Raw genomic sequence first — 110,635 nt, 5'->3', positions numbered from 1 at the left:
TGATATTTTTGCATCTGTTTGCTGTGGGAACATTTTGTTGTGGCTATGTGTGTGGGAAAAGTGATTATGTGTTATCACAAAAATATATATATATATATATACCGTTTGAGGCGTAACTCAGGTATCTTAATTTTTCATGTTCCTCATCCGATTACTCGATTATTCGAACTAACTAGTACATTGATTAATCGACTACAAAAATGTTCAATATTCATTAATGCCCATGATAGTGTCATGTCATAATTATGACAGTCTTATGGCAATCTTATGACGCTACTGTCAAATAAAGTGTTACCTATTAACCCATATAAATCGATAAATAAGAGACACTGGATTTAAAATGAGGGGGAAAAGTAGTGGCTTATAGTCCGAAAATTACGGTAATTGAAACTTGGAATGACCTGCTGTGAATGCCCATATTTCATGTTCTCTTCCTCCCTCTCATTTAAAATTAATTGGACATCTGTCGCTGTCAATGGCAGCCAATGAGTTAAATGACTGTTCTTCAAAGGGTTAACCATGCCTCACTGTATTTTACTATGGCTCGGCGTGGGCGGAGCAAAGTCGCACACTAAACTGATTTCGAAAACCTGGGCAACGATAAAATCGTATTTGTACAGTTATAAATACTTTATGGCTTCTAATTCATATTTTTGCCCCCACAACACTAACGTTTGTAAACGAGTGTACACAGTTAAGCACTTTGGTCGTCAGTATTAGGAGCAGAGTATGACCTCTATCTTGTCTTCCTGTCTCTGCTACGTAGCGTCTCCTCTGATTGGATGTCCGTCTGTATCCGACGCAGCGTGTAGCTCCGCCCACAATCACGTCGAAATACTAGTTGGAGCAGAGGAAGCGGCAACCAAGCCGAGTGCGGCGAATCATACATTTGACGTTTAAATCGCCTAATCTCTTTTCATATTCGACACCAAAGCCCGCAGCGCACTCGACTAAAACTCTTCCGTTGTGTCGTCAAGGTAAGTCTCGCCTTGGCGTTCGCGCGCTATCCCTTTTCCATGTAGTATTTACAGATGTGCCAAGAGGGAGAATCTTCGGTTCGCCGGATTTTTCCAACCTGTTCGTGTTGCTGTCATGGACGGATCGTGACCGCCGTTGCTGTATAGCATTAACATGTCCACTCGGTCATCTCCATTTAAGTTAAAAGAGCGTGAGCGAGGTGTATGCCGCTCACTTTGAATGAAATGAGTTCCCAGTAGTGCTTATGATGTAGCTTCCTTTTTTCACACCGTTTCGCCACTTTTTAGCCTTACTTTGTCTTTTCTCACATTCTCGTAAGATAATGGAAGCACACATTTGACAGTTTCTATGAAAACGCTGTCGGTCACCATGACAGAATATGGTGAAGTGTGCGCTTTTGCTATAAATAGTAACACATGTATGCCGACTAGCTGTTTGCTTGACACATACAAGCCGTGCATTCGTGTTAAAATGCTCGCGTAATATTCAATGCATATTCTAACATCGTTTTGAAACGAAGCTGTATGGAAAGTAACAGAGTAGTGCGTTAAGATTTTTTAAAGTGTCAATTTGAATCTACTTAAATTAGTTGACCAATTACTGAACTCAAGTAGGCCTGGACTTTGTGTTAGCTCTGGGCTTGTAATGGTGTCACTTGAGATGTTACTCTGACAACATCTGTGCCTTTAGTGTTTGTCTGTGACAGTTCGTGTTGTCATATTTATAATTCATTGTTCAGTCAATCCAAATTTCAAAATTGCATTGTCAGCACATCGTGGTGGACAATGTCACTAGTAGCACGTGGAAGGTCACACAGGTTGGAAGTAAACCGGCAGGTGTTTGCCATGCATGATAGGGACATTTTAGAATGTACTTATTAACCTTAAAAGGTCAAGTGCCTATTCTTGGTAAATTTAAAAAAAAAACTTTGCCTCTTAAATACCTGTTGTCCATATATCTCAATTATAAGTATATGGCGGAAAACACTGAGGTGACTTGAACTTCCGCTCTTAGACCCCCAATTTGGCCAACTTTCAAAATTGCCCGCTATGCATGTGTGATACATCATTGGAAAGCTTAAAATCTCAATTTTCCGGGGAAAGAACAATTTTGAACAGGAGAGCATTTAAAAAAAATAAAATAAAATAAAAATAAACAGCAAAACCCTATCTTGAGGTGAGAGCAGGCAAGAGCAGAATTACAGACGCCATGACTTTAACGATATATTATCGTGTACTTACCTTGTTTCGATCGAAAAACTCCATGTAGCATGTATCATCGAGTGTCAAGACACAGCTGTGAATGGCTACAGCTGGATTTTTGGGGGATTTTATGGGTGAAACATGGTAATATAACAAGGGTCGCAATGCAGAAATCGCAGACATCAAGGAGTGGTCGAGATTTTCTTTTTCATATATTTACACTTTTAAACGTTTTTTTTTTCTTCAATTTTTCTTTGCTTGGATCGATTATTTATCATCTAACATATCGGAGAAAAAGCGAAAGTAACAAAAAAAACAAACAATTAAACAATAGTTATGAGGTAGATATCTGACTTTTTTGCAGACGCCATTTTTTCATTGTGACGTAATTTGTTTCAAAGTTTAAAATATGTGAGTGAATAATTTTTTTAAGTCGTTTTTTTTTTTTTTTTCAAACAAAATATGAGACATCAATTAATCTTTCTAAGCTAAAAATGACAGACATTTTGAATAATTAATATGATTAAATACCTCGGTTTTATGGCTGGGTTGAAACAAAAGCGGTTGCGCGACGTCTGTAAACAGGGTTTTTCAATTAAAAATAGTTCGGGGGCTTAATGCACCATGAATCTGCTATTGCAGCATATAGACATATCGTTCTATCAAACAACAGTTGTTTTGGCTTAAAATATAGCAGTTTGTTTTAAAGAGGAGTGCAAGAGCAGAAACTGCTTTTTCAGTCTTGTCTGTGTTTTCCGCCATATATATTTTTTTATTATTAATCCATATTTTTTTTGATACAATAAATATAATTATAAACTTGAGAAGCACTCTGAGAATGTAGACCTCCGCCTAAGCAGCCAAATTCAACCCTCCTCATTGGAGCTGGCAATATTCTCAACATATTGGTATGAGGGCTGCAGCTAGCGATTATTTTAACTCATTCACTCCCAGCCATTTTCACCGGCGTAAGGCCCTTCGCTCCTGGCCGTTTTACTGGATTTTGACTGATTTTGCAAGGCCCACAGAAAATTCTGTTCTATTGCTATATAAACATGGAACCCACCGAAAAAAAAGATTACTCTCTTCTTTCAGCAGAAAAAAAGTAAGTTAATATGTTTTTCCATTTTTTAGAAATCAGCATTAGAAAGTAGCTTAGTTTGAGCATTTTTCCAATTTCGGATGAAAAAATGGAGAAATTGAGCTTTTTGTGAACGCATACATTTCAAACACAACTTTAGTTACATCCCAAAAATCTGAACAATGTTTTCTTTTTACAAAATAACATAAACCACAAGACAAATAGAGCTTTTGATAGCAAAGTAACAATTTATTTACACATAACTAACAGAAAGATGACGTTGCATTGGCCGCGAAAGCGGGTTAAACTTTTCCCTCATCGCCTCCTGTTTGAAAAAGATTTTTTTGAATCTCTGCGGGCTCTGCTCGCGAGCATCACGGACTGTACGGCATTTAGTGGTCCCGGTCGTTCTGCTCCGTCGTCCAGCGCCTGGCATCCTGGGCGTTCTACCGGTTGTTCTGCTCGGTCGTCCGCCGCCTGTCATCCATTCAGGCCAGTTTTATTGCTTTAAAATAGGGTTTGAGCTTTGTGCATTCTATCTGAGATACATGGGAACCTATAGATGCGGATTGTGAAAAAAACCCCGCAAAAGACATAAAGATTCGTTTTTGGGACACTGAAGCAATTAAAAATAGAACATATTTATACGTTTTTTGGAGCAAATGAGTTAATAGTCGATTAATATGTAAATTAGTTCCCAGATTGCAGACCGACATTGAATAAACGTTGATTTTTTTTCCCATCAAAATCATCAGTATGGTTGACGTTGGTATGTCAGGTGATGGTTGGGTTAACATTGTTTTATACTTGATGAACTAATGTTGACAAATAGTTTATTCATGATTGACAGGGAAATATGATTGAAAAGTTATTGAATTATGGATGAGCGGGCGTTTTGGTCGAAAACATAACATTGATTCAGCGTCGTTCCAGTATTACTGATAATTGAAATTAGGTTTAGGTTTTGTACGGATTTCAATGTTGAACCAACATTAATTGAGGGTGCAAAAGTGACGTTTTTTCAACGATATAAGATCGACAGCGGAATGTTGAGCCAACATCTTTTCAACGTCGGTCTGCTATCTGGGTTAGTTGGCAGGATAAATTTCAGGAGATGTAAAACAAAGGCTTGCTAAGATTGTACTTTCAAAAGTGCATTAAATGCAAATACAAAATTAGATTCCCGAGTGTTTCTTCAAACTATGCTGAATTGCACTTTCATTTAAAAATAAAATGGCGGAGCTTAGCCTCAAATGGTTTAAATCAGGGGTGCCCAATCCCGGTCCTCGAGAGCCCCTATCCAGCTTGTTTTCCGTGTCTCCCTCCTTTAACACACCTGAATCAAATGATTAGCTCATCAGCAAGCTCTGCAGCAGTCTGATAACGATCCTGATTAGTTGATTCAGGTGTGTTAGAGGAGGGAGACATGGAAAACAAGCTGGATAGGGGCTCTCGAGGACTGGGATTTGGCACCCCTGGTTTAAATAAATAAATGGGGATCTAACAACAACAAAAGAACAATTGGCTAACTTGCATAGCGAAAGTCATCGATAATGCCAACTTTTTTTTACAATGCTCTTAACGAATCGTTCAAACACATAAAAACACAGCTAAATGTACATATAAACTTAATTACGAATGTACAAAATAACATATTGGCTAATACAAAAACATTTGCCTGGCATGGCCAGACTGTTCTCCCTGTATTTTTCAAACACAAATCATCCGTGCAATCAGATTCGTTTATTTGCGTGACGTGTTCTTAACGGGCAACGTCACTCTTGCGCGTCGGAAGTCGTCTCCACAACGACACAGTTGGCGAACGGGAGAGCCAATAATATGTTCCAATCCGCGTTAAATTCAGTTTTAAATGAACAAAAACACATCGAAACAAGTCAAGACATTAGTCTGTCTCGCGCTAGCCATGTTGAATAAACTTCTCCGTTCTCTGCTCGCGGTAGAGTTTCTTGTCGCTTTACCAACGTCACGTCCGCTTGTCACTGATTGGTCCACTCCGCGGTCTGTTTGCTGTGGCTTGCTCCGCCCTGGGAATTTGATCCGTGGGAGGGCCGCCACTCTTATCGCTGGGACCGCGGTATGAGTGGAGTTTCTGGCTACAAAAACATACCTTATTTTGGTCTTAACAGGGAGCCGCTAGATTCAGCCATGTTAAATTGGTTATATCATATTCACTGTTGCCACTAGAGGGCAGTGTATCCACCCAAATCAATAATGGTAAATGCAAACACTTTCAAACAAACTATTACAACGCCACTCCAATTAAAAAAATACTCGAAGCAGCAAAATTTTATTCGAAGCTGTTTTTCTAATTGAATTACTTTAGTTAATCGATTAATCGTTGTAGCACTAGTTGGTGTGTTGCGATATGAAGTGACACAATACGCATATCGCAATTGAATGTTCTGTTTCCAATATATTGCGTGAATATCTTTTTGTGAAATGCATAATTATCCATTTACTTTTTACATGCACTTTTCCAACAGATGTCATCTTACCATGTGACATCACAGGTCAAGGTCAGGCGCATGCGTGATTCTCGTTTGAAGCCAGCCAGATCCATACACAATACCAAACGCCTCATTTCACATGATTGTTATAATTGTCAAATATGTAGGCCTAGCTACATGGCTATAGCTAGCAAGCTATAATTCCTAACAATTATTTGCAATAGCATGTAGTAAACAGAATAAGTTAAACTATAACTATAATAAAGTGTTGATAAACACAAAATGAAAATGAATGTAAACAGAAATGCTTCTTGGTTACAGCCCCTGATAAGACTCTTAAGTTGATAAATAACAAATAAAATGACATTAATAACCAATACCATTTTTTAAAAATTCAGTTTTTCTTTTATAGTATTTATTTTTCTTTTATTTTTATTTTTTATACATTTAAAATAAAAAATAACATTTCCGAAAATGAGAATTGTGTATTTGATTTGCATTGGATTTTTAAAATTTGGATATTAAGTAAATAAGACATACTCACCTTTTTTTTTTTTTTTTTGTAAATAAGAAACTAAGTTTGACAACAGATGTCGAATTCATTAAATCTGGGAATCCCAGTCAAAATGGATTGGACTTATAGCGCCGTCAATGGCAGCCGATGAGTTCAATGGGTACCCTATAAAGGATTAAGTACAATCACTCTAGAGAAAAGTATATGGCGAAATGAGAAGGCAGTACTTTGACTAAGAGGGTTAAAATGTTCGGTGACCACCCTGCTAACTCGATTTAGTTGTTAATGAAATCAGTGCTGCCCATTCAATTAAATTAAAATGCCATCTATCAGTTCCAGCCTCTAAAAACACTTTTTGTGTTTTTTTGTTTATAGAAAAATGGCTCCATATTATGTAAAGTAACACAATGTAAAGAAATAAGCTCATGTGAACGATGATACATCTCCACGACTGCACTTATGAAATTACGAGCATGTTAAGTCTTATTGTAAAACACAATGTTTATAATGTATGTACAGTCATGGAGGCTGTCGGACAGGCCATTGGTTTCCGCTTTTGCCCAGGAATATAGTTCTTGTTTAGAAAGTTTACATTGCTTTGGCAACAAAACTCTCTGCTAGTTTCACTCTGATTTCATTGCTCATATGCAATATGTATCAGATTTTTTTTTCTCATGCAGTGTAAATCGTTCAATTCTGATTTTTTCTCCAATGGATAAAAATCAGATGTCAATCTGACACCTCTTCAGTTTTAATGCCTAAGTCATTAACAAGTGATTTATGGCGCCACAACGGCAACAGGGGCCAATGAGCAATGGCGGACAAAGGCGCACAAAATACCTTCTAGATACAGCACGTGAAGCTATCAAGTTCCTATTATGGAATCCTCTGAAGTTGCCACAAAAGCATGACAGCCGAGACATTACATCTGTGACTTTGTGATGCCATTCACTTGGAAAAGTCGCAGCTGACACTAAGCTACTTAGATACTATAAAAACTAGTTTCTGATAAAGATCCATCAATGCCTTTTGTCATTAATTTGTTGTATTCTGGTGTTCATCTGCCACAATTCCTTGAGCAGTCACATGATCAGGAAAGCTTGACCTCAGTTTTGACAACAAACAACCTGCAAAAAAATGTTGTCACTCACAACACTACCATTGTTCAGACTGGAAGAATATATGGCTAACTATTGACCGCATAGCCACTCTGGAGTTTGTATTAACCAGCCTTTTGTGTACACAGCAGGAGCGGTTTATTGTCTTATGCTAGGACATATTGTTCTCTTGGTTGATTATTATATGGAAGGAACGATGCAGTTCCTATTTTTTTAAAGTTTGCTTGAAATCTCATTTAGTGGGATATGTGCAAATTTGAATAGCCATGATAAGATGAGGAACAATATTCGCAAATGCATTCAGTCAATTCACAAGCATTTTTTTTTTTACTATACCTACCTTATGCCTGGTCTTTTCTAATGTTGCTCAACAATATTAAGACTATAACAGTCTATTTTATTTAACCTTTAGTCATCCAATTAAGGAATTTGTTGATCTGACACATGATGAGACGTGTACAGTATGCGGAATTAGTATGATGTGTTTCCCATATAAGTGCAGATGAATATTGTCATTAGAAATTCTAATCATGTAATATTTTTTTTAAAAGGTTTTGTTTAGGGCTGTTCGGTCCCTGTATGACCGGTGTCGGAGTCTGGTCCGCATTGCCGGCAGTAAGTCGAATTCGTTCCCAGTGAGGGTTGGACTCCGCCAAGGCTGCCCTTTGTCACCGATTTTGTTCATAATTTTTATGGACAGAATTTCTAGGCGCAGCCGAAGCGTTGAGGGGGTCCGGTTTGGTGACCTCAGCATTGAATCTCTGCTTTCTGCAGATGATTTAGTGCTGTTGGCTTCATCAAGCCGTGACCTCCAACTCTCACTGGAGCGGTTCGCAGCTGAGTGTGAAGCGGTTGGGATGAAGATCAGCACCTCCAAATCCGAGACCATGGTCCTCAGTCGGAAAAGGGTGGAGTGCCCTCTCCGGGTCGGGGATGAGATCCTGCCCCAAGTGGAGGAGTTCAAGTATCTTGGGGTCTTGTTCACGAGTAACGGTAGGAGGGAGCGGGAGATCGACAGGCGAATCGGTGCGGCGTCTGCAGTAATGCAGACTCTGCACCGGTCCGTAGTGGTGAAGAAGGAGCTGAGCCGAAAGGCAAAGCTCTCGATTTACCAGTCGATCTACGTTCCTACCCTCACCTATGGTCACGAGCTTTGGGTCGTGACCGAAAGAACAAGATCCCGGATACAAGCGGCCGAAATGAGTTTCCTCCGCAGGGTGTCCGGGCTCTCCCCTAGAGATAGGGTGAGAAGCTTGGTCATCCGGGAGGGACTCGGCGTCGAGCCGCTACTCTCCGCGTAGAGAGGAGCCAGCTGAGGTGGCTCGGGCATCTGGTTCGGATGCCTCCCGGACGCCTCCCTGGAGAGGTGTTCCGGGCATGTCCCACCGGCGGGAGGCCCCGGGGACGACCCAGGACACACTGGAGAGACTATGTCTCTCGGCTGGCCTGGGAACGCCTTGGGATCCCGCCGGAGGAGCTGGTTGAAGTGGCTGGGGAGAGGGAAGTCTGGGCTTCCCTGTTAAAGCTGCTGCCCCCGCGACCCGACCCCATGAACAAGCGGAAGATAATGGATGGATGGATGGATGGAAGTTTCCTTTTTTGTGATGCATATGCTCACTTTAAAGCTCTCTATTTTGATCGTGTTAGCATTTTGATTAGCGTTTCGACACATCTGACAACTGTTTTGATAGTTGACTGTATGGGATAGAATAGAATAGCTCTTTATTGTCATTATACATTTGTACAATGAAATTGTGGAGCATCTCCCTTTACAGTGCAAGACAAGTAAAAATCTCAAAAGTGGCTTGCAAGGATAAAAGTATAAAATCTAAATAAATATAAATATGTATGAGGCAGTCCAATGTTCAGGCAGTGCAAATAATTGAAGTGAGGTAGCAGCAGTTGACAGTGAGGCATCGAATATTGCACATTAATATTGCATCTAAATAAGTATTGCACATAGAATATGTGTGAATAGAAGTTGACAGTGAGGCATTGAATATTGCACTTAGTAAATATTGCACATAGTATATTGTATGTAAATATACACTCACCGGCCACTTTATTAGGTACACCTGTCTAACTGCTCATGAATACTTAATTTCTAATCAGCCAATCACATGGCGGCAACTCAGTGCATTTAGGCATGTAGACATGGTTTAAGACAATCTCCTGCAGTTCAAATCGAGCATCAGTATGGGGAAGAAAGGTGATTTGAGTGACTTTGAACGTGGCATGGTTGTTGGTGCCAGAAGGGCTGGTCTGAGTATTTCAGAAACTGCTGATCTACTGGGATTTTCACGTACAACCATCTCTAGGGTTTACAGAGAATGGTCCGAAAAAGAAAAAATATCCAATGAGCGGCAGTTCTGTGGGCTGAAATACCTTGTTGATGCTAGAGGTCAGAGGAGAATGGCCAGACTGGTTCGAGCTGATAGAAAGGCAACAGTGACTCAAATAACCACCCGTTACAACCAAGGTAGGCAGAAGAGCATCTCTGAACGCACAGTATGTCGAACTTTGAGGCAGCTGGGCTACAGCTGCAGAAGACCACGCCGGGTGCCACTCCTTTCAGCTAAGAACAGGAAACTGAGGCTACAATTTGCACAAGCTCATCGAAATTGGACAATAGAAGATTGGAAAAACGTTGCCTTGTCTGATGATTCTCTATTTCTGCTGCGACATTCGGATGGTAGGGTCAGAATTTGGCATGAACAACATGAAAGCATGGATCCATCCTGCCTTGTATCAACGGTTCAGGCTGCTGCTGGTGGTGTAATGGTGTGAGGAATATTTTCTTGGCACTTTTTGGGCCCCTCGGTACAAATTGAGCATCGTTGGAACGCCACAGCCTACCGCAGTGTTGTTGCTGACCATGTCCATCCCTTTATGACCACAATGTACCCAACTTCTGATGGCTACTTTATGATAATGCGCCATGTCATAAAGCGGGAATCATCTCAGACTTGTTTCTTGAATATGACAATGAGTTCACTGTACTCAAATGGCCTCCACAGTCACCAGATCTCAATCCAATAGAGCATCTTTGGGATGTGGTGGAACGGGAGATTCGCATCATGGATGTGCAGCCGACAAATCTGCACCAACTGTGTGATGCCATCATGTCAATATGGAGCAAACTCTCTGAGGAATGCTTCCAGCACCTTGTTGAATCTATGCCACGAAGAATTGAGACAGTTCTGAAGGCAAAATGGGGGACTAACCCGTTACTTGCATGGTGTACCTAATAAAGTGGCCGGTGAGTGGACATTGGGTGATGTGGTGTTACATATGGCTGTTCAGGGTGGAACTTGCTTTAGCAAAGAAACTGTTCTGTTTAGAGACTGTAGAGGGTAGTTTGATGTAAAATTGTTCACTTTCAAGTTGGGAATACTAATTATTGAGAGATTACTACACTCCGCTATGAAAGGAGACTGTTAATCTTGGTGGTTTATGCTGTTACTTTGGATAACAATCAACCTGTTTTCTTACATGTTACGGAACAAACAAGTAACCAAAACATAAACCATTTTTTTTTTTGTGCATTCTCTGCACTATATTTGAAACATAATCACGAGAATTCCTTATTCCTCAGGCCTAATTTAGAATGATGAAAGCCAAACTAAAACAATATGGTGAGCTCTGTGCTATGCTCTATATTAGCGTTGTTATCAATGCAAAGGTTAAATGAAAGCATCGGAAAAATGATTCTTGTGTTTGAGCAGGCATTACAAATTGCACGTGATAGATTACCAGGATTAAAGAGTATTATCAAGCGAAAAGTCAATTTTGGGAAGGAATGGCTGGCAAGAATGTCAGGGAAGAATATTCACTGGAGATATGGTGGCAGTAATTAAGCCAATGTGCTGACAGTCAGTCTTATGTGCCATCCCTTCCACCTACTGTGTGTGTTCATGTGCTTGTGTGAGAGAGGGAGGGAGAGAGCAAATTTGACATTTAATCACACTTGGAAACGAAAACATCAGCTTTAGTGTGTGGATGTACTTGTTTGCTGTGATTTTTTTTATAATTTGTGTTTTGCAGATATGACGTTTCCTGTATGTTTCTATATGTACAGTAACTGTGCTGTACCTGTAATTAAGGATTAATCACGCATGTAAATGCTGGTTTTGCAGCACCTTCAAAGCTACAAAACAAAATTTGCTGAGGCCCACGCACTTCTAAGTGTCCCTTAACCCCAAACCAAACACATTTGCCGCCATATCCCGAAGCAGTATTTTGAGCTTGTGCGTGGTGGTTTGTTGTCTTTAGTTTAGCAGGATGCAACACAAAGAGTAGGGGCACAAGATACTGTTATATCTAAAGTGTTAGATCATTTCTCCTTCTCGTTATTCCAGAATGGTTTCATTACTTGCTAAAAGTAAATAGAGTAATGCTAAAATTTAATTGGGGAGGAACATTTAATGTCTGTAGGATATTATCTTGGTACTTCATGCTGTCGATAGATATCAGAACACTCATAGAAATTACTTAACGAAAATGTTTCGTCGGTGAACAATTTGTTCTTGACGATGATGTGACAATGACAAGCTAAAAACCTGGCCTGGGAGACTAGAACATAACAAGACGAATGCCAGTTTTCGTCTGAGGAAATGACAACAAGGCAAAAATGCGACAGTTTCTGTCATTTGTTCACAATGCGTAACATTTTCATATTTTATGTGTAGTACGTCACCTTGCATTGTAGCAATATTTGGGTCGTGTCACTCATGTGAGATGTGCTGGGCATCTCCCTCACTGGAGTTAAGGATGTGTTTTAAGCTAGGTTGTAATCCATCCGGCTTGCTTGGAAATGGATGGTAAGATTTATTTTCTTATCTTGGCAAGAGGGAATATGCAATATTGCTTTAGCCTTTAAAGGTCTGTGCTGAGCGATCATCACACAGTAAATGTAACTCGTTGCGTTAGCATAGCATTAGCATTAATTCGCATGTGAGCATCCTCTTAAACGCTCTGACAACTTTTTTGCATACAGTTTGTGGCTTTTAGGTGGGTTTACAGTGATCCCTCGCTGCTTCACGCTTCAAACTTCACGCCCTCAGTCCATCGCAGATTTTTTTTCCAATTAAAAAAATAATAATAATACAGATGAGCTGTCTGGAGCCGATCGTGTAGTCTCACTCTCGCTCCCTCCCTCTCTACCTCCCTCTCCCTGATCTTTGTTCGCCAGGCATTGCACGTGCACTGAAGTTGCTTATTAAAGTTAAAGATGACGGACAGATGTTTGTGTTTGATCTTGCCAGAGTCATGAACTTCAAAAGCGCTGCATGCATCAATCATCGTTTAACTAGTTAAACAGTTGCTGTGGCAACTCATTGTGTGTGAGCAGCTTGCGCGGATTTGAGTGGACTCACTCAGTGAAGCATTAATTAAAGCCAAGCATTTTTATAGTACTTTATACTACTTCACGGTTTTTCACTTATCGCGGCGGGTTCTGGTCCCCATTAACCGTGAAGAACGAGGGATCACGGTAATTGAAAATAATGTACTGCTTTTCCTACTTAGTGTGTATTATGATCACAAAGTTGGCGTTGTCCATGTAGACACTACAGTATGTGCTCGTCTGTTCGTTCGAAATTGCTGGAAACCTTTATTTTTGGACTATGAGTTTTTAATTTTACAGACGAAAACATTTTGGGTTACTGTCGACTACAACTAGACATGCAGGTAGTCCCGGGTTACGAATAAGAATTTTCTGGGAAGTCAGAATTAAACCTTTAAGTACCCTTATATACCCCCTAAATCTCAAAATAACTATCCAAAAACATGTATTATACATCATTGTGTTGTCCTCGCCAAGTTGTTGGAGCAAAGTCCTAGCTAGACAGCGAGCTAAGCTCCAAAATGACGATATCAGGCTGACTTTATTCAGCTACTCATGACATTAACACTTGCAGAATGAAACTTCAATAAAAATGAAATCAGTTTCATCTTCAATAACCACAATTTGCGTTTATAACTAGCCACTGATACAGCAATAACAATCCACACAAATGATTAGCATGTATCAGTTAGAGTCCGCACATCATCAAAAACAGTCACATAAACTCGCTCCAAGTATTTGACCACAACTGAAAACGCACAATAAATACTAATACGCCTCTGTGGATGCTTCACAGGCAAAATAAGTGCGCGTAGGCTTGCAGCTGTAATCTGTAATCTCTCACTCGGTTGCGCGACATCTTCGTGGCAACAAATGCCCTCCTCCTCGTGTGCGCTCTTACTCGCGTGACATTAGTATTACCTGCTCTACGCTTCTTGCACCACGATAAAAGCATGCATCACAAACCAAAAGTCAACATTATTGAAAAAACAAACGTCGTCGTAAAGTCAAAATCACGTAAATCGAGTACGTCGTAAGCCAGGGACTACCTGTATTTGTATGAGATTTTGTTGACTAAAACTAAATGAAGACGAACACATGTTAAAATGAGTAAAATATGACTAAGACTAATAAGTGTTTTCGTTCAAAAGACAAAGACAAAGATTAATAGGGCTGCCAAAAACGACACTGCTTCAAAATATATAGCAAATCTTTAATTCAAATACGCTTCGGTTCTTTTTATACCCTGTCCCTATAAATTATCTATATCATAGTCTTTTATTCATTCTCTGTATGTACTTTAGTAATAGGTATGTGTATTCAAAAAACTAAAAATGCACTGATGACTAGAGGTGCACGATAATTATCGGTCCGATAATTATCGGTCCAATAATAGGAATTATGACGTCATCCCAATAAATCCGATAACCAAATATGTTATCAGGCCTATTAATAATGTTTTTGGCACGGTGTCGAATTGGGATGTGTGCGTTTGTTTCCGCTCCTATTTTGTCAGTATGCAAAGTTTTGTTACTATTCTGGAGGCCGTATTTTTCCTTCACTGAGTTATAAACCATACTATGGCAATTAGCAAATGTTTGCATTTTACAGTGTTATGTTTACAAGTTCGTGAGAGGCCTTTTGGTTATTGATAGGCCTGCTGTTCAATAATTGCCAGGTTAAGAAAGTTGTTTCATGGACCAAGATGACAAAAGCCTCCTCTCCTGTTGCACCAAATATTTTATAATAATAATATCTGCTGACAAAGCACAATACTTGTTGGATATACATTGAAAAATTATATATATATATATTATCGGTTATCGTATCGGTATCGGCCTTGAGGAGCAGGAAATGATCGGTATCGGTTTCAAAAAATGGATATCGTGCACCCCTACTGATGACGATTTAATAAATTCTGGGTGATCAATAATCGGTCAAACACTGAAAATATAACTCATATACCGTGGTTGTTAAAACGATCATAAAGGTACACTTGTTGTGTATTGTCATAGTTTGGCGACCACAAAATATTTACGCTTGTTATGTCTGTCGCACTTTGCTTGGTTAATGTCGCAAGGAGTAAAATTTATATTGACGTTGTGTCTAGTCACTGCGGGGTAATTTGTTTTGCTGTAAATCGGTAACGGAAATTAGAGTTAGTTTGGAAAGAATTTTTTTTTTTTGTACTCTTCAATTATTCACAAGTAATGTTGATTGTTTTTCAATATAACAAGATTAATTGGAATGTTAAAGTTGAATGCTGTTCAAAATTGTAATCGGTGTACACCTACATATGACGCATAGTATTCACGTATTAGTATTTGTTTGGTTTAAGTAAATCATTTCCCTCTTCCTGGAAAAGAACCCTAGCATAAATAGCGACCATTTTACGACACAATTTTCCCCCTGATTTCTCCAAGAAAATACCCAAGGTGACACCCCTTCGTTGACATACAGTAAGCAACATTTTTGAGACTTGAGCTAAGTTTTTTGCCATTTATGATTGCTAGTATGGGAGATCAGAACATATCATGGGAAAATTCTACACATTTTCTTTTTGTGGCACCACCATTAAATTTGAAAGAATTAGTAGTGACTAATCTCAAATGTGTGATCTACCCCTCAGGCTGTTCTTTTCAGCTTCTGTTGAATTGGGACACCCCAAAAAAATCCATTGAGAAGCGTAAAAGTAATTCTGAAAGATATGAAGAAGAGAAAGTCCTACTGTGCTGTTTTGTAATTCCTTAAATTAAATCTTAGTGAAACTAAAATGTAGTTGAAACAATGGCAGTGTGAAAAGCTTCATTTTTCATAGGTTGCTGAGATGAGACAAGAATACAAAACAATAAGGATTTGAGATGGAGCAAATACAGTGTGTCACAAAAGTGAGTACACCCCTCGCATTTCTGCAGATATTTAAGTATATCTTTTCATAGGACAACACTGACAAAATGACACTTTGACACAATGAAAAGTAGTCTGTGTGCAGCTTGTATAATAGTTAATTTATTTTCCCCTCAAAATATAGCCATTAATATCTAAACCCATCGAAACAAAAGTGAGTACATCCCTTAGAAACTACGTACATCCTTAAATGTCCAAATTGAGTACTGCTTGTCATTTTCCCTCCAAAATGTTATGTGAGTCATTACAGGAGTGCTGTCAGCATTGCTGCAGAGATTGAAGAGGTGGGGGTGGGGGGTGGGGTCAGCATACCTGTCAACCCGAGGCCGTTGGCAATCTTATAAAATAGTGATGTATGCCCTTACAAATTGGTGACTAATCTTACAATGTTTTATATAGCATGCAATATGAAACAAAAATAAAACTCAATTTTTTAAATAATATGAATTTATTGGTAATATTGTCACATATAACCTGGTGCAATCAAAGAAAAATCAATATCTTCAGCTACATCATGATTACTAAAATTTAACAGTGACCTTTGTTATAATTTTATGTAGCACTTTTGGCAATTTTTATCATGTCTTTTCATGGCTGCACTTCAGCTCGCAATTCAGTTTGACTTGAAGGTAGTTCGTTAGTGTGTCCAATTATAAATTAAAAAGGTCAATTGGTAAAATTACCAATGCAATCTTTGGAACATTCCTTTTCCTAATTCTGAGAAGTGATCAGCAACAGTTGCGGGCAAATTGTGTTCGGCAACAAATTGGCAGAATAAAATCTCTGCTTTCGTCACTTTTCATTCTGCAGACTTCATCTTTATGACCAGTGTTGTTAATCTTACTTTAAAAAGCAATTAAGTACCGTTACAAATTACTTCTCCCCAAAAGTAATTGAGTTAGTAACTCAGATACCTGAATGTAAGAGTAATTAGTTACTTGGCAAAGTAACTGGTGTTACCTCTCACGTTTTATTTTTCCATTTAAATAAATAAATAAATAAAAACATAGTAACCTTTGCTAAGTTTGGAAGTCATTTGATGTTGTGAATCAACCATTAAAGTTAAAATTGCTCCTGTTTTTGCATGAGTTCCCTCCTGTCTACTTTGTTTTAAAACTGTTTCATCATTTAAAGCTAGATTCAAGTCAAGATTTTGCCGATTTAGGAGTATTTTAGATAAAAAGTGACTTAGGTTCGCTAGGAAGGCTACAACAGAGCTTTTCTGAGAAGTCTACTGCTTTAAAATGGCGGCTCTTTACTCTTGGAGCCGCCTAGCATCACTTTTGCAACAGCGTCACAACACTCTTCCCTCTTTCCCACTCCAGTGTCTGACTTTTCTCGCGTCATTCAACCAACGTAGTAACGCACATTGTCTCGTTGCCGAAACGGTGACAAAATCCGAACGGAGAAAAAAAAACGTAATGCACTAAAAACGTACAGATTTTGAACGTGCGGCGTACACATTTAAAAATAAGTGCTCACTTGGACAAATTACGCCGAAACTGAACAACTTGACAGGTATGGGTCAGCCTGTTAGTGCTCAGACCATACGCCACACTCTACATCAAATTGGTGTGCATGACTGTCACCCCAGGAGGAAGCCTCTTCTGAAGACGGTACACATGTCAACAAAGCACATGGATTACTGGAACCGTGTCCTATGGTCTGATGAGACAGGTGGGCTTTCTTGTGTACCGTCTTCAGAAGAGGCTTCCTCCTTGGGTGACAGCCATGCACACCAATTTGGTGTAGAGTGCGACGTATGGTCTGACCACTAACAGGCTGACCCCCCCACCTCTTCAATCTCTGCAGCAATGCCGACAGCACTCCTGTAACGAGTCACATGATATTTTGGAGGGAAAATGACAAGCAGGGGTTTAGATATTAATGGCTATATTTTGAGTTATTTTGAGGGGAAAATAAATTTATTACATAAGCTGCACACAGACTACTTTTCATTGTGTCAGTGTCATTTTGTCAGTGTAGAAATGCGAGGGGTGTACACACTTTTGGGATTCACTGTACTTTGTCACAGCAATACAATTATATATCGCAATGGTGAAAAAGGTCATTCGATCTCGGCAATACCATCAGCTGAGCTGAGGATAGGAGGGATGTTGCCAAGGACACCGCCGACCTCCACAGCCGACATCTGAGAGGGGGTGCCGTCAGAGGAGCCTCCTCACTGTTTCTCAGGGCGATTGAGTTGTCTGTTTTCAGCTTTTATGACAGACACGCTGACCACATGGACCACTCCATTAGCTGAGGTTGTGCTCCTATGAGGCAGTGTGCCTCTAGGCGCCGATTGAGACGCTGACGCACGGCGGGACGTGCTGGGCTTTCAAAGTCTGAGGTCCTGCCACACAACCTTTCATGTCTCTGAACTGTGTTCATGTTTTATGCAGTTTTCTAATGTTTCAGTCCAGTGTTTGAGGCAGAGGCTGCCCTTTGGCCCCTCTTACTGAAGTACTCGGCCTTCGTAAGCTGTATTCTGCACGAGAAAAGTTCACATAGGCTTGAGAGTAGACTCGACTCTTTTATATTCTGTCATAGCCTTATTTCCGCTAAGACTTTTTTTGGTAAAATTCAGCTTGTCATGCCTCGTTTTGGAACCCTTTTTCTTTGATTTTCCACTGTAGGCTGTGTGGACCGGATAACAGTACTTGCGTCAATGAATTTAAATGACATCATACCAGCATGTAACTTGCTAATGTACCATGAAGCAGTAAACACAGTGGAGGTGCACAACATGCAACTGCGACAAACCTATTTCTCTGTTTAAAAAAAAAAAAGAGATAGTGAGGCAGAGACTCGTGAGATCTGCACAAGCAGTGTGAAATCGCAATTTCAATTTACTAGAACCAGTAAAAGAAATTATTTTACACAGTTTATACTTAAGAAAAATGCAAAATGTTTTTAGTCGTTGTTGTCCTACATAATTGGTAGGACTAGACAATTGGCAGGGGATGCTAGACGTTGTTTACTGCAATTTTGAAACTCCCAAATGGATGCAGTCTTCCTTGCTTGCTTCTCCTTTGAATGATTCTCTAAAGCCTCTCAACAAATACAATGGAACACGTAATAAGATAAAATAATTTGATATTGAAACCCCTCTTGATGTTTTCGTTTTAATACAATTTGTAAAATTAGTTTAACAAGTAAGTCTCCATTGTTGTTGACGTCGCAGGGCAGTGACGTCACACGGTTATGCTGCTGGGCTTTTAGAGTATGACTCTATTGACATAAACTTGTCATCTGTTCAACCTTTTCAATTTGAACCCGAGAGGAACATTAATGAGCATGACAGCTTTGTCGATATTTTACAAAACGAGCAGCAAAAGCAAAATGAACAGGAAAGATGGGATGAGATGAGGGTAGGAAAAAAAACTGTGTTCTTCCAAAATGTGCTACACCGGCGTCCGACAAGAGGCAAATTTGACAACCAAGGTACTTCTGTGCACTTTCAGCATGTTTTGTTTAGATGCATACAGACAAAACATATTAAAGATGCCTTAAGAAAATACCTAAACATAGTAATATCAAATTAGGGTGGTTTAAATGTGCTACGTGACTAATGTGGTCAACAGATCAACAATTTGCTGTAAAACTACCACAAGAAAACACAATGCTTAAAAGTATGAGAGGGAAACACATGCAAAAAGTGTTTTGAGGCAATGAAAAGGTAATAAAAGACTCAATAAAGTCAAAAATAAGCAAGTAACTACTCGCTGCTTTTAACCGATAAGCGCATGTGTTGGACGTTTCATCGCTTAGAAGGAATTCCAGTAACCCGGCAGTATTTGTCGAGTGACAATCTAAGTCATCACCCCGAGCGGCCATTGCAGAAATAAAAACAGGGTGACCTCCGTCTTTCAAAACATGTACTAAATATGATAGATTTTTAAATCAATGGCAATATTTTATGCGTTTCTGATAACATATTTTAGTCAAAGAACAATTGTGGCTTAGATCCTACAAGTCTTTAAATCCGAGGTTCCCTTTAAAGTAAAAGACAGCACCTAGTATGAATGACCTTCACGTGAAAGACATTTGCTTCAATTACTGATGAATGCAGCTCGCACAATTCTTAGCCCTCTCATATTTCAGAAGATGTTTTAACAAAAAACCCACACACCTATGAGTGCAACCGTTGTGGGATAATCATGACGTCAGTGACACCCATGCACATATAGCACATAAACGCTGATACAGTTGAAACGGGTATAAAGTGAAATGGATGGAAGAAATGGATTTATGGTTACTGAAACTATTCAATATGTTCCTGTCTTTCTCCTTTCTTCATCTGCATCACAGATGTAGCCTGTTTCACCTCTGATCTAAAGTCTATATTGTCCATAGCGGTGCATTGCACAATCTGTTATTCTGAAATGTGACTGGCTAAAATAGTAGTAGCATTTAAAAATTACTGATAACAGCTAATTTGGTCTACTTCTAGGAAATCTTGGCTTTGAATTACGTTTTTCTTGACTATTACACATCAAAAAAATTAAATTTTGTGTGTTTTCACTTTATTAAACAAGATTCTTTTCCCTGGGATTATGGCTGCAGCTATCGATTATTTAGTAGTCGATTAATCGATGAACGAGTTAGTTCGAATAATCGAGTAATCGGATAAGGAACATAATTAAAATACCGGAACTGAGCCTTAATCGGTAAAAAAATAAATGAGGATTTTAGCTCCCCAAAAAAAAGTCTGTTAGCTTAAATGCTATAAAATGCTAACTTTTTTTTTCATAACAATGATCTTAACAAATAGTCCAAACAAATATTCCTACAAAAACGGCTAAATAAATCTAAAACTAAATTACGAATGCATTTAAAAAAAAAAAAAAAAAAACATTAGCTCAAAAAAAAAAAAAAAACTGAGCTTATGTTGGTCTTAACAGGAAGCAGCTGGATTCAGGCATGTGAAATGAGTAAATGTATATCATATTCACTGTTGCTACTAGAGGGCAGTATATCCACCCAAATGAATAAATGCAAACATTTTCAAAACAAACCATTACAACGCCACTTTAATTACCGTAATTTCCCGAATATAAGGCGCACCCGAGTATAATGCGCCCCCCAAATTTACTTGTAAAATCTAGGGAAAATTATTGTACCCGTTTATAACGCGCACCCTAATTTTAGCACCAGTAAATAGAAGAATACAAGAAAACAGAGCTCGTGTACAGATACAGAAATGTCAGTTTACTGACTGGTGAAACACAGCACAAGCATAGCATATTGGTAGTTCAAAACATTACCATAAACTGACAATATTTACAGTAATAATATGATTTGACAACTTCTCCAACTTACCAGAATCTAGGAGAAAAACAAAACAGATGTGACTTTTCTTTTAAAGGGCTGCTGTATAACTTGCTCGTTTCATCATGATGAATAAATGTTTCTTCCATGGATTGATACGGTAAAATGAAAGTGAGAACGTGAGTCGGAAATCCGAGAGAGCTCATCGCTGTCAACACGACAGTAAGAATAGGAACTATTGTTATTTGGGTTTGAGTTTCCCGAAGGACAGTTATAGTTGATGGACACACACAGGAAGTCTGTGTTGTTCAGTCTGTTATAGTCCCAGTTGCGGAGCTGCAATAAACGTTGACTCAAATGAGCTCAAGAAACTACATTCTGTGCTTTATGAAGAGTGAAAAAAGCAGAATTTAACACAGATTAAATCATTCTGCCGATCAGTGTGAAGTATTACAGAAACAAAATGGTGACATCACGTACCGTAATGGTCGGCAACGGAACACGGCATACGTTTCTTCAACACAACGTGGCCGTGTCAATAAAAAAAAAAAAACTGTTTATATATATATATATTAGGGCTGTCAAACGATTAAAAATTTTAATCGAGTTAAGTACATAAAGTAAGTAAATAAATTAATTGTAATTAATCGCAATTAATCGCAATTCAAACCATCTATAAAATATGCCATATTTTTCTGTAAATTATATATATATTCTGTAAAATAAATTGTTGGAATGGAAAGATAAGACATAAGATAGATATATACATTTAACATACGGTACATAAGGACTGTAGTGGGCATTTCACTCTACTGTCATTTAAATCTGTCTATGCTGTCCTCACTCCGAAGCGTCTACTTTTTCCAAAGCTAGACAGCTAGTGAATGACGCCTTAATAATGAGACTTCTTCCTTTTTCATCTGATTTATTAATAAAATGGCCTCAAACCATTGTCCTCTTTAGACCGTCATAAAACTACAAAAAAAAAAGTACACAAGCATTGCATTAGCAACAACGTTAGCTTAGCACGCAATACAGGTTCACTAAACATAAACAAAAAGCGTCTCATACAAAAAATATAACATTTCACTTACTAACATAATATGTTCTTTCATTCTTTACAACAACCATACTTACGGACAAATCTTGTCCAAGGATCATATAAGCACAACATTACAACGTAGGCGTCTGCACGAGACGTCGTGCAGCCATATTGAACTGGCAAGAAAACAATAAACCATGTCGCAAAGCGACCACAAGAGTTCGCTGTTAGACAGCACAAAAAGCCTTGCTGTAAAACTTACCAAAAGGCAGAATACTGTTTGAGCGGGACATGTGCGTTAATTGCGTCAAATATTTTAACGTGATTAATTTAAAAAATTAAATCCCGCCCGTTAACGCGATAATTTTGACAGCCCTAATATATATATATATATATATATTTCTGTCGCCATCCATGTACCGGTTTATAATGTGCACCATGATTTTACAAGTTGATTTTGGAGGAAAAAAAGTGCGCGTTATATTCGGGAAATTACGGTAAATGAATCCTCGAAGCAGCAAAATTTAATTCGAATCTTATGTCTAATCGAATTACTCAAGTTAATCGATTAATCGTTGCAGCACTATCTGGGATGCATGCTATTAAGGTGTTTGTTCCCTTTAGATATTTGAAGAAGAAAAAAAACTTAATCCTCGGCTGTTCCTTCCTGTCTGCATTGAGCTTTGTAGATTCATATATTAGTGTTCATTCTTCTAAATGTACATAATTGATGATCAGGTATTTGTTTGGCATTGTGTAATTTACAGGCTCATTCCTTCTCATCAGTTCTTGGTCGTCATGATAACAAAGTTTAACTCACAGTTTGTTCAGGGAGAGTATTTAAGAAACAGGACCGCCCCTTGAAACAGTTGAAGTGCTGTCATGTTTAAAAATTCTTTCAAGGTAATTTTTTGAGTCATCAGTTTACCTGTGCTTTGCTGACTTTGGTTGGAGGGGAATCCGTCTCACATTGTAGACGCATGTTATAGAACAGCTTTTTGTACCCTGCATCAGCTTATTATTATGAAATAGGCGTGGGTCCACTTGTAGGAGCCCTTAGTGGTGAATTGCCAGTAGGGCCAGACCATTCGGTCTTATTTATAGCCAGCGTGAAACACAGCTTCATTCAGTTGGCCTCACACCTCTTGTTGACTTGTCACAGCATATTTATCAAGTAAGGCCCTTTGCTCTATTAGCGCTTTCTTAGCAGTAGGGTTGCGGCTATTGATTATTTTAGTAGTCGATTAATCGATGAACGAGTTAGTTCGAATAATTGAGTAATCGGATAAGGAGCATGAAAAATTAAAATACCTGAGCTCAGCCTCAAACAGTATAAAAAATAAATGAGGATCTATGTACAACAAAAGAACAATTGGCTAACTTACATAGCAAAAGTCTGCTAGCTGAAATGGTAATTTTTTTTTTTTTTCTACAATGCTCTTAACAAATGGTTCAGGCACATATTCCCACAAAAAGCCGCTCAATATACCAATAAACTAAATTACGAATGCATTAAAAAAACACTAGCTAAAACAAAAACTTTGCCTTTGTTGGTCTTAACAAGGAGCAGATGGATTCACCCTTGTAAAATGAGGCAGGCCAAAGGGCAGTGTATCCACCCAAATCAATAAAACTAAATGCAAACACTTTCAAAATAAACCATTACAACGCCAATTGAATTAAACGAATACTCGAAGCAGCAAAATTTAATTCGAATCTTTTATTTCTAATCGATTACTTAAGTTAATCGATTAATCGTTGCAGCACTACTGAGCAGTAAAGATCTTTATGACATGTGCCAACCATACCATGCGTCTTAAAGTGTATAGATATGTAGAATGTGTTGTGACTAACAGATGGTGGGCAATGCGCCAGGAATCTCATATGTATTTTTTATTATAAATATAAAAGAAATTCTATACAAGATTTCGGATGAAATAACTGTGCATGGACTGAAATGTAAGTACTTGAGTTTAGCTGCCTGTAGTATTGATTGTTGAGATTATGTGTGGTATTTGTGAAGATCTTTTTATTTTAATCAATATTGTTCAAAAATAAACTTTTCTCGAACGTGGCAGTTTTCACTCAAACTTTTAGTAGTATCAACCTGTCATTAGTGACATTTTAAAATCCATCAGCATGCCGTTTTAAACAGCCTTGCCATATGCTCACTTAAAAGTAGCAGAATACAAGGCATTTAGTTGGTGTCTCAGTCTGAACAGCATGGGCACTTAGTAAACTGAAAAAAACAAAAGAATATGTTAAGTCTGATGGATATAAAAATAGGCACACGTATGTAATGTTACCTGCTTTGAAGAAGGGTTAAAGATGAACGTTATTAAAACCGGGAAAGATCACATCTTGCTTAGTTCTCTTTACTAAGAATTAATTCCAAATCAATATGGTTCTCACTTGTTCTTAAACATTGTAATTTGAACTGGGAAGGCCAGTTGGAGCTTCGCTTACACCACTCTATTTACAGTACTGTGTACCGTATGCTTTCATTGAGGTTTGTACATAATAGCTATATGCATGATTAATTAATTATTAATCATTGACCTATAAAATTGTCATCTTTAAAAGGTCCATGTGTGCAGACACAATGGTCTCGCAGACGCTCGGTCTGAATTTATCCTGTAGGGCTTTAATAAACCAGGCCGGCCCTCCAACACATTTATCATTTTATGGATGGGCAGTCACTTTAAGATGTCCCCTATAAAATGATGCAACTGCCCTTGTTCAAGACATGTGCATCAATCCACTCCACCAGTCTGTGTGTCTTTGCCGGTGTGTGCTCTTGCATGGTTTGTATCGTGTATTATGTGTTCTATATTGGGTTTAATATTTGTGTATATACACATATTACCCCCGCATGTACAGGTAGTACACACCACGTTTTGTTTCAGGTACAACCGTTGCGTTCTCTAGCAGGGATACACGATTTGCATGTATGTTTTATCCGGCTGACAAATCCCCCCCACTACACAAATGGCCAAACACACTGAAATATATTCAAGCCAATCACCCAGGACTGTATAATGTCACAGGTGTCTCTGGACAGATAGTCTTTCAAAGACTGTCAGTCAGTTATGGAAATTCTTTTAATGAAATATTGATTAGAGTTTTTAAAATGAATGCGAGAGGATCAAAGAAATGTTTAATTCATAATTTGCTTGTATAAGTAAGATCTACGAATTAAGTGGAAACCTAACTCTTGAATGCTTCAACTAAGTAGTAAAGTGAATGCAAAGGGTTCATAACACGGTCACTTTGCATGTGCTGACGAAAAAAAAGGATAAAAAAAAAAAAAGCTGACCCTGCTGATGACTTGGTGGTATGAGATACAATTGACTCAATTTATGAGTTTTTCCAGATATGAGCAGTTAGTCATATATACTAGTCCTTTTTCAAAGAATTAGCATATTGTGGTGTTCATTATTTTCTGTAATGCACTGATAAGCATTAGACATTCATATATTTTAGATTAATTACACACAACTGAAGTAGTTCAAGCCTTTTATTGTTTTAGTATTGATGATTTTGGCTAAAAGTCTAGAAAAACCAAAAATTCCTTTCTCCAAAAATTAGCATATTTTATCCGACCGATACAAAAACGTGTTTTTTAATACAAAAAATTCAACCTTCAATTATCAGCTATGCACTCAATACTTGGTCGGGAATCCTTTTGCAGAAATGACTGCTTCAATGCGGCGTGGCATGGAGGCAATCAGCCTGTGGCACTGCTGAGGTGTTATGGAGGCTCATGATGCTTCAATAGCGGCCTTAAGCTCATCCACAGTGTTGATCTGGTGTCTCTCAACTTCCTCTTCACAATAGCCCACAGATTCTCTATGGGGTTCAGGTCAGGAGAGTTGGCAGGCCAATTGAGCACAGCAATGCCATGGTCAGTAAACCATTTACCAGTGGTTTCCGGCATTGTGAGCAGGTGCCAGGTCGTGCTGAAAAATGAAATCTTCATCTCTATAAAGCTTTTCAGCAGATGGAAGCATGAAGTGCTCCAAAATCTCCTGATAGCGAGCTGCAGTGAGCCTGACCTTGATAAAACACAGTAGACCAACACCAGCAGCTGACATGGCACCCCAGACCATCACTGACTGTGGGTACTTGACACTGGACCTCAGGCATTTTGGCATTTCCTTCTCCCCAGTGTTCCTCCAAACTCTGGCACCTTGATTTCCAAATGACATGCAAGATTTGCTCTCATCTGAAAAAAGTACTTTGGACCACTGGGCAACAGTCCAGTGCTGCTTCTCTGTAGCCCAGGTCAGGCGCTTCTGCCGCTGTTTCAGGTTCAAAAGTGGTTTGACCTGGGGAATGTGGCACCTGTAGCCAATTTCCAGCACATGCCTGTGCACGGTGGCTCTGGATGTTTCTACTCCAGACTCAGTCCACTGTTTCTGCAGGTCCCCCAAGGTCTGGAATCGGCCCTTCTCCACAATCTTTCTCAGGGTGCGGTCACCTTTTCTGGTTGTGCAGCGTTTCCTGCCACACTTTTTCCTTCCCACAGACTACCCACTGAGGTGCCTTAATACAGCACTCTGGGAACAGCCTATTCACTCAGAAATTTCTTTCTGTGTCTTAGCCTCTTGCTTGAGGGTGTCAATGATGGCCTTCTGGACAGGAGTCAGGTCGGCATTCTTGCCCATGATTGCGGTTTTGAGTAATAAACCAGGCTGGAAGTTTTTAAAAGCCTAAGGAATCTTTCGCAGGCGTTTTGAGTTAATTTGTTGATTCAGATGATTAGGTTAGTAGCTTCTTTATAGTACCTTTTCATGATATGCTAATTTTTTTAGATGGGGATTTTGGGTTTTTGACTTTTTTGCCAAAGTCGTTAATATTAAAACAATAATAGGCTTGAACTACTTCAGTTGTGTGTAATAAATCTAAAATATATGAAAGTATAATGTTTATCAGTACATTACAGAAACTAATAAACTTTATCACAATATGCTATTTTTGAGAAGGACCAGTGTATATATATATTTTTTTTTTTTGCTTGATCTTGCGTTCCCAAAAACAAGATACTCAAACCGGCCTCTGTCTGTGAGGACCTGTTTTTAGTTTCAAAGAATACGAGATAAGAATAGACCGTTACAGTGGATGGCAGGTAGAAAAAGACATCAAAGAGATATTCCATCATCATTTTTGTTATGCTGTCAAGAGAAAGAAAAGGGATCAGGAAGCGTGTTGTCAGGAAAATCTTAAATTGGAAGATTAACAATAGAGTCTTATGACAACGCGGATACAATTAAGATTGGGCACATGTGTGAATGCATGCTTCTTTGCTGGCAGTATCAGCAGGGAATTCTTTGGGCAAAATTTAACATTATACATGAATGATCAGATAAGGCTGATATGCTATTTTATTTTATCTGATCTAACAGTTTATTTTAAAGCGCTGAGCTTAGTCATAGTAACTTACCGCTACACCAGCACTGTAAGCATCTCCTCCTACAGAACCGCTAGCATGCAGTTAGGACCAGAAGTATTTGCACCTCTTGTGATTTTGCAAGTTCATCCACTTAGAAAATAGCTAAAGGTCCGAAATTTCAATCAAAAATACATTTCCACTTATAGAAACATGATCTAAAAAAAATCTAGAAATCACATTGTATAATCTTTTAAAATAATTTATTCGTAATTTACTGGTGTTCATAACTATTTGTACCCCTGAGAATCATCAATAATTATGACACTCAAAGAGTTATCAGTCTACCGTAAAAAAAAGTCCACCTTTACCCCATGAGTAACCACCCACCCACCACCCGTTTGAGCTCAATATTGTCACCTGTGCACCCCACAGTCAGTCATAATCTAACAGCTACCATTGGCAAGATCAGAGAGCTTTCAAAAGACACCAGAGAAAAAAATGTTGAGCTCCACAAAGCTGGAAAGGGCTATGGGACAATTGGAAAAGCAGCTTGGTAAGAATAAATCAACAGTTGCAGCTTTTGTTAGAAAAAGGAAAAGACTAAACATGACTGATAATCTAACTTGGACTGGGGCTCCTTGTAAAGTCTCTCCTCTTGGGGCATCACTCATGATGAGAAAAGTGAGGGCTCAGCCTTGAACTACACGGCAGGAGCTGGTCAATGACCCGAAGAGAGCTGCATTGCTCAGAAGGTTCCCCCGTTGAAGCCAGTACATGTGAAGGCCCGTCTGAAGTTTGCCAGGTACCATCTGCAGAGGGGTCATGGGAGAAAGTCATGTGGTCAGATGAGACCAAAGTAGAACTTTTTGGTGCCAACTTTGCGCGTCATGTGTGAAGGACAAAGAAGGATGAGTACAGTCCCAAGAACACCATCCCCACTGTGAAGTATTGGGGCTGCTTTTCGGCAAAGGGGACAGGACGACTGTACTGTATAAAGCAGAGAATGAATGGTGAATGGTGTGTTGTCAGATTTTGAGCCACAACCTCCTTTCCTCAGTCGGAAAGTTGAAGATGTGTCGTGGCTGGATCTTCCATCATGACAATGATCCGAAGCACCTAGCCAAGCTGATCAAGGAGTGGCTGCGTAAAAACATATCAAGGTTCTGGAGTGGCGTAGATAATCTCCAGACCACAGTTCAATAGAAAATCTTTGGATGGAGCCGAAACTTCGTGTTTCTCAACAACAACCCCGAAACCTGACAGATCTAGAGACGATTTGTGTGGAAGAATGGGCCAAAATCCCTGTTTCCATATGTGAAAATCTGGTGAAGAACTACAGAAAGTGTCGGACCGCTGTAATTGCAAACAAAGGCTTCTGCACTAAATATTAGCACTGATTTTCTCAGGGGTACAAATACTTATGAACTCCAGTAAATGACAAATATTTTTTTAAAAATACAAATACAATGTGAGTTACGGATTTTTTTATTTTTTAGATTGTCGGAAATGCATCTATGATTGAAATTTTACACCTTTAACCTATTTTCTAAGTGGGTGAACTTGCAAAATCACAAGGGATGCAAATACTTCTGCTACTTGCTGTACCTGTCTGTGCCCCTTATCCATCGCCACAAGCCCACAACATTATTTGAATAACAGAAAACTGGGATTTTAAGATAGATTTAGTCATTTTTGCACCAACTTTCATGGGTACACATCGAGAAGTATGTAAAAAATGAACAGCGGCCAATATTTGCTTTATTCATGCACTGTAACATCCATTTTTCTACTGCTTTCAATCTCCTTCCCAGTACCATCTATTTGGCAAACATCTACCAAGAAGAAACCACAGAAGTTAGTTTGCAGTAGAGGGCTTATTGATTTGGAGGAGAAATACATTTCAAATTATCTAGATGCCACCTCAGCAGTGCACTGATCATTTGTTCCAGGATTGCACAAAGTAAAAGGGACATACCCACTGGCTTTATCGTCGGTTGGCAGCAGCAGCATCTTTGGAATTTGTTCTGGCCTACTTTTCTGTTGTGGTGTGAAGTCTGCTTGTTAATACAGTACTAATTTTTCAGTTGAGCATAGACATGCTTGTGTTCCCTTTCTTAGGGATTTGTTGTACAAGACGTTAGCCTATGAAAAAGGCAGACTGATAGATGACACATCTCTTGCTGTGAATGAATGACATGTCTCATTTAGATTTGGCCTATCAAGCTGAAACCCTCCGAAGTGCGGGACAAGAACATTTTTGTGTTCATTTACTCCAGGTTTCTCGTATGTTCTGTCATGGTATTATATTTTTTTTCTACAATGTTACTGATTCATATTTTGTCATGCTATTGTCTTCTCGGCATTTGACTGTGTGTTCTTTAGTTTGTTTACATGAAGTCTTACCTTTGGTTTAGTGTCTCTCCTGCAAATGCATTCCTGGGGGCCATAAAACGCGTTCTTTAGTAGGAGCAATGAGCAGGCTTTGAGTCGTGTTAGCTATATGGCAATACGCATGCATCCTAGCAAGGAGGAAGCCTTGTTCTGTCTGTATGGCATCGAAACTTAGATAAAGAGTCAAAAACAACTTTGGTTTTGTCCAGGCAACCTTTTGTTAATGAAAAATTGTACTGGTGCACGATAATTATTGGTCCGATAATTATCGGTCCGATAATAGGAATTATGACGTCATCCTGATAACAGTGGTGCCCCCAGGAGGTGGCCAGGGGTGGCCACGGCCCCCCCTGTAAATTTGTTGGCCACCCCGCTTGCCAGTATATTGTTAGATTGTTGTAGCATCAGGGGCAGTTTACATGGCGACACAAAGACGCAATGACTGAGTAGCGGACTTGCCTCGCGTGTATATGGTGTCGGCGAAGACGAAAAATTCTGAATCCTGCCTCCAAAGTGGAAGAATCCGATTGCGGGTGATTGAGGGGGGCTTCCTTGGCATGCATATCAAAGGCTCCCGCAGCGCGAGACCGCGCCGTTAACGTCAGTACCCGTACATGTCACATTGGGCGTGCGCAGCGGTGCTACTAAATATTAAAAACAGCAAATTTGGCGGAATGTCGGCTCTAATTTACTGTTTTAAAAATATTTTTGAATTAAATATGTTGAATGTTTCAATTTTTGCGCCTTTTTGAACAAAAGAAAAATGCCATTGCTTCGAGTGGGCGGGCATATTTTTTTCAGAGCTGAGGGAGCTTGGGGTCAAAGTGCATCATTCTCTGTCGCCCAGTAAATCTGCACTGCCCCCTTGGGCCTGGCATAAATACTACATCGTTTTGATGCGGAATTACGACATTGTTCGAATGGAGACGCAAATGCAAATTTGAAATTTTTCGTATTCTCGGAGAGTCACCATGTAAACGGCCCTTCAGTTATGCATTTCATCCCATTACGTGTCCTTAAGTCTTTCTGATAGTTTTCCACTGACCTTTTTACTTCAATAATATAATGACAACCTACAATTATGGCTTTTAGTTACGGTGTGCCACTCCAAGATTTTAAGTGGCCCCATCTGGCCTCCCCAGTGGAAAAATTTCTGGAGGCGCCACTGCCCGATAAATCCAATAACATTATTAATAGCACCTATAATATGTACTGTGCTGGCTTGACAGTTTACACACTAGTGTGGGAAATCAGTTGCCCATTTGCGGGGCATTGCTGCCACCTGCTGGTCAGAATAATTCCCTGCATCTATTTTTTATTTGTTACAGTAGTTTGGTTCATTCACTTACACATTGCGGTGTCTAGCGGTAGCATTGACAATCGTGAATGCTTTCTGTTACATCTCCACCTCGGAAATATATGTAAGTATTTTATGTTTACTATAACATCTGGATGTGCAATATATGTTTACTTCTGTGGTGAAGGGTCATATGTACAGAACTTCATAAGTTGTTGTGTTATAGAAGCCAGCCAGTGCTTTAGTAGCTCAAGCTAGTGTGCTATGCTATACATATAATAGTTGAATATATAAGTGTATTGTGCAATTTAATGTATATTGAGTATTGAATATGTCTATTTTCCTGTTGTACTTTCACAATATTAAGACGAGTGTCTTCCCATAAAAGCAAGAAAAGACCAAGCCTTGTGTTTTATGGAAGTGCATTCATTCTTAGCTGGCTGTCGGGCTATGCAGAAGTGAAACGCACTGTTTTGTTCATGTCATTATGAAAAATCTGGTGAGATCAAAGGCAAATCTTTGTTGAATCCACCACTATTTATTTATTTATTTATTTATTTTTAAACCTTCCAGGTGTTCAAAAACTCAGGTTATACATTTATAAAATTATATATTTATTATCTGTTATCGGTATCGGCTTTGAGGAGCAGGAAGTTATTCATATCGGTATCGGTTTCAAAAAATGGATATCGTGCACCCCTAAAAAATTGGCAAACCACTTACTGCAAATATATGAATGCTAGGTAACTGAAGACTGGTATTTTAGTGCAAATAATATGTCCTGAAATTGACTCTAAACCGGTTTGAGGTGTAACGCTTCTCACTCAAAATAATCTGGGATCAGCAGTAGCACACCTCTGACCCGAGTGTGGCTAAGCGATACGCAATATGGATGGATGTAAGGCTGTGACAACTAATCAGTTAAATCGATTAAAATTGATTAATAAATTTGTTGCCACCTAATTTGATAATCGATTTCGTTTGGGTCCTTCTGTGTGTGCAATGTGAGGCTGTGCGTGCACGTCAGTGATTGGTGCTCTCTCCATGCAGTGCTGGCTTACCTGAGTTGCTCTCATGATGTTCTCAGTTTGGTGACCAATTTGACATCAAATACAATGCAGAGAAAGATAACATTAAGACTGTACTCTCTAAAGAAGATATGGGGGCTGTATTCCCTCAGGTCTTTCTGGGGGGAAAAAAAGCGCTGAATGTTTGCAATGAGGCTAAATATCTCGGCCACTTTATAACTGCTAATTTGTCAGATGACGGGCATTCACCATCAATTCAGTAAACTTTATGCACAAGCAAATATGCTTAAGGGAAACAATTTTATGTGTTCCGTCCACGTGAAAACCTCATTGTTCAGGGTGTACTGCACACCCTTTTACACCGCTCAACTGTGGACCAGGTACTTGGCTAAATCCATGCAGAGGCTAAATGTAGCCTATAATGATGCCTCGAGGCTGTTATTGTGTGTGCCTAGATGGTACAGCGCCAGCCAATTATTTGTCAGTTCTGGGTTACCCACCTTTAAAGCGTGATGAAGAAATCTGATGTTTAAATACAAAAAATTAACAGACCCTACAAATAGCTATATGTGAATGTCAAGCATGTTGCACCATTGGCGTAAAAGCCTGTTTGTTGTACAATGATAGTTTGTGCCTTTTTAATGTTCTTTCTTTTCTAGTTTCTGTTTCTTCCTGTGTTTTCTTATGTCATTTTTCTGTTGGTTTGTGTGCTATGGACAACCTGAGTAAAGATCATATTGGAGGAAGAGAGAGAGAGTTCACTGTTCAGTTGCTACCCTCAAGTTGGGTTGCTGAATCAATAATATTATGAAGTGTCGAGCGTTAGGTTGTCTTTTGTGTTGTTAGATAAGGAAACAAAGCCAATTGTATTGTCTGTATTCTTTGTTGATGAGGCGTTACTACTTAGCGTGGAGCGCTAAGCTAATTAGCGAAACTATTAGCAAATTGGAACTAGAGGTGCGCGATAATTATCGGTCCGATAATAGGAATTATGACGTCATCCCAATAAATCCGATAACAATATGTTATCGGGCCCATTAATATTTTTGGCATGGTGTCGGATTGGAATGTGTGCGTTTGTTTCCACTCCTGTATTGCCGTATTTTTCCTTCACTGAGTTATAAAACTTACAATGGCAATTAGCAAATTTTTGCATTTTACAGAGTTATGTTTACAAGTTCTTGAGAGGCCTTTTGGTTATTGATAGGCTTGCTCTTCTATAATTGCTAGGTTAAGAAAGTTGTTTCATGGACCAAGACGACAAAAGTCTCCTCTCCTGTTGCACCAAATGTTTTATCTGCTGACATAGCACAATACCTGTTTGTTTTAGATCAGTGCTCATTGTTCAGGGGAACACATCGTCAATGATATTGACTGATTGATTGTGATTGACTCAAATTATATTTATTTGAAAAAATCAAAACTGTTCTTGTCTTTGTTTTGTTCATTATAATAACGTTCAGGTCATCTTGAAAATTCTGGTTCGGTCAAAGGCAAATCTATGCTTAATCAACCACTAGTATTTTTTACCTACAGGTGTTCATAAAACACAGGTGAAAATACATTGAAAAATTATATATTTATTATCGGTTATCGTATCGGCTTTGAAGAGCAGGCAGTTATCGGTATCGGGTTCAAAAAATGGATATCGTGCACCCCTAATTGGAAAATAAGTATAATGTTAAGTTAAAATTAAAATATATATTTAGGTGAACCCCCACAGCTTAACATTATTACCATCAGAAAACAAATAATTGAATTTTTTTCCATACAAAGCACATGCACATGATTCGTATCATGTTTACATTATACACACTCTTTTTCTCAACAGTTTCCAGAGAGAAAAAAACACATGTTTTACCACTGCTAGATACACTAAACACGCTATAGTTAACTCTCGTAGCTGGTGGGAAACGTTCATGACTAGGGATGGGAATCGAAATCCGATTCCAATTCGGAACCGGTTCCGAGTGTTTCGAAGCCTCGACATCACAACGAAAAAGCCTTAATGATCCCTTTAACGATTCCTAAAGACGCGTATTGCGTCGTGACGTGTCTTGTTGTCCAGACGCATCAAACTAGCATGGCGCCAAGAACCACTCGCTCCAATGTTTGACTACACTTCACCAGGAAAGAGTGTGAAAATGAAAGGTTACGACGGGTAAGCACGAGCATTGCAGCCATAAACATAACAATGACAGCACGTAGGTTCAAACGCTCGAAAGTGTGTCTTCACTTCACGAGGAAAAAATACAACAAAGCGACTTGCAGTCATTGCAAGGTGGAGGTAACTGCATCGGGAGGGAATACGACTGCACTGTCCTCATAGAGAGGCTAAAGCTCAGTTCTGGCTATACAGCTAGCTAAACTCCCAAATGACGATGTAGAAGACGTTGGTATAATTTGCTGACTTTATTCAACCATCACTTGAAGAGTGAAACTAAGAATAGAAATGAAACAAATCAATTTCGTCCCCAATAACAAACAGGTTTGCATCAACGTAAATCAGCGATGATTAGCTGCTAATAACAGTATGGTTAGCATTCGTTCGCTAGCATTAGCACATCGTTCAAACCACTACACAACTGGATTTAAGTGTCCGATCGCGAGTGGAAACACAACAACAACAACAACACAAAAGATGATACATACAGGCGTTGCCTCTGTAGATATTAACATTAACAAAGAACGTAGGCTCGTAGAAGTGTTTCCCTCTCTCACTTCGCTCGCTCACTCGCTTGGATGCGGCATTTCTTCGGGTGCCAAAACTGCGGCCCGCGGCCCAAATACGGCCCGCCTCCACATTTGGTCCGGCCATTTTGAAATTTTTTTTTTCTCAATCGTGTTATTTATTTCCTGGCCTTTTTCCTTGAAGAATTCAGAGAGGGTTATTTGGTTATTATCTATTTAATTGTGTTTTTATTATTAATTATCATTATTATATTATTATTTTTATTTTATTTACTTTCATTCCGTGAAGAATCCAGAAAGGGTTATTTGATTGTGGCTTTCTGAAAAACAATTTTTTACATTCATGCACTTCTGCAATCGTCACACTTTTTATGTTACAAACTGACCCCGGCCCCTCATCAGAGAAGGGAAAAGTTATGTGGCCCTCACAGGAAAAAGTTTGGGGACCCCTGCTTTAACACATATTGCCAAAGGCAGAAAAACAACCTATCTGCCAATATATACCAATATTTTTTATTTCTAATAGATAAATGTTTCAGTAAAATGTTACACATTCTTGTGTATTTGCCACTTGTTGCCACAGTTAACATTGAGGCTTTGGGCCTCTTTTGATTTCGTTGTGAGTTTGTAAGGTTGTGAGTTCTGATTAAACAAACTCGATGCCAATCAAAACGTTTGTTCTTCTTTTTCCCCAAATTAGAATCGATAAGAGAATCGATAAAGAATCGAATCGTTAAGCAATATCGATAATGGAATCGGAATCGTAAAAATCCTATCAATTCCCATCCCTATTCATGACAGTGTTTAATAACCTTTAATTTTGTATAAATGCGATCATCATCATCATCATCATCATATTAGAGGTATTGCCACCCTCTGCAAACATGTTTTACATGTTTGTTGGACCTCGTCCTCTAAGCCGTTCCTCTAAGACGTGGCTGTCTGTGACTGTAACTTTTCTGTAGCTGAAGTATTCCCATACCAGCGATTTTGTTTTCTTCAATGGAGCGAAAAATTTAGGAGTTTCCCCTCCTCCAGCCATCGTGTAGCACAGCTGACTCACTTACACAGACCAACAACCGGTGGGAGAGCGATTGAGCCTTGCGGCAGACAGCGAGGGATTTCTCCATGCATGTTGAGGACATAAAAATAGCTAATACCTGAGGGACGGTATGACTGAAAATTTTTGTGGTTTTAAAACCTTGAAGTTTTCATACCACGGTATACCTTGAAACCGGCAATCGGCACATGTCTAGTCAGGAAGCTGTAATAAAATATAATTTTTGATGGAAATAGTCATCCATTTTGTCTTGATTGTTACAGTACTTACAACATGCCTAAAACATCAAGTTAAATTGTGAAGGTAATTGAAAAAAAAAAAGAATTTATCCAAGTAATCGTCCGATTAATCAATTATAAAGAATAATCGTTAGTTGCAGCCCTAGATGGATGGATAGCTTCCTGACTGTGTACCAAAAGATTTGTGTATATAGGTCACTCCATTTTCTCAGTAATTAAAGTAAATCCATGTTGGCGATGACTACATTCTGGGGTCATACATGGTCGGTGTTACGCGTTCTATTATGAAATAACCTTCTAAATATATCTTCTATAAACAACCAGCTTCTGTGAATGCTGATGTAAAAAAAAAAAAAAAATCTTCCATTTATTACTTTGCAATACGTCCAATGAATATACTGCAGGGAGAACATCATTAGACATTGAAGTAGGTTAATACAAGGTCACCACATTGACATTAACCTTGAAGAACAAATGATAAAATGTTTGAAGTACAAGTATGTCATGCTGCTCATGCATGAGAATGACAACAATAATATGAAAACATTGGGATTGGTGAATAATAAAGCATTTTCACTGCTATTGTTTTCACTTGCGTTATAAAAGGTATAACACTGTACAAAGCGAATAGTGGCATAACAGTGTTTATGAGAGAGAGTCAATTCTGCAGATAGTGCTGTAGTCAAGCCCACTCGGGCAGGTTCTACATCATTAGCTCTTGGATCAGCACTAATGGTGAGATGGGACAACCACTTAAACAGTGTAAATTCTGAATGGGATATCCCTCCTCTGCAATTGCTGATATTCTGTTGCAGTTAGACTGTGCTTTGCTGTCATTTTGTGTGGCTGCCCATGACTCACTTGAGCCTCCGTGAAGGCTAAATGTCAGCACTGACGCATGCTCTGAGGAGCAAAGTTGTATTCATTCCTAATTCCAACCACAATCTATTGCCCTTATTTCTTTGCCTCACATCTTCCCCTGGGGATATCCCATCTTAGAATAAACATCAGCAACAAGCTTAGTCTCCATGACGACGGCTGCACATGCTCAACAGTGAGTGGAGCACCCTCTTTGTTGATTTGATGTCAGGTTTATTACGTGTTTATGCTTGATTTCCCCAGAGGGGAAACTTCAAGTCGGTCTCTTGACTATGACCACTTGTTCCTAAAACCAAGATTGCATGACTTCTTAGCTACAGTTAATAATTATTAGGCACCACTGCACTTTTACAAACGGCACAAGGAAGTGTTGGATTGATTGGGTCAATCTGCTCAAGCATGCAGAGTATTTGTTGTTCTTTATTCCTTGTTCACTTGTCTAAATATTATTTAGTCCGCTGTTGAGCCGGATTTGTCAGCAAGGATTTTGCCGGTCTTGTTTTCCCTCACAGCCATGCTGGGTTTTTTGGTTGTTTTATGTGATTACAGGATCGCGTCATGCTGCTTTCTTAGTTTTTCTTTCAGGGTAATGACACAATCTCTTGCATGAGCAGGATGACCTCTGACCAGATTCGTGCGTCACCAGGGTTCTCATCTGTTCTGGTCATTAGAGGATGAAACTGAGAGTAACAGACACTGAAGTTATTGTCCGACTGTTTGTTGGCTGCTGTACCGATAACCAGCATTCAAGGTCATTTAGTGCCTACAGCCCAGGGTTGTTGCAAAGATTTTGTCGCTGATCTAAGAAGCATTAGATTGTGTGACCATGTGGTTATTTTCATTTTTTTTGTTTTTCGCTAAGCTTGTTGCAAAATCGGTCACAATTTGTATGGCTGCAGACAGTATGTGGGTGTTGGCGGTCTCAGTGTGGAGGTTGGCTCAGTCCGATTGGACTGTCTTGCATGATCAAGTACTAACCTAGAGGAGACAAGGTTCCATCTGCTGTTTTGTGCAAGATGAGCCAATCTCCAAAGGACACCTAGGTAAATCAATAGCACTTTCTGTCCTCATCTGATGAGGACAAGCCACGATCATTTCCGGCGCAGTAGTGTTGACAAACATTGGGGAGTGTTTGATCTTGTTCACTAATTATGAATAGAGACAAAGGTCCAATCTCTAACAGGAAAACTAATGAGGTAGGGTTTTCAGCTTCCTTTTAAACCTAGCCTGATCCATCTAATTGTGAAAGTGTGCTTTAATGTGTCAGCACACCACCTGTTACAAATGAGATGTGTGCCCTTTCTTGTGGCACTCATAACGGAAATATCCTCAGTTCTTCTTTTGTCTGTATGAAGAAACATCTCACTTAATTGACAAAGCGCGCTAAAAAGATTGTCTCCACTTGTCACCACATTCATCACTATAGACAAGTTTCCTGAGCGAAATCTAGGCTCTCTTGGAAAATTTCTGCTTCGAACTTCCGGTTTAGAAAAAAACTAATGAGTTGCGGTTGAAGTTAGCAGTGTTAGCAGTGTGTTGATGAAGGTAAAACTGCAAAATCACGCCAGAGGAACCCACGGAATCTCCAAAAATAGATTCGGCAGGATGTTGATGAGACGGAGATGATGATGGATCTTATCACTTCGTTGATCATTCGTGCACAAAATTATAACAACCTGTCAGCCTGTGTGAGGTATAGAGTGATAAGCCGGCCACTTGAGAGAGCCGAATGTAGAAGGGCTGACACGGATTTTGTTGTTACAAGGAAATACTACAAGGCGTGCACTAGAGATCGATGCCGATCGATCAGGTCCGATCACGTCATTTTCAAAGTATCGGAATCGGCAAAAAAATATCGGACATGCCTTTTTTTATTTATTTATTTTTTTTTTATTAAATCGTTTTCTAATTGTATTTAACGTTGCAGACATATTATGTTTCACTCATCCAGAGTCTTTAGTTTAGGCTTAAGGTAGGGTTATCAAATTTATCCCGATAACGGTGGTAATTAATTTTTTAAAAAATGTATCACGTTATAATATTTAGCGCAATGAATGCATCCGCTGCACGACCCACTGACGTATTGTCGCGTTCAATCTGTAATGGCGCCATTTTACCTATATAGAGAGCTAAAAGGCAGCATAAAACGAGTAGAGTGAATTTTGGCAGCCTTTGGAGCCAGTTTTAATTGGCTAAAGCATTACAATCCCTCTCCCTATGATTAGAAATATCGTAGGAAGCAATGTGGGGAAGAAAGGTAGTAAATGATCTTTTTCTTAACACCTTATGTTATTTCCCAACGCAGAAAAGATATATCCATTGGTAGCGCTACGCAGAGTCATTGTTAAACTTCCCATCATGCAATTGGGCATGGCTACAGTATCATTTACTGAAAGCTCAACAAATACACTAGATGGCAGTATTTAGTCACAATATCCAAGTCACATTTATCCTTTAAGAATTACAAGTCTTTCTATCCATGGATCCCTCTCCCAGAAAGAATGTTAATAATTTAAATGCCATCTTGAGGATTTATTGTCATGATAAACAAATACTGTACTTATGTATATATATGTCTGAGTTTTATTCATTTTTTTCTTAATGCATTGCCGAAATGTATATGATCGGGTAAAATTATCGGGAATGATTGGAATTGAATCGGGAGCAAAAAAAAAAGCAATCGGATCGGGAAATATCGGGATCGGCAGATACTCAAACTAAAACGATCGGGATCGGAAGCAAATAAACATGATCGGAACAACCCTAGTATGTACATATAAACAAAAATACTATGTCATTCTTTTTTTATTGCCGATATTGATCGCAATAAAACATTTGAACATGATTCCATTTCTTGTTTTATTTAAAACAATTGGTGCATGTGCAAAACAGGTCAATAAATCACAATTTATAAAATTATTGGAAAAATAGCATACGAGAATGCAATATCAGACAGCAGAGTTGCGGATCCCTCGCCAAACTTTCACCCGACATTCCGGCCTCCAGACGGGCTTTCTTCCGCTGTCTTCGGTAATTCCAGCTCCAACAGCGTGTCTTAAAGTTGCTGCAGTTAAAAAGCTAGTAGTTTGCTCTCGGGATTGAGCGTACTATCCGCCGCGAGGCGAGCCAGCGCCTCCAGCCCCAGCCTTTCGGCCGACCCCGGGTTAAATGACGTAGTCACAGTGTATGTCCATCAACGTATTGTAAATGTTGCTGGGAGGCACATCAACTTACCTTCCCTTGCAAAAGAAGTTGTAACACTTGAATTTATGCGTTGATTTAATTGTGCCTTGCTACACTTACTGATTCGCAACAGGCTGTCAGCAAATACTGTAGTTGTACTAAATATTAAAAATCATCATAATTACAATCATCGTAATAAAAATATCAAAGGCAACAAGTCGTTCATGCGCAAGATTTTAGCTTTAGTATTTTTTTGAGCACCGGACACATGAAAATGCAGGGATAGGAAGAACATACCTTCCATAACACAGCAGCAACATTGCTACAAAAACACCAGGTCTTTGTGGTGGCATGAGCTTGGTTCCACATCTGCCTTCATGAACATGTTGTCCTCCCCTGGCGTGATGATGGCAGATGGATGCGTTTTTTTACAAATTGTCTTTTTTTAAGGGATTATGATGAGTAATGTTACTCCAGCTCCACCGTTGTTTTGGATGGAGAAATTCTAAAACGGAAGTCGCTTGCAGACATAATGAAGTAAAGTGGAAGTACCTCAGAAACTTGTCCATACATTTGACATATGGTAGTCAAGAACGCTACAAGTCATTAAATTAGAACACTTTCTCGCCAATGGCAGCACTAGTAACAACTGTGTATTTATGATCTTAGGCAAGCTGACAAGTAATAAGACAAATATTATTTGAGAGTAAATTTTTGCAGTCTTCAAACTAAGCTGAAATGAGCTATAAATGAATGCCAGGTAAACCTCAAAATTGCGTTGTTTTTCCCTGATCATTTTCACTTCACAGCACTGTCCTTAAACAGATAAAATAAACATCTGCCGCAGAGTTGTAAATCTTGCCTGAGTCTTTGATCTCATCCAACCTCTCAAACTCATAGCAGTATTTGACATAACTGTGTTATGAGAAGCAATACTTCTCTGTCATATCAAAGGTACGTTACGGGAGTTTAGCATCCGAATGTGGACGTGATTGTGACGTTCACTGGAGTTGCCAATACAGTTATGTGACAACTGCGACAAATCACCGTTTTTAAGCGTGCAGGTGAAAAAGGAAGAAATGCAGTTCTGTGGTTAAAACTGATTTATATTCAATCTACATTTAAACTTTTTCATAAGCTAATGCCCCGATGCACTGTCATCTTTTACATCAAAACCAAGGGCGGATGTTTGCATAGGGACGGTAGGGACATGACACTACCAATTTTCAGGATGCTCAAATTGTCACCATCAACTTTTAAGCAACCCTATTTGCATTATATAATGAGTTCAGTTATATAGGTAATTTATGAGCCGTTTACATGGTGACTCTCCGAGAATACGAAAAATGTCAAATTTGCATTTACATTTGCGTCTCCATTTGAACAATGTCGCGATTCCGCATGAAAACGATGTAGTATTCATGCCAGGCCCTAGGGGGCAGTGCAGATTTACTGGGCGATAGAGTATGATGCACTTTGACCCCACTGAGCTCCCTCAGCCCGGAAAAAAATATGCCCGCCCACTCGAAGCAATGTCATTTTTCTTTTGCTCAAAAAGGCACAAAAATTGAAACGTTCAACATATTTAATGTAAAAATATTATTAAAAAAGTAAATTAAAGCAGACATTCTTCCATATTTGCTGTTTTTAATGTTTAGTAGCACCGCTGCGCACGCCCAATGTGACGTGTACGAGTGCTGACGTTAACGACGCGGTTTCGCGCTGCAGGAACCTTTGATATGCATGCCGAGGAAGCCCCTCCTCAACCCCCCGCAATCGGATTCTTCCACTTTGGAGGCAGGATTCAGAATTTTTCGTATTCGCCTTCAGTCTTCGCCGACACCATATGCACCCGAGGCGAGTCCGCAACTCAGTCATTGCGTCTTTGTGTCGCAGAGTCGCCATGTAAACTGACCCTTAGATTGTCTTCACCTATGTTGTAAGGATAGAATTGACCCTACCATGATTAAGGCAGTGTTTTTCAACCTTTTCTGAGTCACGGCACATTTTCACATTGGAAAAAAATCTCGCGGCACACCTCAACAAATCCAAAAAGTTCCAAAATTACTTCCTGTCCAGTAGATTTAATTATAAAATAACTTTGCAATAGTTACACTTACTCAATGTGAAACCTGAGCCTGTTTAGATGAATACAAAACCGATATCCTGTCAGGAATTGAAGAAAGACACATACGAAGCTCTTCTTCAACACGTCTCAGTCTGTCTCTGTTTTTAATATATATATATATATATATATATATATATATATATATATATATATATATATATATAGCAGTTAGGCTTGAAAAGCTTGGAATTATCAGACGGACTTTAGCAATGTCTTTAACCCCATTGGGGCCTAACATCTTGCTGACGATGGCTTTGCAGGGAGGTAGTATTAATGTCTCTGCCGCAGTGTGGGACTTTTTGGATTTAGCAACAAGTTCTGCGGCAAGGTAACTGGCTTTGTAGTTTTTCTCTAAAAAGTTACCTGTTTCTCTGTGTTTTCACGAAGGCAAACAAAATAATTCGCTGTTTGATAGCTGCTCATGTCGCGTTCAAGAACTGCTCAGATTTCTAGCCATCAGCCACCTTGCTGTCCTCAACAATGTGTTGGAATGAAACACAGGGAGTGATTGACGATCGTCACATATGGATAATATGGAAAGGACACTTTCTTGTATATCGTGTGTTGTATATCGTATGTCTTCGTGTCACGAGTCTAATCAAATGATGCACAGTAGACGTGCTTGAACGTGACACGAGCCATACCTCGCTCCTCTGCACACGACGGAAAACTTCTAACTGCTCCTGCCTTCCTACTGCAACTCTGACCGACAGCGTAAAAAAAAAATATATATATATATATATATATAATAAATTAGGGCTGTCAAATGATTAAAATTTTTAATCGAGTTAATTACAGCTTAAAAATTAATCGCAATTCAAACCATCTATAAAATATGCCATATTTTTCTGTAAATTATTGTTGGAATGGAAAGATAAGACACAAGATGGATATATACATTCAACATACGGTACATAAGGACTGTATTTGTTTATTATAACAATAAATCAACAAGATGGCATTAACATTATTAACATTCTGTTAAAGCGATCCATGGATAGAAAGATTTGTAGTTCTTAAAAGAAAAATGTTAGTCCAAGTTATAGAACTTTTATATTAAAACCCCTCTTAATGTTTTCATTTTAATAAAATTTGTAAAATTTTCAATCAAAAAATAAACTAGTAGCCCGCCATTGTTGATGTCAATAATTACTTACACAATGCTCATGGGTGCTGAAGCCTATAAAATCAGTCGCACCCAAGCGCCAGCAGAGGGCGGCAAAACTCCATAAAACACAACAAGTGAGCCTTTCACTGTACCGTCATTTAAATCTCTCTGAGTGGGGCATCTGTGTTAATTGCGTCAAATATTTTAACAAGATTAATTAAAAAAATTAACGCCCGTTAACGCGATAATTTTGACAGCCCTAAAATAAATACAAAATTCTCGCGGCACACCTGACGATCTCCTGCGGCACACCACTCTCAAACGCACGTTTGATTGACTGATGACTTGACCCTGCCCCCTGCCACACAGTGACATACTCGCACAGCCCCTACAGATACATGTCGACAAAATGCCGCCTCCTCCCAAGAGGAGGGATATTAGAAGGTTTTTTTTGGCCAGCAGCAGCTACTATAAGTAATGTAAAAACAGGTCAATGGTGTGTGGAGGTGGGAAAAAAACAACACTAATTTTGCTACTGAAAGTCCGACCTGCATCAGAGTTAGCATAACATTAAACTTTGTGAACTTGCTAACCTGCAAAACTACTGTGGTCAAGCCAGCTTTCGCAAGGAAAAACAAAGTCATGCTAGCCGTCCCTCATTTAGATCATTGTTTGGATTATATTCATTACGGTAATGCAATTCAAATGTTTCTTTGGTAGTTTTTGAAAACAAAGGTTTGAATCAAGCGTTGAACACCTGAACCAATACAAATGAAAGTTAGTATAAGTCAATACAGATTTATTTTTAATTGATCATTTAGCCTATCAGTTCATTAGGTTCATATTCGTGAAAAATGTAGCCCTGACCTTTTTGTCACGTACATACAGTATGTGTAAAAACTAGAGATGTCCCGATCGATCGGCGTCCCGATCAGAGGTTGCGCTAGACTTTTTCGTTGTCTGTCATTTTGACTGACAGGGTCATAAAAATCCGGTCATAATCTGTTTTTTCCCTGTCACTTAATTTTTTAAAATGATGATAATGACATTGTGGTGACCCTTTGTTTGGCATAATTCACCTTCCGTACTTGTGTGTGCATTTGGCCGAGCGCGTTACCGGCTACGACACAGTCACGTGACAGAGACAATTAAGAGCTGCGCGCGTTCCGGCTTGAATAGAGAGTTCACAGACAGCAGCAGAGCTACAGCAGTTGGACACAGCAATTCGAGCTAACAAGACTTTTAACATTGCATACCGCTTCAACATATTCAATAGTATTGAGTTTTCATTCATTTTAAATTAATATTCTGTCCAAACAAGCTTAACAGAGAATCCACACCGTGCCATCACACATCAAGCAGATGAATATGTAACTTTTTCTCCGCAGTGACAAAAACAGTTCACAGTTCACCTGCTGTGGCCTGAACGGAGTCTTACACCTTCCTCCTGGTGCGCATGGACTTGAATTGCGTGCCCGCTTGTGCAGTCCCTGTTTTTTCACCTCTTTTATCAACACCATCGTCGTTTTGGGGCTTTTTGAAGAAACTTCGGACTCTCAGTTGCCTTGACATTTTTCAGAGTAAGGCCAGCGACGTCATGCATCAAGAGAGACAATAGCTAATTAATATGCTCACTCGCCACCCTGTGGTCTGGGGTGTGAATTGCAACCTGTCAAAATGACAGGTGGACTTCAGTTTTTTCCGTCACCATTTAAAAAATCGGTCAACGACGGAAAATATTCGGTTAATGCGACCCCTGGTCCCGATCGATCGGGTCCGATCACGTTATTTTCAAAGTATTGGAATCGGCAAAAAAATATCGGACATGCCTGTTTTTAATATATGGCAGGAAACACTCAGGTGACTTGAAGTTCCGCTCTGAGACCCCCAATTTAGCCAACTTTCAAAATTGTCCGATATGCATGTGTGATACATCATTGGAAAGCTTAAAATGTCAATTTTCAGGGGGAAGAAAAATTTTGAGCAGGAGGGCATTTAAAAAAAAAAAAAAAAAAAAAAATTTAAACAGCAAAATCCTATCTGGAGGTGAGAGCACGCGAGAACAGAATTACAGACGCCATGACTTTAACGAGATATTATAGCGTACTTACTTTGTTTCGATCCAAAAACTCCACGTAGCATGTCTCAGTGAGTGTCAAGACACAGCTGTGAATGGCCACAGCTGGATTTTTTTGGGGATTTTATGGGTGAAACATGGTCATATAACAAGGGTCGCGATGCAAAAATCGCAGACATCAAGGAGTAGTCGAGATTTTCTTTTTCATATATTTACCCTTTTAAACGTTTTTTTCTCAACTTTTTTTAGTTTGGATCAATTATTTATCATCTAACATATCGGAAAAAATGCGAAAGTAACAAAAAAAATACAATTAAGTGATAGTTATGAGGTAGATATCTGTGACTTTTTTACAGACGCCATTTTTGTCATTGTGACATAATTTGTTTAAAAGTTGAAAATATGTGAGTGAATAATTTTTTAAAGTGTTTTTTTGTTTCTAAACGAAATATGAGACATCAATGAATGATTCTAAGCTAAAAACGACAGACATTTTGAATAATAAATATAATTAATTACCTTGATTTTCTGGCTGGGTTGAAACAAGCGGTTGCGCGACGTCTGTAAATGGGGGTTTTCAGGGTAAAACGGACAAATTAAAAATAGTTCGGGGGCTTCATGTGCCATGAATCTGCTATGGCAGTATATAGACATATTGTTCTATTAAACACAACCGTTGTTTTGCCTTAAAATACAGTAGTTTCTGTTAAAAAGGAGTGCAAGAGCAGAAACTGCTTTTTCAGCCTTGTCTGTTTTCCGCCATATATATTTTGTTTAATTAAATCGTTTTCTAATTGTATTTAATGTTACAGACATAATGTGTTACTCTTCCAGAGTCTTTAGTTTAAGCTCAAGGTAGGGTTATCAAATTTATCGCGTTAACGGCGAGAATTAATATTATTTACATTTATCACGTTACAATAGTTAAGGCAATTAACGCATGCACTGCACGACCCACTCACGCATTGTCGCGTTCAATGTTTAATGGCGCCGTTTTACCCATACAGTATATTGAGCTAATAGGCAGCGTAAAATGAGTAGAGTGAATCTTGGCAGCCTTTGGAGCCTTATTTTAAATGGCTAAAGCCTTACAATCCCTCTCCCAACAATTAGAATAATTGTGGGAAGCAATGTGGGAAAGAAAGGTATGTTTTCTTAACACCCTATGTTATTTCCCAAAGCAGAAAAGATATATCAATTGGTACCACGACGCACAGTCATGGTTGCACTTCCCATCATGCATTTGGGCAGAAGTTAAATGGCTACAGTATCATTTACTGAAAGCTCAACAAATACACTAGATGGCAATATTTAGTCACAATATACAAAGTCACATTTATCCTTTAAGAATTACAAGTCTTTCTATCCGTGGATCCTTCACAGAAAGAATGTTAATAATGTAAATGCCATCTTGAGGATTTATTGTCATAATAAACAAATACAGTACTTATGTACTGTATGTTGAATGTATATATTCGTCCGAGTTTTATTCATTTTTTTCTTAATGCATTGCCAAAATGTATATGATCGGGAAAAATTATCGGGAATGATTGGAATTGATTCGGGAACAACAAAAAAAAAGGAATCGGATCGGGAAATATCGGGATCGGCAGATACTCAAACTAAAACGATCGGGCTCGGATCGGGAGCAAAAAAACATTATCGGAACAACTCTAGTAAAAACGTTAAATTATTATTTGTAGCGTGTATTATTGTGTAATGTTCCAGTTGCTTACAATTTTGTATTGAAAATTAAGGTGTTTGAACAGTTGGGCCTACTCCACTAGTCCAATATATTTTTTTATTTTGGTCATAAGGGTGATACTTTCTCAGCAAAGTATTTCTAAAGTGGCACATGGAGAAAAAAAGAATGTGAACCACTGGTTTAGATGTTGAGATTTAATCATTGCTTCCTTAGCTTTATGAATGTTTGAAGATCTGTTCAAACTTTTGAGTGCTACTTTCCACTAAATCTTAGCTAAGAGTGTTTGCAATATTTCAAGTAATGATTTCTTCTTTTTCTGGCTTCAGCACATCACGTTGATCAAAAAGGATAATGGATGAGCTCCAGGATGTACAGCTGACTGAGATCAAGCCACTCCTGACTAATAAGGTGTGTTGTTGAAAACGCCTGATGGTTGATAACTCCTAGCTAATCCACCTAACATGCAACTCTACTCTAAAGCGCATGCTCAAAACTAAACAAACACTGGGTACGCAGAGGTAGTCACAAATAGCACTCTCCTTCAAATGCGTACATTAATAGACCAAAAATTCATACTATGCAGTACTTTTCATCAAAGTGAATTATTTATGTCCTCAACATTGCTGAAGAAAATATCAAAGGCAAAAGTGGGACGTTTTTTTTCTTTACTTGAGCAGGGACAAATCAAAAGTGTAGTGAAAAAAAACCGGATCATTTTTCTCCACTTTGGCAATGTTTACAACAGGCTCAGATATGATGAAAAAAGGTTGGTCTTGGGACCTGATGAAATTTTGTCGTGCACTGCAGCTGATTTTCACAAGTACCACAATGCCTGAGAGTATAGGAGCTTGATGTACAGTATCAGCGCTAACCTCCCTGGTGGCTTAGATGACTAAGCCGGGGAACACTTCCATCTCTAGGCTGCATGCCAATCGTCTTTGAAAGACTGGGAGATGGATAATTATAATGAATGAGGAAAAAGGCACTGTCCTCTTCCTCCATCTAGTGGCTAGCTCTTTTAAAACAAAAAAACATTGATCATTTCATGCACAATGTAGTTGCGCAAAAGGAACTGCATTATAAAAATAGATTTATGGAGAGCACAAACACTTTACTGCGGGTAATTAAGCTCAAGCAGCATCACAATCTGCCTGTGGAACATTATGCACCCCACTGATTTCCATTGCTCTCTTCTTTGATGTTGGTTCCCATGAGCTTCACTGTTGTAGCCTGTAAAAGTTCTAAAATAAACACTGATGTTTATCATTTTCAATGTAAAAATCTAATTGAATCCTATCCAGTTTATCTTAATTGTGCTGTGCAAACAAGAGCTACAATTCTTAAAGGGAACCTAGGCTTGTAGGCTCTAATAAGCCACAATTGGTCTGTTTTACTAAAATATGTTATTAGAAACACTTAAAATATTACCAAAATCTTTAAATTAAAATATTTAATTTAAAAATCTATAATATTTATGACATGCTTTGACCAACAGAGGGCGCCATGTTTTAAGCGCTCAATGGACGCTCGGGGTGATGACGTAGATTGTCACTGTCACTCGATGAATACTACCGGGTTACTGCAATTCCTTCTACGCGTCGAGATGTCCAACACATGCGCTCATCTGTTAAAAGTGACCAGTACTTACTATTTGAGTTTTTATTAGGGCTGCAGCTATCGATTATTTTGGTAAGTTCGAATAATCGATTAATCGGATAAGGAACATGAAAAATTAAAATACCTGAGCTCAGCTATAAAAAAGTAAATAAATGAGGATCGATGTACAACAAACGAACAATTGGCTAACATGCATAGCAAAATTCCACTAGCTTAAATGCTATAAAATGCCAACTTTTTTTTTTTTTTCAATGCTCTTAACAAATGGTTAGGACACATAATCCCACAAAAAAACAGCTAAATGTACCTATAAACTAAATTGCTTACACATAAAAAAATAAAATAAAATTAGCTCAAACAAATGCTAATGTTGGTCTTAACAAGGAGCAGTTGGATTCACCCATGTGAAATGAGGCAGACAAGAGGGCAGTGTATCCACCCAGAACAAGAAAAGTAAATGCAAACACTTTCAAAATAAACATTACAACGCCACTTTAATCAAACGAATACTCGAAACAGCAAAATTTAATTTGAATCTTTTTTTTTCTAATCGATTCGATTCCTCGAGTTTGTCGATGAATCGTTGCAGCACTAGTTTTGTCTTTTATTACTTTTTCATTGCCTCAACATACTTTTTGCATGTGTTTCCCTCTCCTACTTTTAAGCAGTTTGTTTTCTTGTAGTAGCTTTAAAGCAGATTGTTGACCTGTTGACCACATTAATCACGTAGCGTATTTAAACCACCCTTATTTGTTTTTACTACATTTATGTATTTTCTTAAGGCATCTTTAGTATGTTCTGCATGTCTGTATGCATCTAAACAACAAATGTTGAAAGCGCACAGTAGTACTTTGGGTGTCAAATTCGCCTCTTGTAGCACGTTCCACCGGTGTAGCACATTTTGGCAGAACAGTCCCCCCCCCCCCAATTCTCGTCTAGTCTCATCCCGTCTGCCCTGTACATTTTGCTTTTGCTGCTCGCTTTCTGAAATATTGACAGTGCTGTCATGCTCATTAATGTTCCTCTTGGGTTCAAATTGAAAGTGTTGAACAGATGACATGTTCATGTCGCCAGAGGCATACTCGGGAAGCCCGGCAGCGAAACCATGTTACCTCACCGCCCTGCGACGTCAACAACAATGGCGACCTACTAGTTGAACTAATTTTACAAATTGTATAATAACGAAAACATCGTGAGTGGTTTAAATATCAAATTATTTTAGCTCATAATAACATTTATCTTTTAAGAACTACAAGTCTATCCGTGGATCCCTTTAAACCTTCACAACCACGTGATCAGTAACGTTACGAACGTACTACATGAGACGAATCTGGCCTTGTTACAAGAAGACAAACTTCATGTCAATAGCAATAATAGTTACATTCATCGCAAGTTACATTTACCGGTCACTACGAATTTGTTTTAGTGACTTAAAAAAAAGTAATTTAACTTGCAATACCCCATCTAGACCGTTTTAAGCACATAAAACAATTGAAAATTAAAACAAAAACAAACAAACAAAAAAACACACACATACACACACACAAAACCTGGAGGGAAAAATTACTCATAATGAACTACATTGTTTTAGAGTCTATGCCTTAAAATAACCCTGCTCACATGGTATCAAGAAGTTGACTCTTTAACATGTGCACTATTCAAACTGTTCCATGATGTAAGGCTTAGCTGATCAGACCGCATGTTAACTAGATAACAAAGAGTCTATTGATGCTTTTAACAGAATTTCAGCTTCCTCATAATAAAATAAAGGCGAATTTAATACAAAAATTAAATAAAGCACAGTGAAACCCCATTTCACCAACTTAAGACTCTGTTCATGAGCTAAAACTATTTTCCAATTAAAATACTAAGGAAGCTTTTGACTCAAATCTTTATTTCAGGATATATGCAGTATATGGCGGAAAACACAGACAAGGCTGAAAAAGCAGTTTCTGCTCTTGCACCCCTCTTTAAAATAAACTGCTATATTTTAAGCCAAAAGAACTGTTGTGTTTGATAGAACAATATGTCTATATGCTGCCATAACAGATTCATGGCGCATGAAGTCCCCGAACTATTTTTAATTTGTCCGTTTTACCCTGGAAACCTCTGTTTACAGACGTCGCGCAACCGATTTTGTTTCAACCTAGCCATAAAAGGAAGGTAAGTACTCGTATTTATTATTTGAAATGTCTGTCAGTTTTAGCTTAGAATCATTAATTGATGTCTAATATTTAGTTAAAAAAAAAAAAAAAACGAATTTAAAAAGTATTCACTCGCATATTTTAAACTTTTAAACAAATTAAGTCACAATGAAAAAATTGGCGTCTGTAAACAAGTCACAGATATCTACCTCATAAACTATCGCTTAACTGTATTTTTTTCGTTACTGCCGCATTTTCCCCACTATTTTAGATGGTAAATAATCAATCCAAACCAATAAAAATTGGAAAAAAAAACATTTAAAAGGGTAGATATATGAAAAAGAACATCTCGACCACTCCCTGATGTCTGCGATTTATGCAGTGCAACTCTTGTTATATGACCATGTTTCACCCATTAAATCCCCTTAAAATCCAGCTGTGGCCCTTCACATATGTGTCTTGACACCCGGTGATACACGCTACAGGGCGTTTTTGGATCGAAACAAGGCAAGTACGTGATAATATCTTGTTAAAATCGTGGCGTCTTTAATTCTGCTCTCGCGTGCTCTTGCCTCCAGTTAGGGTTTTACTGTTTAAAAATTATTATTTTTCTAAATGCCCTCCTGTTCAAAATTTTTCTTCCCCCAGAAATTCGAGATTTTAAGCTTTCCAATGATGTATCATACGTGCATATCGGACAATTTTGAAAGTTGGCCAAATTAGGGGTCTCGGAGCCGAACTTCAAGTCACCTGTGTTTTCTGCCATATATATTTCTTAAATGGTTTCTACAATATATCTTACTAATTACATTGCAAAACCTGAAGCCTTTTGGTGTAATGATTTTATTTATCTTTACTATTTGAAGTTGAGACCATGGTTTATAACAGTTTTTTGTTTGTTTTACAGAATGCACGCAACTTTCAGGATTTTGACTGCCAGGTAAGTTGCTTATTTGTCCATTTATTAGACAAAATTGTGACATTTCTGTTACTGGTTCGAAATATAGTATGTTCATATTAATCCAAATTGTTTGTTGACCTCAATTAAAACATTGTTGCCCAACAGCATTGGCCATTATAGTGGACAAAACATGCTGGGAAATAAAAACAACACGCAAACAAAAGTACAGGGGAAACATGTTCTTTTCAAATATGCAGTAGACATGCCATTTCTTTTTTAAAGGGCAGCTGAAGAGCTTTCCGGATTTTGCGGTGATTTTACAAATATACATTTTGGCTGAGTTCGTCAAAACAACCATGACATTTTTAACGCGTAACTGCGAGGATAATTTGTGAGGTTTTTTTTTTAGTCTTTTTGCACTCCTTTAACAGTCTCTTCCCACACCCAGAAGTGTGACGTAAATTCCTGAACGCAACAGAAGACTATCCACAGCGAGCATCGTACCAGCAATGAAATCAGTGATATTTCCACCAAAAGTAACAATTCGGGATCACTCTTTCATGACGTTAATTATGGCAAAGGCTCCCAGGAAAGATGATCTAGATGATGACGATTTAATCGGTACAGTAGACGTTGGTGATGACGCTGGTTGGTAGCTCGACACTTCACGAAAGGATGATTGGTTGGCATCTAGCATCGTGATGTCGCTCTGAACCTTCCTTTCCCCAGTCATTCCGTGATATAATTATCAGTAATTGCAAGAACAGACGAGTACAGTATAAAGATCTAGTAATAAATTTATCAAATTGATATGAATAGACAACCTGTCAGCTGTCTTATGACAGGCAAGCAACAACAACAAAACAGGTCACAATCGAGTAATAAACGTATCAAATTGCCAGTAAAGGTCTACTTAAGTCTTTGAAAAAACAAGGCTCCTAAGCTTTCGAAGCTGTCATCACTGAAATGTTGAAAACAAAGGCGCGATCGAGGAGCCCGGAAAAGTTTTTCCGCTTGACTCCCACAAAAGATGTCCAAATGTTTGCAGAAGGTTTTTTGGGCCACACATAGTCTCGAGCCTTCGTCTGAGCAATTCTTCGCTACACATCGAGATGGCATGACCAATCTCATGAGTAAAACCCAGAAAATCTTTGCAATGTATGGCGAGGATAGCGTGGTGCTATACTTTCGTATGGGAGTGCTGGCGAGGTCTTCAGGAATTGACGTCATCAGGTAGCGGCCGGCAGTGAGGCGCGTCCCTCGTTGCTAAGGTGTTGCTCAAAAACTTTGCGGTCAAATCAAAAAAATTTTTGGGGTATGTCAGTTTTGAGACAGCGAATGATGCATTCAATATAATTTAACCGAGTAAAACGCTCATGAATTCGTCTTCAGATGCCCTTTAAAGTCTTGTTTTTTAATAGCAAGCAACATAGACAAATAATATAGATAGGAATATGTTCTTCCTTGACCCATATCAACCTTGACCGATATCATTTTCGTTTATCATTGCTTTGTTAAATCTGTCTGTTGTGCGCAAATAGTGACATCTTCAGAATCCCTCTATTTATATCCTGTATTTTTTTTTTTTTTTGTCAACATGAATTTTGTGTAATTTATGAGCAAAATGAGTCAAATATAGTTGTCAGAAATAGTAGAGATTGCTAATAGGTAAAAGGAAATGTTAAATATTGATTGACACCTGTATTCCATTCATTTAAGCACAAAAAATACAAAATGTTTGAGGTTACAATCATAAGTGGAGTTTAAGGTGGGGCCGGGCGGCCAGGCCTCCAGTGGCCGAAAAGTGTCATTGCATGTAATTTACTTTTCTATATATGACTTTAAACTTAAGAATTTTCTGGTAAAATATTGTCTATAAAAGTTGTAAACCAATCAAACAACAGAAATGAATGAAATGAACAAGAAAGATTATAATGAAGCCAGAGAGCACCGCCAAAATGGTGAGCAGAGTTTCAATTTGCCCCACTAAAGACGCCAATTGTACAACAGAGCCACCACCGGTGTTCTGCCAAATTTTGCACCCTTATAATAGTTTGCTCCCAAAGCTTTTGTGGTGGTGAATAACCCCTCTTTTACATTCAGTTGGACTCTCAGTGTTATCAAAAGGTGCTAATTAAACAAGTAACATCGCAAACATACATGTTCAACACGACATCAACGTTCAACAATGGTCAACATGCCTAACAACGCGGCGAAAACGTAAATAGTGAGGGAGCGGCGTGCAGTTCTTGTGTGCAGCTAACATGGCAGGATGCGTCTGAGGAGACCTTTTCTACATGTCCGACCATGATCAAACGTAACTAAATATTCCTTTATTTGAAGAAAGTTAGCAGTGTTTACTTTTTATCCGCTGTATTTGCTGCCATTTTTAACACAAAGCTGCAATTTCGGATGGGGTGCAAAGTTTGACTAAACACGGGCGGGCGTACCATATTCAATGAATGACAATCTTGGCGAAAAGTATAGCTGTCCTAAGCAGCCTGATTTACAATTCGCCTAAAAAATGATAGGAAACAAAAAAACGCTTATTTTCAATGTATTATTATAAATATTCTTGTAAGTGAATTTTATTGCTGACACTGCCTTTCGGGGTCATCAACATGTTGTGCCCCCCCCCCCCCCCCACCTCCCCTTTCCCCAAAAGTCAAACTCTGCCTATGGTTATAATATTAATAGTAATAATAATAATAAAGTCTGGGATTATTCTGTAAATAATCCAGCAGAGTCTGATTTTTGTCCAAATGAGGAAAGTCATGTTGCAGCACAAGACAAGAGTACATGGCTTCAATGGATGGGAGGGTTCATCACCAATGCATTACTCAATTCTGTTGCTGTGATATGCCAGCACGGAGGCAGCTTCTATTCATTGTTACACTTACTAGAAGATACAGTGGCATTACAGTGTTCATACTAGAAGCTGCATGACAGGGTGGAAAGACAAGGTAATATGAGTGAGAGCGTACAACCTCTGTAGAGGGTGTGGCGCTGCAGTCTTGTGCTATTTATGACGTCTCTGCTGGACTGAGGGTGGCGTGACTCAGCCAGCTTCCTTCACCCATGGGACTGCAGGGCTTTACTTCAGAACTCACGGCCATTTCATTCAGAACTCACGGCCATTTCATTTCGAATGAAATGTTGCACTGTACTCCTAAAAGCATATAGCAACAGTATATTTAAAATGTACACATGGTTTTAATCTTGTGATTTCAATTATTTCTAAAATTTTTCTCACATTGTCATTTCTAGGACTTTTTTTTTATGGTGGTGTATTGACTTCATCCTACGATTATTTAGGACAGTTTTATTTTTGCCACAGTGTGTTTTAATATATTTCCCTGCATTTTCCAACTCTGTCCAGCAGAGAGCGCCATTAGCTAGTTCATTGTGAGGCTATAGCTCTGCTTTCATATTGTAGTGTGCTTCAAATTTTCCTAATTTATCTAATGAAATACGTTTGTGGACAATGTCATTTTGTTAAAAAAGAAACCATTTTAAAATATGGAAGGCAAATCAACAACACCAAAATTTGAGCGCACCCCCCCCCCCACCACCACCACCACCATCAAAAAAGCCTGAAATCTGCAATGTATACGCATTTATTCATTCATTCAGTCAGTCATTGCTTAAATCCAATTTTTATTAAAACGTGTCCATTTAACACAGATTATTTTGGTGGCCAGGAGCGCCCTCTGTTGTCCAGTTGTACCTAAAATTTAGGTAGTGTCCAACCAGGAATGTTGATGCTTTGAGTGACCAATGAGAGTCCGTATTCTTTTAGACTCACCCTTTGCTGTCAGCTATTGGCTGCAAATGGTTGCCAGTTTTGACTGACTTTTGCAAATCATGCTCTACTGTTCTGACGATGGAGAGGACAAAGAGTTCAAAATCAATAAACTGCGTAGAATGAATGACTCCAAGATGTCCTTAGATAATAATGATCCTCTCATATTTACAGTAATTGTTTGAAAAGGAATCCATATGTGTGTGTGGGGGGTGGATTCATGGTAACACAGCTACAGTATTCACACACAAAATTGAGATTTACAGTAAAATTACATTTTATTCCATACATGTTTTTTTAAGTGTAAGTAAATTTGAACTTAACATTTGATTTAACTTAGAAGCCTGTTTTGCTGATGCAAGTACTAGTCGTCAAAGTCACTCTATTTTAATATCAGCCATCGTGACTGCATGATGTCAGCAGCCTCCCTATTTTCCTGGATGGCCTCTGCATCCTTTGCACTCCCATCACCCATCTCCCTCACATTGAGGCTCCCCTGTCTTTTCTCCCATGGCTCCACCCTCTATCCACCTGACCTGCTACAATCCAATTAGATGCACTGTAGGCTGAATCTGCGGACACATTGTGACTACTAAACACAGTCTGTGTGCACCCACTCCCCCCTGTCTTTTAGCCTGTCCTCCCTGGGTCGATCTGCATCCCCTGCTTTCATTCAGTTTTACCATCTCGCTCACTCCCACCGCTGTGCTGCTCTCCTCCCGCTTTCTGTCTTGTAGCTGCTACCGCTGCCACCAATCCCACCTCTCTGCTTTCCTTCCAACCCCTCCTTCCTCCTCCTTTCAGAGCTTTTCAAAGCTGCCTAGCTCACACTCGTACATAGCATAACACAGCACTCTCCAGTGTGGGGGAACAATGTCAGCTATTCTGGATCTGGACCAGATTGCATGCTCTGGGAATGGAGTGGTGAGTGACAAATGCCTCTTGATACACCTGACTGGATGCTTGCAGCTAAGCAGCGAGGGTTTTCGCTTCTGACTGGGGTGGGTAAATGTGAGATTTCCCCATAGACTTAGCAATAGCAGCTGGGAAGGACAAAGCTCTTGGTGGTCCTTGTCACCTCCTCCGGGAGTCAGCAAAGACTTTTTTTTGGTATGTCTTTTTTCCATGGGCAGCTGCCAGTATGGCATGACCATTTGGCATGTGTATGTGTGCGTGTCCATACTTGGAGTCCGCTCAGTCTTTAAAATGCTAAGGTTGAAGCACTATGACGTGTATGTGTAATGCTGTGCAACTAGAAGATGTGTACGTGCCTGCTTGTGAGAGTAAAAGCGCAGGGTCATACATGTTTAGGTTCATGGGTGAGGCTGTTTGTCTCAATACAATATGCGTGTTTTTGAAATTGTGGTATCTTTTTGTCTCCCACCAAAGCACCTGTGAATGTTCCAAGTTGGTTTATTGTGGGTTTTTTTTCCATCTTGTCACTCATCATGACACATGTAACAACACACAACCATTGTAGCATCACATACCTTCAAGCGTACAAATGATAACACACATAATGACTGTGCTGCAGGTTGGAAGATTTTGTTTGGTGTTGGTGAACATTGTAGCAATATGTTGTTAGAATTAGTCATAATAGTCTCACTGTATTTTTGTGGATAAAGAGTAACTTTGCATGCATGTGTGTCAATTGGCTGCTGCTGACTGGTCAGTCTTTTTGCCCTGTAATGCTGCACTCATTGGTGATTGATGTAATTCCAGCCAGGGTGGGGTGAACAGGCAAGTGGGGGATTGATAAGGGAGTGCGGGAAGAGGGTCAACGTGACATCCAGTGTCGCTCTCTTGTATTTTCCTCCACCTCACCCTCTTTTAATTCATGTCTTAACCTTCTGGTCGCCCGGAGCAACCTCCTGAATACATTCAAAAGAGCCACACAAACAAAAAAAAAGCCTTTGCCACGCTCTACCCGTTTTTCCTTTCGAGCTGCAGTCAAACAGCCCCACCCCGAGTATGTTTTCCCCCTTCGTGATGCTGCGTTGTGTATTTATTTGTTAGACAGGAAATGATTTGAGACACATCCAGATCAATACTGCCTCCAAATGTAAACCTTGCCAGCAACTAAATGGATATGGAAAGCCTTCTCACTACACTCTCATGTGAAAACCTTTTTGCTCTTGACTCTTCTTTTTTTAATAACATGACTTTTTGGAGAAGGCACGATATATTAAATTGATGCCTCCCTTCCGTTTTAGTTAGTCACACCAGACTTCTCTTCACTCACGCATCTGTCAGGATCTCTGATTGCTTTCACGCTCTGGTTCATTCCATCTTTTTTTCTGCCCTACCTTCATGTTCTCTCATTTTTCTGGTGGGACATATCAACTTTGTCTTATGGGCTCATATATCATAAGCAAGCAAACTCCTTGTATGCCCTTGTCTCTGTCACTGGTTAAAAAACGAAAACACTGGAACATACCGTTTAGTAAGGGTGTAACGGTACATGTATTGTATTGAACTGTTTCGGTACGGGGTGCTCGGTTCGGAACGGAGGCGTACCGAACGAGTTTTTGACGTAATGTAACCCTTACTTTTCGAGGCTGTGAGTCGATCGGATTACGGTTTCTTTGTGTCGATTATATTTACTCAGTCTTCTCGACTATAATGAGGACCAACACGGTAGGACAGTATATAACCCAGAAACGTCAACGGCGCAACAACGTGGCCGCCGCAAGAACGCAGTGAAACGCAGGCGTTAAAGTCAATCAGCCAATGCACACCAGTCGCAGTGTGGCCACGTGTTAGACGCGTCCCAGAAGCAGCTCAACACGACGCATGCGAAAATAACGGCACAGTTTATTATTTGATGAGAGACGCGACCCTCCTGCGTCAATACTACTACCGGTAGCTAGGATCGGGCAGATTGGAAGTCACTCGTGTAAAAATACGGTGGATCCAGTCGATTTTCAAACTAATATGCAATCTTAACCCACTTTTTGAGTCCATCAGATCTCTTGAGTGGTAGATCGGGGCACAGTTGACTTGTCTTTGTTGATTTACTGCTGTCTTCTCTGCTATAATAATAACCAACATGTCTTTAAATACCCGCTACTTTTTACGCAGAATTCTAGCTTTGTATAGGCTACTGTTCCTGTTGTTGAAAGCACAAAAGTGTGTAATAAACAAGCACATTTATATTTTGCGTTTTGTTTTCCTACTGTACCGAAAATGAACCGAACTGTGACCTCAAAACCGAGGTACAGTACGTACCGAACCGAGATTTTTGTGTACGGTTACACCCCTACCGTTTAGTATGTGTTCATAACAAGTTAATCAATCTCCATCCACTCAAATGCAAGGTACAGTTTGGGTTTATTAGATTCGAGAAGGCCCAAGGCTCCTTCACAGGCGTAAAATGTCTTCATTTATTGTCTCTCTGTTGTAGAGGTTATATTTAGTAGCTGTAGATTGTAGCTTCCAGCTGCTGGCATGGAGTGATGCGCCTTCTGTGTTGTTTTGTCGCACGTAATTTGGCGTAGCAGACCGTGCCAACACCCACGGAAACTGAAGATATCTCATTCACTTGCTGTCAGTTGAGCAGGGTTGCAGTGTCCATCACTGATTTTTCCATTCACATTACTCCGGGATTGTCCTTGATACCTTGACAACTAACCTTCAGCACAGAAGTAGAGGTTTTGACCCATGTCCATCATCTGAATTCACCCCAGATTTATATCCAGAAATATTGCAGCGTTCACCTGTCGGTGTACTGTATGCTCTGTGTGCCCTGAGTGTTTTTCTCTGTTGGCCTTGAGATCAGGCATGCTCAAGAGCTCCATGCTGTACATATTTACCACATGAATACACAGTCATGCCGACCTCTCTGATGTTTGTTTGCATAATGAGCCTACTGTGTTACTGTAACTTAAAAAGAATGCCAGAATCCTCCCCCGTGTGCACCTTCTGCATGGTTTAGTTCACCAGCGTTTTCAAATCACAGTTGCCTGTCAAATTATTTACTCCGATGTTGTGTGACTAGAGCGAGTCTGAAAACGATGAATAGAACAAAACTGGTGTGAGCTCTCTGAATACTAACGCGGGTCTCTGCAAAGACATTCTGCAGAGGATTTTTTGCAGTGTCACACTTGTGAAAGAGAATTGATTTTCAAATGCTCTCATTTAAGAGGACATTTTTCTTGGTGAAAAATCTTCAGCTTGTTCAGTGTTTTGTTTGTCCAAGGGCAGTGGGGGTGGTGCTGGAGAGGAAGTACATGCCTTGCATCCTAAAAAAGTCTCTTGAAATATGCAAATGGCTTGGTGGAATGGGACTTTTAAATCATGTATCCTGTTATTCTGAGAATAAAGTCACCCCTGTTAAAGTTTTATGATAACTGAGGGAGGAATGTCACTCGACGAATGACTCGGATGCCATAAAAATGCCCCGTCATTGTTTATATTCTTAAGTTGTCACTGCTGTAAGGCAGAGGTTGTTCGTTCAATGCCTCACAGGAAAGATCCAACTTGCATGTAACAACCTTTTTGTGTAGTAGTGATTATAAACGTATCCTCATTCACACTTCTTAGCTGTAGCTGCAAATTCCTGAGACTGAGAAATGTGCTCTGTTGGCAATTTTGTATACAAAAAAAAGACTTTAGCTCCCATGGAACAACGCAAACAATAGAATTAATCAGGGGACAGTAGGAAAGCTGTTGGCCACAATTATCAAAATTTTTAGTTCTTAAAAATCAAGTTTCGTTCATAATTTTTGCCCATCCCTTGTCTTCCTGTAGGAGCATGACATTGAGACTCCTCATGGTGTTCTTCATGTGACGATGAGAGGTGTTCCTAAGGGCAACAGGCCTATCATCCTCACCTATCATGACATTGGCCTTAATCGTGAGTCAGCTGACTTTTTAATGATACTAGAATGTGATTGAACTATTTGAACCCTAAACTGATTTCCATCCCACGCTTGCACATTTCCAGACAAGTCATGCTTCAACACTCTTTTCAACTACGAGGACATGCAGGAGATCACTCAGCACTTTGCTGTTGTCCACGTGGATGCACCCGGCCAGCAGGAGGGCGCACCCCCCTTCCCCAGTGGGTATGTATCATCTTCCGTATAAAATCCTGACTATTTTTTATAGAAGTATAACAAAACTTAAAATGGCTATAGAATTCTCAGATTTTACGCTAGATGCACAAAAATCAACAGATGCAGAGATAGTCACCTATATTTTCAGGATCAATAGCAATTTTTAACATATCAAATTTTTGCCAGAAATGGCAACTTAACCCTTTAAGGTCTGGGCCTATTTTGTCTGATTTTGCATGCCTTTGAAGTTGCCTTTATATTTCAAAGACAGAATTGTTTACGATGGCCTGGTTTAGTCCCTTTTTTTGTGACACCTTGAACTTCATGTCCAAACTGTTGTTTCCTTCACTGACCAATTATAAGTCATAATTTTGGGCCCAAAAAGACCAAAAATTCCAAAATCGTTTTGTCAAAATTTTTAATATTGATGTCCAATTGACAACCAAACATGCGTAACGAACCGTTTTGAAACTTTGTAATATTTATTCAACATGTTAGGATGAACATTCAACCAAAAAATTTTAGAATAAATAGTCTTTTATTTGACAATTCAACATAAACAACAGGTATAGCCATAGGCGTTTTTTGCATTTATACATGCTCTAGTCAAAACAGGTTATATACAGCAGACCAAACAGTGAAGAACAGTGAAAAAATATACCATCTAACACAAAAAGTGTTTAGAGGCCATCTCTTTATGAGTTTAGGTATTGCGGCCCATCACCTGATGAAAACTATGTACACACAATCAAGCTTCTTGAACACACATTTATATACACAAATTGAGAAGACTGATTGTGGGAAAAAAAAAAATATATATATAACATTGGGGAAAAAAGTATTTTCAAAAATATTTACAATAAACAAGTTAAATTTTTTTCAGGCATGCCACTCCGAAAAGCAGTTTCGTCCTGGAATTAGACATAGGGCTACATCACAGCCCACACTTCCATGGGGTGTCGGTCCTCTTTCCACCCTTCCATTTTCATTTCACTTTACTTTCATTGTCACTATAAATGTACATGAAACAAAAGTCAGTATTTATGAAAATAATAAAGTATAAAATAAAAATATATACAGCAATAAATAATAATGGAAATCTATATGTATGACAATAGAAAGAATACCGTAGCTGAATATGTGCTACATCCCTAATCTTCATATAGAAAGAAGACCACAAATTATACTTTGATCTGATATGCACATCTTATTATTACATACACAAACACGCACTTATATTGCATCAAAATTAACTTTGTCTTGCAATATCAAAAGAAACTTTTACAGCATAAAAAAAAAAAAAAAAAAAAGTGAGTTGGCTTACCTCTGCTCGTCGATGGCGTCACCCACGTGTTCAAATCCGTCACTATCTTCACTCGAGGACTCTTCCGAAGAAGACGATGATGACGAATTTGGACCACCCTCTTCCTCAAGTTGATCAAAAAGCACAATTGCTTGCGCTAAATTTAGTTTTCCGTTCATCCTCAAAGTCACACAAAGACGTCGCTCGCCCCCTCGCTGCTTCAGATTCACTCCTCCCTCTCGTTCGGTGGAACCTCGCGCGGCAGTTATATTTATAAAAAAAAAAACGCATTTTGTGCTTCCACTGTGACTTCGAAAGGGTTCGTTTGATTTGTTTTTTTTTCATGGAGCTTCCGTTTTGAAAAAGGACAAGAAATGATGGAAATATAGACATAAACAAATGATCCATGCAGCGTTTTAATGTTTTTTTGAGAGGACAATAAAACTATAAAACTTAAATGACAATATCTCACGTTTTAGTTGGTCGATTGACTTCAAATAACAACGAGAGTAAACCGCAACTTCCGCACTTTAAAACGAGACCAACCAACGGCATGTGGGTGACGTAATTAAAACGCGAGGGTGCTTCAAAGACGACGTGCGCTGAGGACGCGCCGGCGCGTCCTTCGACTCTCAAGGGTTAAATGTGATGTGTTGAGATACAAAACCCAACATGGCGGCCGTCAGAAAGCAAAGAGCTATTTAAGTTGAAAATTCTTGTAAATAAATGCTTAAATCGCAAAATTTCGATTGGTATGACCGTAAAACAGTCTAGCTTCTTGGTCAAAAGCAAAAAATGTGCCGTTATCGTTCATTTTACATAAATACTTCAAGCAAAAGTTACGGTATTGTACAATCCAACATGGCGGCCGTCACGAAGCAAAGAGCTTTTTAAGTTGAAAATTCTTGTAAATAAATGCTTAAATTGCTGAATTTTTGTAGATATGAAAGTAAAACAGTCTAGATTCTTGTTTAAAAGCAAAAAGTAGGCAGTTATCATTCATTTTGCTTAAATATTTCAAGCCAAAATTACACTAATTTTAGCCATTAGTTGTTTTTTTCCCCCCACATTTCAAAGTGCATGCATGCATGGTGCTATTTATTATAATAGTTACCTTGAATCCTCGACCAAATCACTCTTGAGACAGTCCTGCCTGCTTTTATGCAGTAAAACATTTGTCCTGTTTCCACCTAAATCCAGCATTAGAATGCAGCGTGTGTTTGAGTTAATCACAGTGAAAGCCAACTCAATGTTCTGCCTGGGTCGGCCGCCTACAGGAAGTCATGTAGTAATGTCTGTGGGAGCTGTCTTGTCAACTGATGGTGGAGTCTATGCATTAACAATTATTCAGATAATTATAGCCTTTAAATAGTCTCACTCCAAGTCACTAGCAATCCATTTAAAGTCTTTATAGTCAGTATGCTACTGTACAACTCTGACGTTTGAATTAGAAGGTACGCCTAGGGTACGCCCTTCTCACTGCTGTAGGTGTGGGTAAAAAAAAAAAAACATGTCACAACTGGCTTCATTTACACTGCAGGTCAAATCCAATTCCTTTGCCCTCGTGCGACACATTTTTTTTTTTTTCCACACAGTATTGTTGGAACTATTGTGCATACTGTTAACATATATGCTTCCCTTATTATAGTTAGTCACCAGATAGGATACCTTCTGTCTAGTCAGCCTTTCCTTTGTCCTGGGCCATATGTATTCTATTCTATACAGGTAGTCCCCGGGTTACGACGGACCCGACTTACGCGATTTTGACTTTACGACGCCTGTGTCTTTTTTTGTTTTTTTTTCTTCTTTTCTTTGATACGTGCTTTTATTTTGGCGCAGGAAGCATAGAGCATGTTGTACTTCCGCACGCAAGAGCGTTTAAACACCCGCCCACCCCACAGACTGTAGTGACGGCACACGCACACATGAGGAAGCAGCAGAGTGAAGTGGTGACAGCCTGCGCGCACATTTGTTGCTTGTGAAGCATCCAGAGGCGACGGCTGTACTAGTATATAACCACTTTTGTCCTGTTTATTGTGCGTTTTCAATTGTGGTCGAATACCTGGGGCGAGTTGATGTGATTGTTTTGATGATGTGCAGACGCTAATTGATACATGCTAATCGTTTGTTATTGCTGTATCAGCAGCTACTTGTACACACAAAATTGAATTGCTGTAATTGAAGATAAGACTGATTTAATTTCTATTTTAGCCATTCTGCAAGTGTTGATGTCATGAGCAGCTGAATAAAAGTCAGCAAACTACATGGACGTCTGACATCATTTCGGAGGTTAGCTCATTGTAGGACTTGGCTCCAACATCTTGGTGAGGACAGTACAATGACGTATAACACATGTTTTTAGATGTTTTTTTTTTTTTTCAATTTAGAGGGTGTTTTGAGGTATTTCAAGGGTTAATTCCAATTCATGTGGAAATTCGGGTTATATCGCCAGCACAGGAATGGAACTCGTTCGTAAACCGGGGACTACCTGTATTGCTTTCCTTACTGTTAAATGAGCTGTCGATTACTAGTTGCACTTCTTTGTCTTCAAACTGTGTTTCTACATTTACTGTATGATTTCACCCGTCTTTCTGTACAGTGGGGCAAATAAGTATTTAGTCAACCACTAATTGTGCAAGTTCTCCCACTTGAAAATATTAGAGAGGCCTGTAATTGTCAACATGGGTAAACCTCAACCATGAGAGACAGAATGTGGAAAAAAAAAAAACAGAAAATCACAGTTAGATTTTTAAAGAATTTATTTGCAAATCATGGTGGAAAATAAGTATTTGGTCTATACCAAAAGTTCATCTCAATACTTTGTTATGTACCCTTTGTTGGCAATAACAGAGGCCAAAAGTTTTCTGTAACTCTTCACAAGCTTTTCACACACTGTTGCTGGTATTTTGGCACATTCCTCCATGCAGATCTCCTCTAGAGCAGTGATATTTTGGGGCTGTCGTTGGGCAACACGGACTTTCAACTCCCTCCTCACCCCGTGGCGTCAAAATTATAACACGAACGGGGAGCAAAAATCCCAGAACTACATGGGGGGACCTAGTGAATGACCTACGGAGAGCTGGGACCACAGTAACAAAGGCTACTATCAGTAACACAATGCGCCGCCAGGGACTCAAATCCTGCACTGCCAGACATGTACCCCTGCTGAAGCCAGTACATGTCCAGGCCTGTCTGCAGTTCGCTAGAGAGCATTTGGATGATCCAGAAGAGGACTGGGAGAATGTGTTATGGTCAGATGAAACCAAAATAGAACTTTTTGGGTTGAAACACAGGTTCTCTTGTTTGGAGGAAAAAGAATACTGAATTGCACCATACCCACTGTGAAGCATGGGGGTGGAACCATCATGCTTTGGGGCTGTTTTTCTGCAAAGGGACCAGGACGACTGATCTGTGTAATGGAAAGAAGGAATTGGGCCATGTATCGAGATATTTTGAGTGAAAATCTCCTTCCATTAGCAAGGGCATTGAAGATGAGACGTGGCTGGGTCTTTCAGCATGGAAATGATCCCGAACACACAGCCAGGGCAACAAAGGAGTGGCTTCGTAAGAAGCATTTCAAGGTCCTGGAGTGGCCTAGCCAGTCTCCAGGTGTCAACCCCATAGAAAATCTGCGGAGGGAGTTGAAAGTCCGTGTTGCCCAACAACAGCCCCAAAACATCACTGCTCTAGAGATCTGCACGGAGGAATGGGCCAAAATACCAGCAACAGTGTGTGAAAAGCTTGTGAAGAGTTACAGAAAACGTTTGGCCTCCATTATTGCCAACAAAGGGTACATAACAAAGTATTGAGATGAACTTTTGGTATTGACCAAATACTTATTTTCCACCATGATTTGCAAATAAATTCTATAAAAATCAAACAATGTGATTTTCTGTTTTTTTTTTTTTTCCCACATTCTGTCTCTCATGGTTGAGGTTTACCCATGTTGACAATTACAGGCCTCTCTAATATTTTCAAGTGGGAGAACTTTCACAATTAGTGGTTGACTAGATACTTATTTACCCCACTGTATAAAATTGCTCAAAATGGATTGTTTGACTTAATTTTGTTCACGTGCTCATACATGATCAGCTGCATCATTTGTCCCCAGCTATCGCTATCCAACTATGGATGAGTTGGCCGAAATGCTGCCTTCTGTGATGACTCAGCTGAAGTGAGTACGCCCGGATGGTGGTTGATTAATAATGATGCGCATACATTGAGTCAAGGTCTACATACATGCTGTAACTGGCGGTTTTCCTGCAGGGTCAACAGCGTTATTGGCATTGGAGTGGGAGCAGGAGCATACGTCCTTACCCGCTTTGCTGTAAGTCCTTACCTGTATCATAACATCCATTCACCGTTTCACTTGCCTGCCACTGACGGTGCTAGACATCCAATTTATTTGGACTTGGGAGGGCTGACAGCCGTTCGTTAATCGTTTGCGTACGAGTATGTGGAGCCCTCGTACCAGTGGTGGAACTCTTACCACAGTTTTAGACGCAATGGCCAGTATATAATTCTCTTCCAGGCTAACCAGCTTGTTATGCGGAATACCACGTTTTCCCATCACGCTCTTCATCCTTCTCAGGGAGTGCAGCAGGTTTTCTCTACAATCTGTCTAGCTGATGAATCACCCTGGTGGTTTCCAGCTTTTCCCCACCTGAAGCATTAGAACTCAAACGAGTGTAATCTGTGTTCATAAAAACAGAGTGGTTGATGAAAGAGAAGGTGGTGATCAGGGTTAGAAGTAACTGGTGTGGGCTTAAGGAACATCACAGCTGCTCTGGAGTTGTTAAGAATTAACGAGAAAAAAATTGATTCTGACATTCATTTCCTCAAACTGACTTGGAACAAAGTGTTTGCCCACCAGAGTCGCTGCATCTGTGACAGGACTGATCTTGTATTTGATCACGCTCCCATCACAGTGTTTACTCACAGTAAGATGGACGGATCTTAAATTTCCCCTGACATCATTAATTATCTTCAGGCAATTCCTGCGCTGCTTTTCGTGCATCCAGTTGCACTCTGGTTGTTTGGTCAGCATTGCGACACTTACAGTCTAAAAATCAAGTAAAAAAATCCCACTTCAGATAGATGTGCTCTAGTTAAGCCTGTCACGATATGCACCAAGTCAAATTATCGCACGATCAGTAAGAATGAGGGAGGTAATTTTCCTGGCTGTGATTTATCGCCGCGTGTGGGGCGTGCATACAGTTATGCGTGCGTGTGTGTGCGTGCACTCTGCAAACGTGCGTGTTGATTGCATATGAGACTCCAGTTCCATAACACAGATGTTTATTGGCCATCAACACGCCGTAGAGTTAAAGTTCAAACATACAAAATAAGGAAACACATCTATATTAAACTTTGTAAAATGTTAGCATTGCTACATTGAGGCTAATGGAAAACAGACAATGTACTAACTACTTTAGCCTGCTTTAAAACATCAGCAGTCTTCTCCAAAATGCAAAATTGCGGTTAAAAGGTGACATTTCAAACATGAAAATTCGCTGGATTCCAGCATTTGCAAACGATGCAAACTAATAAAAATCTATGACTGACGCCACATGCATGATGAAAAGCGAAGTGTACTTCGTTTTTTTCAGTTTTGTTTTTTTCACTGAGTGTAAAGCTTACAGTTAATGGCTTACCAAACGTACTTCCAGTGAGCATTTTAAAAATAAAAGCACGCCATGTTCAACATTTAAAGATTTCCGGAGGTGATTTCATGAACTTCAGATTCTACACTAAGAACAGATTTCAAATGATGATATGATAAATGATAATAATTTGGCTTCAAATTTGTTAACATGCGCACTTTGCAGGACAATATGACAGTCATTTTGGATCAAATAAACACATTTAAAAGGCTCTAATTGGCTAAGTGGCAAACAATGAAAGTGCCATTGTTTTCTCATCAATTTCATATTCTGCACTTACAGTATATTAAACATTGTAAAATGTTAGCATTGCTACATTGAGGCTAATGGAAAACAGACAATGTACTAACCACTTTAGCCTGCTATTAAGCAACGGGAGTCTTCTCCAAAATGCAAAATTGCGGTTAAAAGGTGACATTTCAAACATGAAAACTGGTTGGATTACAGTATTTGCAAACGATGTAAACAAAATCATAAAATTCTGACTGATGCCACACGCCACATGCATGATGAAAAGCGAAGTGTACTTTGTTTTTTTCTGTTTTGTTTTTTTTCACTGAGTGTAAACCTTACATTAGTGGCTTAGCAAACGTACTTCCAGTGAACATTTCAAAATAAAAGCACGTCATTTTCAACATTTGAAGATTTCCAGAGGTAATCTCACATACTTCAGATTCTACACTAAGAACAGATTTCAAATGATGATATGATACGATAAGGTAAATGATAATAATTTGGCTTCAAATTTGTTAAAATATGCACTTTGCAGGACAATATGGCAGTCATTTGGGATCAAATAAGCACATTTAAAAGGCTCTAATTGGCAGACAACGAAAGTGCCATTGTTTTCTCACCGATTTCATATACTGCACTTAACTAGCTTTTAAAATGACTCGTTATGCATTGCGTTTTTTTGATATTTTTAATTTTTAATATAGTTTGTGTTTTATTTAAGAGTAACAATCTATTGCATTTAAATAAGGGATTTATTAGGATGTATTGCCACTAAATTCTTGGTTGAATTGGTAAAAAAATGACAATAATAATATCGCATATCAGCCATATTATTTTTGGAGGGAAGTGTGAAGAGTTGCCATTTTTCTAGAGTTGAGAGGAATACAGTGCCACGAGAGGAATGCCAGAGAGGAAGACAAGCCTCATGCTCATCTTCAAATGCACACAGGGTGGTGGTGCTGCTAGTTTCACAAGAGCAAATCACCCAAATGACTTGACGGTGTCCTCGTGTGTCCAAATAAATCCTCCTCCTTCCTATCAGCTCATAGCAGCCCTTCCATTTTGCAGCTGAACAATCCTACGCTGGTGGAGGGGCTGGTGCTCATCAACATCGACCCATGTGCTGAAGGCTGGATTGACTGGGCAGCTTCAAAAGTTAGTACGGCTGTAGCACCCTTTGCAGCATCTGAATTATTTACCGTATTCTCTGCTTGCCTGTCTTTGCACACCATGTTATTGTTGCTGGCTAGTTTCTATTTTGAGCCATATATCTACTATCCTGTATTTTTTAAGAGGTAGATGGTTATTTCGTCCAGAATGCATAAATATGAACATTTTTATTGTTTTTATAGTCATTAATGATCTTTCAGTTGGAATTAATGTCACATTTAATTAAACTGATTCTTAATGACTGTCTTCTTTTGGTCTCTAGCTGTCTGGATGGACCAGTAACCTGGTTGATATTGTCATGGCTCATCATTTCAGCAGTGTGAGTTTATGCCACTTTAATCACCTCATAGGACCGGTGATCCGGCCCAAAATATTCTATTCCCCTGATTGTCGTCCAGTTTTATTCTTTTAGTTTTATTGTTGTCGCTTTTTTTAATTGGTAGTTTTTATACAATGTCATCTACCAGTATATATTACCATTAAGGAAGGGCGTAGGTTTGCATAGGGACTGTAGGGACATAACACTACTAACTTTTCAGGATGCTCAAATCGTCCCCACCAACTTTTAAGCAACCCTTTTAGCATTATACAATGAGTTCGGTTATTTAGATATGGTAATTTAGATTATAATTTAGATTGTCTTCCCATATGTTATTTTTTCGCCCAGCAGCCACTGTAGTCTGTAAGTATTAAGTAATGTAAATAGTAGGGCTGTCAAAATTATCGTGTTAGCAGGCGGGTTTTTTTCAATTAATCACGTTAAAATATTTGACGCAATTAACGCACATGCCTCGCTCAAACAGATTAAAATGACAGCACAGTGTCATGTCCACTTTTTACTTGTGTTTTTTGGTGTTTTGTCGCTCTCTGCTGGCGCTTGGGTGAGACTGATTTTATGGGTTTCAGCACCATGAGCACTGTGTAATTATTGACATCAACAATGGCGAGCTACTATTTTATTTTTTGATTGAAAATTTTACAAATTTTATTAAAACGAAAACATTAGGAGAGGTTTTAATATAAAATTTCTACAACTTGTACTAACATTTATCTTTTAAGAACTACAAGTCTTTCTATCCATGGATCGCTTTAACAGAATGTTAATGCCATTTTGTTGGTTTATTGTTATAATTTATTGTTGTACAGTATGTTGAATGTATATATCCGCCTTGTCTTATCTTTCCATTCCAACAATAATTTACAGAAAAATATGGCATATTTTATAGATGGTTTGAATTGATTAATTGCGATTAATTTTTAAGCTGTGATTAACTCGATTAAAAATTTTAATCGTTTGACAGCCCTAGTAAAGTCATTGTTGTGAAACACACCTCTAATTTTGCTGCTGAAAATCTAACCTGCATCAGAGTTAGCATAACATTAAACTGTGTGAATTTGCTAACCTGTAAAACTTGAGTAGGAAGCTGCTTAGTGTCCTCCTGTATATGGTTTCTACGTTAACGCTAATTAAACTGTGAGAAATGTAGTGATTTGAGGTTAACCCCTTCTCCCTTATTTTAATTTTATTTATGTAATCTTGAAGCAGCCCGAAGGAGCTTTCATTTTTTTGTTGAGTTTGGCTGTGCTAATGGACAAAAGCAGTAGTGTTATACCTGAAGGAAGGCGCCATTATTTATATTTTATTTTAGTTATTTATTATTTTATTTTTTTTTGGTATTCCCTTACTAAGAAGTTTTTTTCAGCTATATTTAATTTCTTTATTTAGAAAGACAATGTTAAGTGGTTTTAAGACAAGTGTTTATTTTTCATTCCTAGATAGAGATTATTGACAAGTTTGTATCTATTGTGCATGGTAATTAGGGATGGGAATCGAAATCCGATTCCAATTCGGAACCGGTTCCGAGTGTTTCGAGGCCTCGACATCACAATGAAAAAGCCTTAACGATCCCTTTAACGATCCCTAAAGACACATATTGCGTCGTGACGTGTCTTGTTGTCCAGACGCCTCAAACTAGCATGGCGCCAAGAACCACTCGCTCCAAAGTTTGGCTACACTTCACCAGTAAAAGGGTGAAAATGAAAGGTTACGATAGTTTAGCACGAGCATTGCCGCCGTAAACATTACAATGACAGCACGTAGGTTCGAACGCTCGAAAGTGTGTCTTCACTTCACGAGGAAAAATTACAACAAAGCGACTTGCAGTCATTGCGAGATGGAAATAACTGCATCGGGAGGGAATAGACTGCACTGTCCTCACCGAGACGCTAAGGCTCAGTCCTGGCTATACAGCCAGCTAAACTCCCAAATGACGATGCAGAAGACGTTGGTATAATTTGCTGACTTTATTCAAACATCACTTGAAACTAAAAATAGAAATGAAACAAATAAATTTCGTCCCCAATAACAAACAGGTTTGCATTAACGTAAATCAGGTATCAGCGATAATTAGCTGCTAACACAGTAATAAAAAACAGTTAGCATGCGTTCGCTAGCATTAGCACATCGTTTAAACCACTACACAACTGGATTTAAGTGTCCGATCGCGAGTGGAAACACACAACAACAACACAAAAGATGATACATACAGGCGTTGGCTCTGTAGATATTTTACAAACATTAACAAAGAACGTAGGCTCGTGGCAGTGTTTCCCTTTGTCACAAACTCGCTTACTCACTTGGATGCGGCATTTCTTCTTCTTCGCGTGTAAGCGCGCTCTTCTTCACGTGAGCGCGCTCTTCTTCGCGTGAGGAAGCGCAAGGGCGCCACCACTTGAGCGTGAAAGCACCATAAAAACTAAAAGGCATGCGTTTCAATATACTGGTAAATAAAAACAGGGGTCCCCAAACTACAGCCCGCGGCTCCATATTTGGTCCGGCCCCCTGAACAATTCCAGAGAGCATTTTGAATTTTCTTTGTTTTTTTTCTCCCTCAGTAGTGTTATTTATTTCCTGGCCTTTTTCAGTGAATAACTCAGAGAGGGTTATTTGGTTATTATCTATTTAATTAATAGTGCTATTATTACTTATTATTATTATATTATATTATTATTTTTATTTTATTTACTTTTGTTCCGTGAAGAATCCACAGAGGGTTATTTGATTGTGGCTTTCTAAAAAACAATATTTTTTTACATTTACGCACTCCTGCAATCGTCACACTTTTTCTGTTACAAACTGACCCTGGCCTCTCATCAGAGAAGGGAAAAGTTATTTGGCCCTCACAGGAAAAAGTTTGGGGACATTGCCAAAGGCAGAACAACGACCTATATGCCAAATTATACCAATATTTTATATTTCTATTAGAAAAATGTTTCAGTAAAATGTTACACATTCTTGTGCATTTGCCATTTATTGCCACAGTTAACATTGAGGCTTTGGGCCTCTTTTGACCTCGTTGTGAGTTTGTAAGGTTGTGACTTCTGATTAAACAAACTTGATTAAACAAACTTGATGCCAATCAAAATGTTTGTTCGTTTTTTTCCCGAAATTAGAATCGATAAAGAATCGAATCGTTAAGCAATATCGATAATGGAATCGGAATCGTAAAAATCGTATCAATTCCCATCCCTAATGGTAATGTAATTTAAGTTATGTTCAAATATTTAAAATTTAAATTTGCTAATAAAATCCAGGCATTTATTCTGGAAGTTTTCAAAATGTTTCTTTCATAGTTTTTTTTTTTTTTTTTATGTTTGAATCGAACGGTGTATCACCTGAACCAATACATATGATATGATATTGTAAGTCAATACAGATTTATTTTGCAATGATCATTTAGCCTATCAATTAATTAGGTTCATATATGTGAGAAATGTAGTCCTGACACCCGTTCACCCAATCTGTTTGGTCTTATTAATGTCCCGTCCTCAGCAAAAGCTGTTATATCGTCCCGACCATTGTTCAGACCATAACTACGCCCTTATTATTTTGTCAAATATACAACATATAAATTATTTTTTCATACTTTATTTGTTGGACAATGTTTAATTACTTTAATTGTGACCCTATTTGGCATTTTATGAAATTACTTCACACTTGGTCTTTAAAGTTACTGGGTGCTCCAAAAATTAAACTGATTTTAGTGCCCAGCATGTGTAATTTTCTTTGTGTGTTCAGCTATACAGATGAACACACCTGGAATCTAATAAACAGCTAAAAAACCATCTGCCAAACTATTCAGTTTGAAGTCATTATTGATAAAAAAAAAAAAAATAATAATAATAATAATAATACTAGAGCTTTTAAAATTTCCCTGCCCTAGACACCTCATTTATCTATTAAAATTCTGCTGTTGTTTTCTTTTGATCGCTTTACTCCCACAATTTTTTCCTTGAACAGATATGACATAGTCAATTTAATAGGGCAATCGTTTCATCAGTCTTGGAATGTTTTTGATTAACTTTGGCTGACTTAATTCTATTAACTGCTACAGAATTGGTCCTTTTTTTTTTTTGCTAGGTACTCTTATATGACCTACTTTACTAAATTTCCCTGGGCAGTTAAAAGTCCAAGACAATTAGTCTCTTCCTGTCGTCTTAATACTTATACTTCGTCTTGGCAATTATATATGCATTCTATCATTCTTTGCCAAAGCCACTTCAGGAAAACGCCTGTTTTTGACATGGGTGCATACTATGTTCTCTATTCCATAGGATGAGCTAACAGAGAACCAGGAGCTGATCCAGACTTACCGGTTACACATTGCCCAGGACATCAATCAGGACAACTTGGCCCTCTTCTGTGGCACCTACCAATAGTATGATGTAACATAGTGAGGTGTCGCACAACTGGTTTGGTCTGGCAACTAACCTTCCCTTATTCATGTCGAACAGTCGCCAGGACTTGGACATTGAACGGCCCATCGTAGGTTTGAATGAGCACACCGTCAACACGCTAACGTAAGCGTTCACAGCAGCTGCGTCTGTTACAATTTAATGATTGTGATTTTAGTTCGTTAAGATTGCATCTTCGTCTTCTCTAGGTGCCCTGCTTTGTTGGTGGTTGGTGACACATCACCTGCTGTGGATGCTGTGGTAAATTCAACAACCGCAACTTAATGAACTGAACGAAATTATTTCTATTTATTTATTATTGCCAAATTAGTTCTTAACCCTTTCAGGGGCAGGGGTTACTACAGTAGAAAGCTATTCAAAAGTTGACACTTAAGACCTTTAAACTTTGATAGAGCAAGGGCCTATTTTTGGTAATTAAAAAACATATATTACAAATCTATGCATATTTTTTAAATTATTCATTTTTATTGTATTTTATTTATTGTTTATTTGATCAAATTAGCGGATCTATTCCAGATAAGCCCTGCCACTAATGTAAAAAGTGCACGCGCGAAAAGTTAAGTCCCGCCCCCTGTGCCAGCTCCAATTTAATGCACACACTAAGCCCCGCCCTAACCCTAATGCGGCACACACCGATCTTTAGTGGACAGCTACTTGTGTGAGTTCATTTGGAGGCAAAGGTACAAAAATGCAGAACTTTTCATGCAAGTTATTAATGACAATACCCAATTTCACCCTCTTCAATAAAACCTAAAAGTACAAGTTTCATATCCTCTTTTTTATAATCTTTTTCAGGTGGCGGGGTTTAACTTTTTGACTGGGCTTATCTGGGAAAAAATCCCAAATTATTCATTAATTCATCAATTATAAAAATATTAGTAAAAGCGGAATTAATGAAATTAAAATCAATAAAAACAGAAATACTCTCGTTAAGGCCCCAAATAACACTCTAAAGTACATCTTCTACCGCATAATTTTTGGTCTTGCACCGATACCATATTCTTGCGGTCTCTGATTCGAAAATATGCCGATACAGAGTCCCGATCCGATACCGGGGAATTAAAAAAATTTTTTTTTTTTTTTTTTTTTTGCACAAACAAAGGTTTTAAACATGTTATTATCCCACTGTGCCGTCTTCATAATGTGAATTATTTTAAAACAACAATAACGTGGAAAAAATCTTGTCTTTATTAAATGCTTCATTGAGTGAGTCCACTCACGCTGCTGAGAACAGCCTCTCACTTACACAATGAGTTGCCACAGCACACTACCGCTAGTGTATAACAAGCTAAACGATGATTGACACATTTATGCCTTTGATTGTGGAGCTACCAAGCTTCTCTGGCAAGATCAAAGCTATAAACCCGTCAATCATCATTAACTTTAAGTAGGTAACTCCAGGGCAATGCTGACCAAGAAAAGCAGCAGCGGAGAGAGTGAGAGGCTGTACGAATATGAAGTAGGAAAAACATATTTTCTAATTAAAAACTCCCCATTGATTTTTCAATGGGAGAAGTTACTTTTCAAAATGCGTGCATGGTACGAAAAATATAATAACTACCTTGAATCCTCAAACAAATGTAAGACTAAGACAATCCTTCCTGTATGTATGCGGTACAGCTTTCATACTTTTTTTTAACCTAAATCTGGCGATGGATAGCTGCATGTGTTTGAGAATAGCTGCGACCGACTGAAGCGGAGTGTGGGATGGCCTCCTACTTGAAGGCGTGGCGCAGTGTCTGGGGAATGTGTCCCATCAATATCACTATGAAGTCAGTGGCTCATCTTTCAATGGCATTGGCAGTGCTAGATGTCCAATCCATTGATTTTTCCATCAATGGCAGCCAATGAGTTAAATGAGTGCCCTGTAATGGTTAAAAAAAAAAGTATACATGAAAGGGTTTTTTTTTTTTTTTTTTTTTTTAATTTTCCAGGTGGAGTGCAATTCCAGGTTAAATCCAACAAAGACCACTCTGTTGAAGGTGAAAATATTTCATAAAGTATGAATCTGTGCTGTATTTGCTTGTTCCTGACACTTGTGTGCAGTTTGCTTATTGTTGTTGACAAAAACTTTTTGGGTTTCTCTATTCTCTTAGATGGCTGATTGTGGAGGTTTGCCCCAGGTGGTGCAGGTAGGATTTGAACTTCTTGAGACATCCAGGCCCTCTCATCATTTTAGCTTCTAATTTTCCTAATGTTATCCACCGACAGCCTGGGAAACTTGCCGAGGCCTTCAAGTACTTTGTTCAGGGAATGGGCTACAGTAAGTACATGTTTTTCAATGTATCGAAGTTAAAAAAAAAAAAAAAAAAATGTTGCAGCTTAAACCAGTTCATAATAGCAACAATCAGTTCAAGACTTCTGACGTATTTGTGGCCACAGTAGAGTTCAGTGCACTTCCTGTTGATGCAAATGTTCTGTATTTTTGAATAGGATTGTTGTCGCTCATGTGTTGCTCAATCGTCCTGATGATGCATTTTGGACTGAGCAAAAACAAATTATGCAGCCTGGACGCAAACAGACATGTTTTGCAGTTGTTAATACACTTTCCCCTCTGCTTTCTGCAGTGTTGGGTAAAATTGATAACTCTCAGTAGGTGAGGTTGGAGTTTGTATGTGAAGATGTGGACACTGAACAATATTTCATGTCCTGTCTAACTCAAAGAACGCAATGGACCATATGCACGGCAATATTTAAAAGTTTAGAATTCCCTGTGTCAAGGGTTAGCTAAGCAAGGCATAGACTTCAATATCAGTTGACGGGACATGGTGCTCGGGGCCGATCCCTACGGGGGGGGTATTTTCAAAAACTTAAAATTCAAATATTTTCAAAACCAAAGCCACGAGCAACCCTAAAACCAAAACAGTCACCTCCCTTCGGCATATATGAGTCTAAATTTAAACTAAACTTAAAATGGCTATAAAATTCTCAAATTTTACATACAGTAGATGTACAAAAATCACCAAGTGCAGAGATAATCACCTATATTTTTCAGGATCAATTATATCAATATTTAACATACCATATACAGTGCCTTGCAAAAGTATTCAGCCCCCTTGAACCTTGCAACCTTTCGCCACATTTCAGGCTTCAAACATAAAGATATAAAATTTTAATTTTTTTGTCAAGAATCAACAACAAGTGGAACACAATCGTGAAGTGGAACAAAATTTATTGGATAATTTAAACTTTTTTAACAGATAAAAAACTGAAAAGTGGGGCGTGCAATATTATTCGGCCCCCTTGCGTTAATACTTTGTAGCGCCATCTTTTGCTCCAATTACAGCTGCAAGTCGCTTGGGGTATGTTTCTATCAGTTTTGCACATCGAGAGACTGACATTCTTGCCCATTCTTCCTTGCAAAACAGCTCGAGCTCAGTGAGGTTGGATGGAGAGTGTTTGTGAACAGCAGTCTTCAGCTCTTTCCACAGATTCTCGATTGGATTCAGGTCTGGACTTTGACTTGGCCATTCTAACACCTGGATACATTTATTTTTGAACCATTCCACTGTAGATTTGGCTTTATGTTTTGGATCATTGTCCTGTTGGAAGATAAATCTCCGTCCCAGTCTCAGGTCTTGTGCAGATACCAACAGGTTTTCTTCCAGAATGTTCCTGTATTTGGCTGCATCCATCTTCCCGTCAATTTTAACCATCTTCCCTGTCCCTGCTGAAGAAAAGCAGGCCCAAACCATGATGCTGCCACCACCATGTTTGACAGTGGGGATTGTGTGTTCAGGGTGATGAGCTGTGTTGCTTTTACGCCAAACATATCGTTTTGCATTGTGGCCAAAAAGTTCAATTTTGGTTTCATCTGACCAGAGCACCTTCTTCCACATGTTTGGTGTGTCTCCCAGGTGGCTTGTGGCCAACTTTAAACGAGACTTTTTATGGATATCTTTGAGAAATGACTGTCTTCTTGCCACTCTTCCATAAAGGCCAGATTTGTGCAGTGTACGACTGATTGTTGTCCTATGGACAGACTCTCCCACCTCAGCTGTAGATCTCTGCAGTTCATCCAGAGTGATCATGGGCCTCTTGGCTGCATCTCTGATCAGTTTTCTCCTTGTTTGAGAAGAAAGTTTGGAAGGACGGCCGGGTCTTGGTAGATTAGCAGTGGTCTGATGCTCCTTCCATTTCAATATGATGGCTTGCACAGTGCTCCTTGAGATGTTTAAAGCTTGGGAAATCTTTTTGTATCCAAATCCGGCTTTAAACTTCTCCACAACAGTATCTCGGACCTGCCTGGTGTGTTCCTTGGTTTTCATAATGCTCTCTGCACTTTAAACAGAACCCTGAGACTATCACAGAGCAGGTGCATTTATACGGAGACTTGATTACACACAAGTGGATTCTATTTATCATCATCGGTCATTTAGGACAACATTGGATCATTCAGAGATCCTCACTGAACTTCTGGAGTGAGTTTGCTGCACTGAAAGTAAAGGGGCCGAATAATATTGCACGCCCCACTTTTCAGTTTTTTATTTGTTAAAAAAGTTTAAATTATCCAATAAATGTTGTTCCACTTCACGATTGTGTCCCACTTGTTGTTGATTCTTGACAAAAAAATTAAATTTCATATCTTTATGTTTGAAGCCTGAAATGTGGCGAAAGGTTGCAAGATTCAAGGGGGCCGAATACTTTTGCAAGGCACTGTATACTGTAAGTTTTTGCCCAAATTGGCAACCTTTTTTTTTTTTTTTTAATTTAGTGCAAGTTTTCAACAGCTAATAAATGACTCAATTTTCACATCAGAAATAATAATTGAGAAAAGCATGCAGAATAATCTTAGTTTTTCCTCAACAAAAGTCAAATTTGCGTTTTTCGGTATACAAACACAACTTATTTAGGTTTAATTCCGCTATTATGTAGAGATACAAAATACAACATTGCGACCTTCATGAAACAAAGAGCTTTATACGTTGATAATTCTTGTAAATAAATGCTTAAATCGCAGATTTTTTAATAGATTCTTAGTTAAAAGCAAAAAAAACTGGCAGTTATCGTTCATTTTACGTAAATATTTCAAGCAAAAGTTACGGTATTGTTTAATCCAACATGATGGCCTTCACGAAACAAAGCACTTTTTAAGTTGAAAATTCTTGTAAATAAATGCTTAAATCGTGGAAGATCTATAGATACGTGGAAGTTCTATAGATATGGACGTAAAACCGTCTAGATTCTTGGTTAAAAACAAAAAACGGGCAGTTATCATTCATTTTACGTAAATATTACAAGCCAAAGTTATACATTGATTTTTTTGTTTGTTTGTTTCTTTTAAAGTGCATGTATGGTGCTACTTAATATGATAACTGCCTTGAATCATCCTCCAAGTCACTCTTGAGACACTCCTGCCTCCTTGTAAGGAGTAAAACCTTTGTCCTATTTCCATCTAAATTTGGCGTTCGAACGCAGCGTGTGTTTATCACAATGAAAGACAACTCAACATTCTGGCTGGGTCGGCCCCCTACGGGAAGGCATGGCGCAATGTCTGCGGGAACTGTCTTGACAACTGATGGTGGAGTCTATGGGTAAGGAACGGTATTCTGCGGAGGGGAAAAATGCTTCGTCATACTTGAATAACCTTAGCAGTCATAAAAATGAAATTAGTGCATAAAGTCCATTCCCTCTGGGTTTTGTCTGGTGTGCTTTCCTTTTCTTTCAAAATTGTCTTTTGCTGCAGTGCGGTGTTAAACTGGCCTCCAAGGGTTTGTCTGTAAAAATACAACAATTGAATTGGAGGTGTGATTGTACGCATTCTGAATGATTCAAGAGAACTGAAGCTGTGTGGAAGTAGAAACCTTCAACTGTTACCTCTGAATCGGATACTTTGTCTTTATTTCTAATCTATGCAAACTGTCCCATACACCCATTTGACTTTTTTTTTTTTCATGAGTTGTTATTGTATTAATATAAAGTGAACTTTATTAAGGGAAAAACTAAATGTATCAGCTGTGAAGTTGTTTGGGGCATTCAAGACAAACGTGAACTTGTAATTTTGATTGTGTTCTTATGTTCTAATATCCCCCCGACTGCCAGAGGGGAACCCTTTGGTGCTTGGTTTGAAATGCCATGGAGTCCTCCTGTTGAGCAAATGCCACTGTGGGATTAGCTGAGATTAAAAGGAGTGTTTCCATCCTGAGAAAGGCTGGAAAATCTTAACACCTCAGCATGCTTCTTAAAGCTACTTTTCTCTCATTAACACTGTGGGAAATGCTACAAGGCGGAATGTGGGCTTTTAAGGGAGGTGGTCAATTTTTCCCTTATGATCTTTGTGTCCAGTACTGTGAGTCGGAAATATGCTAAGCGCAACACCTTTTCAACCTTTCTTCCTCTTTCTTTCCTTCTTGAACGATGGCCTACAGTTCCCTATGTCCTTCTCAGTCACCTGAGCAACGAATCAGGTACCAGGGTCTTCAAAAGCTGCCCGACTAGAACGCTTTGAAGCCACATGGCCTTAGAACACCCCACTGTGGATGAATGGCATGCAGAATATAGTGAAGAAAATAAGTATTTGAACTCCCTGCTAATTTACAAGTTTTCACACTTAGAAATTATGGAGGAGTTGAAATTTTCATCGTAGGTGCATGTCCACGGTGAGAAAGATCATCTAAAAAGAAAAATCCAGAAATCACAATGCATGATTTTTTTAAACAATTTATTTGTGTGATACAGCTGCAAATGAGTATTTGAACACCTGTCTATTAGCTAGAATTCTGACCCTTAAAGACCTGTTAGTCCGCCTATTGAAAGTCCACCTCCTTTTCGTGTATTATCCTGAATCAGATGCACTTGTTTGAGGTCGATGGCAGCATAAAAATACCTGTCCACCCCATACAATCAGTAAGACTCAAACTTGAAACATGGTCAAGACCAAAGTGCTGTCCAAAGACACCAGAGACAAAATTGTTCAACTCCACAAGGCTGGAAAGTGCTACGGAGCAACTGCCAAGCAGCTTGGTGAAAAAAGGTCAACTTTTGGAGCAATCATTGGAAAATGGAAGGAGCTAAACATGACGGTCAATCTCAATCGGAGTGGAGCCCCATGTAAGATATCACCTCGTGGGGTCTCAATGATCTTAAGAAAGGTGAGGAATCAGCCCAGAACCACACGACAGGAGTTTGTCAATGACCTGAAAAGCGCTGGGACCACCATTTCCAAGGTTACTGTTGGTAATACACTAAGACGTCATGGTTTGAAATCATGCATTGCATGGAAGGTTCCCCTGCTTAAACCAGCACATGTAAAGGCCCGTCTTAAGTTGCCTATGACCATTTGAATGATGCAGAGGAGTCACGTGAGCAAGTTTTGTCGTCATATGAGAGTAAAATCGAACATTTTGGTCATAATTCCATATCCTTGTTTGGGAGAATAAGAATGATGAGTACTATCTCAAGAACACAATCCCTACTGTGAAGCATGGGTGCGGTAGCATGATGCTTTGGGGGTGTTTTTCATCACATGGGATTGGACGAATGCACTGTATTAAAGAGAGGATGACTGATAGTGATATTTTGGGAAACAACCTCCTTGCTTCAGTCAGTGCATTGAAGATGGCTCGTGCCTGGGTCTTCCAACATGACAATGACCCGAAGCACACAGCTAGGAAAACCAAGGAGTGGCTCCATAAGAAGCATAACAAGGTTCTCGCATGGCCTAGTCGGTAGGCCTGTACAATATATCGTTTGAACATTGCCATCGCAATGTGTGCATGCGCAATAGCCCCATCGCAGGACGTATGATTGTTTTTGTTTTTTTGTTTTTTATGTAAACTTTAGTTTTTCTTCATAAAAGCAGTGATTGTGGAGAGACATGACTTTCTGGATCCCTTTTTTATACACCAATCTTCATCATTCACAGATAAACCCTCTTAGCCTGGATTAAACAGGTTCATATGAATACTAGGGATGTCCCGATCTCATATTTTTGCACCCAAGTCCAAGTCTAAATCACCTGATTTTGAGAATCTGCCGATATAGTCCCAATCCGATCCTGAAAAAAAAATTTTTTTTCCTTCTTTGATACTCACGCTGCCGAGAATAGCATCTCAGTTCAACAATGAGTTGCCACAGTACACTTCAGACTGTGTACCAAGCTTAACAATGATTAATATATTTGTGTCCCTGATCGTAAAGCTACCGTGGAGTCTCTGGCCAGATCAAAGCTACAAACCTGTCAATCATCGTTAACTTTAAGTACCAAACGCCAGCTGCACTGGCGATCAAGAAAAACAGTTTGGTCAAGCTGCTTTTCAGGAGGAGGGAGGGTGAGAGGCTGTATGAGCATGAAGCAGAAAAACAAATTTTTTTTTTTAATTAAAAACCCGATTCTTTTCACCCGATTTCAGTCCTCTGAAAAATGGCCCATTTTCCGATCATGCGATCAGATCCAGACATCTCTCATGAATACGATGTGGTCATAGTGAGTCAACCAAAGTCTTCCCAAACAGAGCTATTCAAGTCTGGTGTAAATTCTTCTAGTTTTAAAATCGCGATATACAGGTATATCACAAACCCCGAAAAAAATCGCAATGTCAGTTTTTTTCCCCCAATTCAGCCCTACTAGCCGGTCTCTAGACGCAAACCCAATAGAAAACCTTTGGAGGGAGCGCAAACTCAAGATCCCGCCAGCAGTGTGTGCAAACCTGATGAAAAACTAAAGGAAACGTTTGACCTCTGTAATTGCAACAAAAGGCTACTGTACCAAATACTAACATTCGTTTTTTCAGGTGTTCAAATTAGGGCTGTCAAATTTATCGCGTTAACGGGCGATAATTATTTTTTTGAATTAATCACGTTACAATATTTGACGCATTTAACGCACATGCCCCGCTCAAACAGATTAAAATGACAGCACAGTGTAATGTCCACTTGTTACTTGTTTTTTGGTGTTTTGTCGCCCTCTTCTGGCGCTTGGGTGCGACTGATTTTATGGGTTTCAGCACCATGAGCACTGTGTAATTATTGACCACAAAAATGGCAAGCTACTAGTTTATTTTTTAAATGAAAATTTTACAAATTTTATTAAAACGAAAACATTAAGAGGGGGTTTAATTTAAAATGTCTATAACTTGTACTAACATTTATCTTTTAAGAACTACAAGTCTTTCTATCCATGGATCGCTTTAACAGAATGTTAATAATGTTAATGCCATCTTGTTGATTTATTGTGAAAATAAACAAATACAGTACTTATGTACCGTATGTTAAATATATATATCCATCTTGTGTCTTATCTTTACATTCCAACAATAATTTACAGAAAAATATGGCATATTTTATAGATGGTTTGAATTGCGATTAATTACAATGAATTAATTTTTAAGCTGTAATTAAGTCGATTAAAAAATTTTAATCGTTTGACAGCCCTAGTTCAAATACTTATTTGCAGCTGTATCGCACAAATAAATCATTTCAAAAATCATACATTGTGATTTCTGGATTTTTCTTTTTAGATTATCTCGCTCACTGTGGACATGCACCTATGATGAAAATTTCAGACCCCTCCATGATTTCTAAGTGGGAGAACATGCAAAATAGCTGGGTGTTTAAATACTTAGTTTTCCACTGTATATGCAGAAATTCTCTATATAAGGATTTCTAACATCGATGCACATTTATTCCCTTTACAAGATTAGTTCAGATCCTTTAGCATGGATTTATTTTTTTATTTATTTTTATTTATTTATTTTTGCATGAACTGATGGTGTTATTCTATTGCAGCTGCTTTCTTTTGTGGTTGTGATACCTCACGCTATGGTTTCCAATTAGAACTTTTTTTTGTGATACCTACCACTTCCAATTAATTTTCTCCTTATCTGCAAACTGCTTGCATGTTTGGCACAGCACTTTCTCAGTGCTATCACATCAGACGATGCAAGCCTTCCCAAGGTGCAGCTTCTGTGTGTTGGGGGGGTTTCACCAATGCCTTTGTTCTCCGCCAGTGCCGTCGGCAGGAATGACTCGACTGGCTCGCTCGCGCACCGCCTCTTCTTCCAGCACCACCTCCATGGACAGCAGCAGTCGCAGCCGCCACAACTTGAACAGCCTGCTGGAAAACAACGCTCCCGCCGCGCTGGACCGCCAGGCCGGACCCCAGACCATGGAGGTGTCCTGCTAAACCCGCTGCCCGTGTGCTCCCTATCCCTTTGTAACTTATGTACCCGCTCCTCGTCCGCTTTCTCGCTCCCTCAATTCAATGCCCGCAGGTTCTATAAGGAACTACGAGATTTAGAAGATGTATTAACTATATAAAAAGAAGCATATTGTTAAATAATATATTAGTAAAAAAGAAACATTCCTTAACCATTACTACCACTACATTCAGATGTGACTCATTCACCTTACTTATATTTATTATTTTTAATGTTTGTTGGAAGGTATAGTCATCAATGTTAATATAACATTTAACCCACTTTAGTTGAAGTCTAAATGTGCTGCCTCAGTTATTTGTTAGTCACTGTGTATTTGTGTTTTTAATCTGATGACTGGACTGCAAATTGCTGCAACATGATGCAGAGCGCACATAAAACGGTACACATTAGTCTAATGGCAGGTTATTTTTAACAAGAAAAAAATACGAATAAGAATGGTCACATGACCTTGATTTTCATGGCAAGCTCATTAGTGTTTTTTTATTGACACGACGAAAGTAAATTATGAATGACTGATTATTCTGCTATTAGACTAACGAAATGTAGCTGCAGATTATGGGGATGGAAATATGTCCTTAACCCTTTTTAAGGTAAGTGACTATTTTGGGCAATTGAAAAAACTAACAACCTTATGAAAACCTTGTGCCCACATATGTAGATGGACATCACATTTTCAGTTATGTAGTCCCCAAGACTGACATTTCTTATACAAGTGTGGCTTCTATGACCCAAAATGTGATGTCCACTTATGTGGATGCAAGGTGTCAATTATAACTCTATATTTTGTAATTATATTTTTATGAATAAATTAATAAAAACATATTCACTCTGGTTATGACCCCCAATAACTCTAAAGTTGCTTTTTATTTTTTTCATTTTATTCCATACTAATTTACCTCATTGCCTGCCATTGACAAATATAAAGTCCAATTCATTAAAACAGGAGGGACTAGCTGCAGATTGCTGCCAACCTGCCAATCAAAATTGATTAGATATTTTAGTGAAGTCAATGACAGCCAAGGAGTTAAATGAGTGCCCTATAATACAGTAGGTTAATTCCCAAAAATCGTCACTCACCCTATAAAGGTTTAATATAAACTGAACATGCAAGGTAAAGCTTGAAGTCACATATAATAGCGTTAAAGAAAAATGTGTTATTGTCTATTTAACTTGTTTACACTGAATTTATTTTCACCTTATTATTTCAGAATTGTATTGATTTTAATGCAATCTTTGTCATGTGCTTCAGGGGCTCAGCTCCCTTTCTTTTACCTATTACTCAATAAAGAGGTCGAAAATGAGAATTGTTTGCTCTCACTTCTATGATGTGCATAAATGAAAGATTCATTGCATTTCTTTCACCTTAGTGGAAAAAAAATGTCTGTGGTGTTTTCTGTTGTCGAGCCCCATTTGTTCTTATTTCCGCAGCATGTTCACCTCTTGTCACAGACGAGGGCATCTATATTTAGCACGCGGTTTCATTTTTATGTGAAAAAGTTGACAAGTGTCGTGGTGTCATGTTAAGATATATTTAATGTTTATGGAAGCCACTGAGAGTCACAAATCGCCTCTCCTCAGGCATGCAGCAGTGTGTGCAGTACTTGTCTATATAACATTGCTTTGGCAAGCTACAACATTAGAATATAAAGTACTTACATAAATAGGGTTGCCAACTGTCCCTTGCAGTGTTGTTTTTTGGCAGTCCTTTTAATTTTAGTCTAGATCTGTTGGAAGATAATACGTATTAGTCATATTTGAGTCATTTCAAAAAATGTGTCTTCCTCTAGTTTTTGTTGACGAAGACTTGAGACTAATTTTGTCTAGTTTTAGTCGCCGTTTACTAAACATGTTTACATCTGTAAAAAAAATAAATAAATAATTACTCCAAAAATAAAGGTTTCCATGTACTATTTTGAATTAACATTGACAGACGGGCACATATTGTAGAGCAGGGGTTAATTTGTGCCGGATCCTGCCGGAACAAGATCCGATACCTCTTGATTTCGACCTACCTGTGTTCCGGGACCTATTTGGGCAGATTCGGCACCTCTCGTGTATAGAAAATAATAATATAAAAACGTTTTTAAAGAATGTATAAACTAAAATGATAATCTGCATGAATTCATTTACAGAACAAATCCCACAATTTGCACGTTGTTTATAAAAATATAACATTTTGATTTATAACAGTTGATCCACCAACAAATCACGCCCCTGACTTTAAAAAGTAAACACTTTAGAAATTTGCGGCATCTGGGGAGCCAAGCAGCCTGGATCAAACGGTATTTCAACATGCCAAAAAGACAGTTGCATCTGCTGTGTCTGTTTTTTTAAAAAGATTATTCAAAACGAGTCAGAAAAGCAACAACCGGCGATTAGGGCAGTCGCAGCGATCACGCTAATCGGAGGGACCGGGTGCAGCAAGAGGCTAGCGGCGCAGCTGCTAGCCAAGGTTCATGGACAGCCAGTCAAGCCGGGGCAGGAGGCTGCTACCGTGGCAGCAGCTGGTCATGTTCGGGGCCAGCTACAGTGCCAACAGTCAGCCAGGTGGACTACCAACAGCCTGAGTAACAGGCCAGTACCCTTATGAGAAATTCGGGTTTGTGCTGCTCAATTTGTAAGGCGGTGGGAACTTTGGGGCCAGAGAAGACTGGGGGGATGAAACTCACAAAAGAATGGGTTTGTGTTATTGTAATCTGATTTATTTATTTATTTATTTGTTTATTTTTATGTTTAACAAGTTAGACCTGTTGAAACTAATTGCTCACTGTGTACTGTAAGTCCCACCTGTAGTAATGTGGGCAATTGCCCATGATGTGCGGAGTATAGCCTAAATAATTGTAAATTGTCATAACATTTTTACCATGGATATTATCTGAAATTGAGGCTTGTAAGTCCCCCAGCATGGCAAGTCGGCATTTGCGTGTTGTTTCCAGCACCATTTTCTGCGTATGTCCCAGTACCTGTGCCCGTCTAGTCATCCGTGCGCTGTCATATGAGCTTTGCTTTCCGGCACCTTATGATATACAAATTTAGCACTGTTGTAGCGTCTATAACAGGGGTGGGCAAACTATTCTGCAAAGGGCCGCTGTGGGTGCGGGTTTTTGCTGCAACCCATCAAGAGGACACCTTTTCACCAATCTGGTGTGTTATAAGTGCAATCAGTTGATTGCAGTCAGGTGCTTCTTGTTTCCATTGAAACCTCATTGGTTAAAAGCTCGGTGCTGGACCAGGACCCACTGCGGCCCTCGAGGACCGGTTTGCCCACCCCTGGTCTATAAGGACAACGCCAACTTGGTGATAATACACACTTGGCAGGAAAACTATTGTTTTCAATTAATTATACCCACCTGGACGCCACAAACTTTACGTAAAAAAAAATAAAAAAGTTGTCCGAGGGTATAAGACAGGGTTCACTAAATCCAGACCTCGGTGCCACTTTTCCTGTCGTGTTTTCCATGTCTCCCTCCTCCAACACACCTGAATCAAAATAATCAGGATCATTATCAGGCTTCTGGAGAGGTAATCATTTAATTCAGGTGTGTTAGGGGAGAGAGATGTGGAAAACACGACAGGAAAAGTGGCACCGAGGTCCGGATTTAGTGAACCCTGGTATAAGAGGACGCTTGCTATTAGCATTAGCCTAATGCTAACGCGAATGCTATGCCAATGCTACAAATTACATTTTTGTGTGTGATGATCACTTGGCACGGACCTTTAACGGCTAACGCAGCATTGCATATTCTCTCTGGCAAAGATAAAACATATCCTACCTGTGTGTGCAAGCCTGGAGACTAGAAGCAGCAGTACGTTACATGAGTGTCACAACCAGACACTGCTAAGATGCAGGCTAACTACACATAAAATATCACACATTCTAAACGTGATGGAAACTATTGCACATTTTCGCTCATCAGACAAAAACTGGCATTCGTCTCGTTATGTTTTAGTCTCCCAAAACACGTTTTTAACCTCGTTATTGTCTCGTCATCGTCATGAAAAAGTTGTTCGTTGACAAATATTTTCGTTATAGTCATCGTTGACGGAAACAACACTGGTCCCTTGAAAAACTTAATCATCCAGTATTCAGAAAAGTATGCGTCCCTTATTGAGCGTTCAAGGGATGTGTGTTGTCCTTTATTATCATCAAACTTGAAAACTGTGTCTTGTAGAATGAATGAATGCTGTTATGGTGCTTTACAAGAAGATGCAGGAAAACGCATTCCCCTGCCTATCCTGCTTTTTGATAGGTACATACAAAGAGGTACATACATAGGTAATACAAAATTCCACTCATCTCACTGGTCGTGTTACTGTCGCGAACAGAAGACAATAAAAGAGTGAGAGATACGAGGTTTGAATGAAGTGAAAAGAAAAGCATGTTGAAAATGAAGATCATTAATTTTCTTGTTCTTTGTGTACTCCATTTTCACAAACTGTATTATATTTTTGTGTTTTTTCTAGGGCTGTCAAAATTATCACGTTAACGGGCGGTAATTAATTTTTTTTAATGAATCACGTTAAAATATTTGACGCATTTAATGCACATGCCTCGCTCAAACAGATTAAAATGACAGCACAGAGTCATATCCACTTGTTACTTGTCTTTTTTGGTGTTTTGTCGCCCTCTGCTGGCGCTTGGGTGCGACTGATTTTATGAGTTTCAGCACCATGAGCATTGTGTAATTATTGACATCAACAATGGCGAGCTACTAGTTCATTTTTTTGTTGGAAAATTTTACAAATTTTATTAAAACGAAAACATTAAGAGGGGTTTTAATATAAAATTTCTATAACTTGTGCTAACATTTATCTTTTAAGAACTACAACTCTTTCTATCCATGGATCGCTTTAACAAAATGTTAATAATGTTAATGCCATCTTTTTGATTTATTGTTATAATACACAAATACAGTACTTATATACAGTATGTTGAATGTATATATCCGTCTTATGTCTTATCTTTCCATTCCAACAATAATTTACAGAAAAATATGGCATATTTTATAGTTGGTTTGAATTGCTATTAATTACAATTAATTAATTTTCAAGCTGTGATTAACTCGATTAAAAATTTTATTCGTTTGACAGCCCTAGATTTTTCAAATTCATTACACTTGGAGTGATCATTATTGCTGAGGGGACTTTGAATGAACCTAAATTTTAAATAAATTAATAATAAATGAAATAATTTCTTTTAAAAAAGGGAAAAAAAAAAAAAAAAAAACAGCCATACACACACACACACACACACATAAAGGCTCAGGACCTTAAGCGTTAAATTATACAATTTTAGATGTAGCAGGACAGATTTAATTCTAGTATATTTTGAATTAAATAAGCATTGCTGGTGTTTTTATATTTGCTTATTTAACTCAAAAATGTCCCTAATTAATTCATTTTGATTATAATTATTATTATAACAAAAAAATAAAAATACAAAATTAAAGGACCGGCCGGCTCTACCAATAAGGTGTCCGTTTTTTGTTTTTTTTTCTCAGGGTGTGACAACCGTATTCTTAAATAGTGTTGTCTATGTAATGATTTGGCTATGATGCATAGTGCAGCTCTTTTGTCCACCCATGGTTCATTCTCTAAACAGTTTTTGCACTTGTTTCACAGCTGTTCATGTTCCAGAAGGTGGAGAGCCTAAGCATCACTCAATTCTAGTGCTGTTTAATTCATAGTAATACAGTATAGAGAAAGACATTATATACTGTAGTGTCATAAAGGAAGCTACATCCACTAACAAAACCATCCCCTCCCACCCTAGGTATCAGCAGCTGCAAAAACAGAACAGCCTTCCTGGTTGCACAGCAGTCATTCTGATTGATCTAAGAAGGAACCTGAGCCTCCATTTGTATCATAGTGCGTTTTTTTTTTTTTTCCCCCTCACCCAGTTTTCATTTCTCAGATTTGCCTACGGGACTCGAAGTGGATTTACTGAACATTTTTACCAAACAGTAGTAAGTATGCTTTTACTTGAAAGTCCAACACTTATTGTAAAGACTACAAATTGCATGCATGCATACAAGTCAAGCATCGTGGTACAGTTTAGCTGTCACCATTATGTCAATGCACGTTCTTGTGTCTGTATCATTTAGCTTAAACTTTTATGAGGTAAGCGACTATTTTTGGGATTTATAAAACTTGGCCTATATGCGTCCACATAGGCATTGGCTTTCATGATCCAAAATGAGTTGTCTAGGTATGTTGAAGTTTCAATCGTAATTATATTTATGGCAGAAAACACTCAGGTGACTTGAAGTTCCGCTCTGAAACCGCCAATTTGGCCAAATTTCAAAATTGTCCCATATGCATCAGTGATACATCATTGGAAAGCTTAAATCAAATCAGGTGAGTGAATCAGGTGACATTGTTCTACATATTGTTATATGTTCTGCATATTGTTCAAACACAACAGTTCTTTTGGCTTAAAATGCAGCAGTTTATTTTAAAGAGGGGTGCCAAAGCAGAAACTGCTTTTTCAGCCTTGTTTGTATTTTTGCTGTATTTTAAGCCAAAACAGCTGTTGTGTTTGATAGAACAATATGTCTATATGCTACCATAGCAGATTCATGGCCTATGAAGCCACCGAACTATTTTTAATTTGTCCAATTTACCCTGGAAACCCCCGTTTGCAGACGTCGCGCAACCACTTTTGTTTCAACCCAGCCATAAAAAAGGCTAAGTAATTATATTTATTATTCAAAATGTCATTTTTAGCTGAGAATCATTAATTGATGTCCAATATTTTGTTTAAAAAAAAAAACGCCTTTAAAAAATTATTCACTCACATATTTTAAAGATTTAAACAAATTACATCACAATGAAAAAATTGGCGTCTGTAAAAAAGTCACGGGTATCTACCTCATAACTATCTCTTAACTGTATTTTTTTTCATTACTGTCGCATTTTCCCCAATATTTTAGATGATAAATAATCGATCCACACAAAGGGGGGGGAAAAAAAAAAAAAAAACGTTAAGAAGGGTAAATATATGAAAATGAACATCTCGATTACTCCTTGATGTCTGCGATTTCTGCATCACGACCCTTGTTATATTACCATCAGTGGCGGACTTGGCAATTGTGGGGCCTAAGGCGGACATATCCAGGGGCCCTCTTCATGGGTCAGGGGTTAAAAAGGTGAGAAGGGTGTGGAGGAAATATTTTCCGGTACACTAGGGCTGTCCTAAACGAAAAAATTTCTCTTGATTAGTCAGCCGACTAGTTTTACGATTAGTCGACTAATCTAATAATTTTCTTTTTTTTTTTTACTAATTTAGCAATGAAATTTTTGTTGAGGCTTATTAATTCACAAAACTATTTTGGAACACTTAAATTCTTTATTAAAGTACAAATAATCATGTAAAGAACAATAATTAATCACAAATAAACAATTAGGTTAAATACTGATAGCATTTTCTAGTGCAAAAGAATGGAACGTAAACTGAATCAGAACACTGACTTTGCCTTTCCAACATTATTCAAAACAATTCTTTAAAAAAAATTCTAGCATTATCATTATAGTATACTACTATATATATAATAGTAGTATAATAATTATAATAATTATTCATTGCCAATCATATTTGTCATAAAGAGTGTCATTTGAAAGCTATTCATAGTGTAGAATCTGTATTCTGTAGTATTTACTCTTCATATTATAATATTAATTCTGAAGTATGTGGGATTAACTCCAGAAATCGTTATTTATATGACGAGCATGATGTGCTTTTATTTTGAAATGTTCACCGGAGGTACGTTTGCTAAACCGCTAACCGAAAGCTTTCCACTCTTTAAAAAAACATTCTTCGTCATTGCTTGTGGTGTCACTAATAGATTTTTTTAAAAACATACTGTTAACCAGCTGTTGAGTGTTATTGTATGACTGATTGGAACTGTACTGCATTTTCGCCACAGGGTGTGCTGTCGTGTATTTTATGTTCGGTGTGAAGAAGAAAGTTGAAAGAGGCATTAGCGGCCTGTTCTCATCGTCTACCTCACTGCACTTTGGCTATCATGGAGAGCACGTTCGCTCATGTGTTCGAAATAAACGATAGCAGACGTGCAAAGTAGCAAGTGAGCTGTAAAAATAGCGAGCTTAGTGGGGTGAAAAACGCGGGAGAGCTAAGTGAAGCTAACAAACAGCTAAGCGATGCTAAACGGAGCTAAATGACGCTAAGCGACTGATACTCAGTTCGTCGTCGTGGAACAGTCCATTGCAGTGTGTGTGTGTGGGGGAGGGATAATATAAATGCAACATTCAAATTGCTTTTTTTGTTTGTTTTGTTATTTGTTTGTTTGGTATGCTGACATAATTATACATAACGAATAGTTGGGGGGTGCTGCTGGCTTTGGTGGCCCAAGCTCTCGCTCATTGGGGCAAGGGCAGCTGGTTGTGGGCCCCCTACTGGTTGGGGGCCTAAGGCGATCGCCTACTTCGCCTGAATAGTAGATCTGCCGATGATTACCATGTTTCACCCATAAAATCCCCCAAAAATCCAGCTGTGGCTATTCACATCTGTGTCTTGACACGCGATGATACATGCTATATGGAGGTTTTGGATTGAAACGAGGTAAGTATGCGATAATATCTCGTTAAAATCATGGCGTCTTTAATTCTGCTCTCTCGAATGCGCTCACTTCCAGTTCGGGTTTTGCTGTTTAAATTTTATTTTTATTTTTTTAAATGCCCTCCTGTTCAAAATGTTTCTTCCCCCAGAAAATATAGATTTTAAGCTTTCCAATGATGTATCACACGTGCATATCGGACAATATTGAAATTTGGACAAATTGGGGGTCTCAGAGCGGAACTTCAAGTCACCTAAGTGTTTTTCGCCATATATATATGTTTTTATGAATTAACTGGTAGGCCTGTTGTGATAACAAATTTTAGTGTGTGATAATTTATCTCATAAATTATTGCGATATTATTGCGCCCCCCCATTTTTTTTTTTAAAAACCAATTTACAATAACAGTGAGAATACAGTATATATTAATAGATCAACTACACCCATTTAAACGCGATAAATGTTTACTCTTAAATTCATAAATACTTTTTAAGAAATCAGAACTAAAAACAATACACCATGGCTCTTAAGTAAAAAACAATATTAATACCGGACAGAAACACAGAATAAATAAAATGTGATTTTCAAGAAAAAAATAAAATTGCACTTATAACATAAGCATTTCGGCAAATGAAAACTTTTCCCCTCATAGCTTCTGCTATGGTGTTCCATAGGGATGCAACGATAGTTAAGTCACAGTTCGGTACGATTTTCGATACAGGGGACACGATTTTTGACTCGATTCAATACATTTAATGCTCTGAAAAAAAAAAAAAAATCTTTTTTTTTTTTTTTTTTTGCTGACGAGCAAAAATTAAATTGCCATCATATAAACATGCATTTTAGTGCATATTATTTATGTGCTTACTTCTTACCAATGTTCCCTCTAAGCTGCGCGCGTGCGCAATCGCGCACTGCTGGCACCTACTCTGCGCACAAGAAATTCAATGCTGCGCACACAAAAAAAAATCAACAGAAACGTATGTTGTAACTCGGTGAGTGACAGGTGTCCAGCAAATGATACGATAAGATTCACTTCCGCTACGCAGCCAATCATAGCATTGACATTGCTTGTGTATTGCCCAGCCTACACGCGCGGTGTAGGTTAGCAAGCTGACAACAGTGCGTGAGTGCGGCGGAGCTGAGAGACGTAAAGGCCAACCCCTTATCATGGTGAAACAAACGGGCAGCGACACATCCACTCACCAAGCCAAAGTAAAAATGAAATGCGGTCCATATAAGAAGGAGTGGATGTCGGAGCATGTGCAAATAGACGAACAAGCGGTGAAACTGAAGCCAAAGTACCAAGTGAGTTTTCAGAGGGAAAAATGTGGACTGAATGGAAGTTGGACTACCTCAAGCGTCATATTCAGCAGAAAAGTCATTTGAAAGCTGTTGAAAATTACAAAGACTCAAGATGCGATAGGGGATTGGTACATTATTGTGGGAGAAAGCAAAAGACCGACAGAAGAGAAACAAGCTGTCCCACAAAACAAAATCTGACCCAGAGCATGTTGAAGTTCTCATTGACAATATTTTACTCACCATCGAAATGAATGCGTCATTGGTGTCAGTTCAACAAATCCACAATCACATGTCAAAGTATGTGAGTATACCAGAAAGCTGGCGAAGTAAAAACTATGCCTTTGAATTTGTAAACTCAATCAATGATATAGTGGAGAACGAGACCATGTGCAGTGTTAAAAATGCACCCTGGCATACACTGATAGTAGATGAGAGCACTGACATATCAGTACACCAAATGCAAGTCCTATATATTAAGACGTGAAAAATAAGGTACAATTTAAGTCAGATTGGTCTGTATTCCAGTGACATTTATTAAGATATTTTAATCATGGATATTAATCATTAAATGCTCTTACTACTGTATAATTTACGGACAGTAGAAATGCTAATAGGCGTGAAAAGGCATGATACTGGTGTGTGGCCGCTATGTACCGTATTTTTCGGACGAAAATCGCAGTTTTTTTCTTAGTTTGGCAGAGGGTGCGTCTTATTTTCTGGAGCGACTTATATGTGAACTTATTCACACGTTATTATATCATTGTTGCTAGTTAGCATGTTCTTTATGCTATAGTTATCTGAATAACTCTAAATAGCTATGTTACATTGACATACCAGGCATGTTCTCAGTTCGTTGTTTATGAGTCATGTAATGTTATCATACCGTACACTTATTCAGCCTGTTGTTCTCTATTGTATTTTTATTCTAAATTTGCCTTTCAAAATGACATGTCTGTTTTTGGTGGTGGGTTATACCAAATAAATTCCCCCCCAAAATGCTATTTATACGCCGGTGCGACATATATGTTTTTAACTTTTCATTGCGCATTTTTTGGCTGGTGCAACTTATATAGTCCAAAAAATACGGTACACATCTGATGTTGCTCACCGTGGGCCGCAGTGTGCTCAGGGAGATTGTGTGTTTGCTCAGACACATGAAAAATTAGAGGGAACATTGCTTCTTACAAGAGAAATTTTGTATAAAAGTGCTGAGAACAATCTTTACTGTTTGTAAAGTGAGGCGGGGCTACAGCTCTCTTAGCAGCTAGGTTTACTACATGAGCAAAACATTCTATTTGTGGTCCGAATCCATCTGTGTCATGTACTGAATTAACGATATTTGCAGCATTATCTATAGTCACTGGTATAGATTGATTTGGCCTGCTTAACTTCCATTCAGTCATGGCGGTTTATAATTCGTGGACTACGTGTCCCATAATCACACTGGGCTCACGTAGCCAATGGCATGGAACGTAGCACATCTAATTTGCTATTTCGTGATATCTAGTGTGTGCACGCATTAAAAAAGTTAGCAAACGCCACAGAATTTACGTCTGCTCATTAATTTACTGCACAAAAACAGCATATGACAATCGATTTTAATAAACAGGACGAGTTCGAAGCACAGCGCTCTTAATTTGCCACTTAATGTTCATCATGTCCATTCAGCTATCCGTTGTCAAAGCGAGGCTGTTCGTAGCAGCCAAGTCGGTAACAATGTTTTGGCGGACTTCGTTGTAAATATCCGGAAGTGCACGCAACAGTGATATGATGAACTGCTGCATCATAAATCACTTTGTGACTTTCCACTTCTATGATGAAACGTTCTTCGTCCATGTTCGCTGGTGTTTAAACCGTTAATAAGACACTGGGCTGTTGACTCCAGGCCTGGATCCGCCCATTTTGACGGATGCGTCTCAAGCAAAAATAGAAAATCGCCTTAACCATTCGGCGGGCTCCGGCACGCCGGAGATGGTCCGCAGTCAATCCGAGCGCTGACGCGGCTGGTATAGGTTGAAAAATAAGATATAATGGGAACGGTTTGGCTCCGGCACAATTTTTTGCCGGAACTAGAACAAAGATGCATTTTGCGTAGTTGGTAATAAGGTATCGGAACTTTTAACAGCACGTGTGCCGCACGCGCGCACGCACGTGCACGTGAGGCGATAAATCGCTGCGGAAAAATTATCGCCTTCATTTTTATTTATTGTGCGATAAATGGAATTATTGCATATTGCGACAGGCTTTTAACTGGTACACCTGTTATGTACCCCAATAACACTCAAGTTGAAAAAAATTTTTTTTTAAACATTCACTTTGTTGTTCCATCCATCCATTTTCACCACCGCTTATCCTCCTCAGGTCGTGGGGTGCTGGAGCCCAACTAACTCAACTGACTTTGGGCGAAAGACGGACAACACACTTTTTCTGCTTTTAATTAATAAAATAATAAATACTCTTTATTTAAAATTAGGGCTGTCAAACGATTAAAAATTATAATCGAGTTAATTACAGCTTAAAAATCAATTAATCGTAATTAATCGCAATTAATCGCAATTAATCGCAATTCAAACTATCTATATAATATGCCATATTTTTCTGCAAATTATTGTTGGAATGGAAAGATAGGACGCAAGATGGAGATATATATATATATATATATATATATATTCAGCATGCGGTACTTAAGGACTGTATTTGTTTATTATAAAAATAAATCAACAAGATGGCATTAACATTATTAACATTCTGTTAAAGTGATCCATGGATAGAAAGACTTGTAGTTCTTTATGAAAAATGTTAGTACAAGTTATAGAAATTTTATATTAAAACCCCTCTTAATGTTTTCGTTTTAATAAAATTTGTAAAATTTTCAATCAAAAAATAAACTTGTAGCCCGCCATTGTTGATGGCAACAATTACTTACACTATGAAATCACTCGCACCCAAGCGCCAGCAGAGGGCAGCAAAACTCCGCAAAACACAATTAACAAGTTGGCCTTTCACTCCTCTGTCATTTAAATCTGTCTGAGCTGGGCCAAGTGCGTTAATCGCGTCAAATTTTTTAACGGGATTAATTTAAAAAATTAATTAACGCCCGTTAACGCGATAATTTTGACAGCCCTATTTAAAATATAATTTTATTTGTAGATTCAGCTTATTTTTTATTGTTTATTAGTCAGACACATACATATGACTAACATTTAAAGAAAAAAGTAACAAACAGATCATTGGACAAAATTCTGACGGGAGGAGAATTGGCTATAAGGCCACTAATAAACCTCCTTTAAACAGTTGGAAAAATCCACGGCATTCAATCAATTTTTTAACACAGCCAATGAGGGTGGAGTGACAACGTATTCACGTAAATAATTCCATAGATTAATAACTCTGAAAGTTTTTCTGCGCCGTCTAGATCAGTTCTCGCCGAGTTTTCGTGTGTTTGTCCTGGTTTCTGAATACTTTGCCCAATCAACAAATAAACCAAAAGGAATTTCCACCAAACAGTTCATGATCTTATATACCATGTGAAGGTCGAACCGTAATCTTCGAAGCTCTAAGGTTTCCAAATTTCCACACTCAAGCCTAGCATGATAAAGCAATTATTTAGCCCCGGAAAGCGACATTTGTTGGCTGTTGGCTTCATCAAGCCATGACCTCCAACCCTCACTGGAACGGTTCGCGCCCGAGTGTGAAGCGGTTGGGATGAAGATCACCACCCCCAAATCAGAGACCATTCGCAAACTGTTTTTGGGTTTTCTTATGTACCGTCTTCAGAATAGGCTTCCTCCTGGGGTGACAGCCATGAACACCAATTTGATGTAGAGTGCAGCGTATGGTCTGAGCACTAATAGGCTCACCCCCCACCTCTTCAATCTCTGCAGCAATGCTGACACCACTCCTGTAATGGGTCACATGACATTTTGGAGGAAAAATGACAAGCAGTTCCCAATTTGGACATTTAGGGATGTGCGTTTTTCATTGGGGTGTACTTACTTTTGTTGCCAGGGGTTTAGATATTAATGGCTATATTTTGAGTTATTTTGAGGGGAAAATAAATTAACTCTATTATATAAGCTGCACACAGACTACTTTTCATTGTGTCAAAGTGTCATTTTGTCAGTGTTGTCACATGAAAAGATATACTTAAATATCTGCAGAAATGCGAGGGGTGTACTCACTTTTGTGATACACTGTATAAAGGGTTAATAGTGCCATTATAATGCAGGACAGTGTGAGAACAAATCTGATTAATTTGCTGTCATTGGATTGGGTGTCTCTCACTGTCAATGGTGACCAATGAATTAATGAGTTTGAAAGGATTTGAATATATTTTTCTTATCTCATAGTAACAGACTCTCCTTCATACCAGCAGGAGATCAAAGAACATGGGAATCTTCCCCTCCAGATTCAGTGACAACCAGACAGTCACGGAAAATACACCAGAACCTTTTACATCAGGTAAACTCTATTGTTCAGCCAAACAACCTTCTTGGCTTGTATACAGTGGGGCAAATAAGTATTTAGTCAACCACTAATTGTGCAAGTTCTCCCACTTGAAAATATTAGAGAGGCCTGTAATTGTCAACATGGTTAAACCTCAACCGTGAGAGACAGAATGTGGGGGGGGGGGGGGGGGGGGGACAGAAAATCACATTGTTTGATTTTTTAAAGAATTTATTTGCAAATCATGGTGGAAAATAAGTATTTGGTCAATACCAAAAGTTCATCTCAATACTTTGTTATGTACCCTTTGTTGGCAATAACGGAGGCCAAATGTTTTCTCTAACTCTTCACGAGCTTTTCACACACTGTTGCTGGTATTTTGGCCTATTCCTCCATGCAGATCTCCTCTAGAGCAGTGATGTTTTGGGGTTGTCGTTGGGCAACACGGACTTTTAACTCCCTCCGCAGATTTTCTATGGGGTTGAGACCTGGAGACTGGCGGGGCCACTCCAGGACCTTGAAATGCTTCTTACGAAGCCACTCCTTTGTTGCCCTGGCTGTGTGTTTGGGATCATTGTCATGCTGAAAGACCCAGCCACGTCTCATTTTCAATGCCCTTGCTGATGGAAGGAGGTTTTCACTCAAAATCTCTCGATACATGGCCCCATTAATTCTTTCCTTCACACAGATCAGTCGTCCTGGTCCCTTTGCAGAAAAAAAGCCCCAAAGCATGATGTTTCCACCCCCATGCTTCACAGTGGGTATGGTGCAATTCATTATTCTTTTTCCTCCAAACAAGAGAACCTGTGTTTCTACCAAAAAGTTCTATTTTGGTTTCATCTGACCATAACACATTCTCCCAGTCCTCTTCTGGATCATCCAAATGCTCTCTAGCGAACCGCAGACGGGCCTGGACGTGGACTTTCTTCAGCAGGGGGACACGTCTGGCAGTGCAGGATTTGAGTCCCTGGTGGCGCATTGTGTTACTGATAGTAGCCTTTGTTACGGTGGTCCCAGCTCTCTCTAGGTCAGGCATGTCCAAAGTCCGGCCCGGGGGCCAAATGCGGCCCGTGGTCAAATTTCATCCGGCCCCCAGCCTCAGTCATAAAATCAATCACGTCTGGCCCGCACAAAGACTTAATAAATTGGTCAGCAGTACTGCAACTAGCATATGAAGTAGCTTACACACGGAATGCTGCTCCTCATTTACCCACTAAAAGACAGCAGCACTTTAACCCTTTATTGCCAACAGTTTCACATTTGATACACCTAAAATTTCATGATTTTGAGACTAATTTAGAATTTTGACATTTTGGAAAAAAACAAAACAAACAAACAAACAAAAAAAAACAATGGATGCTAGTCAACTGCATTTGCAGGTTCTATGAGAAAAAAAACATTATTTAGCATGAGTTATAGATATTAGAGCGCTTATTACACATATTCATTTTGACTTTTCTTTTTACAAATTTGAAAAAATGGTTTCATTAGGACCTTGTTTTTCAAATTTTGGGATTATCTGATATTGATAATTGCTTCATGTTGCAGGTATTGAAGGGCTAAGCAACATTACCCCGTGTGACCTATTACTTCCATTTTCTAAAATGGTGACAATCAACAAAAAAAAAAAAAGTTGACTGTGGCGGCTGATGCTTCAAGGATAGGTGGAAATTGGACTATTTCGTCTCTAAAATATGCAACAACTGTGTCTGCCTCATTTGCAAAGAGACAGTCTCTGTTTTTAAAGATTTCAGTGTTAGCCAATATTACCAAACAAGACACGCTGACATGTACGGCAAGATTACAGGGAAGATTCGCGACGAGAAATTGAAGCAACTTGGAGCTAGTTTAATTTCACAGCAGCAGTATTTCGCAAGAGCATGCCACAAAGGCTAGTTGTAAGATTGTTGAAATTATTTAATTAAAAAATAATAATAAAGCAAATGTGACACACTGAATGGCTTGCTCAAATTTGCTTAAATATATTGTTCTACATAAAGGACGTCAGCCAAGGTCGGCCCCCCACATTTTTACCGCACCAAATCTGGCCCCCTTTGCAAAAAGTTTGGACACCCCTGCTCTAGGTCATTCACTAGGTCCCCCCGTGTGGTTCTGGGATTTTTGCTCCCCGTTCTTGTAATCATTTTGATGCCACGGGGTGAGGAGGGAGTTGAAAGTCTGTGTTGCCCAATGACAGCCCTAAAATATCACTGCTCTAGAGGAGATCTACATGGAGGAATGGGCCAAAATACCAGCAACAGTGTGTGAAAAGCTTGTGAAGAGTCATAGAAAATGTTTGGCCACCGTTACTGCCAACAAAGGGTACATAATAAAGTATTGAGATGAACTTTTGGTATAGACCAAATACTTATATTCCACCATGATTTGCAAATAAATTCTTTAAAAATCAAACAATGTGATTTTCTGGGGGGTTTTCCACATTCTGTCTCTCATGGTTGAGGTTTACCCATGTTGACAATTACAGGCCTCTCTAATATTTTCAAGTGGGAGAACTTGCACAATTCGTGGTTGACTAAATACTTATTTGCCCCACTGTATACTAAAATGACAAATTTGTCAAATTTGTCCAGACTCTGAGGAAAGCTTCACTGTGTCCCTCTATGACTTTCCATCATTTGGTGGAACCGAGTTGGTCATGAGCATCGGGGAGAGGCTTACAATCTTATCAGAGTATGTTTTAATCTTTCACCATTTGAAATGCAGCCTAATTTAGCATTTCCAGATATGCTCACAATTACCCATTTTGTCCACAGTGACGGAAATGTTTTGATGGTAAGATCATCTACCACAAACAGAGAGATGTATATTCCAGCCAGCTATACTGCTAAAGTTACACATAGGTAAGTTATGTCATTATCATCAATCCTTTATAGGGCACGCATTTAACTCATTGGCTGCTATTGACGGCGTTGGACATCCAGTCCATTTTGACTGAGAGGGGTGGAAGCGAATTGCTGACACTGAAAGATGAGCATTAGCAGCCAGTCCTCCCAGAATTGGATGCGTATTTCTCTTTTGAATTATTTTCATTTATAAAATTTTGTTTTTATTCCAGTTTTGTTAATTTACAATGTTATAAAATAATGAATTGAATACCAAATATTAGTATTGTGGCATACATGACCCAAAATGTGATGTCCACGTATGTGGACGCCAAATCTCTCTGGGATTTTTTTTAAATAGTGAAATAAATAAGTGAGTTCAATGGCTTTTGTTAAATTACAAAAATTGTCCCTTGACCTATAAAGCGTTAATGTTATTAAACTGGAAAATGTAATTTTTATTGACTTACGTCTGACAGATGAGTTTAATGTCAAAATCCCAAACTGGTCACAGTTTTTCTCTACTAAGTCACGTTTCTGAACCATAGATCGCTGTTTTTTTTTTTCTTTTTCATATATACCGTATTTTTTTTACTATAAGTCGCACCTGAGTATACTGGACTGTCTCAGGAAATTAGAATACACAATATTCTAATTTTTTGAGACAGTTCTGTGTATATATACAGGACTGTCTCAGGAAATTAGAATACACAATATTCTAATTTCCTGAGACAGTCTCAGGAAATTAGAATATTGTGTATTCTAATTTCCTGAGACAGTCCAGTAAGTTGCACCAGCCAAAGAATGCACAACGAAGAGGAAAAAAGCTTTATAAGTCTTTTTAGAGCAATTGTTCTTACCTTACTAAAGATGCCGAACCCCACAAATTTAACATGTGGATCCACATTCACCCTTCGGAATTGGATAATGAAGCCATTTTTTTTTTTTTCAAATTAAAAACCAATATATTTGGCGGAAAACACTCAGGTGACTTGAAGTTCCGCTCTGAGACCACTAATTTGGCCAACTTTCAAAATAGTCTGATATGCATGCGTGATACATAATTGGAAAGCTTAAAATATCAATTTTCTGGGGGAAGAAAAGTTTTAAACAGGAGGGCATTTAAAAAATAAATAAATAAATGAATAAATAAATAAAGTTTTTTTAACCAGCAAAACCCTATCTGGAGGTGAAAGCACGCCAGAGCAGAATCACAGATGCCATGACTTTAACGAGATATTATCGAGTACTTACCTTTTTTCGATCCAAAAACTCCATGTAGCATGTATCACCGAGTGTCAAGACACAGCTGTGAATGGCCAAAGCTGGACTTTTGGGGGATTTTATGGGTGAAACATGGTAATATAACAAGGGTGCAATGCATAAATTGCAGACATCAAGGAGTGGTCGAGATTTTCTTTTTCATAAATTTTCTCTTTTAAACATTTTTGTTTTTCATTTTTTCTTTGTTTGGATCGATTATTTATCATCTGACATATTGGAGAAAATGTGACAGTAACAAAAAAAAAAAAAATACAATTAAGCGATAGTTTTGACTTTTTTACAGAGGTCATTTTTTTCATTGTGACGTCATTTGCTTAAAAGTTTAAAATATGCGAGTGAATAAGTCTTTAAAGTTGTTTTTTTTTTTAAACGAAATATTACACATCAATTAATGATTTTGAGCAAAAAATGACAGACATTTGGAATAATAAATATAATTAATTACCTTCGTTTTATGGCTGGGTTGAAACAAAAGTGGTTGCGCGATGTCTGTAAACGGGGGTTTCCAGGGTAAAACAGACAAATTAAAAATAGTTTGGGGCGTAATGCGCCATGAATCTGCAATGCAGCTGTGGCAAAAGGTGGATTTTTCAGATTAATCTTCCATTGAATTACACCACAGTCGCCGCAAATATTGCAGGAGACCTACTGGATCCCGCATGGATCCGACATTCACTCAGAAAACAGTTTGGTGGTGGCAAAATCATGGTCTGGGGTTACATCCAGTATGGGGGTGTGCGAGAGATCTGCAGGGTGGAAGGCAACATAAATAGCCTGAAATATCAACTAATCTTAGCTTCCTCTTACATTCCTAACCATAAAAAGGGACAAATTCTGCAGCAGGATGGTGCTCCATCGCTTACTTCAATCTCTACCTAAAAGTTCCTCAAGGCAAAGAAGATCAAGATCCTCCAGGACTGGCCAGCCCAGTCACCAGACATGAACATCATTGAGCATGTCTGGGGTAGGATGAAAAAGCACATGGAAGTAGAAACCCAAGAATGTTGATGAACTCTGGGAGGCATGCAAGACTGCTTTCTTTGATGTTCCTGATGACTTCATCAATAAATTGTATGAATCGTTGCCAAACCGCATGGATGCAGTCCTTGAAGCCCATGGAAGTCATACAAAATATTAAATTTGGATCTCACGGCACCACTACTTAATTTGGTTATGTTATGTAACATATTTTTGTATTTGAAGTACATTTTTCGTTCAATTTTCACACTACTTTCTGTAGGCAACAAAACTTTTGTCCTGCCAAAATTTGACCTTTATGTCTTCATTAAGTGATAAATCTTTTTTCAATGAAACAAATATATTTTTGTACATTTAACAACATTTGGGAGGGTCTTAGCTTTCATATGAGCCATTTCTGCAACCAGTTGAATAATGAAAATTCAGGTTAGTAGCAATTGTTTCTACAAAATGGATAAGCAACAAGACTTTTGTCAGGGACTGTATAAAAAATACTATAGTTCATCTTCCAATGAAATACTGTAGGTATGATTGCAATGTTTTCTTAAACAATGTTTTAACAAAACATATGGCCAGATGTTTGCAAGTAGCAACAAACAACATAGTAAGAAGGTAAACCGAAGAAGAAACTTACATACTAGAACAAAATCAACTGCAATTTTTGAAACAGAATGTCGATTTTAGTATTAATCAGCTTCCCCCCCCAAAGTTGTTTATTTTAACATACTTTAACAGTTTAATAATTTTCAGTTGCATGTCTGCACGCAGATGGCTGTTCACTGGTATCAGCAGGCACAAAGCAGAAGAGCTCCTCATGAGACCTCAAAACCACATTGGAGTCTTCTTGATCCGACAGTCAGAGTCAAAACCAGGTTTGACAGACATTTTTCATTTGAAATGAGTGGACTGTTACCCCCGGTTTTGTAATCTTGATGTCAACACTCTTTCTCGCTTTAGAATGTTTTTCTCTGTCTGTCCGGTGGAGAGTCAATATTTTGTACTCAGAATGTGTGAAGCACTACCTCATCTTACGACACCAAAATGGCCGAGTCTTCATAACGCCAAAACGCTCCTTCTCCTCACTAAAACATCTGGTGGATTATTATTCAGGTTTGTAGGCTGCGTGGAAGTGTCACTTGACTTATAATTACTGTTGCATCGATACCGATACTTTCAAATACAGTGTATCACAAAGTGAGTACACCCCTCGCATTTCTGCAGATATTTAAGTATATATTTTCATGGGACAATACTGACAAAATGACACTTTGATACAATGAAAAGTAGTCTGTGTGCAGCTTATATAATAGAGTTAATTTATTCTCCCCTCAAAATAACTCAAAATATAGCCATTAATATTAAACCAATGGCAACAATAGTGAGTACACCCCTTTGAAAAAATGCACATCCCTAAATGCCCAAATTGAGTAATGCTTGTCATTTTCCCTCCAAAATGTCATGTGACTCATTACAGGCGTGCTGTCAGCATTGCTGGAGAGATCTAAGAGGTGGGGGGGGTCAGGCTGTTCGTGCTCAGACCATATGCCGCTCTCTGCATCAAATTGGTGTGCATGGCTGTCACCCCAGGAGGAAGCCTCTTCTGAAGACGGTACACAAGAAAGCCCGCAAACAGTTTGCAAAGACATGTCAACAAAGCACATGGATTACTGGAACCATGTCCTACGGTCTGATGAGACGGGCGGGCTTTCTTGTGTATCGTCTTCAAAAGAGGCTTCCCCCTGGGGTGACAGCCATGCACACCAATTTGATGTAGAGTGCGGCATATGTTCTGAGCACTAACAGGGTGATCCCCCCCACCTCTTCAATCTCTGAAGCAATGCTGACAGCACTCCTTTAACGAGTCACATGACATTTTGGAGGAAAAAGACAAGCAGTACTCAATTTGGACATTTAGGGATGTTTTTTCAGAAGGGTGTACTCACTTTTGTTGCCAGGGGTTTAGATATTAATGTTATATTTTGAGTTATTTTGAGATTTTTCATTGTGTCAAAAGTTACATTTTGTCAGTGTTGTCCCATTAAAAGATACTTAAATATCTGCAGAAATGCGAGGGGTGTCCTCACTTTTGTGATACACTGTCGGTTTGAAATCTAGCGCCGTTAAAGACAGACGGTAAGGTAAAAAAAAAAAAAAAAGAAGAAGAAAAGAAATGCGAAGACAAAATTGATTTTCGGAGTGTTTTTTCAAACTATGCCGAATTGCACTTTTATTCTAAAATGAATTAAAATAACCGAGCTTAGCCTCAAACTGTATAAAAAAAAAAAAAAAAACAAGGATTCAAGTACAACAAAAGAACAATTGGCTAACTTGCATATCAAAAGTCCGCTAGTTTAAATGCTAACTTTTTTTTTTAAACAATGCTCTTAACAAATCGTTCAAATGCATATTCCCACACAAAAAAAAAAAAACAGCAAAATAAACATATAAACTGAATAACGAATGCATGAAAACAATATTAGCTCAAACAAAAACTTACCTCACGTTGGTCTAAATGGGGAGCAGCTGGATTCAGCCAAGTTAAATGAGCTATGTCATGTTCACTATTGCCACTAGAGGGCAGTGTATCCACCCAAATCAATAAAGCTAAATGCAAACACTTTCAAAACAAAACATTACAACGCCTCTCTAATTAAGCGAATACTCGAAGCAGCAAAGTTTGATTTGAAGCTTTTTTCCAATCGAATTACTCGAGTTAATCGATTATTTTTTCCAGCACTACAGTCAAGTTATGTATTCTGTAATTAGTAGTAGAATTTTTTTCAAAAAGCGTCCTATCATTAGAGTATCGGCATCGGCCAATACCACACAGCTGGTTGTCGGAATCGGTATCGGTGCAACACAACTAAACATGCGTTTTCTTTCCCTTAGTAGATAAAATAAATAACAATATTAATTGAAAGTAAAAAAAAAATAAGTATAGTCATGATTTTCCAGAGTTTGCAGATGGACTTTGCTGTCGGCTGAATGGTCCCTGCTTCATTCGGGGTTTGGATGTCCCCAGAGACAACAGGCTTGTCCTACCCAAAGTCAACAGGAGGTCCAGCAACAAGTGGAAAGATGCTAGCAGGTGGGTTTCAGGTCCAATCTTACTTTGTGCCGTCATTAATGTGAAGGAAAGGAATCCCAAAAGTCAAATGGTACTCAGGCATTGAGGACTATAAAGGTTCCAATTGTTTTCTAGATCTATGATTCTGAAAAGGCGAACAGGATCTGACAACTCACTGGTGAGTGAGGGACTGAGAGAGGCCATCAGCTCTTACCTCCAAATGACGGAAAGCAACAATCATGGATGGGACACGAGCTAAAAAGTTCACAAAAAATGAAAAAGCGCTTCATAGTGTATATATATATATATTTTGTCCCATTGAGGATGTCTTTTCCTTAATTTATTTTTGACTGCTCTCCATATGTATATTTACTGTATATGAATGTTCATAGTAGTAGAAGGGCGAGTCTATCTACATCAAATGGATTTAAAGGAAAAAAAGTTGTGCTTTTTACAGATACACCTACAAATGATTTCTTCAGAATTCGCATGTAAGTAGTGTAAAATACAGATGCCAAGACAAAATATGGCAGTTGGTAGCTGGAGTTGTCCTGTGACTGAAGGGTCAGCGGTTCGATTCCCGGCTATGACTGCCCACTGTCGAAGTGCCCTTGGGCAATACACCCTAATTTGACCCCAATGGGTTGGCAGTGCCTTGCATGGCAGCAGCACCATTGGTGTGTGAATGTGTGTATGAAAGGGTAAATTTGTCCTAATGTAAAGTGCTTTGGGCATGGTAACCATGTATATCATTGCGCTTTAGAAGTGCTGTCCATTTACCAAAATGATAAATAAATATCAATGTGTTAATAAATATGGAAATACTAATCATAATAGTACTGTGTTTTCTGAATAGCTTCAGTGAGACACTTTTTTTAGCCATCTACCAGTCTTTGACATCGGTCTGAAGAACGTTTGCCCCACCCCTCAACATAGAATATTTTCAGCTGTGAGATGTTTGAGGTGTTTTTTTGCATGTACAGCATGTCACCCCACAGCATCTCAATGGGATTAAGATCTGGGTTTTGACTCGGCCATTCCAGGACTCTCCATTTCTTCCTTTTCAGCCAGTCTTTGGTGGATTTACTGGTATGTTTTGGGTCATTTTCATGTTGCGGGGTTGCAGTTTCGCTTCAGCTTTAATTTTTTTCACAGATCATCTTACATGTTCCTCAAGCACCTTCTGATACACGATAGAATTCATGCTGGATTCTATGATGGTGAGTTGGCCAGGTCTTGCTGGAGCAAAGCATCCCCAAACCATGACACTTCCACCTCCATGATTGACAGTTGGTATGAGGTTCTTTATCTGGAATGCTTCATTGGGTTTACGCCAAACATGTCCTCTGTTCTGGTATCCAAATAATAACATTTTCGATTCATCTGTCCAAAGAACATGATTCCAGAAGTCCTGGTCTTTGTCTACATTCACTCTGGCAAACCTCAGTCTGGACTTCATGCTCTTCTTGGAGAGCAAAGATTTCCTCCTTGCACACCTTCCATGAAGATTAAACTTATGAAGTGTCTTTCTTTTGAAGATTGTAGAGGCATGCACTTTCACAACTGCCTTCTGTAGGTCATGTGATGACATTTTAGGGTTTTTGGAGACTTCTTTTAGCATCTTGCAGCCTGCTCTTGGGGTATACTTGCTTTGACGGCAAGACCTGGGCATGTTGGCAGTTGTTTTGAATGTCCTCCACTTGTAGACTATTTTCCAGACAGTGTAGTGGCTGATTTTATATTCTTTTGAGATCTTTTGAAATCCCTTACCAGACTCACAAGCGTCTACAATCTTCTTCCTGAAGGCCTTAGACAGCTCCTGTGATCTCACCATGGTGTTTTCTCTCACTTCAACAGTCAGGGGCTCACCAAACTAAATGTGAAGTTTAAATAAGGCACGCCTCCTTCAAAACATTGGGTAATGATGTTCTAATCATGTGCACCTGATGCGATAACTCTGTGTGTGATTTTAACCATTTTAAGTGGGATTGAATGTGGGGGCGTCCTAATTTATTCCTCAACAGAAATTGCTTTTATTTAAAATTATGTTTCACAGAAAGTTATGAAAAATATTTTTTGAGTTTTAATTGTTTAGTTCTATTACTTGAATCTCTCAGGATTGTTAAAATTGATATTAAATATCCATATGACCAAATATGTTCGAAAACACAGTGGTGGACTTGGCAATTTTGGGGCCTAAGGTGAACATATCCAGGGGCCCTCTTCATGGGTCAGGGGTTAAAAAGGTGAGAAGGGTGTGGAGGAAATACGTTCCGGTACACAAGGGCTGTCCTAAACGACAATTTTTTTCCTGATTAGTCAGCCGACTAGTTTTACAATTAGTCGACTAATCTAATAATTTTCTTTTTTTTTTTTTTTTTTACGCTTATTAATTCACAAAACCATTTTGGAACACTTAAATTCTTTATTAAAGTACAAATAATCATGTAAATAACAATAATTAATTACAAATAAACAATAAGGTTAAATGCTGATAGTATTTACTAGTGCAAAAGAATGGAAAGTAAACAGATTCAGAACACTGACTTTGCCTTTACAACATTGCATTATTACTATAGTATACTACTAATACTATATATAATAATAGTATAATAATTATAATAATTATTCATTGCTAATCATATTTGTCATAAAGAGTGTTCCTTGAAAGCTATTCTTAGTGTAGAATCTGTATTCTGTAGTATTTACTCTACATATTATAATATTAATTCTGAAGTATGTGGGATTAACTCCAGAAATCGTTATTTATATGACGAACATGACGTGCTTTTATTTTGAAATGTTCACCGGAGGTACGGTCGCTAAACCGCTAACCAAAGGCTTTACAATCCATAAAAAAAAAATTCTTCCTCATTGCTTGTGGTGTCACTAATAGTAATAGATTTTTTTTTTTCGTTAGTAAATGCTGTTAACCAGCTGTTATTGTATGACTGATTGGAACCGTGCTGCATTGTTTCGCCACAGGGTGTGCTGTTGTGTATTTTCTGTTCGGTGTGAAGAAGAAGAAGAAAGTTAAAAGAGGCATTAGCGGCCTGTTCTCAACTTCTCCCTCACTGCACTTTGATTCAAGTGAGCTGTAAAAATAGCGAGCTTAGTGGCGTGAAAAACGTGGGAGAGCTAAGTGAAGCTAAGGAACAGCTAAGCGATGCTAAACGGAGCTAAGCGAGCTAAACGGCGCTAAGCTGAGCGACTGATACTCAGTCCGTCGTCGTGGAACAGTCCATTGTAGTGCGGGTGTGGCTTTCGTTTTTGTTTTGGTATTTGTTTGTTTGGTATGCTGACATAATTATACATGACGAATAGTTGGGGGTGCTGCTGGCTCCAGTGGCCCAAGCCCTTGCTCGTCGGGGCAAGGGCAGCTGGTTGGGGGCCCCCTACTGGTTGGGGGCCTTAGGTGATCGCCTACTTCACCTGAATAGTAGATCCGCTTATGCTTCTATAGGGTGTCCTATATTTTTTCACATGACTGTAGCTTCCAACTGCTGGTCACCAAAATGGCCGTAAAAAATGAACCACATGTCACCCTTCCAAGATTATGGTAAACATCAGCAATTTAATATTAAAAGAGTGTATGTATGTATGTATAATTTTTTTTTGAATGGGGGTATAGGTTCAGTATTGGCATCAGCCGAAACCACACAGCGGGGTATCATAATCGGTATCGGTGCAACACTACTTTAATTGCATTACTTCTTAAAAAATAATAATAATAAACACTTTTATTCAAATATAAATGTATTTATTCACACTAAAACAATGATTAATAATAATAGCTAAAAAGAAACGCATCATAATATTGAGACCATCTACATAATAATAATAATACATTTTATTTATAACGCACTTTACATTTGAAAAACAAATCTCAAAGGGCACATTACCATGTAATAAAATAAAAAGACTAAGAATAAAAGAGTAAAAGCAAAAATAGACAGAAACAGATAAAATCAGATGGAAATGAGATAAAATAAGATGCATAAAATTAGCCAGGGTAAGCTTTTTTAAAAAGGTAGGTTTTTAGTCCTTTTTTTAAAGGCATCCACTGTCTGCGGGGCTCTGAGGTGGCTTGGGAGGGCGTTCCATAGACTGTCGCCCATAGTCTTGAGCCGAGTCCTGGGCAGGAGTAGACAGTGCAGTTGGCCTGACCGGGTTCTGGCTGAAGTATTTGGTGTGAGGAGTTCGGTGAGGTAGGTGGGGGCTACACCG

The 110,635-nt window shown here is 38.7% G+C and overlaps 2 protein-coding genes across 6 annotated transcripts; both read left to right on the top strand.

Moving 5' to 3' along the window:
- Positions 1-808: 808 nt before the first annotated feature.
- On the top strand, positions 809-85,213 carry ndrg3a (ndrg family member 3a). 3 transcript variants are annotated; one of them, XM_057845534.1, is made up of 17 exons: positions 809-977; positions 47,433-47,514; positions 51,775-51,807; positions 60,320-60,425; positions 60,516-60,636; positions 66,042-66,104; positions 66,197-66,257; positions 68,896-68,982; positions 69,260-69,316; positions 73,612-73,715; positions 73,792-73,857; positions 73,941-73,992; positions 75,687-75,734; positions 75,849-75,884; positions 75,964-76,015; positions 80,121-80,159; positions 83,700-85,213. In XM_057845534.1, the coding sequence occupies exons 2-17, from the start codon at positions 47,458-47,460 to the stop codon at positions 83,873-83,875; spliced, it is 1,158 nt and encodes a 385-aa protein (XP_057701517.1). In that variant the 5' UTR covers positions 809-977; positions 47,433-47,457; the 3' UTR covers positions 83,876-85,213. The 3 variants fall into 3 exon arrangements, with proteins under 3 accessions (XP_057701517.1, XP_057701518.1, XP_057701519.1); XM_057845535.1 differs by lacking the exon at positions 80,121-80,159; XM_057845536.1 differs by lacking the exons at positions 809-977; positions 47,433-47,514; positions 51,775-51,807 and adding an exon at positions 56,177-56,494.
- A 4,516-nt stretch (positions 85,214-89,729) lies between these two features.
- sla2a (Src like adaptor 2a) lies at positions 89,730-107,502 on the top strand. Of its 3 annotated transcripts, none has more exons than XM_057844973.1 (8): positions 89,730-89,875; positions 98,166-98,251; positions 100,828-100,927; positions 101,011-101,097; positions 104,110-104,213; positions 104,299-104,451; positions 106,297-106,429; positions 106,544-107,502. In XM_057844973.1, the coding sequence occupies exons 2-8, from the start codon at positions 98,179-98,181 to the stop codon at positions 106,665-106,667; spliced, it is 774 nt and encodes a 257-aa protein (XP_057700956.1). In that variant the 5' UTR covers positions 89,730-89,875; positions 98,166-98,178; the 3' UTR covers positions 106,668-107,502. The 3 variants fall into 3 exon arrangements, with proteins under 3 accessions (XP_057700956.1, XP_057700954.1, XP_057700955.1); XM_057844971.1 differs by having other exon boundaries at positions 98,163-98,251; XM_057844972.1 differs by having other exon boundaries at positions 98,140-98,251.
- Positions 107,503-110,635: the final 3,133 nt, after the last annotated feature.

The sequence above is a fragment of the Corythoichthys intestinalis genome, chromosome 9, assembly GCF_030265065.1.
Source record: "Corythoichthys intestinalis isolate RoL2023-P3 chromosome 9, ASM3026506v1, whole genome shotgun sequence".
Lineage (NCBI taxonomy): Eukaryota > Metazoa > Chordata > Actinopteri > Syngnathiformes > Syngnathidae > Corythoichthys > Corythoichthys intestinalis.
Note: the sequence above shows the minus strand (reverse complement) of the source record. Positions and strands in the feature narration are given on the sequence as shown.

Excerpts from the sequence above, each read along its gene's own strand:
- ndrg3a (XM_057845534.1), top strand. The coding sequence starts at position 47,458 with ATGGATGAGCTCCAGGATGTACAGCTGACTGAGATCAAGCCACTCCTG. Across the intron at positions 60,426-60,515 it reads TCATGACATTGGCCTTAATC|ACAAGTCATGCTTCAACACT; the intron begins GTGAGTCAGCTG and ends GCACATTTCCAG. Across the intron at positions 66,105-66,196 it reads TCTGTGATGACTCAGCTGAA|GGTCAACAGCGTTATTGGCA; the intron begins GTGAGTACGCCC and ends GTTTTCCTGCAG.
- sla2a (XM_057844973.1), top strand. The coding sequence starts at position 98,179 with ATGGGAATCTTCCCCTCCAGATTCAGTGACAACCAGACAGTCACGGAA. Across the intron at positions 98,252-100,827 it reads ACCAGAACCTTTTACATCAG|ACTCTGAGGAAAGCTTCACT; the intron begins GTAAACTCTATT and ends AAATTTGTCCAG. Across the intron at positions 104,214-104,298 it reads ACAGTCAGAGTCAAAACCAG|AATGTTTTTCTCTGTCTGTC; the intron begins GTTTGACAGACA and ends TTCTCGCTTTAG.